The 144,179-nt window shown below is 46.3% G+C and overlaps 1 protein-coding gene and 1 long non-coding RNA gene across 3 annotated transcripts; both read right to left on the bottom strand.

Annotated features, from left to right (window-relative positions):
• Positions 1–38,383: 38,383 nt before the first annotated feature.
• Positions 38,384–52,785, bottom strand: LOC309842253. Its single transcript, XR_014299581.1, has 3 exons — positions 52,601–52,785; positions 45,995–46,059; positions 38,384–38,751 (listed from the first exon to the last, which is right to left on the bottom strand). It is a non-coding gene; the product is annotated as an uncharacterized lncRNA (long non-coding RNA).
• A 3,957-nt stretch (positions 52,786–56,742) lies between these two features.
• On the bottom strand, positions 56,743–109,120 carry NGF (nerve growth factor). 2 transcript variants are annotated; one of them, XM_082684995.1, is made up of 3 exons: positions 109,054–109,120; positions 64,278–64,402; positions 56,743–57,639 (listed from the first exon to the last, which is right to left on the bottom strand). In XM_082684995.1, exon 3 carries the CDS (start codon positions 57,625–57,627, stop codon positions 56,902–56,904), a length of 726 nt encoding a protein of 241 aa, XP_082541121.1. In that variant the 5' UTR covers positions 57,628–57,639; positions 64,278–64,402; positions 109,054–109,120; the 3' UTR covers positions 56,743–56,901. The 2 variants fall into 2 exon arrangements, with proteins under 2 accessions (XP_082541121.1, XP_082541120.1); XM_082684994.1 differs by lacking the exons at positions 64,278–64,402; positions 109,054–109,120 and adding an exon at positions 63,093–63,180.
• Positions 109,121–144,179: the final 35,059 nt, after the last annotated feature.

Raw genomic sequence — 144,179 nt, 5'->3', positions numbered from 1 at the left:
CTGTGTGTGCTCTGCTGTCCTATCCCACAGAACTCTGTGGGAAAAAAACACTACATCAACAACAACAAGATAATAAAGGGCATGTCAATGAGAGAACAGAAGGAGGGAGGGGAAAGGGTGATTTTGGCAGCAATAACCCATCATCTAGGGCCTCAACTCCCTCCTTCCTGAACCAGATGGGACTGAACATCGGAGCTAGAGGAAGCCATAGAGATCATCCCATCTAGCCCTCTTCTCTTACATAGAGTGAAACCAAGTCTCAAAGATGTTAAATGACTTGCCCAGGGTCCACAGCAAATTAGTGGTGGTCAGGTCTAGGATCCAATTTCTGGACGTCTGGGCATGGCACCTCTTTGGAAGGCCAATCTTGTCATACTGCTCTATTTACTGCCTTTCACTTTTAACATCTGATATTTTGTGGATGATCTATGGCTGTTCTTGATGACTTGAGCACAGGTTGTTATGCTGGGATCATCCCTGGGACTTTGGCATCCATATAGAGGTATCTCTGCCTTCAGTTCTTTAAGTGAATCAGTTCCAATGACCTTTATCTCTATTCTCTCAAGTTGCTCATCAGCCACGTATTAGGACTGGTTGCTCCACCATGACTGAACTCAGAATTGCTTATCTTCAAGAGTCCAAAATCTTTGATCCCAACCTCCTGTACATTCAGTCTTCTCACCTGCCTGCTTCTGGAAGTGTTCTCTTAGGTCTCCTTTGTAGTGACTCGATTTTTTCCCAAGGTGAAGGTGCTCAGCACTTCCTTTCAGGAACATGCTCCCCTTCCTTGGAACAGAAGACTGCTCACCTGGAAGGCTGCTTACTGTTGACAAAGCAACATGCAAGGAGATATTGAAACCAACAACCCAGAAAAGATCTGGATAAAGGAATAAATCTGTCAAGTATCTGGAAACTTGTCACCATGACGCTAAGCATCCTGGTTTTCTGAAAATATTTTCTACTTTTCATCCAGTTATTTAAAGTCAGGAAGATACATCTAATATTACATAACTACAAAGCTGTTCACTATGTCAGTATGAGGCGGCAAATAATGAGAATGTGTCCCCACCCAGGGAAATTGGATGGCAGATGACGACTGCCATGTGTCTAAGGAGTTGGCCTTTGTATTACTTCTGGTCCACCTGACAAGTGCTCAAGGTGGGTGTCTCAGTCCGTTCTGGCTGCTATAACAAAACACCACAAACCGGGAAATTCAAACAACAGAAATTTATTGCTCACAGGTCTGTGGGATGCAAGTCCAAGATCAAGGTGCCAGCATAGGCAGGTTCTGGTGAATGCCCTCTTCTGGACTGCAGATGGCCAATTTCTTGCTGTGTCCTCACATGGTGGAAAGTGCAAGGGCTCTCTCTCAGGTCTCTTACAAGGTGTGAATCCCGTTCGTAATCCTCAAAGCTCTCATGACCTATTTATGCCTCAAAGGTCATAGCTCCTAACACCGTTGCCTTGGGGGTTTCAACACAGGAATTTTGGGGGAACACAAACACTCAGACCACAGCAGTGAGACAGAGCAGAAAAACTCCACGAAGTGATGTGAGAGTTGAAAGGAGAAAAGCATGTGACGCTACCCAGGAACCATCTAAGGAAAAAACTCTTGTGAGGCAGATTGAGAATTTTAAAACAACACTCTCCCACCCAACTGCCCCATGACATCTGTTAACACAAGAGGCAGAGCTATTTCCTGGAAAGGCTGCTTGTGTTTACAAGGGTGAGACCCTCTTGATGTTGTCGTAGCTTTAATTAAAGAGCTGAGGGATGGATTTACATCCTCAGTAGTTCCCATGGGAGAAGACACAGGCTAGTTGTACACAATGCTGCACATTCAAGTAAAAAGAGAAAAGGTCAATCAATTATCCAGATGTTTTTGAATTTTACATGAATGTAGCCACAGTGGGGATTCGGTCCCTGATAATAATGTATTATTCTTGCAAAACAGTGGAGAAGAATGTTCTTGAGAGGAAGGAAGAGGGTGTTTGCCTAATACTCTTTTTTTTTTTTTTTAAGATTTTATTTATTTGACAGACAGAGATCACAAGTAGGCAGAGAGGCAGGCAGAGAGAGGAGGAAACAGGCTCCCTGCTCAGCAGAGAGCCTGACTTGGGGTTGCCTAATACTCTTTTATGTTTTCTTTTCCTTTTTTGCATTTAACAACATCAAGCAGAACATGGAGACTGAGGGCAGATGAAAGAGGAAAGCCAAAGACAGGCCCCTCTCTTCAAACTATCCTGGATGCTTCTTGCCAGAGTAGAGCAGCCTTGAGGTGGGGGTAAGCGTTTGGAACAATACTGAGGCAGAATCTGGTCATTCTGGGGTGTGCAGACCACCACACAATGAGCGTGTGCTTGAGAATATTAATGGCATTCAACAGAAGAGTTTCTATTTCTCAAGTTGTTCTTTGATCTTTCTTTCTCCAAAGTCTGAAATTCCCTGTTCGAAATCCAATTCCTTGACTCAAGGAAATACTAGTGTGCCTAGGAATTGAGACATTAGATTACAGGTTTCTGGCCCAGGCTCAGATATTCAGATTTAGTACGTCTGGGGTGGTACAACTCAGGAGTCTGTACTATGAAGAAGGACAGTGATGGTTCCAGCATGTCTTTGCCTTGAGAAATAATTAAGGCATTGCCTATTCCAGCTGTTCTCTTCAAAGAGAAGACACACAGGCTGAACGAGCACCTGTCCAGCCAGTGTGGGAACCAGGTTCCAGACCTCTCTGATCGAGTCCCAGCTCCCCATCTTTCTAGCTCTGTAGCTGGGCCAAACAGTCAAACTCAAAGACTCTCAATGTTCTCATCCATGAAACGGAGAAGAAAATTTCAGCTCTCCATAGCTGATGGGCCAGTATAAAATACATTATCAGGTGAAATAATTAATGTAAAATCTCTGAAAACTGTCCATTGCTTTGAAAAGTATATTATTGCACACATATGTGGAAGGTTGTTATGGTTATTTCCCATTATCGTCCATTAACACTTCCATTTGAATTAGTTCAAAAAATGAAGTGACAGGGCAAGAGGTGAACTTGGGGCACCAGGGTTAGGGGAGGGTCGCTGCTCAGGAAGTGGGTGGGCAGACTCTGTCGCTGTGGCACACCCCAGGCTGCCCGGAAATGTGCCAACGTGGCTGGGAGAGGCAAGCAGAGTGTGTGTGTGTGCGGGCGTGCACGCACGCGTGTGTGTGTGATGGGACATTGAGTGTTGGAGAAAAAACGGAACTTATTTTATAGTTTTGTTTCAAGTTTCAGATTATTGGGCACTAATAACATGCTTGGAGGGAGTTGTCTGTTTTTTTTTTTATCCCGAAGATTTTTGAATAAGCCTTGAGAGTCACAAATAGTAGAGTATAGGAGGATAGCTTTTCATGGAAAAATAAATAAAGAAAAGGAACATTATGGAAATAGTATGGGAAAAGAATCAACTTCAACGTAAAACTTAAAGAATGTATTCAAACTAGCCACAGAGGGCCTCTCACCTTCTGGATATTCTCACTCTCTTTTTGGACAATGAGAATGGTCAGCTATCTTCATATCCCCCAGGCTGGTTTCAAAATAGCCACTTCCCTTGGGAATTCAAACCAAACAAGAACCCTGCCTTCCAGGAACCGGGAACGGAGCTATGTGTGTGCACTTCATCTCCCACAAAGGCGGAGGGCAACCTCTCCACCTCCCCTGCTGTTTGTGATCAGCAGATTTGTGATTAGGGAAAATACGGCGGTCCCTTCCTTAGCACAGACCATCAGAGACTCCAAGATGCGAGTCCTAAGGGAAGAGGAGAAGGGATGGGGTAGAAAGGGGAACAGAGCCTGTTGCAGGAAGAGCCCCCAGCCTGAGGTCAGGGTGAGTCAGCCTCTGGATCCTGTGGATTCCATCTCGAGAGGTTAGACTCCACTCCGAACGGAGACAGAACCCGCAGTCCCCACCTGTGCGGTCACTCAGCACACAGGCCAGAGTTTGCACGGCAGCGGGACACGGTGGCGCCATGGGTCCCTGAAGGGCATCCAGGCCCCTAGGGTGGCAAGTGGCAAACTGTTTAAAAATCAGTGGAGGGAGTGAGACAGGAAATGAAGAGGAACACGTCTCCCGTTTAAAATTTTGTGGAGAAGGCAAACCAGTGGGGATTGGATTGTCAGCTCGGAATTTGGCCTGGAACAAGGGAATGCTGAGGGGATGTGGTCCAACCTGCCTGCGGAGGGCCGGGGAGGCCTTTTGTGGTTGGGCCTGGGCTGCTGGGCGGGGAGACCGCTGCATTGCTAGTGAGGCCCCAGTGACGTCTGAGGCGTCCTGAGCTTGGAGAACGGAAGGCGCCATGCAGATGTGGGGCTGTTTTCACATCCCTAACACATCCCAGATTTGTCCTGCGGAGGGTCAGGTCCAGTTGTATGAAATTCCTGCTGTTTCTCCTTTTCTAACAGCCCAGGCTGAGATAGCAGACTTGCTTCTTTAAGCAGGAAAATAGAATATGTCAAAGTGCAGTTGACTGTAGAGAGACAGTGAGGCAGAGAATCCCTGCTCTGGAAAAATCCCCAAATCACATATCATTAGCTTTGGAGTGCGTGTGTGTGTGTTGGGGAGCGGGGAGCAAGAAGAGAGATTTAGCTGCACTATGCTTGCTTTAGCTGATATTAAAATGCATAAGCATGTCCTAGCCTTTGCTAATGACAGGTAGCTAGGATGCCCTGCAGCGTTTGGGAGCATGGGGGTGGGGGGTGCAGGCTGTGACCCTGCAATGGCAGATGGGGTGGAAAATTCATGAAATAACAAAGTTACTCATACGTGATGAGGTGTTTACTGCATATGGGCATTCTTTTTAAATTGCACATGATGTGAACTCCTGGTTAAGCTTTTCTTCCTCTTAACTCTCTACATGATTGGTGAGTGAAACAGGCTTTCTTCTATGTGCGAAGCAAGTTCTTGAGCCCCTGAGGATGAACCCTGTCCTTGAGGTGGCTGGTGATTGGAGTGATTCATTCATGGGCATATTCCTGGGAAGGGAGCCTTCCAGGAGCAAAAGTGCAGAGAGACTTCTGAGAACTTTGGCAGATGTCCTCCCCCCCCAACCACTGCCCCACCCCAGGAGCATATATTTTATGAGCCCGACTTAAGAACAGTGCTTTGACATCCTTGGGACTACAGGCTTGCTACTCCTTTCCTGGAACAAGCCCCATTTCCAGTGTTGCAATTTTGCCAGGCACCTGAAGGCAAAAAGTCCTCTTGTTTTTACATTGTTTCTAGTGTGGACTTTACCCACTCTGGGGTGAGTATGCGATTGACCTTCCTGGCCCATTAGGATGGTCTGGACCTCGCTTCCTTGGGCTCCTTTCAAATGCTTCTTACCGCCCCCCCCCCCACTTCAAAGGGCCTTTTGAAAAGTTCTAGAGAGGTGAACTGGAGTCTCCCCTAAATTTTCCTGCAGCCCAGTCAACCCATTCACCAACTCAGCTGGATGTATTCATGAAGTACCTCCTTTGCATTCTCTGTGGGGCAAGGACACAAAGTATAACGTATTAGTTCTGTTTCCCCAAAGGTTATAATCTCATGAAAAGGATGATGTATTTAGTAGACCTACAAATAATTGCTTTTGGAAAAATTCTGTAATGTGTTGTAATTGGAGGGGAAAGGTTAGCAAGGGGGGATTTCCCCATGACAAGAGTGAGTTTCCCCGCTCGGATAGGAAGTCTTCATAGACTTAGGAAGTCATCCTACCTTCCGGATGTTCCACAGTCAACCGCTGATAGATTCTGGTAAGTTTCAAAAATGTGTCCCTGATAAAACCAACCCTGAGTTGAAGTCCCTAAGAACTTAGTGATGGGGAAGGTTGTTAGACCTTCCAAAGTGTCCCCTATGGAATTCTTCCTCTCCTAATTAGGGAGTATAAGGCAGCACAGCACAGATCTGAATCCTTACTCAGTTTACATTTTTATTTTTCCTTTATAAAATGATGACAATATCACCTACTTGCAGGGTTGTTGTGAGGATTAAACTACATAACTGCCCAAACACGTGGCTTATAGTAGAATCTCAACTGGTAGCAGTTATTGTAATTATGATTCAATATTAAACTCTTCACACAGATAACTTCTTTGTGATCATTCACAGAATTCAACTGGGAAATGCTGAGGAATTTCGGCAGTAGAAACAAAGGAACTGTACATACTATCACTTAATAGCTCTGGGGCTGAGAAAATAAATACTCTCTCTAAGTCCCAGTCTCCTCGTCTATAAGACATCATAGGTTTGTTGGAAGAATTGAAACAGCAATCATGAAAATGTTTTCCGCTGTATTTTTAAAAATTTTTTCAGGATTTGCTTATTATATATATATATATAGAGAGAGAGAGAGAGAGCATGAGAGAGCAAGCTGAGAGAGAAGCAGAGGGAGAGGGAGAGAGAGACTTGTCAAGCTGACTCCACACTGAGCATAGAGCCTGACATGGGGCTCAATCCCAGGACCCTGAGATCATGACCTGAGCTGAAACCAGGAGCTGGCCACCTAACGGATTGAGCCCAGGCACCTCAGAATGCTTCCCACTTCAAACCTAAAACCTCCAGAAATGATTCAACTCAAATTTGTGCTGGTAAATATGTGCCTTTTGCAAAGCTGAAGGAACCTCAGGTGGGTCTTTTTGTTCTGGAAGTAATTCCTGGGTTAGGAAGGAAATGGTGTCTACAATTCTTTCTCACATAAATAGGAAAATTGAGACTTGGAGAAGTTGTGACATGCCCCAAATTGGGACAAAGCCGAAGAGGAACCTGGTTCTCTGATCTGGCAGTTTCTGTCAGACAACTTGAAAAGTGGGAGACATGAGCATAATGGAAGGAGAGATCCCTGCCCACGCCCCCACCCCGTGCTCCCAGCCTTCACTGAGGGAGGTTCACGCTCGTGCTCAGTGAGCGCTCAGCCCTACTCTGGCGAGACAGGGCACATGGCTCTCCCATCTCCAGAGGCTTACAGTAAATGCAGTGTCAAGTTGTCACAGGGATTGATTTGAGTCTCAGTACTGTAAAGGAAATACTTTTAGGGCCGTTCTAAAAATAAAATTCCTCTGAGGAGCTGTTTGGCCTGTGGCTAATGTGTTTGGAAACCTGTTTTCTGTAAAACTCCAGCCTCATTAATCTACTTGCAAATCCAGAAAGACAGCTTTCATTGCACACATCAGGGCTCGTTCCACACCTTCCCTCTTCACAGTGGGAGAAGCAGAGAAATGAACCACAGGTTCAAGGTCCCTCTATCCTCTTTTCCCTTAGACGGTTCAGGAATTGAGGATGCAAGTGTCCCATGCAGCTCTGCCTCAACTCTGGAAGTGGGCTCTCAGGACCCAGGGACCTCTACGGAGGCCGTATTCTTTCCCTGTGTCTTAGCACTTCCCATTCCCAGTGCCGTAGGGGACCTTGAAAGGGGCTGAAATCTGTCACCCTCTTATAAATCAGGGAGAGACTTTCCTCTCCAAGAAAGGCTTTTGCTTCATTCTGGCTCCTCACTATTTCCATGGTTCCTGAAGAATCAGTCTCTGACATTCCAATTACTCATTCGTCAGAACTGTCAAACTTAAGGCATCTCTTCTCCCTTCCTCTGGCTGGCTCATCCTAGACACACATCTTCAACATGTTTTGGAGTCACCAAAGACAGCAAAAGAAATGAAGAACTTAATTCCAACAAACACTGTGATTTACTGCTAGGTAATTGGGAGTGCCATTTTTGTAGATGGAGGGTGACTGCGCGAGAATGAAGGAATCCAGTGAACTTGAGGACCAGGACTGGGGTGCTCACAGCCTCCCACTTTTCTTCTCTACTTTGTGAGCTCGCTGTTCCAGAATGAGAGGGACATAGCTTACGTGTGACAGTCACAGGATGGAGACAGGTGTTGTGAGTCCACAGCGAAGTCCCAGTGCGTCTTCAGTGAACCCAGGGTGAGTCCCACACAGAAAAGACTTCGCCAGCTTTCCTCAGCTTTGTTCAAGACACTCTCCTTCAATAATGTGCCTTGAACTGATGTAATTTCTTCTAATAAAAGGATTAAAATCCATCTTTCTCGGCCTGTGTATTCCACACGTATCTTAAGATGGTTGTCCCAGGAGTGGCAGCTTGCTGTTGGGAAATCTGAGTCTGGATGGTGTGTTGGGGGAACTTTATGAGGCATTCACAAAGTCTAGGCTTTAATTTTGCTTTTATTTCAACGTGACAAGATGTGTTGGACTGAGATGCCTTTGGGCTCTAGCCCTGGAATTTATGAAGAGAGAACGCTGCAGGGTTATGGCGTGGCTGGGATGGAAAGTGTCACCCACACACAAGGTTCAGCACAGTCACATATGCTGGAAGAATAAACTAACACTGAAACAGTAAACACACACAGGCACACACACACACACACACACACACACACACCCCTACACAGACACACAGGGCAAAGCCAGTGTCCAATCCTGAACACCCTCCGTTTGGCCCTCTTAGTCTTCTGGGAGTTGGGGGCCAGTTTCATTAATACTGTCCTTTCTTTCTCCCTCTCTCACACACAGGAACATAAGGGAGGACAGGAGCCAGGAGCCCTGTGTCTGGGCCCCGCTCAGTCCTGCCTTCATTTCCACTCATGACTGGAAGTAATTTATTACTACCCTCTCCTCTCTCTTGGTCTCTCTCTTGAGCCTTCTCCTGAGCTGCCTCGAAGGTGGCGGATGACAGGCTGGTCTGGCCGGAAACAAAGACAGTTATCCTCGGCTGCCACCTGTCTCCCTATGGGTACCTGCCCTGTCTTGTTGCACTCCCTCCCTCTGTGTGTCTAATTTACACAGAAAGCCCTCTGGGCAGGGGCTTTTTTTTTTTTTTTTTTTTTTTTTTTATTCTCTGCTCTGTTTTTTTCTTAAAAAAAAAAAAAAAACAACAACAGAAAAATCTTTAACACATTTGATTGCAGTTAGATATACCAAAAAAAACCCAAACCAAACCAAACCAAAACAAAACAAAAAACTTTTAAAGGACAAAATGGGAATGGGGAGGTGCTATGGATGGAATGTCTACATCCCCCCTGGAATTTATATGCGGAAATCCTGTCCCCAAGGTGATGGTATAAGGAGGTAGTTCCTTTGGGAGGTGATTGTTAGGTCATTAGGGTGGAACCCTCATGAGTAAGATTTGTGTCCTTATGAAGGACAGCCAAGAAGGCTCCTTCACCCCTTCCACTGTATGAGGACAGCAAGAATGCAGCCATCTGTGAATCAGGAAGGAGGCTGTCAGCAGACATTGAATCTGCCGAGGCCTCCATCTTGGGCCTCCAGCCTCCAGCTCTGTGAGAAATAAATTTCTGGTGTTTATAAACCACCTGGTTTGTGGCATTTTGTTATAGCAGCTTGAACTGAGACAGGAGGCTTTTGGGGGCTATTGTCGGGTGCTTGGTACAGCTGGTGATCACCAGGGAGAAGAGCTAAATTAGTCCTCTGTCTTACTGAGAATGGTGACCTGAACACAGACCAGGACCAGGACCTTCGATTACTTTGCTCAGAACAGAGAAGACTTTATGATGTGGATCTTGAGATTGGGACATTTTCTGGGACAGAAAAACTGGCCTCATGGCCAGAAAAATGTACCTATGTTGAGTACTTTTCTGAGTACTGTGCTGAAGATCCTTGTACCAAATATAGGACATTTAGGGTTAGACAAAGTCCAGGGCCTGGCGAAAGTCACTATTTATTTTTGTAATCCATCCACCCATCCAACCACCCATTTTTCCATCCACCATCCAACCATCCACCCATTTATTCATCCATCCTTCCACCCACACATGTTCACTGCAGAGACAATTTTAGAAGATAAGCATGGTAACGTGCCCCCAAACTTTCATCCACCTGCATATAAGTTGCTGTAATGTGGCTAAAAGACCAGAAGACTGGAAATGAAAGGAGAGGGACACTCCCTGAGGAGTGCTCAGGGTAGGGAAGAAGGGGCACAGAGGAGGCGAAGTATGCCTGGTTGGAAGAAAGACCGTTAGAATGCTTGAGGGTGGCGTGAAGGGGTGGGTGGGCATAGCCCAGGGCTTGGAACAGGCACTCAGTAATGAGGGAAGTAACGACAGTTAGAAGAATAGAGAAGGATCGTGGTAACTGCCAGGGTGAAGTTGGGAAACTGATGGAGAAGTCATGTGTCGTTGGCTTAGGGGCTCATTTAAGGAGGTGGAACAAGAAGAGAGATGGTCCTCAGTAAAAGCAAGAGTAAGAATTCCACATCAGACGTCTGTCTACAGTTGAGAGCTCATGCTCATAGCTCTGAGTCTGTGGCAGAGGAAATGGTCTGGTTGAGATACTGACAATGCGCAATTTGTCCATGCCCAAAGGGCCAAGGGCTAGTCCCGTGGCACAATGAAGGCACTAAGAGTCAACAGTCCCAGAGACTGGGAGCTCTAACAAGATGCCAAGGCCTAGAGAAGTAAGACTTGAGCACTTGCCATGAAGGTGCAGGGAGCTGTGGTCTCAGCCCTTGGAAACATCATCAAAAGAAGCCGTTCAGACCAAAATGCATTCCATGTGTTGGCTCTGCCCATGTGTTTCTTGTCAATGAGGCCGATCTTCCTGGGTTCGGAGGGTTTCTGTTTGAAATTTTATGATCCTTGGCTGGGAAGCAGCACTTACCCCTGAGCTGTGGGAGTTAATGGCTTCTTCTGGCGGCATGACTCTGGAGGCCTGGGGGAGTTCCCAAATGCCAGGCAAGGATAAACCTATAGCCCATATTTTAACTTAGTATTGCACTTTATTTATAGGCAGCCAGGGACCAAAGGCTCCCCAGAGCCCTTCTTCAGCCTCATCTCAGATTCTCATGTGGTGTATCTGGGTTCCCAGGACCTTCCTTGGGTCAGTGCTTAGAGCTTAGGACAGCACTTCTATGGGGGAAGATAGCCAAGTTGGGGGCCCTTCATGCCCTGGTGCCAAATAAGGACATCAACCTGCATCTAGAGCAGAGGCTGCATTTAGTCCTTGGTCTTCCATTTTTGCTATTTCAACAGAAGAGTCAACACTAGTTCTTGACAAACCACTGCCTACTTAATTTACTTCAACCAACATTTATGGGGCAAAGGTTGGGACTTGATCTTTGTATTGGGTGTCATGGTGAGTACAAAGGGTCAGAAATGGGCTGGGTGATTCAGAGGATGATAGTTCAAGCTCTGGCCTTCCATAATCTATCAAGTTCTGTTACTGTGACAAATCATTTCCCCTCTCTAGGCTTCTATTTCATCATTTCTAAAACAAGGAACTTGGATCTATTAGTAAAAGTCCTGAAGAAATTCAAAGTAATGAAAAGATTATCTTAAAGTAGGATAATTGGAGGATAATTGAAGGAGACTAGGGGAATTTATGCAAATGTTGGTGTTTTTGTATGAGTGTCGTTTAACTGCTTATGATCTATGGTTGATTATCTACCTGAAATAGCCTAAGGAAGGCTCCTCAACTGCACCCCAACTTGGCTGTCTGGGACTCCTTGCCATCTTGTAATCTGTATGCTAGCCTGACATTGCATGTGCTAATTTCCTATTATGCTATTCACAGCAATGATCCCAGACCAGGCTCTTGACCAGCACCCATCCTAATATTCTTTCTGCCTAGGCCTGACTCTTGGCTCTAGCTCTCCTGCCCTTTGGACTAGGGTTCTTCTTTATTCTTCTTGGCTTGACTCTTATATTTCCTTCAAGGTCTTGGCTGGGGCCCATGCATGGACTCATTTCTTTTCACTACCTCAGATAAGGTTTGAGTGCCCATTTGATCAGCCATGACTCAAGTCCTGTTGCTAGGCAAAAAAGAAGGAGAAGCAGGGAAATTGGAAACTCCTGAATATAAAACTCCTAGCTGGGCAGTAAGCACCTCACCAGAATTTTAGCCAAAAGGAATATGTATAAAGAAAACTGGATAAGATAAGCTAAAATATGACTCATTTACAATTCCAACCATTGGTCCCGGTTTTATCTTTTGAGGTCACACTTGAACAAGTTTAATTCCTTTCTTCTATTCCAGATTTTCACATATTTAATTACAATTATCAGGCCTTCAACCTTCTGTGATCATCTCAACCCCCTGCCAAGTCAGCTCTTCCTCAGGCAAAACATGTCAATTTTTCCAACATTCCTCAGATATTATGGTCTTGAATATTTTTGCCAACCTAAGTGCTCTTCCTAATCCTGTCCAACTGACCTCTATTTCTCTTCCTTTGAGGTTCCCCAGAGCTGTATGCTACACTTTAGATAGGCTCTGATCAGCCCAGGGAGTTGAAGTCCTTTGCTTCTCAAAGTGAGCTTCACTCATGCTAGTTCCTGTGATGTGATTTGGGGGTCAGGGCTGGGGAGGGGTCAGTTAGTTTCAGTCAAATATGTTTGGGAAATCCTATGGACTCATAACCTCTTGGAGATTCCAGAACATACTTCAAAGTACTGAAGGACCCAAGTAGTACTGTTGATCTTTCCCTAACTCAGTGTTTCCCAAACTTGACCACACAACTATTTGTTGAAGTATCACACATTAACCTCCCTAGTGATCCAAAGCCTTGCAAAGCACTGCTTGATTTCCAACTGTATCACCTGAAATTTTAAAATTTTCTCTCTCTTTCCCTATTCTTTCCTTCTGTTTTCTTCTTCTTCTTTCCTTCCTTTTTCTATCATTCTGACTTACTGAGTTTTATATCAGTCAAAGCTCTTGGATATTTTTCAAATCCATTGCTGATAAACCATGACCAACTCCCCCCAACCCTCTGTCCTATATTTGAACAATTGGTATTAAGCATAACTTACATGCCTTAATTTAAGTCATTAATAAAAATATGGAACTTAACAAATATTTGTGGGATAATTTAAGTGTAGGGCTGAGGGCTATATCCTTCTGATATGGTAATTCAATTAGTTATTAATTAACCTAATTATATTATACAGCTAGTATATCTTAGTATCCAGCCGTGTTTCCATGCTTGGAGGCTATCTTGAAATGTTTGTCAAATGCTTTCCTGCAATCATATTCACTACCCAGTCAGATAGCCTAATATACCCATATTCTAGGTATCCAGTCTAGAATCATTCTGTCCCGGAAGAAGACGAAATTGAGGTGGCAGAACTTTGTCCTTTGAGGTTCCATGCACAAGTTTAGAAGCAGATGAGCCTTGAACAGTAAGTAGGATTTAAATAAACAGAGAGGATCAGAAAGGAGATGGTGAGAGTGTTGGGATACATAGGAGTAATGGACTATAGGTATGTGTAGACAGGATTGCAACAGTGAGAATAAATTCAACACACGTTTATCTAGAGTTTTCTGATGTAAGGCTCTATGCAGGGAGCTGGCAAGAAGGGAGTTCAAATGAGATGAATAAGTAGCTGATGATTTAGTTTTATAATTACCACTTAAAGGATAAAATGTGATGAATGTTATACAAAAGGGATGAGCAAAGTAACATAGAACTTTTGTCCCTTGGGGGGTGAGGAAAGGCTTCACAGTAGAAATGCCCCCCAAGCTAGGCATAAAGACTGGGCTTTGGAGGGCTTTGGAATTCAAACAGATCCCAATGCTGCCTAGTTGAGTGTGATTAAGGGGAGATAAAACTTGATGGGGTTGGGGGTCACTGACATGACATGGAGCATGGCATGGGGAAAGAGCCCTTTTGCAGACAGTATTGGAGGGAAGACATGGCAAGAGAGTCATAAAACACTGTGAAGGGATGATGCCCTGGGTTGCGGTTTAGCCTCATAGGTGGAAAACCAAAAGCAAATGGGAATGCTTTTTCTGAAGAATTAATAGGATATGATGCTGTTGGAGTCGGGAATAACAAAAAGAAAGAGTCAAGGATGCTTGTGAAGCTTTCACTCTGTGAGGCTGGAGGGAGAGCCATGGGGGTCAGTGAAATAAAAAAGGATGAGGAATTTAAGCACAGGAAGGGGGCTTTGGCTGGTAAAGACCCTTGTTACACGAGTGGGTGAAAACCCTGGGATTAAACATTCTGAGTATTCAGAGTTGGGCGAGGGCCAATTACGGTTTTTATTTTGTTTCAAACATTTCTGAATGTGGTGAGATTAGCTCACGTCATTTAGACGACCCAGTCTCACAGAACAAACACATTTCTGTGTTTGTTGGACACAGGGCAGGGCAGGAAGTAATTCTGGTGTATGTTGTCCTGGAGCCAAATGGCTCCACAGGCTCTTTGGGGCTTTTATGCTCTGGGACTTTTCAAATGTTCAAACACTATAGCTCCTATTCTGGGGCTGATGTGTGTCTGAGACAAATTCCTATGCACCCCTAGAACCTCCAAATTGGCTCCCTTCCGCTATTCTCCATTGATATCTCTACCTGCTAGAATAATCCCAAACCATTCATTGACTGACCCCTTTCTTTCAATGATATTCTACCTGCTACCTTCTTGGTCCTTTTGGGAAAGAGTAAGCTTTTACTTCCTCCTGGTCATTCTTTGCTCCCATCTTTCCCAGAGTCTCACACCACAGTTTTGGGTCTGTTTTTTCCCCTAGCTTTTATTTTCTGGATGAGGTAGGGACTAAGAGGAAATCTGAATGGTGAGCTATAGGATAGTGATGACAATCTGTTGTCACCCATCCTTCCCCACTGCCATGTGCTTAGCACCTCTCCACCGCTAAATATGCCTCAGGGTCTTAGAGGACCAGAGGTAGGCTAGGGTAGCTCAGGGATGATGAGAGCTTGTGCAGATCCCTCTGTTCCTCATCTCTCATGACAAATGACTGGCTGGCTTTGTCCATATTCTTTGGTCTATATTTCTTTGGTATAGCAGTACAATTCCTTTTTAATATGCCTTTAAAGAAAGCAAGTTTCCTGTAGTGCCTGGGTGGCTTAGCCGGTTAAGCGTCTGCCTTCAGCCCAGGTTATGATCTCAGGGTCCTGGGGCTTCTTGCTCAGCAGGGAGCCTGCTTCTTCCTCTCCCTCTGTCTGCTGCTCCCCCTACTTGGGCTCTGCCTCTTTCTCTCTGTCAAATAAATGAATAAAATTTTTAAAACAAAAAAGAAAGCAGGGGCGCCTGGGTGGCTCAGTGGGTTAGAGCCTCTGCCTTCAGCTCAGGTCATGATCTCAGGGTCCTGAGATCAAGCCCCGCATCAGGCTCTCTGCTCAGCAGGGAGCCTGCTTCCTCCTCTCTCTCTCTGCCTACTTGTGATCTCTGTCTGTCAAATAAATAAATAAAAGCTTTAAAAAAAAGGAAAGCAAATTTTCTTCTCGTGGGAGACTGGGGGGGGTCTCAAGATTTATTGAAGAAAGCCTTATATAAAATAAACTGAAATTTTCAAACAAAAGAGCTTAGACTTTATAGCAGGCCTCACCACGAGTTCCCTAATCCATAACAGTTATAATCTAATACTACTCACTAAAAGATCTTTGCACTGTTTCATTTCTTCCAAAGGCCTCATGTGCTCAGTAATTAGCCCCATTTTACACATCAGAAAAGATCAAAGAGATAGGATAGGATTGAATCCCTTTCCTGACAAGGAAAGTGCTGGCAAGTGCCAGGATGCAAATAAGAACCATTCCCCTTCAGGACTATGCCTTTAGCCTCCGCACTCTGGGACGGCACCCTGTACACTGGAAACATTCACATCTGTCTTCCTAGGAACATGTTCTTGGAGTGAATCCCCTGATTTTCTCCCCTCTTCATAAGGTCTCAGCATTGGAATAGCTAATACCTCCAGCTCTATTTCCCAGGCTCAGGTCTGAGATGATGGTTGAAAAGTTCTCAGACTGCTGAGACTGCTATCTTGAGTCTCCCCAGATTTCTGGTCTGTTTCTCCTCCTAGGAAAGCTGGGACCCCCCAGTTTCAAATGAGTTCAGAGCTACACAGGGAAAATGAGAGGCTGTAGTTGCCCATCTGTGAGGTCCTTAGGATGAGTGTGGCTTTGAAGGAATCGCTCCCCGGCGGTAGGCTGGAGTCCCTAAGTTCCTTGCGTGGCTGAGTAGATAGGGTTGGGCATAGGGAGAAGGCAAGGGGAAGGGCCACAGCTCTAAGCCAAACACCAGATTAAGCCTTTCTTAGCCCCAGAACATTTAAGGATTTGGGGCTTCTCCATCACTTCAGGACATGAATTGTTAACAACTAAATCTCAAAGGAAATAGAGAAGAATTAACCTGACTTAATGTTACCTGGGGACACTGTTCAATTCAGCATTGTCCATTTGTATGGCTTAGAGCAGAGAGACCCAGAGCAGAGAGAGAGTGGGCATTTGTCCCAGCCTGAGGCACTGTGTGTGTAGGGATGGGATAGGAAGGGGAAGAGGAAGTGTAGGCTCTGGGAAACAGGATGTGGCAGATGGAGCTGGGAAGTGTGGATGGGACGGAGCCCGCAGCACCTTGTGGAGTCCACCTCTGCCGGCTTGTGCTCCATCGGTGAGCAGGCATCTCTCCCAGCGTACCAGGCTTGGGATGACCACCCAGCCTCACCATCCTACAACGCAGGCAGGCATGCGTTGTAGGACGCCTTATGAGTCATCGAGGCCACTGTCTCCTTTTATGCACGAGGAATCCCCGGCCCCCAGAGGCAAGATGTCTTGCCTAGGGTCATCCAGCTAGTTAGGGACAGAGGAGCAGCTAGAATCTGACTCTCCAGATTTCCCGATTTGTGAACTCTTTCTCGGACTTGGGTGAGGCCCTATGGAATCTTAGACAGAGCTGGCTTTCAGAGTCATGCACACCAGGGACTGCTCAGTCACTTACGGGCACTGTGACCTTGGTCTTTGTCTGAACTCCACTTTCATCATCTATGAAATGAAGGTGGTAGTACTACAGTGGCAGCGAGGGTTGCATAGACAGGGTAAACAAATCTACCTACTGGAGGTCTTTAATGAACCATCTTCCTCCACACACAGATTGGCCTCGGATCCTGCTCAGAACCCCTTGTCTAGCTTCACCCTGATGAAGCTGTGGCACTTGGGTGGTGTCAGCCTCGGGCCCAGGCCCGTGGGACACCTCCTCCCCATGGAATACAAGGTCTCTGCCATTGCCTTCTACGGAGACACCTTTTGCAAGGTGGCTAGCCCTGGCTTGACTCCCTCCAAGCCCAGTGGACACTGGGTGCTGGAAGGAAGGAGACTGTCTCCTTTCTTTTTCTTTGTTTAAACTGCATATACAAGAAAATAAACTCATTTTACCACCCCCAGTCCCCCAAAGCCCATCTTTCCCAACCATTCCAAAGAAGAAAGGATAACCAGCACTCTTATATGTTGACCCAAAGATCCTAAACCCCCATGTTCTTAGACTTCCACTCCATTCAACTCTGACTAGTTGCTTGACATATTAAGCCCTTAATGATAATTAGTAATAGTTATTCAACAATAATTGCAGTAGTTAGCAATTACTGTTTTGTGGGAGGCTCTATGCCAAATACGCACATTATCTCATTAAATCCTTGCAGAAATGGTATGATGTGGAGTTTATTATCCCAGGTTACAGAGGAAAATGAGGCTTAGAAAAGTCATATAATTTTCTCACAGTGGCATAGCTAGCCAGTGGCAGAACACGGATTTGAATCTAGATTTGGCTGACCCTGGAGTTCTCTCAGCCACCGTGGTTTGTATAACATACTAAGTATGTAAGGCTCTGCGGAAAATTGACTTCATGAGCCTGCCCCCCTAGATTGGGTCCACACCCTCCCCCCCCCAGCCTCAGATATGGAGCAGGTTGGCAGCCCCAGCAGGGTTCTCTGCCAGGAGGGACTTGTCTTCATCACTTGCACAGAGACTGCAACAGAAGCAAATAAAATATGAAGAGAAGGCTTCCCAAAGCGCCCAGCTTCCCTGGTGGGGCTGGCTGTTTTAAATCCTTCAGCACAGCCTGAAGGTCATAAAATGGGAGGCTGCAATTTCCTCCCTTCTGCACTGGTTCTGGCGGCATACGGAATTGATGGAGGAAGGGGACACTCTAGCAGGGTCTCCACTCCTTGCTCAGCAGGGCCTGGGATGTTTCATTGGCTGTGCTGTTGTTGGGACTGAAATGGCATTTCCATCTCTGGGTTCAGGAACTTGGGAAGTGGTGCCTAACAGAGATTACCAACCACCACTAACAGTTTCTTGAGTTTTATAATTTAGAGAGCATTTGTGCTTTATACTTTGTACCCGTATCTCATGATTATTTTCCAAATTTCCTGAGCCAAAGTTTGTGAGTCTTTCTGACCTTAAGTATTGAAGTTCCAACAAAGGCTGGTGAGTTAATCAAGAAAGTTGTCAAATTATTTTGGTCCTTTTGACCTTGAATGAACACTGCCTTAGGAGTGAGAAGAAATAGATTGCGAGCCTTAGTTTGCTCATGTGGAAAAGGAAGATAACGCTGACCTTGCCTGCTGTACATGGAGATTGTGAATATCTAGTGAAATGCAGGTAAATAGATGTTAGGAGCGCTAAAATCCTATCGCCAGGTGAATTAGAGATCATGTGTTATTGCTCCTGTAACACATTATAATTTAATTATAAATGCATACATTTAGCTTCTTATTCATGCCCTGCAAGTATTTCATTGTTCATCCCTGAAATTTATCTATACTTTTTTTTTAAAAAAAATTGCTATCTGTTAACTTCTACTAATTTTTCAGTGCATAAGCTTTTAAAAAACTTAATTTTTTAGAACAACTTCATGTTTACAACAAAACTAAGAAGAAGATACAGAGATTTCCGACATGCCCCCCACTCCCACACATAGGCCCGTTATCAACACCACCTCTTAGGGTGGTCCATTTGTTACCAAGGATGAACATATATTAACCCATCATAATCTTCCAAAGTCCGAAGTTTACCTGAGGCTTCACTATTGATGTTCTATAGTTTATGGGTTTAGACAAATGTATAGCAATATATATTCATCATTATGATATCATACAGAGTATTTTCCCTGCCGTAAAAATCCTCTCTGCTCTGCCTATTCATCTCTCCTCCCCTTTCTGCACCCCTGGCAGCAACTAATCTTTTTATTGTGTCCATAGTTTTGTATAATCCAGAATGTCATATAGTTGGAATCATACAGTAGATTGGCTTTTTTCATTGAGTAATGTGCATTTAAGATGTTTTCCCATGGCTCGATAGCTCATTATTTTTAGCGTTGAGTAACATTCCATTGCCTGAATGTGCCCCAGAGTGTGTATCCATTCACCAACTGAAGGACATCCTGGTTGTCTCCAAGTTTTGACAATTATGAATAGAGCTGCTATAAACATCCATGTGCACATTTTTGTGTGGACATAAGTTTTTAATTCCTTTGGGTAAATACCAAGGAGCGCAACTGCTGAATTGCATGGTAAGAGTATGTTTAGTTTTGTAGGAAACCACCAAAATATCTTCCAAAGTGCCTGTACCATTTGCATTCTCTCCAGCAATTTCTGTGGCTCCTCACCCTCATCAGCATTTGGTGTTGTCAGTGTTCTGGATTTTAGCCCTTCTAATGGGCATGTAGTGGCAGTTTATTGTTTTAATTTTCATTTTCCTGATGACATATGATATGCTTATCTGCCACTTGTTTATCTTTTTTGGTGAGGTGTCAAAGTCGGCCTATTTTCTAATTGAGTTGTTCAGTTTTTTAATTGTTGAATTTTAAGAGTTCTTTATATATTTTGGATAAGAATTCTTTATCAGATGTGTGTTTTGCAAATATGTTCTCCTAGTCAGTAGTTTGTGTTCTCATAAATGTCTTTTGAGGCAAGAAGTTTTTAATTTTATGAAGTCTTGCTTATTGATTATTTCTCTCATGGATTGTGTCTTTGATATTATATCTAAAAAGTCATCATCACACGCAAGGTCATCTAGGTTTTCTCCTATGTTATCTTCTAAAGTTTTTATAGTTTTGCCTTATACACATAGGCCTCTGCTCCATTTTGAATTAGTTTTTGGGAAGGGCATAAAGTCTGTGTTTAGATGTTGATGTCCACTTGTTCCAGCACCATTTCTTGAAGAGACTATCTTTGTTCCATTTTGTCGTCTTTGCTCCTTTGTCAAACATTTGTTGACTGTATTTATGGGGGCCTATTTCTGGTCTCTTTATTCACTTCCATGGATCTGTTTATTCTTTGGTTAATACCACACCATCTTGACTACTGTAGCTTTATCATAAGTCTTGATGTCGGGTAGAATTTTATGTTATATTTATTTACTTATGAGAGAGAGAGAGATTGAAAGAACACAAGCAGGGAGAAGGGGCAGGGAGAAAGAGAAGCAAATCCCCCTGCTGTACAGGGATCCCAATGTGGGGCATAACACTGGTTAGTATTAGTCCTCAATTTTGTTCTTCTCTTTTAATATTGTGTTGGCTAGTCTGGATCTTTTGCTTCTCGTATAAACTCAAGGATAATTTTGTTGATATACATAAGAAAACTTGTTGGGATGTTTACTGGCATTTCACTGAATCTGTAGATCAAGTTGGGAAGTAAATATACTTTGACAATATTGTCTTTTATCCACAAACATGGGATATCTCTCAATTTATTTAATTCTTCTTTGATTTCTTTGTCCCTTTTCTGATATCTTACAGCAACCATAATCAGTAATACTCATTTAGCAATAAATCATTAATTGTTTCATAATAATCCAACTATTGTTTCAAGCTCTTATTATCACTTAGCATTTTATGTAAGATATACTGATTCCATGCTTTCTAATTGTATTTTAAATGCCATCCTCAGGGAAATAAGTCTTAGAAACATAAAAAAAAAAAAACAAAACCTTAGAAAGCTTTAGTATCCTGTCCAGGGTCACATGTGACTCACCTAGGTTAGCATTCTTTTAAGAGTGACAGTTTTCCTTCCTTGACACTATCACTCTCACTGCAAATGTCAGTAAGGTCTATTTCAAATAGTTCTTAACAACTCCCCAAATTCTTTTATGTGGGCTTTCAATAAGAGCAACAAGAAGATGGTTGATCGAAAATGAACCTCTACTATAGAATGAACCAAGTAGAATTTATTAAACAGTTAATTTAAGAGCATGGTGAGTGTATGTCTATGTACCCCAGAATACATACATGCTTAAAAAAAAAAATACTACAGTTCTGGTTCTGGTGCTTACTACCAAAAACCCTTGCTCTGCAGGACACTAGTGAAATACTGAGCCAGGAATGATTAAGGAGCCTGGGTTCTAGTTTTGGGTCTCTACCTCTGTTGTTCTTTTCTGAGCATCACATTGATTCCAGACAGTACACATACATCCCTTCCTTTGACTACTCCAAGGGGCTTACACTAACTATGGAAAATGTGCTCCTATGATTCTCTGCTTGTGATTGGGTTAAGATACAAAATTGCCATCCCCTTTATTAGTGTGATCTTCACTCTAGCCCTGCTGTTTATTTTATGTCTTTGTGTAACGCTGAACCTAAAGAAAGGACTTGGCTTCACTGTCTTTTCTGCAAATTTTCCTGCTTTGATGACAAGTCGTACAACACCTGCTCTCTCTGTATGGCCTGTGGCAGTCAAAGAGGATTTATAAGGCTCCTATGGCAGAGCAACTCAGGGCTGAATGATGCTACCTTTGTCTTCCCCCATCACTCAGGATTCCTTTCTGCCCACTGCCAAACCCCTCCCTCCTCGCCTGCTGAGGTAGGCTGTGTTTACCAACATCATGTTTACTGTACATCTTGCACTTCAAACTTCTTTTGTAAATTTTGTTAATGCGGTTCTTATTTTGATTTTCAATGACTTCTGTTTTATTGCATGTCCTCTGCAGCATTGACACTGGGAAAACTCCAAGGGTGGTTGGGTTGGTACTTTGTCTTTTCCCTGGGTTGGTGGGGGACAGTACCTCCAGGGTCCAGTGATCCCCTGTCACCTCTGGCAGACAACAGTCTGTAGCTTAGCACAGCTTTTCTTATAAATCTGTTCTCAGCTCACAGAGAGAAGGTGGTCATCACTGATGTGGGCTTTAAATAAAATCATGTGTCTTTCAGTAGGAAAAGGCAAAGGACTGGAGTCATGCATCATGACACCCCAACATATTAGAAAGAATAAATGACTTCTGGACTCCCAGGCAAGTTGGGAGAAATAAAGCAAGGTAGAGGTCAGAGGGAAGGTGTTCTGAGAAGGAAAACAGGGATGAAAACGAGTGCTATAGTGTGAATGAGGGAGAGGTCACAGCCGGGGGAGATAGAGGTGGGATAAAAGCAGTGCCTTTGGAGCTATGTATAGATAACGGGGGTAAGAGGCCACCCTAAAAGGTGAAGCTGAAATGTCTACAGAAGAAGCAGAACACCAGATTAATTCTGGTAATACTTCATACATTGCTCTCTTTGTCCATGGAAGAAGCAGTGAGGGGAGCTGTTATTCTGGACTTCATCTTTTAAAATGTATTATTTTATTTTGAGGAAAAGTGTGGAAAAGTACCCAAAACAATCTAATGGAAATGAATGTATTAACTAACCTCTGGAATTAACAAATGTTACAGTTTCGAGATCAAGATAGCTGCTCTGGACTTTCATTGGTGAAGTAAACCATTTTGGGATCGAGCGAGAACCCCTTTGTCCCCCAACTTCAGTTCTGTGTCCCTACCTCTCTCTGAAGACTGCAACTCTTGATTTTGGGAGAGTCCCTGCAGTCTCTGGACTCAAAGGTGAGCAATAAGAAACAACAGAATTTGAAGATAATGAAATGACAGAAAAATTGGGGGGAAATTGTCCTAGATAGAAGTAGCCAAGGATGGCAGCCCTGGTACCTTCCCTAGATTTCATTAAACTAATGCCATAGGAAATCAGATGTCATTTCCAGTCTTTGAAAAGCATAAGCAGGTTTAAAAGTCATAAAAAGTCTCGGAAATAGATTTGGGACTATTCAACTGCAAAGGAATCTGCTGAGGAAGAAAAAGGGAAACTACCTTGAAGATAATGTAGTTGCCTTCGGAGCTCTCCTTGAGTTCAGCTTTCCAAGAGGACATCCTGGAGACATGGGAGGATGTGAGGAATCCAAGGTTAGCACTGAGGAACCTCCTTTCTTTTCTTTTCTTTTCTTTTTTTTTTTTTTAAAGATTTTATTTATTAATTTGACAGACAGAGATCACAAGTAGGCAGAGAGGCAGGCAGAGAGAGGGGAGGAGGAGAAGCAGGCTCCCTGCTGAGCAGAGATTCCCTGATGCGGGGCTTGATCCCACGACCCGGGGATCATGACCTGAGCCGAAGGCAGAGGCTTTAACCCACTGAGCCACCCAGGCACCCCAGGAACCTCCTTTCAAATGGAGTCAGGGTCCAATGTCATGCAGGTCCCACTCATGGCAGCCTGTGGAACCACTACAGGAAGGAAGACCACGATTATCTTGACAAGCGAGGACATTTCTCATGTAGGAATCTCACCTCCTGCTTGTAAGAGATCCCTCCCTGCCTAGCAACAACGCTCTAACCACCACTTGCGGTTAATGAGAAAGCACCTCAACCTTGAACTCTTGTTCTTCCACAATGAACTTCTATTTAAAACAACCCTCCCTGAGTTCCTCCTAAAGCCTAATGAAGGTGACTCTCCCTTTGTCTCTTCAAACTTGCTAAGATTCACCCTACTTTGCTTGTCCCAAATTGCAAATCCTCTGCTCTTCCTGAAGAAACTCAATTTGCTGATAGAGTAACTGACTCTTTTATTTTAAGGTTGACTGCAGGGACCTGTAAGAAGAGCGTCAGATTTCTGAAATTGCCAAAGGAGAAGAAGTTCTCAAGTAGTGTTGAGAACAAGAACAAAAAAACTGCTTTTAACAGTCTGATTGGAACAAAAGAGAGATCAAAGGGGTTGCAGGCCCACTTCTTGGGACAGCTGGTGAAATGTTAATAGATGGTTGAAAGAATCCAGAACAACTCATTTTCCATTTTTGTTCATTTGTTCATTTCCTCCCTTTTTCTATGTAGGAAAAATGTAGAATAATCAGTTACAGCAGACCCTGAGGTCTCAGAGAGGTGAATTGCTGGTAAGAGAACACACAGCATGGCCCAATGAGCCATCATCCCAGAGGCAGATGAATGATGTACCAGGGGATAAGTACAATTGCAGATGTGATTATAGAATCTCAAGTGCTTCCAAACTCGGGATGGGCAGATGTTTTAATTTTCAAAATGGTAGAAAAAGATTATTTGGGATTTAGAGGCCAGGAAACTTAACTCCCCTCCCCTCCCCTCCCACCCCTCCCCTCTCCTCTCCTCTCCTCTCCTCTCCTCTCCTCTCCTTTCTTTTCCTTTCCTTTTCTTACCTTACCTTACCTTTCTTAGGAAAGGAAAGAGGTGTGTTATGGAGAGATGCCCATAGAGGCAGATCTCTGCCAAGAGCTTTCTTCCACCTGAGGCCCTTCAGTTCCTGGTGGCAAAGGAACCAGAAGACATAATCTTGAGAGGACACCTTACCTCCAAAGGTTACGGCTCAGAGTGGAGCTACCAGAAGGAACTGTGTTTACCTTTGTGACCCTGAGGAATCCCTCACACTCTGAACCTCTTTTTGGAAGAGTCTCCAAAAATCCTTTATCAACTTTGATTTGACAGACATGGAAGTTTAGGTGCCTGGATTGGCAAGGTCCAGAGAGAGGAAGCAACCTGTCCAAGTTTACACAGCTGTTAATTGCTGAGCTGGGATCAGAGCCAAATGGACTGAGTCACTACCTGGGGTTCTCCCCCTGTAGGCCACAGTTGCATTGCCTTATGTGCACTTTTCATTGGTACCTGTATAGCTTTTATCTACCCAATAAGACTGCATTCAGTTCACATTTATTGTGCATTTGTTGCATGGCAACCATTATGATAGCTGTTTTGTGGATGTAAAGGTGATGAAAATCTGGTTCTCCCTGAGCTTCTACTGTAGCGAGGGACATGAGCAGTGATCCATTCACAGTGTGAGACTCAATGGGCAGAGGAATAGGCAAAGTGCCATGGGATCATGGTGGAAGGTGCCACTGTGGCCTGGAGGATCCAAGGAGCTTCTATCAGAAGGCATGGACTTTCTGTGGACAGGGACAATACTTTACATAAGTATTCTGTATTCTTTCCAGATCATTCCACAGTGTGAAATGAACAAGAACACTGCATTGTCACTGTCATCCAAGACATTACGGTGCTTCTTGGTTTAGAATTCAGAGAACTAGCCCAATCTGCCAATCTGCTCTTTTTTTTTTTTTTTTTAAAGATTTATTTATTTATTTGAGAGAGGTGGGGGGAGTGGGGGAGGGACATAGAGAGAGGAGAGAGAGAATCTCAAGCAGACTCCATGCTGAGTGTGGAGCCCAAGTGGGCCTGGATCTCATGACCCTGAGATTATGATCTGAGCCAAAACCAAGAGTCAGACGTGCAACCAGCTGAGCCACCAGGCACCACTAGCCCAACCTGCTCTTGATCCCTCTGCTCTGAAGGGTACCTGAGACCAAGACATATCTCTCTCTTCATCGTCTCTTTTTTCTTTCTCATGCCATTCAGATCTCCTGGGCTCCTCTTCAAAGATTTGATGAAGATTAAAATTCATTTTTGAGCCAAGATATGTCACTGGCTGGGAAATGAGAGACCAATGAATCATACCAAGAGGCCGCCAGTTTCTGGTGCTTGCACTGGCTCTGAGGCTGGACTGCACCCAGACCTGCCTGTGGGAATAAAAGGGAGCTATGGGGCAGGAAAAACTTGCATCGTGGGGCCTCTCTTCTGAGGCAGCATGGAAGCATCCATAGCCCAATGAAGAAATTCAGAGAAACAAATGGAATCAAGGATATGGATGTTAGGAATACATTCTTTCCCACTGAGCCTTGCTCCCTGGGGTGCAGGCCTGTGGGGTGGTTTGGAACAGAGACAGCTCCCTGGGTGCCGGGACTACACTGGAAAGGATTAGACTTGACCTGGGGATCCTTCAGGCTAGAGGCCAGTAGTGAGAACCAGGATACTGTGGGATGGCCGGCTGGGGTCTCTGGCCCCAGCTCCAGGTACCCACTAGCCTGCACTGGGTGTCTGTAGCAAGAGCCTGGTCTAAACTAGGCAGAGGGGACTGGGGAGAACAGTGCTGTTAGAGCTGTTAGGTTTTAAAAGTCAGCTCTGTTCTCTTACTAGGTTGACCTTCAGTTCAAGTGCACATGACTAATCTTCAAGGCTAAGGAGGACTCCATATAGCTGGTGGGTGTTTGGAACAGAGAACCTCTATAGCTCTTTCCATCTCAGGAATCCAGGAGGCCATAAGATATTGTTTGAGAAAGCCCATTTGTCTTCTTCTCTATCTTTGTTGCTATGTGTGACCTTGGGCTCTTACCTTCCTTAAGTGTCGGTGTCCTCACTTATAAAATGGTCATAAAACTTCCTACTGTCCTGGGTTGTCCCAAAGATTAAGTAAAATAATGTATGTGCAAGTATGTGATTAAGCTTTATAGGATACAGTTTCCTCCCCTCCTCCCTGTCTTGGCTTTTTCTCGCCAATATCTTACAAAGATGCTGAACATAGTCAGGCATGAAAACTGAAGCAGGTCTTCTACAAACTGAAGTTGCCCAGGTGAAAGAGTGTTAAGAAGACCCTCCTTGTCCTACCCTAGACAAAAATATTATCTTCCAAACCCTGTGTTAATGATTGTGGTAATGCCTGGTGAGGTGCCATTAATCATTGTTTTTTATCATATGATACCATATTATACGTATTAGTCATTAAAATCTTAGTGGGAAATAATTTTAAAAGCATAGCCCCTCAGGGTTGGAGGTCACTTGATCCAATTTCCATTTCCACCCCACCCCCCAAAATTGTTTTGATAACTGCCTGACAGAGGGTCATCCGTACTCTTTTCGATTCCAATGGCAACGTGCTCAGCACATTATGAGGTAGCCCATTCCATTGTGGTGGAGCTGAAGTTGACAAGACAGTCTTTCATAAGTAGAAGTAAGTTGAGCTCCCTGGGTCTTTGTTTCATTGGCCTGAGTTCTGTGAAATAGAGCAGGCAGTCTGTTCCCTCTTTCACGTGACAGAACTTTTTTTGTTGTTGTTTGGTTGTTTTTTTTTTTTTTTTTAATAATTTTTAAATTAAAATATAATGTATTATTAGCCCCAGGGGTACAAGTACACACTTCACAGCATTCACCATAGCACATACCTTCCCCAATGTCCATAACCCTACCCCCCTTCCCTTACTCCCCACCCCGCTGCAACCCTCAGCGGGGGTTTGTGAGTTTTTGGGTTTTGTTTTGTGAGATTAAGATTGACAGAACTTTAAATACTTGAAGACAGCAAACTTCTCTTTTGCAGCCTCTGTAACTTGTTTTATCTGATCGTTTCTCCTGTGACAGCTTCTAGACCCTGTACAATCCAGGCTGCTCTTCTCCGAGGTTGCCCACAATTTCCAGTGTTCTCTAAAGGTCTCACCTGAGTGCAACCCCAGGAGGGTTCTAACGTCGTGAAGGAGAGAAGGTGAAAATCTCCCTTGGTCTGAATTTGGGCTGATAGTATTATAGTTTTTGTTTTTAAAATAAGATTGCTTGATTACTTAATATTCAGTGTCTAATAAATTAAAACCTCAAGACATATCCATAGAAATTGCCATCGAGTTAGTCCTTATCTGGATTAGACTAGTACAGTAAGCAATTAATATTTTAACCTAAATGCAGATAACTTTATCATTAGGCAAAAATTTCTCTCTCTCCCTCTTCTGTTTGTTTTGGGCCATTGCTCTTGTCTGTGCACTGAATCTTAATCTGTTACCCCACCTGTGAGTGTCTCCTCCTGGCTCCGTATCATCTGTAAGTCTGAATAAGCAGGTCCAACGACAGAGCTCTTCAGCCCAACACTGAAGTCTTTCTTAAAACTGGCACATATCCACCATTCCTGAATAAGGTTGCTGAACTGCAAAATTATTTAATAGTGCTGTCATTCAGTACAATCTTGAGAACTCCCAAGCCCAGATGCTTCCATAGTCATTCAGTTAGTGAGTGGAAGTTCATTTGTTAATAATGCGAGTAGGGTTCTTAACATGTGTATGCTTGGCAGACAGTATTAATCAGTATGAGGTTTTTGGATGCCTGCAATGCCACCTACACGGTGGAGTGGCTCTGTCCCAGGGGCAATATACTCATTCACTGAATAACAAGAATATTGAGAAATGCACATGACAAATTCTTGATTTGCCTAGATTTCTCAGAAGGTTGAGGAATAGCTGGCTGGATTTAATTCTGACAGCAAAAGGAATCCTGATCCACCCAGGGGCCGCAATACCCAATCTTCAAGTGTTTTTTTTATTTTCACCTTGCCTCATAAACCAGTAATTATATGAGTGACCTCTGCAGTTGTGAGAGACTGCTAAGATATTCAAGGACTTGGACAATAGGGAAAGAGGAAGGACTGTCATGAGGAGGAAACCTAAGCCTTGTACAAAGGAAGCTTAGAACACTGGGCTCCATGTTGGGAGAAGTGGGCTGGGGACTGAAGTCAGTGGGAGGAGGACATTGTGCTATATAGTTATTTTCCTGAGACCATAGACTTAGCTTGGACAGTTGAGTTGATTTTCCCACCCATCAACTGGTATGCACTGTTGTAGGAGATCAGCATGAAGCCATCACCACTCTCAAGTCTGGTCCCAATATGTAGAATCCCTAAGCATACTGGGAAAGCCAGTTATCAGGGTCCTAGCCTTCTCTGGAAATATTTACCAACTTATCAGAGAGGTGGAAGACAGGAATTTTGGGTAAGTATCATGTTTTCATGTAACTGGTCAAGACCAAAGGAGAGAACTTCTTGTTGAAAATGGCTTATGGCTTGAGGTTCCCAGTACAGCTTCTCAAACTATCCCAATGACATAAACACCCCTGCAGGACCAGCAAAAAAGACAAAAACCAATGAAACTAAACTAAACTAAAAATTATGGAAAACCTGATGCCTAAAGAATCTCTTAAGTATAAGAGAGAAAGAGCTAAATTGTGGGAATAAATCCTGTGTAGGTTTCTCTTCATGACCCATTCAAGTTTTGTTTAACCTCATGAGACAGAATACCTGGGGGGGATGGGAAACCTACTTCAGATTTCTTGACATCTGCTTCATTGATTAGAGGCTGAGGGTTTTCACAAACCAGAAAATAGGGAAATATTCTTTTAGGGCCCAGGGTAAAGCACTTCGAGGTTTCCTGAAAACTGTTCTCCTGCCACTTAGCCATCTTTCATAGAAAGACAGATACAGTCTCATCGATTATGAAAATGATATCAGTGAGTGTACTGGGAAAAGCTTCTGAACATCTGGAAAAGAGTTGCAATGGCAAAAATGGACAGGGAGGAATTAGGGAAGAGTTGGAGAAACCAGGGGGAGAATTGCATTCAAACAGGTCTTCTCCTGAGTAACGTAGGTGAGAAAAACAGTGAAAGAACAATGTCAGAGAGAAAAACAATGTTGATAACACATGCTAGAAACTAGAGATTTTCTCTTTTTAAAAATATTTTATTTTTTATTTATTATTTATTTGACAGAGAGATCACAAGTAGGCAGAGAGGCAGGCAGAGAGTGAGTGGGAAGCAGACTCCCCACTGAGCAGAGAGTCCGATGCCGTGCAGGGCTTGATCCCAGGACCCTGAGATCACCACCTGAGCCAAAGGCAGAGGCTTAACCCACTGAGCCACCCAGGTACCCCAAAACTAGAGATTTTCTTTAGCCATATTTGCTCAAAGTATTAGAGCCTGGAACAGTAAGTATAAGGGAAAATGCTACTGAAGCTGAAGTAGCTGAACTAGATATTATAGCAACGTGAGCCATGAATATCAACCTGCCTTTATTATAAGGACATACACCCTGTTGTTTGCAGACATTCAGACATAGAGATCCTGCCTTATATAAGGATGAGTGAAAAATACAGTAAGATAAAGAAAATTTCACAAGAGTATGAATACTCAGAGGAAGAGGGCTTCAGTTTTTCATTACATGAAGGAACTGAAGAAACTCTCCATGAGAAGAACACCTAAAGATGTTGGACAATTTATTTAAGTGCTTTGCTGAGTTGATGGAAAGATAAGAGAAATCTTTAAAGTCTGGAAATGACAAGAAAGTTCTGGCCAACACTTGCTCAGGATCCCTAGAGCTTAGTGTTTTACCAGACAGATGCCAGAGCCTATGTTAGGTAGAAGGTTAGTCAGATCTAAGACTCCTGCTTAAAGCTGGCATCCGTGAAAAACAACGTCTTCAGTGGTAAACTAGTGAAAAGACCCACACTATAGAGATAAATAGTAGGAATACTTGCATATCCTGGCTTTGAGTTTGGGTGGAGAAAAATAAGACAAAGTTCTTCTACAAGAATTCCTAACCACAAGCTTACCTTGGAGTATCCAGGACCAAAATTTACAACCACTTTAAGATTTTAAAGCCACCTCCAAGGTGAATACTCATTTTAAAGAGATCTCAGCATTCGTGGTCCACCATGTCCCTGGAAGAACTAAAGGAAAACCTGTCCGTGGGTCTATTTTTTAAATTTCAGGACTCAAAAATTGCTATAGATAAATTTCCAAGGACTGTGATTTCACACACACACACACACACACACACACACACACACACGTGCTAGAATCAGAAGACACAATAAACTGCAGAACAGAAACAGAAAGTCAAAGCCTGAAGATACTGAAATTGTCAAAAATAGGATGTAAACTATGTTCAATAAGCTTAAAGAAAAATGATGGCATTTAAAATGTTACAAAGGAGGATGTCTGGGTGGCTCAGTTGGTTAAGCAACTGCCTTCAGCTCAAATCATGATCCCAGGGTCCTGGGATCAAGTCCCACATTGGGCTCCTTGCTTGACAGGGGGCCTGCTTCTCCCTCTTCCTCTGCCTGCCTCTCTGCCTGCTTGTGCTCACTCGCTCGCTCTGACAAAAAATAGATAATATCTTTAAAAAAATCTTAAAAAAACACAAAGGGACAGGGACTATAAAGAGTGACTGAAAAGAACTAAAAAGGAACCAAATGGAACTTCAAATTGAAATTAGAAATTCAATGTGTGGATGATTGGAAGCCTACTCTTGGCTAGGCACTGAGAGAAGGGTGACAAAATAGACTGGATATTTGTTCTTATGCATCAATAAGGGAGGGGAAATGAAATAATCACACAAATACATGTAATTATAAAATGTGGTAAGGGCTATGAAAACAAAGCAAAGAAAGAAGTGAGAGAGTGTGATGGGATTCCTTCCCTGAGGAAGTGGTATTTAAGCCATTTCAGTGGAATGCCTGCCAAATGGAAGGCACCCAGTGTATACAGGTTTTGAATGATTGCTCCTTCTACCTTCTCCATTCATTCAGCAGTATGTATTAGGAACTTCCTCTATGATAGGTATCATTATAGGTGCTGGGGATACAACAGTACCTCCTCATAGAAACACAGCCAATGAGAAAGCAAATAAATTGCCTGTCGTGTTGGAAGGCATTGAGGTCTCCTGAGAAACATAATGAAGGAAAGCAAGTTAGAGAGTATTGGGTAGGTATTGGCATTTAAAATAAGGTGGTCAAAAAGCTGTATTTCCTTGAGAATGTAAAATTTGAAAAAGGTTTGAAGGTGGTATAAAAGCCAGAAAAAAATGATCAATCTATGAAGGGGAGCAAAGGTAAGAGCAAATTGAGCTAAGAAGTAGTTACTTTCAGTTACAATTTCTAACCCTAGAGATCATTCATCCTAGGGGATTTAAGAAAACGTATAGAGAATCTCTTCACTCAAAAGGAGACACATAAATATTCTGTTTATTTATTTATTTATGTTTTATTTTTTCAGTGTTCTAAGATTCTTTGTTTATGCACCACACCCAGTGATCCGTGCAATACGTGCCCTCCTCAATACCCACCACCAGGCTCACCTAACCCCCACCCCCCAAAACCCTCAGTTTGTTTCTCAGAGTGCACAGTCTCTCATGGTTCGTGTCCCCCTCCGATTTCCCCCAATTCACTTCTCCTTTCCTTCTCCTAATGTCCTGTGTTATTCCTTATGCTCCACAAGTAAGTGAAACCATATGATAATGGACTCTCTCTGCTTAACTTATTTCACTCAGCATAATCAGAAAATGTGGATTCTGGCACTGACCAACTGGTTAGATTTCCCTGCATCCTGGATAGAATTCTAGAATCCATAACAAATGAAAGATTTGTGAGCATTCATTTTATTATTTTAAGTAAGTTCTGCACCCAGTGTAGGGCTTGAACTCACAACTAAACCAGTCCGTTTGTGAACATTTAAACAAGGAAATAGTTCATTGATGCCCCAATATACCCTATTATATAATATACCTCTATATCCTTATGCTAGTGTGTGTGTATGTGTATGTGCGTGTGAGTTCTCAGCACAGATTCCCTGGTCAACTAATGTGACGTACTACATAGAATATCACTCTAATTAAAGCTTCACAAGGCACATTAGCATATTAAGAGCTTTACGGTAAATGAACTAATTTAGTTTTTTTAACCCAAGAACCACTCCTTAAAAACAAACAAAAAACCCCATCAACCTATTACTGGTAGAAGGCGTGTTCCATAAAACACACTCATAGATACGCTGTGTGAAAAGAAAGGATCAGTGATGGGGCTAGAATGCCAAGGAATTCGACTAAGCAGGGGAGGGTTTGGGAACAAGACTGGGCTGGACTGGACTAGAATAAGCCAGAATAGCCCTGTGTGATGACCGTGAGCAGCTGGGTAAGTGGCGTAGGGGAGCCAGGATGACTTAGAGGGCCAGAAACAGGGCAGACAAGCATTGGTGCCAGCAGAGATCCTCTAAGAGCCAGTCATTCCAAAACAAATCACTTTCTTTGATGGGTTTATTGACCTTGAAGAGTAAGGGAATGCTGTACTATAGACGAGTGTGTTTTGACTCAAGGAAAGCATTTGACCAAGTTCCTTCTAATATTTTTATGGAAAGGATGGATGGAAGGAAATAGGTTAAATGATAGTACACATGTCTGACTTCTAGCTGGCTGACTCAGTTGTTCCTAAAGAGTATTGGTCTTTGGTTTAATGATGTCAAAGTAAGGGAAGCCTCTTGATGTCCTCTAGCAGGGACAATGCAGAGCGCTGGGTAAGACCACATGCTCTGAAGCCAGACTGCCTGGCTTCAACTCCTGCCTCTGCCATTTTTTACTAGCTGAGGGGCCTTGGCAGGTTACTTAACCTCTCTGTGCCTCAGCTTCCTCATCAGGAAAGTAAGGATACTAATCACCCCTATGTATCAGGACGGATAAGAGGATTCAATGCGCTAATTCATGAGAAGTGTTTATGTATTTATTTATTCATTTTTTAAAAAAGGTTTTATTTATTTATTGGACAGAGGGAAAGAGAGCACAAGCAGGGGGAGCAGCAGGCAGAGGGAAAAACAGACTCCCCACTGAGCAGGGAGCCCGATGGGTACCTCTATCCCGACCTGAGCCAAAAGCAAATGCTTAATAGACTGAGCAACCCATGTGCCTGCAGGAAGTGTTAAGAACAGAGCATGGCACATGGTAAACACTCAGTAAATGTTATTAACTGCTGTATATTCTGTTCTGGGCCTTACTGTACACATTTTTTTTTTTTTTAATCTTGGGCTTCGATTAAGATAGAGAAGTCACTTTCCTTCCAAAACTAGGAGGGGTAGATGAAATGTTAGATGACGGAGTCACAATTTAAAATGAGTTCAATAGACTAAATGTAGCCTTTAAACTGTGAACATAAAACTTTCAGAGGTGGAGGTCAAGGTCAGCACTATACTCAACAAATCCCAGGATGAGGGACTGCAGGAAGAAACACAGATAAACTACAGAATGCTATGATGCTGTTGTTGTTTTAAGGAACAAAGGACAAGGGAGATAGCGATTCCAGTCTCCTCTGGATGCAGACCATGTCCAGAGGACTTTATTCCTATCTGGGAGCAACCTGCCTGTCTGTAAGACATCTTCAAGCAGCAGCATGTCCAGGGGTTGCCCGAATGCGGAAGAATTTGACAATCCCATCGCTTGCAGGCCAGGTTCGGGAAACCAAGACTATTTAGTCCAAAGAAGGGAAGACTCAGAGGAGGCCTGACAACCATTTCAACATATTTGACTGTCTGCCACAGGAAAGAGGGATTTGATGTATCCTTTGAGGCTTCACAGAGTAGAACAGGTCTGATGGTTTGAGTTACAAGGAGCAACTGAGAGTAAAATATGGAGATGAGCTAAAAAAATAAGAGGCCTGGACCACTCCTTGAGATGGCAAGCCCCTATCATGGGGAGACCCCCTACAGAGGGGAGATGACACCCCTCCCCCCAGTCCCTTGTGCCACAGGAAAACTCCCACATGGGGACCAGCGTCCCACTGGATGACCACGGAGTTTTCTGCCTACTCTGATATTTGCCATTCTGTGAATAGGCTCTGATGGATTTGGGAGAAATTCCTTTGAAGAAAAAAAATTCATGAGTCTGTCTGGAGGGAAATGTAAGGGGGCCTTTGGGAGTTGGTCTATTATTTCTGGAAAGATGGCAGTGAAAGGGGCCATTGCCCATCTTCTGGTCTCAGCCTATTGGCTAGTTACTGGCCTATAACCTCTTTTATGTCATGGACAATGCCTTGAGACAGAGCCATTTTTGGAAAAAAATAAAAGAGAAATGAAACAAGTGTAAGCACTCTAGAAGGCAGGCATTTGTTTGGAGAATTTGTTTTATTCTCCTTCCTTGGTTATTTTCTAAACAGCTTGGCAGAAGGACCTATTGGAAATGGCATTTATGCTCCCAAATGTGAGTTTCCAAGCATTGTAGGCACAGATGTTTTGGAAATCTAAACAGGCTGTCTGAAGCTGTTTTTTAAAATAAAGAACTGTTTTCAAGTAATGTGGCAGTCCATTTGGACTGAATATTTTAAAAATATTCTGTGTTTGGATAAAGACCAGTTTTAACTGCATGGCCTGACCATAACTTTTTCAAGAAGATGATCAGAAGAACCTCTGTGCTATTGAAATCTGGGGCCACAGGGAACAGATTCTACAGCAAAGGAGAACCTGCCCCAACCTCCAGCTCTTGTTTCCACCCCTAGAGGATCTTTCTCCTGACTTCTCTCATTTCAGGGTGGATTTAAATGTACTTAATAAGGCTTCTGTGCCTGAGTGATAATACAGTTAGACAGAAAAACAGGGCTCAGGTCTTCAGGAAGCATAGAATCCAAATCAGAAAATAGTTTTACCTGCACAAAGTGACTTGAGGTTAATTGTAAAGCAATTAATAGATCAAGAGGTCTGGCCACGCCAAGGTGGAGGCAAGCCATGTTCAACACCTCACACGCCAACGCAGTTTTCTTTTTTCTTTTGTAGAACGACTCATGTGATGGCAGCTTCTTAGGAAACACAATTACAGAGAGAGGTAGTTCCTGAGTCTGTTCCATAAATCTCAAAGCGCCATGGCTAACACAACTGCTCTACTTGGCCTCTGCTCCTCAGGAGGCAAATTACAAAGTATCAAGGAGGAGCTTGGTACAAACTTGCTGGCAGGAGGACACGTGTATCTTTCACTTGGCTTTGAGCAAGAATGGAAACTAGTAAGAGTTCAGACAGCTTCATTGAGTAACGCCGGTTAATTCATGCTCGTCAGATGAGTTGATAGAGACTGTCATTCAGCATTCATGCTTTGAGTCTTTTTCATGGTCTGAAGTCGGCTATGTGTGCAGCCCTTGACGACAAGGGAGGGCTTATGCCTGTGTGGGGAGACAGATTTGTTAACACAAATCCTTATATGCTATGTAAAGAATTAATCAGGGTACCCTGTTTTCCAGTCACAGAACCAAAGGAATTCTGCAAGGACTACTTTGCTTGTCAAGTCTTCCAAAGGGAGCCTTGAAAGAGTCTTTCAATGCTTGAAAGAGCATTGATAGGAAGGGGTAAACTGGATTTCATTTGGGACCAGGAGAAGGAAGAATGCATATCTCTCTCTTTCTTCCTTCCTTTCTTTCTTTCAAAAAAGATTTTATTTATGCAGAGAACAGCAGAGGGAGAGGGAGAAGCAGGCTACCCACTGAGCAGGCATACCGATGCTGGGGCCGGATCCCAAGATGCTGGGATCATGACCTGAGCCGAAGGCAGTCACTCAACCAACTGAGCCAGCCAGGTGCCCCTTCTTTTCTTGTAATGATTACCCATCTGTGGCGATTAAGTCATTATTTATACAATCCTCATGATCCTCATTAGTGACAATGTTTTCCATGGAGTGAAAATTATGTAAAGGGTGGGAAATGGGAGGTAAGACTCACCCTCTTAACCCTCAAGGCTTCCTGCGGTGTCCCTTGCCTGAAGGACAGGGGTTGCTGAAGGGAAGTTAGATGTGGTTAACCAGACACATGTACTCATTGCATTTCTTTAAAGATTGCAACACAATGCAGTCATTCTCCCTTTTCTGTCAGGATTCTTCCCTTGTGAGTTTCATTTCTTCAGAGAGTATTGGGAACTTAGTCTCTGGTTTTAGGCTGGACATGCATCTTCTCTTAGAGCCTGGCGGTCTGCCTTTATTCTAGAGGAGACTGTCCACCTGAATGCTTAGCATGCCTTAGCATCTCACACAAAGTCTTCAACAGGGACCCAAGTTATCTGGTTCCTTCTCTCAGAACTTCTTTCCTTTAAGATAAAGAGCCATGTCTGCTACTTCAATGTCCTTCTCCCAGCTGTCTGTCTGCACAAGAATTGATTATCAAAGTGAACAGAGAGCTTTGGGGTAGACGATCATTATCTGCGACTCTGTGAGTCTTAGTGGTCAAGTGTGCTCCCAGAATACTGCAATGGCAAGAAGTTTCTTATCAAATTCCCATTACTTGGAAAACTTGGAGTCATCTTCAGCCTTTTCTTCTTTTTTATCACCTATATCTAACTTTCTAGCAAATCCTCCTGATTTCACCTCTGTGGGGCTTGGCATTTTCTTCCTATTATTGGCACCCAAGTCCAGGCTGTCATCTCACCATTGAATCTCTGTCCACAGTCCCCTCTCTGCAGCTCAGAGAGCTACTGTGCTGCTCACTATTGATGCCAGCCATCCCACCTCTTCTTTCTGGCCTCCAGCGCCATCTACCACCAACACATCCTAGACCCCATTCTCACCGCCCTATTTCTCCTGATTCATTGACATGCATCCCCCACTCTTAAAAAAAAAAAAACAGATTTGCCACAACAGGAATGTGACTTCAACTGTCTGATTTTTTTTTTTATTCTTTTAACCATTTCAATAAGTGAATTTTTTTTTTCCATGCTAGGCATGATATACTCTGTGCTGATTAGTTGAAGTACTATAAGACATAGTCTTTGGTCTCCAGATTATCCTGTGGAGTATGAAAGATCTGGATTCAAATCTTAGCTCTGACATCTGCCAGCTGTGTGAGATGCATAACGTTTGAACCTCGGGTTTCTCGTCATAAATGAGATAATGGGCCTGATTGACCCACATTGTTGGTGTTCTGTAAATATTGGGTTTGTTATTGTTGTTGTTATTATTAATGAATCAAGTCATCCAACTTCTGGAATTCACTCACTGTAAAAAGCTAATGCAGGAAAGAAGGACCTGGTGGACCCCGCCTGTGGTAGACAAGAGGACTGTGTTTGAGGGAACAAGTGAGCTAACTCTTTGGTGCTGTCATAAAATACTTGAGAAGAATTTGGTGGGAAATACCAGTTTGTTCTCATGTTGGGTCCTGTTGCAGCTCATGTGGCTCAGGGAGGCACAGTTACACTCGGGGGTGGGGGGCATTCTCCAAATCAACTGCCTGAGAACATCAGGAACACCTACATTTATAGGCTGTCTCTGTGCTTCTGTTTCCCCTATTAAAAATAGCAGATTCTGCCTGTGCTACAGAATAACTCTTTAATTTCCTAAGGTTTTGTGAGTTCCTGGAAGGCAGGGAATTTTTTACTAATATTTATGCCTCCCATAATGTTAAAGGAGTAGGTGCTTCAGAAGTATTAAACACTTAGCCTGAACTTCAGTGAGTTCCCATTGTTTATCTTAGTTCCAAACTCAGCCCACAGCCAAAGTTCTCCATCAGTTTTATCTTCTGCTATTTTCCAGGGCAGCTTTAGACAACCTTGTCTCCTTGTGGTCCTGGGAAAACATAGAGCTTATTGCTTTCGTGGCGTGGAGTAGAAAATTTCACAGGTTTCGGGAACAAGCACAAGGCCAGAAGGTGCATCAGAAGGTCATTTCTATAATTATTAGACTTATGTTTTTGGGAGAACAAGCCTCATGGTCAGTCTAAGACCCAGTCTCATCTACAAAATGGGGGGTATATAAAATGTAAACCTTCCTACAAAGTACTTGTAACCCAATAGGTGATATATAAATTTTAGTTCTCTTCCCATTTTTCTCTGTTGCTCCCCACCCTTATGGAGATGTTATTTTCCTCTCTGCAACCCATAACTACTCACCTCCCCACTTTTAATGGTGTGTTCATGTCCCCCCTCTGTCACAAAATCTTCACTTATTATTCAGGTCACATGGCTTTCTCACTTATTCATTAATTCGTCAAACATTCACTTGGCAATTTCTTTATTTAGACCTTGATTAATATTGTCTTAGATTGTTGTCCAGTTGTCACATGTATCTGTGATACATTTGTATTCATATTTGATACCTTCGTATTTGTGATAGACATTAGTCCTACTCATCAGTATTTCTGGTTCTCCTTGGGGGCACAGTAAGATCACCTTCCTGCCTCTTGAAGTCAGTCATGCCATGTGACCTGCTGTAGCCCAACAGGTCAAGCAGAATTGACAAGTATCACATTCAGGCAGAAGATAAAGAGTCACTACAGGATTCTCCCTCTTCTCCTCCTGCCATCACCAGGAAGAGTGCCCCCCTCCGCCCGCAAAGTTGTTGAGCCTCTGTTAACCTGGATCCCTGAAGATGACAAAAAGCAGAGACCAGGACTTATGAAAGACACGTAGCGTATATGAGCATTTAAGCATTGATCATTTTAAGTTTCAAAAATTAGCCTAACAAGGTGTCTTATTTCCTAAGACTAAGCACTAGGATTGAGACTTCACTTATTTCCGTGTGTCTCATGGTACCACAGGGGTATGGTGCACATACTACCCTCTTGATGTTGGTTAAAGGAACATGTTTTAATTCAGTCATCTCACCTTAAGGTTAAAGGGAGAACTAAGGTCATCTGATAGCAACAATTACTTGTTTGTTTGAATCTCTTCTACAACTCTTCTGCCTGATGTTCGGTCCCTTGGAATAATTCTGGTGACAGGGGACTCCCTTTATTAAAAAAAAAAAATGCTAGAAAGTTCTGTCTTCTATTGATCCAAAACTGATTTCAGTATCACATTCTTGGTCTGAACCACCTCTCAAGCTGTGAGGGAAGTGTAGGCCCATGAGGTCAGCCGCTCACTCTGCTGGTGCAGAGGAGAGAGGTGGCTCCCTCTTCCCTGATAGAACGCCCATCGGTGAATTCCATGACTTGGGTTGAATATTCCTCCCTGTTCAGGAAAAGCCTCAGAAGGCCCCAGGTCACTTGTGGAACAGCTTTCAAAGGTACAGGCATCAGGTGAAGGAAGGTCTTTCCTTTGGCCACTCCCAAACTGCACCACACACTGGTGGGGGTTGGAGAAGTGGGAGCTCTCTGGGATGATGAATGGCAAGGACACATAATTGCTATGTAGAACTCCACCATTTGTCCCATAGATAGGTTAAGCACCCCCAACTGATGGCCGCAGAACCATGCAGAGCTGCTCACTTCATCAGCCCTGGCCTCGGCTGCACTGCATCTGGCCACAGACCCTGTGCTTTCTCCAGGGAACATTCCATGATTGAAAAGATGCGAGAAGGTCCACTTGCAAGGATGCTGCTGACATGGGCCTGAATAGAAGCCCGGGGAATAGTGATTTATTTCTCTGAGCTGTGTCTCCAGGTTCTGCAGCCTGGGGCAGACTCGGCAGAGGAGCCATGAGATCTAACCCTCAGAGCACTCACCGCCTCAGAGCTGTTCCTGCCTCAGAGGAACAGTTTAGAAAGTTGAAAGCTCAGCAGAGGAAATAATATCACAAATTAAATGGTTTTGAACCATAACAAAAATGAGTTTTCCTTGGAAACTCTTTTGTTTCTTTAAATCAAAAACAAAACCTCTCAGACTATGGAAAAACATGACCCAGAGACTTAGGCAACGTGGAAAGCCTGGGTCCTCCTTTCTGCCCTTCCCTCCACCCCTCCCTCCACTTGTTCAGTCCAGGAGGCATGGGGCGGGCTGACGTTGAAAGCTGGTGGCACGTAACTTCTTTGACAGTTGCACAGTCCCCAGAGAAGTGTGTGACTTTCTAAGGCCAAGAGATCGAGTTTTTTTCAGGGCACTGGCAAGAAGAGAATAGAAAATGTGAGGAATGTACTCAGTTCTTCCCCCGGAACAATGACCTAACCTACCTCCCAGGCACTGGAGATGGAAGGAAGAATAAGACTCAGTCCCTGTCTTCAAGGTGGGAGAAATACCCACTCAATAAATAATTATGTTCTGATACATAGATATAATTCATTATATATTAATATACTGTGTATTTGTTACTTAATATTAAATATATTTGTTTTAGATTTATAGCTGTAAAGCAGCTTTTTTAGGAATAATTCACATTGGTTGAGTGCCACTATGTGTCAAGAGTTCAATATTCCTCAATAAATCCAATGAAGGGGCACGTGGGTGGCTCAGATCGTTGGGCAGCTGCCTTTGGCTCTGGTCTTGATCCTGGGGTGTTGGGATCAAGTCCCGTGTCAGGCTCCCAGCTCCATGGGGAGTCTGCTTTGCCCTCTGGCCTTCCCCCTCTCATGCTCTCTCTTTCTCTCTCTCTCTCTGTCTCAAATAAGTAAATAAAATCTTTTAAACAATCCAGTGAAGATAGAGATACCGCTTTTGTTCTCCCTTTATAGATGGAAAAACTGAGGCATAAAACATCTAAGTAATATTCTCAAGGTCACACAGCAGGGAAGAGGTGACACCATGACTAGTACCAGATCTGTCTCTTTCTAGCACCACTGGATTTAACTGTGGATTTATATACACACAGTCTATTTAGCCCTCCAAACAGACCTAGGATGTGGGAAATCATATTATTGTTTTACTAAATGAGGAAACGGAGGCACAGCTTAAATAATAGCCTACTCGTCATCTCACATCTAGTGAGTGGCAGAGCCAGGGCTTGGTCCCCGGTTTATGTCCAGCAGTAAGCTCTGGAGGATGGTCCGAAGCAGCTGGTTAGGAAAGCCCTGCAGAGGAAATAATATCAGAGAAGCGGCTGTTCAAATCAATGAGCACTCAGCCTGGTGCCTGGCACCTCTCTGTAGGTGTTTGTTGAATACAATTTCATTTGTACTATAACTCCCTCGTAAATGAAGAAACTGAGAATCAGAGAGGTAAGTGACATGTGTGAATTTACATAGCTAGTAAACGCAATGAACTAAAGCTGGGGAGTAAGAGGGTTTTGCAAGAAGACAAGAACCCGGTTATTAGAATAGGGTGAGGTGGTGTATCTGTATTCATCAAGATAGGCTCTGCACATTTCGATAGCATCTCCAAATCTCAGTGGTTGAAAAGTCCATAAACCAAGGGCCCCCTCCTTTCTTCCTTCTTACTTTTCTTTTCTCTTCTTTTTTCATTTCTTTTCTCCTTCCTCCCTCCCTTCCTCCTTTCTTTCTTTCTTTCTTTCTTCCTCCCTCCCTTCCTCCTTTCTTTCTTTCTTTCTTTCTTTCTTTCTTTCTTTCTTTCTTTCTTTCTTTCTTTCTTTCTTTCTTTCTTTCTTTCTTTCTTTCTTTCTTTCTCCAGAGCCAGAGATTGAGCCTGAGATTGAGTTGGGCGGGAAGCAGTGAGGTGCTGAGGGAGAGAGAGAATCTTAAGCAGGCTACACACCCATCACAGAGCCCAATGCAGGGCTCCACCTCATGACCCCAAGATCATGACCTGAGCTGAAATCAAGAGTCAGATGCTTAGCCAACTGAGCCACCCAAGTGCCCTCCCCCAAAAGGTCTATTTCTTACTCATGCTTCAATTCTGTAAGTTGATGGGAGACTCAGCTCAGCTTGGTCACTCAAGAACCAGGCTGACAAGGGCCCTACCCTCTTATGATTTCACCATGTCTACAGAAAGCTCTGGAGTTTGCTGCAGCAGGGAAGAAGAATATGGAAAGCTGCACACTGGTGTTTGGATTCTTCTGCCAGAACATGACTCACATCACTTGCGCTCATTTCTCATTCACCAAAGCAAGTGGCCACTCCTACCTTTATAGGGGCTGGGTAGTATAATCCTCCCTTGCACCTGGAGGGAGCAGGGAACTGGACATACTGGTGAGCATTCACAGTGTCTTCTTCAGTGGCAAGTGGTTGGTTATGTGGGTAGGTTTGGAGTTGGATAGTTATATCTTTGAATTCCATCTGAGACAAATACTCACCATGTGATCTTGACTCAGTCTCTCTCAATTGTGGTTTTCTCTTCTGTAAAATGGCAACAGCAGTAGTAACATGTGAAGCCCTTGGTTCAGGGTCTGGCACAGTGTAAGCCCTCTATAAGTGTTATCTACATCTATGAGGTCACAAGCACTTACAAAGCATGACAGTAACATTTGTGGCTTAAATAGTGTGTGACCTGGGAGAGGGAGGGGGCGGGTATGAGGCAATGAGACTGGAGGCAGACACATCAGGGAGGAAGCAATTGAAATATTCCAGGCAAGAGATAATGAGGCTTACCACAGGGCAGTAATTGCTGGGAGAGAGGGAACAGGTTTGAAAAAACTAGAAGCTAAAACTGGCAGGATTCTTGTTGATTCTGAGCTGAATCTTAAGGTTGCTTAAATTCTCTTCACTACCTTAGCAGTCCTTGGGGAGTGAGGCACCATGACAAAGCAGCGGTATCCTTGGAAGCAGTGGTAGTGGCGGGAGCCCAATACCCCTCTAAACCCTGGAGAGGGTGGTGGTGGGGTGGTAGCCTCAGGACATGTCAGACTTCTCCTAAGGCCAGAGGGAAAGAATACAAGGGATACGAAGTTTCTGAGTATGCAAAGGGATGAGAGGAGGAACTGGGGATAAACAGCATAGCGCCATGAATACTTATCCGTGGACTGATTTGAAGCCACCACCCAGACCCCTTGGGCTCTAGATCCGCTGAGGAGAGGCCAAAACCTGCAGACCTGAGGTCTGAGAGCGGCCAGTGCCTTGACCACAAGAAGGTTCCTCTATGTGGTCCTGGGATCTTGGATGTGGCATGGGGTCACCATCTGATTAATGTTCATTGAATTGGAAGGCAGACTGGCTTTAGAGAAGAAAGAAAGGCTGGAAAGCCCTCTTCCCAGCCAGACCTGAGTGCTACTGTTGGACTGAGGACATTAGGCAGTAAGCGTCTCCACCATCTGAAGCTAGAAAATGTGCAAGTCTGTTCTTGTAGATTCTTCTTCAGATTCTGTGAGCTCTGACTTTGATAACTGTTTGTCTTTGAGCAGGACAGGGAATGGCCCTGAGCAGAGGGTTCCCTGGACAGCCTCCCAAGCATGGAACTAATAGAGCTTCTGAGGACAGCACCTTGGGCTTGAGCATTTGGAAGTCTGTCCAAGTTGCTGTGTCTCCAGAATGCTGCTTCTACCAGGAGCAGCTATGAGCTTGGGAAAGTACCTGTATCAGCCCATTTTAGCACCAGTCCAAGGAAAGCAATCACAAAGGAGAAGCTAGTGGCTAGGTCTGCGTCTGCAGCCACCTGCCATATATCTTCTTGATGCTTCCTGAGAAAGCACAGAAGCACTTTCTTTGCTTGATCTTCTTTGGGTTACTTATCAGGCCGTTCTACTCCCTATGGATAGTAACCTAAAGTACCATGTCCTAGAATGTAACTGACAAATATTCCCCCTGCCCTCACTATTTAACACCTAGTAACACCCCATAGAGCTAGTAATCTGCAGAACACACTCTAGGAAGAACTGAGCCAGCTCTAGCTGTCTTTTCAGAGATTCTGTGATTGCTATTAATGTTAAGATTTTCTGTCAAATCAAGATAATACCACATGTGAACTGCGAAATGTGTATGGTCCAACCAGTCACTGGTGTGAGATGGATTAAAATCCTCTGTGACTTTTCATGATTACAAATTACGTCTCTACATGGCTGCCAGGTTGGTCTTCTAAAGTGCCAACTGGGGCCTCACAGGTTAAGCCATTGTCTATGGGATAAAATCTAGATTCTGGAGAACAGTGTTCAAGGCTCATCACGAGTGATTCCTAACTGCTTTCCCAGCATCATCTCTTTCTTGACTCTTAAGGACATGCTGGACTCTGTCCAAGCTACCTTCCTCCAGTTACCCAGAATCCCATGCTTCCCTTTGCCTCCCTGCCTTTGTAAATGCTGTTTTCTATGCCCGGGACTTCCTTTTGCCCTTGTAGTGTGCTCCAACTGGTCCTCTGAGCCTCAGTTCAAATTCCCCCTCTTGTCAAACTCCTTTCTGGCCTCCTTAAGCAGAGTTAAAAGACTTCTCTTACCTCATGTTACATTTTATCACATTCATATCTTTTCCATTACTCACTACTTGGATTGTGTCTGGTTTTCCCACTAGACTATGAGCCCTCCGAGGGCAAATACTCTGTCTTATTCATATTCTACCTCCTCCCCACAGTGTCTCACACATAATAGAAACTCAATACGTGCTTGTTGAAAGAAGAGAAGATTAAATGAAAGAACAACAAAAGTAGAGGATGTTGCTTCCTGGTTATAGATTTGTAACTGGTGGTCAATAGTCCAGGGATGAAGGCAAATGAGCTTCACATTGCTTGGTCACCAGCTGATTTCTTATCAACAAGGAAAAACAGTGAGCAAATGGAAAGCACTGCTGAATGATGTGATCTTTTTTTTTTTATATTTTTATTTTTTTTTGTTTTGAGCTTTTAAGGACCATGATAAACTATGTCAAAATCCTTCAGGGGCAAGATATCATAGTCAAATTATTTGAATGATGTGATCTTTAAGGAGTAGTGAAACCCTTCAGGGAAAGCTATCAGGCAAGTACCTAGTGTTCCCTCAGGAAGGACTTTGTTTTTCACCATTATCAAAGCTTCTAGCATCCATAGCTTCTCCCTCTTTGACTGCTTCCCTATGCTTTTAAGTAGGTTCGTACATCCCATGCTAAACAAGAGAAGCAAATGAGTAACCCCTAATTATGCCTGAAGTTCTACCCCTAAGATCTGATGGAAATTCTCAGGGTCTTGATACACAGACAGCATTTTTACTTCCTCAAGGCATTTGGCAATGTAGTTCATGAAATCCTTGCAGACAGGATGGGGAAAGTGGATTAAAGCTTTACGACAATCGATTTAAGGAACACTGGTCATAGATCGAAGTTAATCTGGAAGCAGGTCTTGGTGACAAGCCAAGTGGTTCTCTCCCATGGCCTCATCTTCCTTTAGGCTCTCTTTTCTGCATTCCGTTCCAGCCATGCTGGTTTCTTTTCAGCTTCCAGTACTTTCCGGACTCTCTTCATCACCAGACCTTTTGCAGAAGGCCTTTGCCTCTGCCTGGCAACTTCCTTACTTTCATCCTCACTTGGTTGGTCACATGCTTCCTTCACCTCACACATAACTTCCTCCTCCCCAACTAGACCAAACCCCTTTATTGTGATACTCAGAGGCCGCTCATATTTCTATTTGTATCACTCCTCATGGGTGCGATATTATTTATTTGTAGGTTATCTTTCTTCTTCACTAGACCCTGAGAAGATGTTTCTTTTCTCATATCTGATTTTTCTTACTGGTGCATTCTCAGTTTCTGTACAGCTCTTGGCTTGTATGAACAATGAGTGAATAGGAAAGCTACAGTCCAAGTTAAGCAAATTCAAGATCTGAAAGTATGTGAGGGGATTCCTGGGGTCCAAAGCTGACAGGAGCAAGCAAACAAATATGTTCAGACAAAGTGAGTTTGCAGTGAATTCCTTGGACCAAGGTCACGTATGTTGGAATTTCTTTCAAAAGGTCCATGTAGGCATGATTCTTCCTCAAGTCACAGTTCTCTGGAGGTTGAGAGGATTGAGCAGTATGTTGGATCATCAGATCAGGATTCAGAAAGAACACAAGATCAATGAAGGTTCAAATAATTGAGCATCTCTCTTATCAGTCCTACACTCTTACCTCTAGGGGGAGCTCTAGGCTTCTCCTCTTCTCACCAGGTGACCAAAGAAGCAGGGGTGGGGCTCCTAGTGGGAGGAATAATGCAATTGTAAGTGGAGCTGGACTGAGCAAATGCTCTTTCATTCTTCCCCTCTTTCATGGTTTTCTTTTGTTCTTGGTTTATTTTCTTTTTCTTCCCTGCTGTGTTTGTCATCAGATGGGCTTGTTTGGATGAGTTCACACAAGTTCTACAACAATCAGAGGTGGTCCAGTCCAGGTTGGGGGGGGCATTATAGGGATTGGGGGAGGGGGGCATGGGTGGAGGGCAATACTATAATTAGGAGTAAAGATCAAGCTTTTGTCTGGTGCAGTCTTAGTGCCTTTATGCCTTAAGCTGTCATCATGATGGGAGGCAGCTGTTACAAGACATAGCTAACATGTCAGGAGCCAGGCACTGTGCTAGGCTCTGCAATATCATAACTGGTTAGACACAATTCCTGCCCACAGAGGCTTTCAATCTCACCGTTTAGTCAGTCACATTCCTATGTTTAATCTAAACAATCACTAGCAGAAATGCAAGATGGAGGAGTCCTGGTTTAATAATAGTAAGAAAACAAAACAAAGCAAAAAACTCAATGAATTATTATTTACCATAAACTCAAAATGAAAATCTAGAGTGATGTGGCAGCTGAAAAGGTTTTTGTAATTTTAGGCTCCATTAATAGAAATATGCTATGTGGATCAAAGGAGTTAATAGTATCATTGTAATTAGTGCTGGCCAGTCCACATCTGCAGTATTGTGTTTCCTTCTGGACACCACATCTGAAGAGAAACATGGACAAATTAGAATGTGTCTAGTGAGGGCTGCCCAGGATGGTAAGGGGGCTGGAAACCCTATCATACACAGATAATTGAAGGACCTGGGAATGTTTAGGCTAGGAAATAAAAGACTTAGGTGGGAGACATAATAGCTATTCTCAAAGATTTGTCATACAGAAAGGGTATGGGCCAACTCCATGTGTTGCTACAGAGACCACTTCTCAGGGATAGCACTTGGTTAAACTGGTGGAGATGTTGGGGAAAGATTTTTAGTTTGACACAAGCAGAAACTTTCCAGCATCTGGGCTGTCCAATGGTGGACTGGGTGTTCTCTTTTCTTAGCACTTCCCCTTCTTGACTTCTTTTCTGTCTCTCTTTCCAAAAACTGGATTGCAGGTTCTCTTTTCCACCCTAATGATCTCAAATCCTTGGTTCTTCGTGGTTACAGTGGAATGAAGATTTAGATTTTACTTCTGTGTGAGAGAAATGGTAATATAGACCACTGACACTGCTGAGCACTATAGAGTGGTGATACTGATTGCTTAAACAAAAGTATGGAACAAATATAGTCATCATTCTATTTTATAGAGGAAGAAACAGAGCTTAACTAACTTGCTCAAAGTCACATACCTATGTTGTGGACTGAACAACGTGCCCCTAAAATTCACATGTTGAAGCTCTAACTCTCAATGTAACTGCATTTGGAAATGGGGCCTCCAGGGAAAAAAATTAAAATTAAATGAAGCCTTAAGTGTAGGGCTCTGATCCAATAGGGTTAGTGTCCTTATAAGACCTCTTCCTTTTCCTCCCCATTACGCCCCTCATCTCTCTCTCACAGTGACAAGGCAACATCTGTAAGCCAGGAAGAAAGTCTGTACCAAAAACCAAATCAGCCAGCACACTGATCTTGAACTTCCCAGCCTCCAAAACTGAGAAAAATTAATTTGTGTTGTTTAAGCCACCCAGTCAATGGTATTTTGTTAAGGCAGCCCAAGTTGAACCCATACAGTCAGTAAATGGGAGAGTTAGGATTTGAACCCAGAAATGCTACTTTAATAACCTATTCTAGCCACCCTGCTATCCTTGTCTTTCTGCTACAAAAATAGAAATTCATGAAAAAACAAAAAACAAACTAGGTAGATGAGGAGTTAAGACCTAAGTGGACTAATGGAATAGGATTTTTTTTTTTTTCCCCCAGTGAACAGGGGGAGAAATACATGGCAGAAATAAATATGTAATTTGTGTGAATGTGTTAAGGGCAGTGTTGCTTGGTGTGTTCTCCTGGGCTTGTCACTTCTTGCTGCCTGAACAGTGCATAGTGTCTTTGTTAAAAGAAAACAGTGCTCAGATCCACTCCGATGGCCACTCCAGATGGCCTGCATGTGTCACCAGGCTAAGCCCACTTTATTTAGGGGCATGGCCAGGATTCTGATTTAAATATTGCCTTCTTTCTCTGACACCCTCCCCTGGTGCCATAGGGATTTGGGCATTCTGTTTTAATTGTGTCTTTATTGCTTTACGTGGGACAAAGTCTTTTATAATGAGTAAGACAATTGAAAAACTCTTTCCTCTTAAAAACCTCTGTGACTCACCAAATACACTCAAACCACAACTCAATAAAGCCATGATTAAAGTCTATGTCGAATAAATCTCTCAATGAGCAGAGTTTTGTGTGCTGTTACCACAAGTCATCCAAACCCTTTGATGTATGTTGGACCCTCTTCCTCATAGACCTCTGTCCTATCATCACAAGCACAGCCATGAATCTTGTGCTTGCGTGATTTCTCAGTGGAGAAGAAGTCTTTCTTGTCTAATGGGAGGTACAGAGGGAATGCTTCCTGGAACATGTGGAGAAAAACCAGGAAAGTGACCCAAATGAAAGGTAAGACTAGAAGAAGAAAATCAGCAGCAAATGGATAGCTTTCCCAGCTGGAATCCTTGCCTGTGCTGAATCCAGAGGCTGCTGGAATAAGTGAGCCAGACTGATTTAGAGGGTGTTTTGCCCACATTTTTGTCTTTTGGCTCTTGTTCTGTATAGAATCATGTTGTGAGGGAAAAAAAAAAAAAAAAACACCCCCTCAAACAGTGTCTGAAACAAAATTCTTTGCAGAGATAAATTTATATTTACCACCTGAGGCTGTAAGTACCAATACCAAAAGGTTTACTGAGTTATAGGAAGATGACTTCTGGTATACACATACAACATTTGCTTTGATTTTATTGCTTCCAGCAACTATTAATTCAGAGAGAACTAACTGGCCCTCTGTTCTGATAAACTTGAGGTGGCTTGAATTCTTTGTAATTTTTTCTAGCAAAGTTTCTCTTAGGGCAATTGAAAGCTTCATTTTACTCAGAATAGTGATATTTTCACTGACTGGGTAAAAGAGAAATTGTAATTACAGCAGCAACTGTCATAGATCCCGAAAGGAGCCACCTAAAGGGAGAAGACTAGAACTGGTTGTCATTTTTAAATGATAGTCTTCAACTAGGATGGGCCATAAATAAACTGTATATTGCCCTGTAAGGGTGAAAACCAGAGGTGGAAACTCCACATATGGCCATCAAGAGATCTGGTTTGGGGTTTTCAAATGCTCCACGTGCCTCCTGACATGGTTGGGTTATGGAATTAATCTATTTAAAGCTGAAGGGAGACAAATTCTGAGACCGATGGGAGCTACTTGTTGTACACACTTAACTGCGACATTTTTCATTTTTACAACCATTGCCGATAGCTATATCGAGTGTTATGTAAACTGTCCCAGGTAAAACAGTAAAAACAGCCTCTCAGGGAAATTTTAGGACAGACCAGAATGTCTCACACTATTGAGGATGACTTTTCATCCTCAGGGTCAGGGAAGAACAGGAGCTCGCTCAGATTTACCTTGAGAGGGAGAGACTCTGTTGTGGCCTTTGATTGTCACTGACTCTTTTTCTACAAGTAGGACTGAGTCTGGTGTTGTGTGGCAGATGCCCCCTTTCTTCTGCCTCATCGCTAATGCCCTTTTGAGGCCTGACCATGTGACCCTGCTTTGGCCTCTGGCTTCCCTTTGGGATGAGTTCCTACCTCTTCAAGCCTTGGTTAGAGCCACCACTCTTTTCTTCCCAGGAGTATATGTATCAACCAAGTCTGCTCCTTGCTGACAGACTTCTCCCCATCTAGGAAGGGCAACTGTGCTGAGTCAGATCCCCAGGTGATTCAGGTCAACATTAAGCTTGAGAAGTACTTCCCCGGACAGGGGCAAGGTCAGAGCCATGGGCCAAGAGTTTGAAACTCAGTAGAGGGGGCGTCTGGGTGGCTCAGTGAGTTAAAGCCTCTGCCTTCGGCTCGGGTCATGATCTCAGGGTCCTGGGATGGAGCCCCGCATCGGGCTCTCTGCTCAGCAGGGAGCCTGCTTCCCTCTCTCTCTCTCTCTGCCTGCCTCTCTGCCTGCTTGTGATTTCTGTCTGTTAAATAAATAAATAAATAAAATCTTAAAAAAAAAGAAAGAAACTCAGTAGGGGCGAGGTGGGAGGGAGTGAGAGCAGCCAAGGACAAGCCGGCAGGGGTGCAAAGGTGAGGGGCAGGGTGGTTGCTGCCAACATCAAGGGGGGTGTTGGTTTGAGCCTGCCCCTGGGAACTGTGGTGTGGGGTATGGGGATATATCCAGACTCAAAGCTCTATTCAGCTTCCTCCTCCGATGGAGGGGTCTAGAGGTTAGGGACCTAGCTTACCTTCTGTCTCCTTGGGGCCTAGCATGGCACTTACACAGCAGAGAAGTGCAGCTGAGGTGTCTGCCCAACTAAATGGGTCCCCTTAGCCTCTCCTGTCAGTCATGCAGCTTGGTGGGGAATCAGGGTGGAGAGGAGCCGGCGAGTTTGTCTTTCCCTCTGGAGTCTCCTAGTAAGATAGACATTTTGGGATCTTTTTAGCAGAAACCACTCAGCTGGATCAGAGAGGATTCAGCATCAGAGTCCTTGAAAGCCCAGGCGGTGGCCAGAAGACCCAGGCTCCCACCCGGGGTGTCGACCCAGCCACATGCCACCTCTGTGCTATGGAAAATGGACCTGCTGGTTCTTGCTTTTACTGCCGAGAGAGCCGGTGCTAAGCTGCCAGATCTAGAGCCCTGTTGCACATGGCTGGGGCGGGGGGTCAGGGCCGGGGGGGGGGGCTCATTCGTGCCAACCTCTGCAGAACCTCAGGAATGAGCTCCGCTTGCAACAGCCTCCTCCTGGCAAGAGTTAGCACTAAGGTGCAGCTGAAGGAATGTGAGGGCCGGGGAGCCAGCTCAGGGGATTGCTATTGCAATCAGAAGACAGCCCAAGTCAGAGCTCCCAAGTCCTTTGAAGGGATGCCAGTGCGGACACATGGTTCCAATTATCGTATGCAATCTCGAGACAGTGTGCAAGTTGCACTTTCATTATGTCAAAGCGAAAGGAATAGTGAGGGTGAGATAAAGGGGGGAGAGGCCGCCGGGCCTGAGACAGCCCTGAACTGTGGCCGTGAATGTCAGCCCTGGTGGCTAGCGGGCCTCCAGCCCGAGTCCGTCCCGGAAGCCAGGGACTGGTGGTGCCCACTTGGAGGGCCAATCTTTTTCTGACTTATTTTGGGCATTAAGGAATGCCGGCAGATAAGGATGGAGGAAGTTGCATCTTCAAGAAGCTATTTGACCAGTTTGTTAGCATTTGGGCTGAGTACAAAGATTTTATGGCTGACATACGGGCACCTTGTGTTCATCCACAGGATTTCACACTGTTCTTCCTTGGGTTTTCCCAGGGTCTGTCTTTGCAGGAGATGCTAGTTCCTTTGCCAGGCTGTAGCTTGGAATGAGGAAGCTCTCCTCTCTCTCCTGTCCAGGGCAAGGCAACCTCTTAGGTGGGCGTTATATGGCTTGTTAATTTGGGAGAAGTCCCAGTGCAAATGGGGCTTTTTGCATTTCATTCAACTTCTTTTTCCAAACATAGTTTTTGAAATTGTCTCCTTCAGGAAGTCTTCCCTGATTTACTCTTTGCACTGACTACTTCTTTTCACTGTCGCTGTCGTTTGGGATGTTTTATCTGCACTGATTTGTATGTCTCTCTGTGTTCTATTTTTAAAGGTTTTTATTTATTTACGAGAGAGAGAGAGAGATCAAGAGCAGGGGGGAAGAGTAGAGGGTGAAGCTGACTCTCCACCTAGCAGGGAGCCCAATGTGGGACCCGATCCTGGGATTCTGGGCTCATGACCCGAACCAGAGGCAGATGCTCAACCGACTGTGTTTTTAAGTCAGTGTGTGGGTGCATGTGGGTGTAGGAGGTACATTTCCTGGCTGCTTCATAGCTCGCGGGGGCTCTGTGTGTGTGTGTGTGTGTGTGTGTGTGTTGTGTCTCTATGTGGACTTATATACATATATATGTGTGTGTGTGTGTGTGTGTATATATATATGTGTGTGTGTGTGTGTGTGTGCATATTTACATATGTTTTATATACAATAATCTACAATGTGCCAAGCACTGGACTGAGTGCCTTACTACTCAACAAGATAGGTTCTATTATTATCATCCACATTTTCCATATAAGAAAACTAAAGTGCAGAGAAATAAGGTAATTTGTCTGATACCACTCAGCCAAGCTGGCAGTGAGGCCAGGATTCGACCGTGGCAGTCTGAATACACTTGTCACCATGACACCATCCTCAGAAAGCTTCTCAGATGACTTTCCTACAGTACCCTTAGGAAGGACTTTGTCTTTAACACGTTAACCAGTTTATTGCTGACACAGAGTAGGCACATACAGGGCAGGGGGGTGGCTGGGAGGGTGGAGAAGAAGACGGGAGTTGAATTCCGACTTACCTGCCCTAAGGCACTGATTGAACGCCTGTCGCAGGCATCGGGCCGGATGCCAAGGGGAACACAGATGGAATGCGTCCTGGATTTTAAGGAGCAGCCCCGGGTTGGAGGGATTCTCTTCTGACTTCTGCTGCAGGAATTTAATCTTGGCCCTGGCCCTCCCGAACCACCTTCACAAACCCAGGTGAATGCTGGCAAGGTCACGGCTTTTTGTTGTTGTTGTTGCAGACCCAAGTGAACTGGAACAAAACAAATCCCACGTGCTTGACACGTGGAAATGGTCAGAGCCAATGGTTTATAAACTTGCCAAACGCTGGAGGAGTAAACACATCTGTCCGTGGAGGCGTTGTCTGGCAGTGATGCATGCAAACAGAGAGCCTGGACTTCCGGCGCTCGCCTTAAGGTGGCCTCGGTTTTAGAAGCCGGGGGCTTGCTCAGAGCTTAGCCACATGCACGAGCCTGCGCCTGGCAAGCTCTTAGTCCCATGCAAGCTAACAGTCCCTATCATTACTGCGTGTCACAGAATGAACCTCCGAGGCATCCACAAAGCTGTCTGTTCACGAGCCTCCTTGCCTTGCTGAAAGCGGTTCCACCCCGTCCTAACATCCTTTTAGGGTTTCGCGGCCAACTCGGCTTTTCAAAACTAACATTTATTACTTGCTTCGAAGCGCCAGCTTATGTATATTTATACGTTGTCTCCTAGAATCATCTCGAGGCCCTCTGAGAAGACTGCTGCTATTTTCTCCATTTCATGGATGAAGAAATGGAAACCCAGGGAAGTGAAGCAACTTGCCTGAGGTCACACAGCCTAAGGAGAAGTACCTGGCTTGTCTGACCCCAGAGCCCACACCCTTGCTTTTGACCTTCTGGGCCTGACTATGCCATATGCACATTCATATTCCATGACTCCCACTGATCAGAAGGTTTCCTTTACTGGATTGATATCTCAGCCCATAAACCAATGGTTCCCAATCACCAGCACAGTGGTTACTGCCCTACAATCAGCACAGGAATTGTTCCATTGAGGATAAGTTACTCTGCCTTACACTTGCATAGGATGTGGCTGTTTACTTTCAGATATGTGGTTTGCCTTCACGGTCACAAGTCTGGGAGATAGGAATGATTATTTTCATCTCACGGCTGCAGGATCTGAGGCCAAAGAGGGGCTGTGGCTTGCCGAGGCTCACAGATAGGAATGGGCCTAGAATGTAGCTCTGCTGACACCGAGCCCTTTGTCTGTGGCATCACACCCAGCTGTTTCCTCATCACCAGGGGCCTGGGGGTGCTCACTCTTCAATTCAGGCCCGTGGAAGAAAGCCTGAGGTCACTGCCGAGTTGGGCCCCTATGATCTTCATAGCCTACACTTGCACTCATTTCTGCACCCCCATTCCTAATGTCCCCTTTTGTCTAAGGAGCAGAGAACACGTGGTCCATGAGGGGCTGCACCTGTGTCCTCTGTCCACCAGGTCTGGGGCTCTTCTCCCAGAATGCAGATTAGACAGAAGAGAAAGTGGTGAGACTTCGAAGAAGTCTCATGGGGATGAAACAAGCTGTTTCGTTGGCTGCTGAAAACCCTTCTCTCTGTGGTAGGTGTTTTGCTAGTGGTGGAAGCAGATCTAGGGGCCGCGAGTGCCCTGGCTGGGGGACAGGAGGTCAGAGAGACAGACTGGGAATAGAAACCAGAGTCAGGCACCGTACTGCTCTCATCTCCCAGAACCAGGACTTTTGCTTTGCTAGGAGGGCTGGGCTGTGTCCGGCTGAGGACAAGCCTGGGGCTCACTCTAGTTTTCTTTGGCATGTTGGAGGGAGGCCTTCTGGCCGAGGAAGCTGCAGAGGAGAGGGTATCAGCTCGACTCTCCGGCCTCTGGGGGAACTGGGCAGGAAATCTCGCGTGGCGAGCAAAGGAAGGGCCAGTGGGATCCTCAGCAGCTGCCCCTCTGTGGGGCATAATGGGTGGTTACGAGCTATTGTTTCAACGGGTTCATGTGTCTGGCGCCCCGATGACCTGGGCCCGCCTCTCAGAGGCAGCTGGGGTGGGTCTGGAAGCCAGAGCTGCCCTGGGTGTGGGCGCAGAGTCCAAGCTGCACAACCACCGGGTTTGGGGTTGTTTTTGGACTGCCCCGACTCTCCTGGGCCAAACCGATATCCCGATGCGGGGTGTGAAAACACTGCCCCCCACGCGGCGACTCGGGAGCTGGGCCTCGAGCTTTGCTGCCTTTGGGGAAGGCCTTGGCACGGGTGGGGTGAAGGGGACCCCCTCTTACCTGAGCCTCGGCCTCCGTCCTTCCTCAGAGGCTTGGAAGCTGCCTTCCCTCCGGCAGGCCAGGAGCGTCCGGAATACACATTGTTGGCGTCCCAGCGGCGTACAGCGCCGGGACCAGCTCCCCAGACTCTTCATGCTGGTGGAGCCGCTCATAAATGGAGTTTTGGGGCTGGGAGCTGGCGAAATGCCTCCCTCACTGCCTGCCCTCGCCACGGTCAGGACCCCGCAAGCCTGCCAGCCCGAGGAGGAAGGCCCCCCAGGAATGGTCTGCAGGCAGAGCCAGGAGGGCCGAAGCCTCGGGCCCTGGAGCCCAGGGAAAACGCCACAGACACAGGCCAGTGGGAGGGCTCCCTCTCCCCAGCCTTTATCTGACCAATATCTCGGCACGCAATGTTCTGGTTGGTGTTTCTTGAGCATAAATCTTTATTCCAATTGCAGTAGCTTTGACAGGAAAAATAGGGTGCATTTTCATCATGCTTTCCCCCTAATCAAATGTCTCTCTTGCCAGAGCTCTCTACACTTCTAATTTGGCCCTATTTGGATTGGGTTGGGGGCGGGAGGGACAGACCGTGTTATAGAGGAATGGATAGGAGCTTTTTTTATTTTTTTTTTTTCAAATCAGAGGGACCATTTGGGTCTAAAAACTAGAGTAGGCCTTTCACCCTGGCCAGGAAGCGATGCTAGGAAAGCAGAAATTCCATTTCAGTGTAAGTGTTCCTCTGGGGGCAAAAATGCACCTTCGGGGAAAAAATGCACCTTCAGGGAAAATAAGGAAGTTAAGGGGAAGGTGGCAGCTGGAGGATGGGGGGAACTCTGTCACCCCTACCCCTGGCCAAGACCTCTTGAAGTAGTCAGTGTTGATGAGCATAACCCCCCCAAAACACAATTGCTCAGGGTGTTGGAGTTTTTGGAGGCCCAGGATACTGATGCTAGTCAACACGACACCCTTTTCATCTCTTTCTGCCCTGGGGCCCCCTCCTCACTAGCCTGTCCTCTCCCCTCTCCTGTTCACTGTGCCCTGTCAGGGAGCGGCAGGAAGTCTTTGTTCCCTTCTGGCTTGGCCCACCTTTCCTCTGCACCTCCCCGAGTTTTGTGTGGGTTCTCACTGTGTTGACCTCTTTCCCCTCTACCACCATCTACTCTCCCAGTTTCCTGACCCCTCCCCACCTTCAGTCACTGACAGAAGTCACCCAATTAGTTCTTTCTGGGAAGTTCTTGGCCCCGCGATCATGGCCCAACACTGGGGCCATTGGAAGCTGCTGTGGGGCCGACAGTGGGTGGCAAGAGTGCTGGAGGCCCTCATGTGTTCTCGGGTAATGATCTCTTTCTGCAGGAAGCCTCTGGAGGATATGTGGAGGGCCCGCCATTCGTCCTAAGGCAATCTTAACGTGAAATCAGATCTACCATGACAGCTCTCATGAGATTATTTCATTACCATTCTTCCAGACAGCATTTCAGCCAAAAGCAAATCTCTCCCCCGACCCCAAAGCAAGCCAGCCTCACAGGTCTTTGGTGCAAGACTCTTCCTACTGTAAGGCAAGTCCCTCCAGGACTCTGAAGCAGTGGACCTGCTTCTGCTGAGGCTCCCCAAACCTCCCCGAGGCTCATGCACTGGGGCAGTGGGCCAGGTAATCCAAGGATTAGGTAGCTTTGGCTCTGGAATGCTGAGCAGAGTTGCAATCCAGCAGACGTCCCTTTCTAATTATGTCCGGCTTAGGGGAATCTGTGAACCCAGTCAGCTTTGCCCTGAAGTTTGCAGAGCTGGCTGGGGTGGGGGGAGGATGACAGCCAGCGGTGCCAGGGGTAAATTCACCCCACAATGTCCCCAGACTTGCAGAGGGTCACACTTGGGGACAATGACTGGAGTGCCGGCACATGGGATGCTTCCAAAAATTTAATAAATAATGATTTTTTAAAACTGTATAAACTATAAATTACCATGCAGTCCTTATAATTTAAAATAATTTACAGGCTGAGGTAGGGAGGGGCCCAGGAGGGTGTGGAGGGGGAGCTCGGGGAGGGTGGGGGCCGTCCTGCAGGTCAGGCTCTTCTCCCAGTCTTCCTGCTGAGAACGCACACGCAGGCCGTGTCGATCCGGATAAACCGCCAGGCAGCCTGCTTGCCGTCCATGGTCAGCGCCTTGACGAAGGTGTGGGTCGTGGTACAATACGAGTTCCAGTGCTTGGAGTCGATGCCCCTGCACCCGCTGTCCACGGGCGTGGGGTCCCGGCACTTGGTCTCAAAAAAGTACTGTTTGAACACACTGTTATTAATGTTCACCTCCCCCAAGACCATCACCTCCTTGCCCTTGATGTCCGTGGCGGTGGTCTTGTCCCCCACCCACACGCTGACGCTGTCGCACACCGAGAACTCGCCCCGGTGGAAGACAGGGTGGGACGACGACCGCTTGCTCCTGCGAGTCCTGTTGGCCAAGGCGGCTCCGCCCGCCTCCAAGTCCAGATCCTGAGTATCTGCGGCCACAGGTGGGGGGTGCGTGCTGAACAGCACGCGGGGTGAGCGCAGTCGCCGCTTTTTAAAGAGTTTGGGGTCCACAGTGATGTTGCGGGTCTGCCCGGCCACCCTGGCTGCTATTGCCCCTGCCGGGGTGCTGCGGGCTCGGCGGAGGGCTGTGTCAAGGGAATGCTGAAGCTGAGTCCAGTGGGCTTGGGGGAGGGTGTGTCCTGCTGGGACATGGCTCTCGGGGTGGGCTTCTGCCTGGGTGCCGATCAAAAGAGCTGTGATCAGAGTGTAGAACAACATGGACATTACGCTGTGCACCTGGAAGGAGACAGAAACGGGGATTAGTCCACGGGGCACGGAGTTCTGTACAAAGGCAGTTTCTGGGTCTTGACCTCCCGAGAGGATCCCAAAGAGCGGTCTCACCTGGGAGTCCAAGGACAAGGTGACTCTGGAATTTACCGTTCAAACCGAGAGACTTTGAGGGTGAGAGGGGCTGCTGGCCACAATGACAGAGGACAGGTATAAATAGGGCTGGCTCAGGTGACCTGGAGATACGGTCATGCCATCAAGGGGCTGGGCTTTTTCAGGAAGGGACAGAGCCCCCAAATTCCAGCCTGTGGCACCGTGTGAACTTGGCAGCACCATGTACAGGGTCCTCTGAGTGCTGTGTCTGCCAGCTGCAGGTGTCCGTGTGTGTCTGACTTCTGTCCTTAGCACTGTGTTGAGCCCAATGCCTTGACTCTCCTGGGAAGGCAGTGGGAAGGGTTTCCCAGGACTTGTCTTGAAGCCCCAGCCCTGAATCTACCCTCTTCACACAGCAGCACTGGTCAGCTCTGAGATCTGGTGAGGGGGAACCCTTGTTGCAAATCCATGAAACATCATGTCTAGCAAAAAAGTACAGAGCTCTGGGACCAGCATTGCCTGCCTAGTCAGCCACCAGCCAGGACGTAGAAATACCGACGCTGATATAGCTCCTTGTCGTGTGACATTTTAAAACTTTTCAACTGCATTCATTTCTAATTTCTCATTAGTCTTGACTAAGGATTTATCATCTTTCTTTCATATACAAGGAAAGTGATCCACAGAAAATTAACCAACAGTCCTAAAGTCATCAGCACCACTAGAAACAGAATCCAAAGCTGACCCCTTCTGAAATCAGTCCACCCTTCCTTCCCCCTAATTTGTCTTTCATCCTTTTTCTTTTGAAAATATTTTATTTATTCATTTGAGGGGGGGAGAGAGAGAGAGAGAGAAAGAGTGAGCGCACGAGTAGGGGGAGGGACAGAGAGCCTGACTTGGGACTCGATCTCATGACTTCAGGATCATGACCTGAGCAGAGGGCAGACGCCCAGCTGACTGAGCCAGGTGCCTTTGTCTTTCATTCCTAAACATGCCTTTTCCTTTTATTATTTACTCCAATGTGAGTATACAGCAAATGGCAGAAATCCATCTGTCCCCAAGAGGCAGCGCGAGCAAGCCCAGACAGGGCTCCAACACTGTACCAGAGTTGCCCACCTGTGACCACCCCCCAGGGCAGCTGACTGTGGAGGTCCCAGTCACACCTGTGGATGGATATCAAATGTCACCTCCTCTGTGAAGCGTCTCTAAATCTTGGTAGGCTTAGTGGCATCCCCTAGAGAAGGGGCCCAGACTTCCTATTCCAACCCTTCCCCTTTCTCATCCCCACCCCCACAGGCCATTCTGCATTGGATCTGGAGTTAGAAAACCTTGTTCAGATTCTCATCTTGGCTACTTGCAAGCAGAGGGAAGTCACTTAATCTTTCTGAGCCTTAGTTTCCTCATTGGTAAAAAGCAGGCAATAACTATTTCACAGGGATGCTGCTGGGATTGAAAGGTACGCACACATCTCCTTACTTCTGAGTCATTCCAGTGTCCTGTGGCCAAGGACTTCATCTTCTTCAGTCACACCGCTGCTTGTTTGTTCTCTGAGCTTACTCCTGTAAGATTTCAGCCTGTCTCCCGCTGGCTGCAAGGTCCCGGAGCGCAGAGTCGTGTCTCATCCACCTGCCCTAGCCACTCCTTCCTTGGTGAGCCCCTCTCCTGTCTTCCATGGCGGCTTGCCCATAACCCTATCACCTTTCCCAGTGCCATGGATAATCACGTACATTGTCTGTCTCCCGAGAGCACTTTAGAAGCTGTGCCATTTAGAGTTAAATATTTCTGGAGCCATGCGCAGTGCTGGCACATAGTAGGTCCTCAAATAATGTAAGGCGAACGAATGAAGGAGTGAACGGGGACGGCCCAAGAAGCTCACTGCCTGCCTTCTTCTCACTGTGGTAGGTGCCTTCTCTTGGATTTTGTGGCTGTGGCTGCAGGGTGCCTTTCTAATCTGTTTCAAAGCGATGCATTCTTCTCTTCAATACTGTGTTTCCCCCTTCCATCCCCACTGGAAATAGGCAGCTCTTTGGTGAAATACCAAGAATAAAACCACCACATTCTTTTCTCTTGGGTTACTTTGAAAAAACACTGGTGTTTACTCCAGTCCTCCAGCCGGCTATGCACATCTGGGCTTCTGCCCACTGCTGGTTCTGCTGGCTAATGGTGTGGCACATCAACTGTCCAGCCGACTGCCACAGAACCGAGCATTCAGTTGGCTGGCAGCTAAGTCAAGCCCCTTAATTTGCTCCTTTTCTTTCTTCTCAATACATGGTATCTCTCATCAGATAGAAGAAGGGAGAAGAAATGAAACCGAAAATTCATCCATTTATATCCAAATTAGTAACGCTTAGAATTTGGATGGGGAAATGGAAAAAGAAAACCACAAAACTTTAGGGTTTTGATGGTAATAAGGGACGTACTGCTCCCTATTTCCCATGACCAGCGGTTCCCACCTCCTCCTCCGGTCTCCCCCTTGGTAAGCCCATCCTCTTCTAAGGAGGCGGCTGAGACTTCTGTGGGATTGATGCCTGGACTGGGATCTCTAGCCCCACTGCTCTTTCAAAAGCCGGTTCTGAACCTCCAGGGACTCTCCCCGGATACTGACATTTGAAACGCAAGGCATCCCAAGCAAAAATCTTCACACTGCTACTCCGCTTCAGGATGATCAGTCCCGCCTTCCCTCTCAACAGCAGCAGCCCTGTTTTGGACCACTTGATGGTTTATGGTGTCGTTCCCCAGCAGCTATCTCTTGTGACCATCTCCCCACACTCCCCTCCTAAATGTGTTTCTTCAACATTTCCCTTTATGCTGGCTCTGGAACCACCATCCCTTTGTCCACCAGCTCCAAACCTCAGCTCAACGCTGGCCTCCTGGCCCTCCCCCCAGCCCTTTGCATTCCATTCCAGTAGCACCTCTTGAAACTGTAGTTTCCATTCTCACCTCCTGTTCCTGGTTCAGGTCACAGAGCCACCTCCCCACTGATATCCTGGGCCCTCATCTCTCTTCTTTCAGTGCGTATTGTCCCTAGCCACCCCATTTAACCTCTTGAAGCCCCGCTCTGATCACCTGGCCCTGCCCAGAGGGTCCAGTGGGGAGCAGCTGTCCTCTCGGTTCAGCATATTCTTGGCCAGGAATGCCCCCCCCCCGCCCTCCCTGTGCCTTTTCTGCTCCCCTCCTCTGTTGGTTGGAGTCATTCACATCACCTTTTAGCACTCAACTCACACATCACCTCCTCTGGGCGGGGGGGGGCTTTTTCTATTTCCACAGAGACCAACTCTCTCCCTTCTCCACTTCTGCAGAGCATTTCCTTAGTCCTGCCTTAGGACCCTTGTGTTCTCATCTCCTCCCACCCCCAGGCAAACTCCCTGAAGCCAGAAAAGCACCCTGCCCCTCTTCGTTGTGTCCAGGTGACCTAGTGTTCACAGGTGACTCCGGCTCTAAGAGTCAGGGAGGGTGTGGACGCGCCCCTTGCTTCTGTGTTCCTTCACTTCTCCACGGGACTCTTGAGGAATCTTCCAGCTCGGACATGCTTCGAGTTTCAGCAGCCATACAGGTTACTGCTCTGCCCAGCACTGCAGGTGCTACTGAATTCTTAACGTCGACGGTGACTTCCAGTTCACTGTCACAATAACACATGGTAATGGACGGCATTTCATCACGGGGGAGGGTTGCATCAGGCACAGACTGCTTCGTTAAAATTTTTGAAAATGTTGGAAATGTTCTCTCATTCAAGTTTTTAATCGACTCACCCCTAATAGCATACCCCGTAATCTTTTTTAAAACTTTAGTTTTTATATTTAAAATATACTTCTTGGCATGTTTTTTTTTTTTTCAAGTGAGAATATTGCCATGTCTGACATTTTCTCATAAGACAGGGACAATATCAAATATTTTTACTTATTCATTTTCATTAAGCTTTTTATTTTAGTTCCAGTAAAGTTAATAGTGTTATAGGAATTTCAGGTGTATAACACAGTGATTCGACAACTCTAACCATTACTGAGGGCTCATCATGGTAAGTGTCCTCTTTAATCCCCTTCGGCTATTTCTTTTTAAATTAAGTAAGTGTTTCTTTTTAAAAATCATCAGCAGAGAACTAAAGAAAAGAAAAAAAAAACGAGTGTGATTTCTAGTCCAGTGATAACGATGAACAAAGCGCAGTTTACAAAAGAACATTCTCTCCTTGGCTGACATAAAGCCATGGAGTGACTTTTCTTTCTTTCTTTTTAAGAACCACCCTCGAGGGGCACCTGGGTGGCTCAGTGGGTTAAGCCTCTGCCTTCAGCTCAGGTCATGATCTCAGGGTCCTGGGATTGAGTCCCGCATCGGGCTCTCTGCTCAGCAGGGAGCCTGCTTCCTCCTCTCTCTCTCTGCCTCTCTGCCTACTTGTGATCTCTCTCTGTCAAATAAATAAATAAAATCTTAAAAAAAAAAAAACAACCCTCGAAGCCTTTTTCCTGGTGACACGACAGGCGGTCCTCATTGAGGCTTCTCGAAGCAGAGCCCTATCAGCTGAATGATCAGCTGGGGATGATGCCATTAGGGGCTCACACGGGGGAATGTGTTTTGTGTCAGGACTGAATGTTCTGTATTTGTCCTGCTCCTAGCCTGAATGGAGGACATAGGATTAAGACAGTGTGTATGTGTATGTGTGTTGGGGGGGTGCCTTTTATTCAGGGCTCCCCGACTTTTGTGCCCTCTCGGACCAGGGGTACATTCTGGGGGTTTCCCTGGTTCCTATGCTCCAGTGATGACAGAAATTTCCTGCACCTGGTGAGTGATCTGCATACTGACTCAGGCTGCACGTGGGGAGGTGAAGAAGCTGCTGGATGCAGCTGAGCAGGTGGCCCACATCCTTGCAGCTCGGAGGATTGACAGCACCTGGGGACCGAACCTGTCGTGGTTCACTGTCCAGGGAGTATGAAGATTCCTGCCTCAGAGGGGTGGTGCCTAGAGCTAGTAGTGATTCTGGGCCAGAGACTGAGTCAGTGAACCGAGATCATTAGTGCTAGTGAGGCCAAGTGCCTGTGGCTGAGGAAAGCCAGCCTCCCCTTCCATCCTACTCGCCATGTTATGAGAGTGGGTCAAGGGTCCTTTTCCACGTACACTTGGCCTTGCTCTCATGTAAACATGCTGCGGTCTTCAGTGTAAAGATGGGGACACCCCCAGTTGTCAGCGCCTGCGTGGAATGTGAGAGGCCTTCTGCCGCTCCTCAGCTCCCCAGGGAGGTCTCCCTGAGGCCTCAGCAGAGAGTAGCATTGCCAGGACAGAACCCAGTGAGCGTCTCTGCTGGCCTCTCCCTGGGGAGGAAGCTTGGACTGGAAGGGACATCAGAGATGATCAAGTCCAGAGGTTCAGGGTGTCAGAATTACCTGGAAGGTCTGCCAAACTGCAGATTGCTGGACCCCACTCCCAGAGTTTCTGACCGAGTAGGCCTAGGGTGGGGCCCGAGACTCGACGCTTCTCACAGGCTCCCAGGTGATACTGACGCCGCTGGGCCGAGGACTATGTTTTGAGAATCAGCGATCTGGTCCAATCCTTGAACTTGACAGAGGGGACACATGGGTGTTGGGGAGTCTGAGTGACCTAGGGGTTCTGCAGCTAGTGAGTGGCGGGCTCCAAGTATGGGAGCTTCCCATTGCTCAGCCTCAGCACCTTCCTGAGGAGAGAGCCCTGAGGCCACACACGCACTGAAACCCATGGCTACACTGAGTTGGTCACCAACATCAAAATGAGAATTCCATTCAACAGGCTGTAAGTTTTACCTTCCTTGTGCCACAAATCCGGACACTGGGGAACACCTGGATATTAGATTATTTTCCTGTTTGGTTGATCAGGTTTCTAGGCATCAGGTCGATTTTGTCCAAAAGCACTCAGAGTGCCCATGATAGAAATATGCAGCCAGAAGGCACTAGTGAGTACAGGCACCTGCGGCTTTCCTGGGACCAGGATCTACTGGCCTGAAGTCTTAGGCACACATTTAAAATGAATGAGGGGAGATCATAATTATCATCATTATCCTTTATTGGGCATAAGTACCTCATTAACCTTTGCAACAAACCTGGGAGGAGGCCTTATCATGATGCCTGTTGTACAGAGGAGGAAACAGACAGGTGTAAGAGTAAGTACCCAGAAGCGGGCATACACCCAGCCACAGTGGAACTCAGCACTGGCCTCTGCCCCCTGATCTGGAGCTTCCCTCACCTTCTACTCCATGGCCAAGGACGTGAAAGTGATCAAGGATACTTCATCTCACAAGGCTGCCTACTCAGACAGACCAGGCGCTGTGTGGAGGGTCTGACTGCTGCTCTCTGTCTGTTGGAAGTCCCGGGTTCTGTTACTACAGAGGTGGACAGCTCAGACTCTTAACCTGTCCCTGAAGGTATGGGACCAGCTGAGAACATGAAGGCCACATGTGCTGGATCACTAGGTCCATCCCAGAGCCCAGCTGATTAACAGATGTGACTCCCCTTCTTCAGCCCGGAGCTCATATCCAGCTGTCTCAGATGCTCCAGAGCCAGCAGCCTCAGTGAGGCAGGCACCCCTCAAGTGCTTACCTCGGTGGGGCCAGGACAGAAAGCTGCTGCCTTGGAAAAGCCGTTATTAGGCCCGGACGCTGAGCTGAGCTTGGGTCCAGCATGCCATCCAAGCCCCCTGGACTGCACGACCACGGGCCAGGACTCTGTGGGATGAGAGAGCTGGCATTAGATGGGCGCTTTACCATATTCCCTAGCAGTTGGATAGCTGTACCCTAGGCAGAAGGGTATAATAGTGTACACGTCCTAGGCAGGGGCATGCCAATAGGACAAATCCCATTCCCTGAGTTTTGGGTCTTTACTGGCATCAGCACCTGGGAAGGACCTAGAGTCTAGCTACCAAAATTGCCAGGGGCTGACCTTGCACAGACCTGCGGTGGTCCCTGCCTCCCATTCTTGTGCCAGAGTGCTTGGTTTCTGCCTGGATGCAGCCCATGGGTCCCAGTGAGGAGCTTCCTGTCCCGCCCCAGTGCCCTGCTCCAGCAGACCCTGACTCAGCACCAAACCAGAAATTATTCTGTACATTACACACATGCACATGTAGTAGACCCAACTTGGGATGGCCCAACTTAAGATAAATTATATGGAAGAAAAAGTCCTGACAATCGAGACCAAGTTGGTACTCTGATAAAAATCCAAATCAGTAATGGTGGCGAATAGTATGACCTGACCACTGGATAGAGAACAGAAAACTCTTGCGGAATTGGGTTGTGCCTCTCAGAGAATCATGCCAAAAGTCAAATTTTATCAATCAGAAAATATATAGGTGATACAATGAGAAAAAAAATACTATTCGAGTTTATATTGTAGTTCCTAGAAGCAATGGAAGTTTTCTGTTCCCCTCTCACTTCTATAAACCTTGTAGATATGTTAAGTGTTTCCTTCATTCATTCAGCAATATTTCCTGAGCACCTGCTATTTGTTAAGCACTGATCTGGGTGCTGGAGACCCAGCAGTGAATAAGATAGACAGGGTCTCCTCTCTTATGGAGCTTACAGTCTTACATAAATAAAAAACATATCTTCTGATTCTTTACATGTCATGAAGGAAATACACAAGGTATGGTGAACAGATTGCGGGGTATAGCGAGGAGATCCTGTAGACAGGTTGCTCAGTGAAGAGTTCTTGGAGGAAGTGGTCTTCAGGCTGAGATCTAAAGAATGAAAAGGAATGAGGGAGAGAGCTTTCCAGGCAGAAGGAACAGCAAGTGCAAAGGCCCTGAGGTAGAAACAAGTCAAAATTGCTGAACATGTGCAGAAATGAATGGGGAGGTAAAAGGAACTAGGTCTGCAAAGACATAGCTGGAACGATGGTTTTATCCTAAGGGGAAGGGAGTGGAGGGCTTTAAGCTGGAGAATGACAACATTTTTAGTGAATAAGTGAATGAATTATTATGTCTATTGTAGCACTTGTGAAGGATTGAGTCCCCACCCCCCAAAAAAGTTTTAGAATGACATCTGTATCTTTCCTGTTTATAATATCTCTCTAATTCCAAAAACCCCTTTCCACATCACGTTTTTTCCAGTATGGACCCCCACCACTTTTCTCCCTTCAACTCCCTCTCATCTTGTACTACAGAAGCAAATGTCAATGAAGCCACCAAGTTCCTAATCACATATAGGAGGTAGAGGACAGGCAGGTAGAAAGAGCATCTGGAGTGGTTTTTCTGCTGTTGGAAATCATGATATTAAGGACTGGGATATTTCCATTCCTCTTCCTTACCCACTCTACTCAAAATATTCTGTTTGCCTCAGAAGCACCAGAAAAACCTTCTCATAGTCAATTGGTATTCAAGTCTAGAGATGGGAATTTACCTACACACCCTTTAGAAATGTTAGACTCCGTGGCAAAGTACACCGTCATGCTTTCTTGGGGTTGGGTTTAGCAACTGGAGGAGGATGGCATGTCGCCGGGGGTAATAGGTGGGCTCCTGGGAAATCCAGTGCACAAATTCTTCATCCAGGTATTTGGCCAAGACTGACTGACCATTTGACTGGAACCCACAGTTAAGCATCTCCCAGCTTCCTCTTCCAGAAGACAAGGAACTACTATGATGATAGCTAAATTCTCCTGCCCTGATCATCTGTGATTCTATGATGTCAATTCATCTTTTCTGGCCTGTATCCCTACTGGATTCTTAAGTAATGCTTTCTCCCACCCAAACACTCGAGTTCTTTTTTTTTAATAATTTTGTTTTTGTTTTTGTTTTGTTTTATTAACACATAATGTATTATTAGTCCCAGGGGTACAGGTCTGTGAATCGCCAGGTTTATACACTTCATAGCACTCACCATAGCACATACCCTTTCCAATGTCCATAACCCAACCACCCTCTCCCTACCCCCCCCCCCCTGCAACCCTAAGTTTGTTTTGTGAGATTAAGAGTCTCTTATTTTTTTTTTCATTAATTAAACTGTAAAACTTGCAGGCCCTATGCCAGCCACTATGTTAGGTGCTAAGGACACAAAGAAGAATATAACATAATATTTAACTTCCAAGAGCAAATAACCTAGAGGTGAGGAAAGACAAACACATGAACACACCTTCAAAGAACAGTGTGATAAGTATGATGTATATGTGACATGATATGGAAACCTAATCGAAGGAGGAACTAGTTTCATCTGGCCAGATGAACCAGAGACATAGGTTCATGGGGGGTGTAACATCTGAGCAGGGTTCTTAAGGAGGAATAGAAGTTCATCAGGGAAGAAAGGAAAAAAAAAGGCATCACAGATCTCCCAGAGTTCAAGAACTGGCTAGGGGTTCAACACGGCTTGGGGAAAGGAACAGTGATGGGTCTTGTACCCATACTACTTATAGTAGCAGGTGCCTATGAGCTTGGAGAGCTCACTGCAGTGGTCTGCTTATGGACTATTACTTCCTGTGTGACATAAAAGGCGACCACTTTCCCCTCTATGGATTAGCCAGGCAAGTAAGAGTGACTTTCTCTGGAAATATTCTGGATATTCCATTACAAGCCACGATGGCCTCCAGTGTAGATGATAAGGAGGAGAGAGAAGGTTGATCTCAATTAAAAAATCCCACAACATCCAGGCAGCACTGTCTTCCCAGGGGTTTGCTATAGACCCATCACAAAAAGATTCCTCGCCCTATTGATGCCATCTAGGCCAAGCCACCTTGGTGCACCAGGGTCACCAAGCTAGATGGCTGAGTGCTATATTTGAGACCCTGTATAGCATCCCTTCATCCCCTATGCCTTTGGCCTTCTCCTGTCCATTGTAGGTACAGTTTGCTGTTGGAGAGAACAATACCCTGTCCAGAATACTGAACACTAAATGATTTTCATAGATGCTGCTGTTATTGTGTTTAGTCTTATGCTAGTGAAGGTTAGAACTCTAAAATTAAATCTGATTTAAATATTACCAATTTCTAATGCAAAGATATGAGGGACAAGCAACCCTAAGGCTTATCTATTTAAAAACTCTGTTCTCATGAGGCAATCACTTAATCAGATGGCTCTCACCCTTTCACACGTGCATGAAAATAAAGCCAAGTTCATTGCAGACCCACATTCCATTCCTTTTTCCAGGGCGTGACGGAATACTCTTTAAAGTCTGGTGTATCTCTTGCAGACCAGGACAACCCTAGTCTGTCCAGGGTCTCATTATTAAGGCAGTGATTCTCAAAGTGTGGGCCGTAGTAGTATCAGCAGTATCTTAGGACTTACTAGAAATGCAAATGCTCAGGCTCCACCACAGACCTAGCAATGCTGAGTGAGACCCTGTCATGTGTGTTTTAACAGGCCCTTGGGTGATTCTTTGCACACCTAAGCTTGAGAATCACTGCTTTTGTGGGTCTACTCTGGCTCTCCTCTGTATGCAGTCTCCCCATGGAGTGAGGGATCCGGGACCAAGTGAGAGGGTCAACCCGGAGTCTGTCTACTACTGTGGATGGCTTGCTTGATTGGAACTTCCCATATGTATAGTCCATCTTATGTGTAGACCATGACCCCAGAACCCCAGAACAACCAGCCTCAAGTCAGCTAGAATTAGAGGTTCTTCTGGGGCCCCCTGAGATAAAGCCTACTTGAATATCTCTCTGTTGTTTCCTGCCTCAGTGTCCCCTTCACTTTCTTAAGGTCTCAAGGAGACCTTTTGGTCAATTTCAGCTAAGAAGCTTAGACAATGGCCAATAGTTGAAAATTCAACTTAATATACAGTTGGAGGAAACTAAGCCTCTGGAGAGTTATCGGGGAGTAAACGGGCATCAGCTAACAACCCGCTGACTGTTGGTCAGCATCCTGCAAAGTCCTCCAACCTTGAACTTTGTGGAAGATCTCATCTAATCTCCTCGCTTCCCCTTTCCACTGCTCTCCTACCCTGGTGGCTCGCCACCCTGGCTGACCACTGAAATCAGGCAAGGAGCTTTCCACAACCCTGACACCCATCCCATCTCCAGAGGTTCCAGCTTAACTGTGCCAGAGCGCTGCCTGGGGATCAGTATTTTGTAAAGATTCCTGAGGAGTTCCCAGGGAAAAAGCCAAGGCTGAGAACCACTGCTATACAGGATGAACAGGACGCTTGACATCAGCTTTGATGAGCTAGCAATTAAGAAAAACTATCAAGAAATTAATATATCTCAGAAAATGTAAAGTGCAGACGTGGTCACATTTAGGCAACAAGAATCCAGCTTCCAGACTCTCCACCCTCTGCCTGGCCAACCATCTAGATATAATTGATGTTCGTGAATTGGAAGGTTTTCTTTTTACTCCTTGCACGCCACTTAAAATGTTGTTTGGTGGCTGGAGCTATGGTAGCTTATATTAAGCCCAAGGATTATTTGCTGGCAAGGATTTGGGGATGCTTGACCAGAAAGACCTCTTGGACCATTCCTTGCACGTGCTCAGACGCCATGCTTAGTTCCAAGAGCAGCTTAAGCCACATCAAAGTTGCCAGAACATCTGGCGCGAACTGCAGCCTCCTTTCTCCTCGCTTCCACCTGCCAGAGCTCTGTGCTGGGAAAACTCACTGGGGATGTCGGGCATTAAGAGCATGTAGTTGAGGGTGCAACAGTAATCATAGTTGGTGCTCTCGCTGTGACCATTCCCCCCCACCCCGATTCTCTCCTTTCTCTGGTAGTTCTTACTCTGAGCCTGTAGGCAAAAAAGAAATTTAAAGTCTTTCGTGTTAGGTCTGTTTTCCTAATTTTTAGCCTAATCAGAAATTTTCTAGTATGGAACATGACCGTGAGGTTTGCTGACTAGGAGCTCTTTTGTGGGGGGTGTGGTAGGGAGGGCATTCAATTTTGGCCACTTAGAGATGATTTGATGTGTTTTAACTATTTAGTGGTTTTGGCAAGTCCAATAGGAAAATAGCACATCTGGCACCAAGGACTTAGGAAGACATTAAGGTTCAGCAAAACTGCTATTCTTTTTGACTGAAAGGTTCAATGCTAACAATTCTAGAGTGCCCTGCCACATTTCTCTAAAAGATAAATGGTCCTCTGGCTCTTTGGAAGACTCTGAGGTAAATTATAAAACCCTGGCATTTCTCCAGAGAGTCGGGCAGCTTAAGGGGGAAACCACCGAGACTGGCTGACCTCGAGCTTCAGAATCAAGGAGCAGTTGCTACGGGTGTCCATGGCCTGTTGGTGTGTGTGTGGCTGGCCACAATCTGCATGGTATTTACCTGACTGGAGTCATTAGCTGTGCAAGGCCAGCACCGCAGGGAGGTTTCCAAAGCGTGGGCAGTTAGAACATTGATGTGGTGGTGGGAGATAAGACATGCAAACACACAGCAGCCTTCCACTACAGAGCTGAGGGCAGCGCACTATTGCAAGAACATACAGCTAAGTAACAGTCCTCGCATTATAGCCCGTCGGCTTAGTAATACTAACACTATATCTATAATCTACATTTCGTTGCCAAAACCAATCCAATCGCTTTTCAAACTTCTCTGCAACCCTAAGAAAACATCTCCTTGGTTCCAACTGGCTGATGCTTAAGCCACAAGAAAAAGATACATTTCTTTCAGCCCTCCTTTTGGCCTTTCCCTGCCTGCCGTTCCCATCCTTGGGACTAAGAGCAGACAGAAGTACTGGGGGGAAAGGGCTCTCGGGTTGGTTGGGGTCTAAGGGAGTTTTCGATAACACCAGCACCTAGCGAGGTTTCTAATCCACAGCAGACCTCGGGTGACCACCTGGGAAGGAACGCATGAATGCAAACAAAACCTCGCCGGTGAATGCTAACCCGGATCCAAGTTCTTCCTTCTACTAGCTTTATAGGATTAAATGTCCTCAGCTCCTCTTGAGCTAGCCTTTTCCTCTCAGTGTGTGGTATGTTTTCCAAGCACTAGGTCAAGCAACGTTACAGCACATAAGTCTATAATGCAATTCAGATGTAACTTCAGAAATAAAGACAAGCTAATGATCTACAGTTCTGAGACAGACCAAGAAAAATCCTGGCCTTGCACAGTGTTCTAGGGCTTTTAAAGGCAGGCAGGCCATCGTTCAATTGGTGAGGGATAAGGTACGAGCTGTAGGACTTGAATGTAAGAATCCCAGTAAAATGTCACCCTCACTGGTCCATGAGACACCCACACCTGTCGTGAGACATCCATACTTGTTTGTGAGGCATGCTTGTCCATGAGACACATGTGCCTGTGAGACACACTCACCCATCCATGAGATGCCCATGCTTGCCCAGGAGATACACTCACTCGTCTGTGAGGCATACTCCCTTGTCCTTGGGAAACCCACACTTGTCCACGAGTCAGGGCCATTTCTGCTTGAGCAGCTGGACTCCCGACTCTGCAAACACTGCCGCACCTCGGCCACCCTGCATCCATGAACATCTGGATCACACCAGCCAGCACGGAACACATCACAAGGGGAAACTGAGTCCCAAAGATGAGTTGGACACTTTCCCATACCGCACCACTCTGGAGTGACAGCTGCCACCGTGTCTCCAGCTCCCTCACTCTCTCGCACTGACATTTCCTGGCTTGTCTGCTGACTTCACACCCAGAAAATCTGACTCAAGGCACGAAAGAGATAACTCAGCCCTGTTTTGCCCAGGCATGCAGCACAGGCAAATCCTAGGGAACCTGAGGCTAAGATAAGAGCTGGAAACAAAGAATTTACTTCCATGTATGTGTTTGTCAGGGGGCTTTATGCTGTTCTAGCTACTTCCTGTGTACGGCTTTAACTATCCCAGTCCCGAGCGGGTTCCTATCGCACGGTAACGTATATCCTTGATGGGGGATGCTGGAATGTCACTGGGGTGGTTAACTATAATGAGGCTGTTTGATGTGCATTTTTTCAGCTTATTTGAAGGAGTTTCATCTAGCTCTTTCATTACCTTAGGGAAAAGGTCAGAAGAGATGAAAACCTGCTGTCCCTTCAAAAGTCCCTTGATTCTCATGTAATGGTATTTCAGAACATCCCCAATCCAATGTTTCTTCTTTTAGGTGTTATTTGCTCATGACATCATGAACAAAAGGAAAAGTCTGCTCTGCTGCAATTTAGTCCAGAGCTAACAAGAGACTCACAGCATGCATCCATCTCTGGGGACACTGTGGGTAATTAGAAATTCCACAGATGAGGGCAGACAGTTTCACCCACTCGACTACCACACACGCATGTGCCTGCGTATACACACACACCAGCCATGCATCCTGCTATTTCTAAAAGTAAATTTGGATGTTTAAGATCCAAAGAACTATAAACTAATTTAGAATCTCAGTTGTGATTTTACATAATGACAGACCGCAAGAGCTGTAAAGAAAGGGCCACCAGTGATTCTACAGTCCAGATCCTTCCCTTGGCCCGGGGCTGGGTGCATTTCAGTCCTACCCCTCATCGGCTGTGCGACCTTTAGCAAGTGTTTTAACCTCTGACTTGGTGTCGCCCCTCCAAATAATAATCCTATCTTCCACATAGGGTTATTGAAAGGATTAAACAGAAGGAGCATTTTGCCCAGAGCCCGGCACCTAGTTCGTCCTACATAAAGATCAGGCATTTTAATAACTATCATTAAAGACATCCAGCCAGTACTAGGTAGTGAGTTATCAGCAGGCTGGGCGAGGAAGTGAAAGCAATGCCTTGCGTCCATCTCATGTCCCCGTCAGGCCATCTCCTGCAGGATGGATCCTGCTGTTTGCTCCAGTCTTGGTTGGAAGGGCTGGCCACGCTCACGCTCAGTGGCCCCGTCTGAGCAAGCGTAAAACGCTCCGTCTGCAGCTACAAGATGATTATCTGCAATCATTTCTCAACAAAACTGCTGAGTAACAAACTGAAACATTTGTTTTTGGAATGATCCATTTTCTCCAGCCACGTGGCAGAGGGAGGAAGCCGCTCTGGCCCTGAGTACAGTTTGGGGAGCACAGTGCTCTTGGGCCATCAGGAAAACAGGCCCAGGCCCCATAGACCTGATAGCATCTTTAATTAGGGTCATCGCTGCCTCACTGGGAGGGTGAATCACAAGGAGATTACAAAACGGAGGTATCCTCGCGGTTTAGTTGATGCTCAGGTTTCCAAGGGGCTGGGGACAAATGGTGGCATCTGCTTGAGTGTTGACTTCTTGAGGTCTTCGGTGTTTTTCGAACCACGAGCTGCCCCGGAGTAGGCTCTTAGGGAATGTTTATTGAACAGAACTGAAAACTCTTCCCACAGCTGCACCAGCTTACTCAAAGTAAATCATTATTTCCTATTATATTGGGAAAGAGCAAGTGGTCCCAATTTATATTCCTGGATCACTGGGTCAGCCCCCCTTTCATTTTGGTGAAGCTTCATTGAAGGAGAATGTCCCACTGGTGGGCTGACAGGTGCACTGCTGAGGAACTAAGAGTCTTAGCTCTCCCCGGACCCTCATCCCACCTCCACCACCAGCGCTAATAAGTATATACAGGTATTGAATCAACTCCTTCTTTCCAGCTTGCTCATGTCTCTTGTCCAGAATTTATCTGGGGAAAGCTATGCTCCAACCCAGCCATTGGTTCTATTGTGCAATTCAGTGGGATGGCAATCACCTCATTGTTTAGTTACAACCCAGGAAAAGATGAAAAAAAGAGAAAAAAACAAAGCACACACATACAGACCGAGGGTGGAGGCTGTGTGATGATAATGAAAACCATTTGTTAGTACTTCACTCCTTTCTCTGTGAATCCACTGGGTTCCTGGCGCCAGGCCTCTGTCTGTGCGGGGAGCTGCACCTCTCAGGCCTTCCAGGGACTCATCCGCCATCATGGCGGATGTCTAGTATAGTCTAGTCTAGAGTGTGTCGCCTTTTGTCCTCAGGAAAGAGGACACTTGACTGTCCCGGCTCCTTCTGGGCCCCAGCCACCAGGCCTGGCTCCGGCTCTCACCTCTGTCCCAGGGCACCTCTCTAGCCTGTGGAATTATGCATTAACCTCAGCTGTTTTTAAACTCGGTCTGAGCCAGACCGTGGTCTGTTCCGTGCAAGAAGGGCTCTCCTCTGTGCCTACACTCCGTCCACGTGCAGACCCGGCTCTCGATTTAACTGCTTCAACTTTTCCTTCTCTCCAAAGAATTTCCATATTCCCAAAATACAGATTTGAACTACTTTGTAGCATAAAAAAGAAAATAAATAAAAATGTAAAACTAAAACAAACTTAAAGATTTCAACAAACAACCCCCTCCACCCCCGCAAAGTCACAACCAGGAGAATAGTGCGTATCTATCTCCCTCAGCATGTCTGTTTTGCTTGCGTCATCCCAGGTGGAGGAATCATCTTGAAAGGCACAGGGAGTTACAGGCTTGGACCCCTGTGCACTTGGGCCCATTAAGTCCTAGTGCCTCACTGCCTACCACTCTGCCCACTTCTCAACCCATCACAGCATCTGTCCTAGTCATGTCTCTCATTCAGACCCATGGAGCATGGCAGCGTTTTCTCCAACCTACACCACCATCATGACTATTGCCTCCTCCATTGTCATGACCACCACCCACCATGAAAGGCTTAAAGAACTTTCTGGAGTCAGGGAAGTCTGGCCAATGTTCCCCGCGACCTCCTCTTAGGCTGTCAGTTGAATCAGCAGAACCAGAAAAGAGGCATGCCTGGGGGTCATCTATTCTCTCCAGAGTAGTTAAATGAATTGTTCAGGTCCATAGAACTTCTGATGGAGTGGTGAATAGAGCTGGGTCTAGAAATTAGTATTCCTGCTTTCCTGTCTGTTCCATTATATGTTTCCCAGTACCTATTTTGGAAGCTGCTTCCCCCCCCGCCCCTTCTTTCTCCTGAGATTTTGCTGTCTTGTTGTTGCTTTTATCTTTGTACAGCCAAAAACGTAGATGACAACATTATTCAGTTTTGACCTTGATAAAATCACCTCAAAAGTGGAATATCCATGATGGTCCCAAGAACATTCTAGACACGCACACAAATTCACAAAGGTAAATAAGGAATTATGTATCTTGGTTCTCCAAAATGAGGCAGGTTCTTCCATTTGCCTAATGCACTGTAGTAAGGATAAGTGTACAGTTTTCGCCAACATCTTTGAGGGTGTCTGTTTCCTCACATCTGAAGACAAGTGGACTTTGTATTTTGGCCCTTGCAGGGATAGAACCCTCTCCCACAACCCCACCCCCCATCAATCTCTGGAAGGAGGTACCCCTCTGACTAGTCCCATTCCATAGTAGTGACTGGTCCCACTGGTTAGAGAGGAGTTCCCTCAGAGTCCAAGGATGGCCCTCTCCCCACCTTCTGTGCCAGCAGGAGAAGGGACCTGCCAGTTGTCCTAGGAGGAGGCTTGGCCAACTCCCTGGCATGCTTCTTCCTCAGCCACAAGGGTGAGTACACCAACATTGGAAAGTTGAGTCTGGGCTTGGGGTGGGGAGGGAAAAAGGCAGGAGTGGCACAGAAGTACCCCAAGATTTCCCTTAGGCCTCTCCCTTAGGCTGTCTGAGAGGCATTCATAAAGACAGAATTACCTCTATGCTAGGTATAAGATTAAATGTAATATTTATATGTAATGTATTACATATTATATGTAATAAATTATATAATAAATATATTATTATATATATTTATATTTAAATATATTTATTTATATATTTATTTATTAAATATATTTATTTATAAATATATTTATTTAAATATATTTATATTTAAATATATTTATATTTATATTTAAATATATTTATTATATTATATAATAAATTATATAATAAATATTATATGTAATATTTAAATGTAATATTAAAATATGTATTAAAATATGTTAAGTACTTCACATAAAGTATGGGTTGGAAGTGAATACACCTACCATCACTAATAATGTGGAACATTTATGGTGTCTTATGTGCCAGACACGCTGCTGAGGGCTTTCCATATATTATCTTGTAAAATACTTGTTAGAAATCTCTGAGCTCAGTATTATCCCCATTTTACAGATAAGGTAACTTCAGCTCAACATGAAGTGAACAAGTGCAAGGTGACACGACTTAGTGGGTGGTGTGACGCCCAAGAACCCAGGGCCTCTTGCTCTGTGGTATCCTCCTCCACACCTGCTCTAGATTGCTCACAAACCTGACCATTCAAAGGAGCAAGAGCTTCATCCTCTGGGTTTTGCACTGAGTGTCGATTTCTGCTCCTGTGCTATGGGTGATGGATAAGTGGAGGTAGCCATTCCATTACTTCTCACATACTTTTTACTCCCAAATTTACTACCTGCTTTTAAAAATCTAATGCTGACATCTATAATTTTCTATTTCTAAAAACCCAGACTTCTCCACTTGTCTGTCAGAAGACTCTCATTGTTCACAACCTCTAGGGAACCCATAAACCATTCTTCCCTCCTCGCTGACATACTCTAACCACCATGAAGTGGACTCTGGCAAGACCAACTCTTCTGACAGAAATGTCGGCACAGTGGCTCCAACTCTTGGTTTTGGCTCAGGTGAGGATCTCAGGGTCATGAGACTGCGTCCCCCGTTGGGCTCTTTGCTGAGTGCAGCGTCTGCTCCAGAGTCTCTCTCTCTCCCCCTCCCCACCCCTGCCAAATAAGATAAATCCCTAAAAAAAAAAAAAAAATGGAGGCACAGAAGATGGAAGATGGATGCTGAGAATGTACAGTTGTTTCTTCCTGAGTAATTTATAGACATTGGAATGTAGCTATTCCACTTACTTTCATACATTTTCTGGATATGATTTTACTCTTAATTGTGAGACCATGAACAATAGCCACAGGCAAGACAGGAACTCCTCTCTCTGGGCTGGGATATGATTCTCTGCTGATTGGCTTTTTGGGTGTGAAGACCAAGCCAGAGGCTGATGGGGCCAAGTGGAGTCTGTTAATATTTCCATTCATGGACATGCAATAGAAAACCATCTCATACATTTACAGGAAAACATCGAATATAATATCATTGTTGAGCTTAATCAGAACCAGAGTAAAATTCCAGTCACTAAGAATAGAAACTTACCCTAATGATTTCATTTTTAGTCCAAAATATACAGTGTTTTCTCTGCCTGCTCTGTTTGTCACTTTCTAAAACAAGAAATTACCAAGCTATGACTTTGGTTTGAGGGATGGGTAGAAAGCAATAAACACTGAACAGAAATGCAAAGAGATCGAATATCAAGGGTCCTTGGTGCACGAGTGTTCCAAAGTGGATTCAGCCTGTGAATTGTTGACTTTATTTCCCAGAACTGTGTGAATTACTCAATCAGGGTCCAACTGTCCAGGTTTCAAGCTCTCAGCAAAGACTATTTATACAACAGAAGTCAGTCAAAAGGCAAAGAAAAAAAGGAGTTGAGTTACCAACAATGTTTTTGGTTTTTTTTTTCCTGTTTTTTTTTTGGTGTTTCTTTTGGTTTGTTTGTTGTTTGCTTGTTTGTTTTAGGCAGACATGGTTGTTTTCACTGATAAAAGGTGAAATGGTTTTTTCTGAGACGAACGAGAAACTCCCACTATGAAAAACACCAGATCGGGGTTTTCCATCTGACACTCTGGGGTGAAAATCGGACAGTCTCTTTAGCCCACAGGCCTGCTGCCTCCAGAAGCCCTCTTTAAAGGACACAGGGTCTCTGTCGTCTTTTAACTTCTCCAGAATAGCATGAGCAAGAAAGTGCAAAGCACAGGAAGGCTCTTCACCAGTGAGCAATGGCTGTCACCTACGGGCTGACAGCGACATTTTGGCAGACACATCAGAATGGCACACACTGGCCATGAATTAAGTGGCTTGGCCCAATCCCCTTGGGGCACCATCGGGGCTCTGAATAATGCTGGCACCAGGACAGGTCTGGCTCTGGTGCTGGACCTGCTGTTTCCAATTAGAGGCCAGCCTGGGGCCGAGCCCAGGTCAGGGGCAGAGGGAGAAAATGCCTTTCTCATTTCCCATCAGCTGGAGTCTGAGGGGTGTTTGTGGCATGAATAGATGAGTCCTGAACAGATGGGATCGGACCAGCCAAACACCTGCAGGACCAACGCAGTGAGCCGGGATTCACCCTACCCTTAGGAAACCTGATGTATTTATCGAGCGAAACTGAAGAAACGGCCTGAGAAAGATAGAGCCACAGCCCACCTTTGAAAAAGGTGGGTGTTAAGGGTGCTGACCCCTCATGCCCTTGAAGATCCACACGAAATTTTGACTCCCCTGCGACCTAACCACTGATAGCCTCCTGTCGACCACAACCCTTGCCAAGAGCATGAACAGGAGATTAACCCATATCCTGTATGTTACCTGTATCACATACTGTGTTCTTAACCATAAAGTGAGCTAGAGAAAAGAGAAGGTACTTAAGAAAATCAGAGGGAAGAGAAAATACGTTTAGAGTGCTGTACTGTGTTCATCAAGAAAAGTCCACATGTAAGTGGACATGTGCAGTTCCAAAGTCAACGGTATCATAGGAAGCAATCGAGAGAGGCAGGGAGTGGGCAAAGCAGAAGGAGGGTGAAGAAAGAACCCCACGGGGTAAAGGAGCAATAGCAAGGAGAGGGAAAGAAGCCTGGCGAGGAACCAGAGAGCGAAGGAAATGGAAGAAAGAGAGAGACTGATGGAACACTCTGAAGACGGCCTCAGCCTCAGCTGTAGGGAGGTGGAAGGAATCCCCACCCAAATCACAGACTCACACTCCTCAGCCTTCAGGAAAAGCCCAAGCAACAGGTAATCGGAGCCATTTATAATTAGCAAGCCCCCTCCCCCAACCCGAAAGAACCCAGACTTCACTGAACTGGCTTCTGGTAACCTTACAAGATAATCCTGACAACGTTTCAATCAACAGTCCATTAGAATATGAGTTTTGCTGGAAAGATTCCAAATTTGAGCCCAAACCCAATGATAACATTGCCTTGGCAGGATGACCCAGTGATTTCATTCCATAGGTTAGGATAAGGCCACATCCCAGGGTACACAACATCTTCAACACAAAATCCTTCAACACAGAGTCGCCGTGCTGGGAGTGCCAGACTGGCCCTTAAAATAAATGAGATTAAATGACCTCACCATTATCAGATTCAGAGAAAATGACTTGGAAGAGAAATTGTGAGGGAAAAGGACAGAAGGACAATATCAGGGGAATTGGGGCTTCCCATGGATGCTTGGATCCAGCTGGAGTTGGTTATAGTGTAAACTTTGTTTAATCAAATCCTCTGTCATTAATAAAACCCCAAACCAAATCCAAACACAGATAAATGATGATGTACTTGGACTTCACATTGGCTTGCATCATTGCTTTCCCCAGGTGCCATGCATAAATCTGGAATGCAGGCTTCGGGAGCTCGGGCTGCAGAGAGACTGGCTTCCGCCATTCCGCTGGTGCCCTGCCGTTTCCGTTACTGGGCTCAGACAGTCTGCAAACAGAGGGGACCCGCGACGCTCCTCCCCTCCGCACGGCAAGCATTAAAGGCAGACCAGAAAGGTGAGGCATCTGGAAACCACTCCAGAACCAACATGAGTGGATGACTTGGAGAAATTACAAACTCAGGAAGGCTTTCAGGGGGAGAGGGAGAAAAGCTGCTCTCCATGGCTCCCAGAGACGCAGTTGGGATGAATGGGCAGAACTGGAGGGAGAAGCTGGTCCCTCCTCCACCCGAGGGGGCTCCAGACATCCAGAGAAAGGGATGCGTGGCCCGCTGAGCTAGAAGCCCAACGCAAGCCATATTCAAGTCAGGCTGAATAACTGTAATGGCCTCTCCTTACAACAAACCTGTGTTGATTCAGCTATTACAGTGCGAATGAAAACAAGGAGGAGGAAGGAAAAGACAGCGAATGGATAACGATTTAATAGTGAGGCTGATTCTTTACATCACTCCACCAGATGAGCACACGTGATGGAGACCATCCTTCCCTCAGCATTAGCTCCCACTGACCTCTCCTTCTCGGAGCCCGTGTGTGAATTTACTCTCAGGGATTTGCATGTTTAAATGGATGGCCCCTTTGAGATCCAACCAGAGAAAGAGATCTGTTCTCACCCTGGAGGAAAACTAGCTGGTTGGACTTAGTGGGGGCATTATGTTATTCTCCAATGTGGGGTCTTCCTTAGGGTTAAAAAAAAAAAAAAGATTTCATTTATTTATCTGAGAGAGAGAGAGAGAGAGAGCATGAGCCGGGGGGCAAGAGGAAGGAGCAGACTCCCCACTGAGCCGGGAGACCAACATGGGGCTGGATGTCAGGACTCTGAGATCATGACCTGAGCTAAAGGCAGTCACCCAACCAACCGAGCCACCCAGGCACCTTCCTTAGGGGTTTTTGAAGGTCTATCTGGCAACACTTCACAGACCTCTCACACGCTGATTTTAGAATACGCCCTGGCATGAGTGCAGCCAGGCTCTGATTAGAATGCCGAATGCTAGAGAAGGGTCCTGGGCAGGGAGGGCAGAGAGATGATGGCCTTTAACAGAAGGTGGGCGATGGGGAGGAGGCTTCAGGTATACCGAAACAATGAGGGTAGCCCCAGAGCCACCTTCACACTCAGACAAGACCCCTCGGATATACACTTGAATTACTCATCTGTCTTAGTTGAGGCTAGTAACATGTGTAACTGCTCCTTTAGAAATTCCACTCTTGTTGTCATAATAAAACTAATTTTAAATAGATGCACATATTAAAGACAGACATGGGAAAAACCACTAGAAGGAAATCCAACACATGTGAGCAGCGGTTGGGTTAAAGGGATTATGCATGATTTTTATTTTTGATACTTTCCAATATTTTCTAAATATTTTGCAGTGAGTCACTGATCGCTTTGATCATCAGAACGATGTTATCGCAAAACTTTGACAATATTATATTTAAAACTGCAGAAGTGTTCATGGATTTTTACCTATGGAACCCCACTTTGGAGACTTGATCCTAAGAAAGGGATCCTAAAAGGGAAAAAGCTATATTCATGACTTTTTTTTCCTCAGTGATTTATAACCGCAAAATCAGAAGCCAAGTGTTCTTCAATAATGGACTGGTTAATTAGTGACATCATGGAAAACCTTTTTGAAGAATTTCTCTGTAGTCATTAAATAGGAAAACTGTGAAGACAATAAGAACAGCGCAGGGGACGCTTGGGTATCTAGTCTGAACTGGGTGGCAGGGCGGGTTGGGAGACAAATTAGAGAAGACGATACGTGAAATCACGGCAGCCAAGGGAAATCATGTGTGGACAGACCAGGCCTGGAAGTAAATACACAAAATGAAAACAGTTGTACTGAGTGTGAGAACTTTGGGTGATTTCCTTCTCTTCCCCCCGATATTGCAAATGTTTGTAGTGTTATAATGCCTTTATAGTGAAAATAAAGTCCATAAACCTTTCCATCTGTTCTTTCTGTAAACCCCGCGGGTGCTGGGCGATACCAGACATGCTCCCATGTCAGTGTTACCCCCGTAGTGCCTCGTCTGGGCTTCTCCACTCTGCAGCAGCCCAGTCAGCACCCCAGTCAGGCTCATTCGATGTCTTTGGGGAGGTAGGCGTCCGGGACACGCTCAATCTGTGAGCAGCCTCTTTCTTTCCTCAAGTTATAGTTTTATCACGTTGAACAGAGAATAAGAAGCACACGAATGTTCCAATGTGTATGGATGCACTCCCTCTATTTGGCAGTTCCTGGGCATGAAAGCATAGGGCTGAGGACTCAGATTCTCCTTCGGTTATTGTTGACTCAGGCAGTTCCAGCCTCTGAGGCTCACATAAGGTTTGGATAAAGTGTCAGCTCCCGATTATCTGTTCTATGGAAGGAAAACATTGGAAACAAACCACCAAGCTATCTGTTGTGCACATCACTGGGTTGGGTTCACCCCTGGCTTTGGGGAAAGAGGAGTCGGGGGAGTGGCCGTAAAAGGAAGGGAGCTACTAACATTTAGCACACGCCTACCCCTTGCTAGGTATTATACTGGAGACTTTTCGGTGACTGCTCACTTGCAATGATCGGACAGGCAAGGGAACAGAGACTCGGAGAGGTTAGGTAACTTGTCCTAAGTCACACAGGCTCGAAGAAGGAATGATCTCATTCCAAAGCACAGGGAGCGGTAGCTTCCGTTCTCTGGGTACATACTAACAGATAATCCACAGAATTAAAAAAATAAATAAATAAATCTGGAACTGACTTTAACCACCAGGGATCCTTTTATCATCCGTGGTCCTCAAGCTGGGATGGTTTTGACCCCACAACCCCACACCAGGCGGCATTTGGCAACACATGGAGATATTTCTGGAGTCATAACGGGGCGGGGGGAGGTTGCTACTGGAATTTTGCAGGCAGAGGACATGAATGATGCTACACATCCTATAGCACCCAAGACCACCTACCACAACAAACACTCAAATGGGCCAAATGGGTTGAGAAGCTGTGCCATATCATAATAGAAGTCATTGCAACTTCTCCCCATTAAATTCACTTCCCAGCTCACTTAGGAAATTAACTTTCTGTGGTTCTGAACAATTCTGAAATACATAAAGCATCCGAGGTGCTGTCTGTTGACTGATCATAAAATTAGGAACCACTCAGCATATGTAAATCAAATAAATGTGCATAAAATCTAGATGACAATGCCAAGTTTAAATCTAAAATTTATGAAGGGAGTTTACAGTGAAATTGCCAACAAGAAATTAACAACTCCCCAAGTGTTACCAATTGTGGCTAACCCTAATCTGTGTTAAATTCTACGATGAATAGCTAAATGTTCACTTGAGTCTCGCGATTCCCATATGTAAAGTCAGAAACTTGGCTGTTTTCCGATTACAAGGTCAAATCACTATATTTTAACACTTAAGATATGCCTATAAGCAGGGAGTAAATTGCTTTAGTTTGCTGTGGCTTGCCTCTTTGGAGGAGTAGCACAGACTAATGTTCTTACTTCTATGGCATTTAGACAGCTTCTGGAAAATTAGAGGCATGAATTATTCAATATTCTTATGGCTCTCCACAATTTTATACACATAGGGTTGTACAAATATTTGACAAAGACTCTTAGGCACTCTGCAAAACTTAAAAGGAATCATCTGTGTTAGTCTTTGTTGTTTGTTTTCATTTGGTTTAGTCTTTAATCAACCAACTAGCATTCATTGAATCGTAGGTCTACTGCATCCAATTCCATGCTCGGTACCATAAATACTAGACAAGTATAAAGTATGAGCATTGCCTTCAAATATAAACAACATAGAGGAGAAGATAAGACCAGTGCACAGGAAATGTTCAGGGGGTAACTTCGCTCCTAAACTGTGTTGTATAGACTGTCAGCAGCACTGATTCAGAGAAGACTGTATCACAAGAAATTGTTAATGTCTCACATCTATCTTTGCCATTACATGGATAGCTAACAGAATGCAGGAACCTAGACACTTTCTTCTTTGTACCTATCTCGATGTCCCGACAGAGCCTGACTGTAGAATCCATTAAATTAATATCCACTTAAGAAGCAAATGAACAATCTGAATAAGAAGTCGACTTTGATCTCGGCCTTAAAGTCACAGGGATGTCTAAACCAGTGTTTCCCACCCCAGAATGTACAAAGAGATTTGGTCAAACAAGGGTTCTATGATCAAATGCATGTCAAAATTGCTGGGTTGGAAACAGCTATCTTTATCAGTGTTCCGTGTGCCAATATGCGCTGAGAATCTCTGAAATGATCCACTTACTTGAGCTCAATCTTACTTGATCATGGAAACATTCTTTTTGCTGAAGATTCAGTAACATAAATTTGGATCCATATACCAAAAAATTCACTTTGAGAATAAGCTACACCATCTAAAGAGAATGGCCCCTCGAACTGACCAATGCTTTGATAACCAGTACAATGGAGCCTCAAAAACGAACATTGGGAGATTTTCTAGAGAGAGGAGAAAGGAAGTCCTGTCCCTCCAAGCCAGGCCTATACGAAGGGCAGACCAGGATATTTTTTACGTCGCCCTTAAGTGGCTTTTCCGAGTGGCCTCTGTAGTCCTGGTTTCTCCAATCCTGCTCTGGTTTGTTGTAACAGCTCGAGCCCTGGATGCACATTTTTCAAAAATTTGGATGAATCTATTCTTAATATTCCCAGTGGGCTTGTACTTTTATTTTTTAAATGTCTTCTGCCCTGAACTGCTCAATTGGGCTTGATAAATTCTCAGCAGATTGCTGGCCCCAGAGCCCTAGATGATCTGGACCAGCTGCTGCTTGTTTTTCTGTAAATCTGCCCTTGCTTTGATTTCGGTGGGTTTCCTTGCACAGCTTCCAATTATAAGGATCACTTACGGGCACCAATCCACTAAAAAGGTAAAAGCAAAAGTACGTAGCATATTAAGTTTCTTTACCTTTTTGAAAGCTTTCCCTTTTGTCCCTTTCATATACCTTTCAAATGTATAGTTGTTTTTTCCTTTTCTCATCAACTTTCGAAACAAGCCTTCCAGATCCCAAAGGGTTTTTATTAAAAGACAAAGCAGTTTAAAAATAATTGACGGTGAACTGGAGGGCTGAGTAACATTCTGCTCCCACCAGGAGAAAACACAAGCAGACAGTGACACATTTTGTGAATTATTTCTATTTAAACATTTGAGCCTGAGGATACAGTTGAGGCAGAGCTAAATCCATTTTCGCAAGTAGCTTTGATTTTAAGATAAATTTGTAAAATCATTCCTAGTACATTGTGTCATGTTCTATCCCAATTTATAATCCTGAATTTTGTTTCTGGATGCCTCCCAGAGGCGCTGGTCATTGGGAAGGGGCCTCAGCCCAGCCTCACCGACACGGGAGCCTGAGGGTGGCATTGCCAAAAGGCCCAGTTCCTTACCCCCAAAGGAATGGACAGATGCAACTTCAAAGCCCAGGAACCGAGTTGTCAGTTTCTGTGGAAGGGTAGCAGAAGAAGACAGGAACACAGATCCTAGTGTGTCTGACTCACCCAGGTTTATCTGCGCAGTGCCACGGCGGCTGTGTGGTTTACCCTTCCCCTCCAACACCGACACTGTACCCTCGTGGCTCAGGTCTAATCAGCTCCTTTGGTTCCATTTGCTTCAGCTGCTTTCCCCAGAGCTTGGCTCTCAATGCACAGGCCTGGCCAAAGGTCGCTGCAGAGAGCGGTGCTGTGTCTGCACCTCCCTGTTTTCTCCATCACACAAAGCCCCATTTGTGCTGTGCCTTCCCCCCAGAGTTGCTGCCCAAGATCTAATGAAACGCTGGGACCATCTCTCAGGAAACGAACAAAGCCTTTGGGCAAAATGCCTCTTGTAGATGACATGAACTGGAGAGAAGTCACATAATTTGTGGCTAGTGGTTGGCAATTGTTCGACTTAAATCAACAAATGTATAGCAGGCACCTGTTCCGTGCAGGTGCACCACGGTTGGAACTACTGGAATCACAGAGGGGAATGAGGCTGGTGTAGTCGGGGTAGTAAGAGAAGTACACGAACAACTACACAGAGATACAGAATGGAGGTATATTGTTGGTTCACTTACGCAGCAAACATATAATGAACACCTACGATGTGGCAAGACACTGCTCTGGATATGCCGATACGGTAGTGAACAGAGTGGAAAAGTGCTCTGCTCTCAGGGAGCTTAAATTCTAGTAGGTTAGACATAGAACTAAGAAAAAAATATCCAAGAAAATATCAGTCAGTGATAAGTGCTGGAAAAAAACAAGGCATGGCAAGGTTTGGGAATTTTAAGTCAGGGAAGTGCTAATTTGGTTGGAGTAAGGTCTTTCTGATGAGTTCTCTCTCTTACAAAGAGATCTGCATGAAGTATGGGAGAGAGCTATGAAGAAATGTGGGAAGAACATTCTAAGTAGAGAGGATGGCCAGTGTAAAGGTCCTGAAGCAGGAGTGTGCTTGGTGGAAAACAGTGAATGTGCTGGGGCAGAGTGTTTGCCCAGGAGAGTACAGAGGATGAGCTCTGAGACACAAACATGGCCAGCTTTCCTAGAACTTTACAGGTACTGGTAGGGCTTTGGACTTTATTCTAAAGGGAAAGGAAGCCATTAGAAGGGTTTGAATAGGAAAGTGACATGAGCTGATACATTTTTAAAGGAGCACTCTGACTGAGCCTGCGCCGTGGGGAGCAAGTACAGAAGCAAGAAGACTGCCCAGGTGGCGGGCTGTCATAATCCGGGCAAGAGGTGGTGGTGGTGAGGACTAGGACAGCAAGGCAGGGGAGATGAGAGGACACCGTGAGCAACGTATATGGAAGAAAAGAGGCAAACCAATTCCCTACTGGACTATGAGGTAGAGGAGAATCAAGGATGGCTCGGTTCCAGCTGGGTGGAGAACATTGTGGAAGGGGCAGGTTTCGGGGGCAGAATCAAGTTTAGGTTTGGACTTGTTAAATATGAGATCCCTATGTGACACACAAGTGGAAAGTCTGAGTAGGCAGCTGACATAGAAATCTGGAGTTAAAGGAAGAGGTCAAGTGCTGTAAGTATACATTTTGGAAATATCTAGCTTTGGAACTTGTCGGGGATAAGGAGCCTGGAGAAGCAGTGCAGGGAGGCTTACTATGTGACTTGACTTCTGACCTTCAGTCTTCTGTAGAGGAAACTAAATAAGTCTCCCCTCTCTGAGATTACCCCCTCGTTCCCTGCTGTGCCTTCTCTGGTAAGTCTCTGGAAGCTTCCTGACAGCAGAGACCATCTTATTTAGTTTCCTGTCCCTTCCAGTGCGGAGCATGTACCCGACACTTCAGAGGTCAAAACCATTGTTGAATTGGATTAGCAAACCATGTACCAAGTACCTACTATACGCCCAGGCTGGGCCGCCTGCCGTGTGCTTTACTAGTGGTATAAGGCCCACTGGTGTGGAGAGTCAGTATCATCTACGATCAGACAGTAGAGGATCTGAGAAATCATCTGCCAATGTGACGGATGCACCAATAACAGTCAGTCCCCCTGGGGCCAATCTTATCTCTGTTCACTCAGTGACATCAGGTAAGTCATCCCACTTCTGGGCTCAGTTTCCTCACCTGTAAAATGATCTGATCTGACTTATCTCTAAGATTCCTTGTGGGGCTAAATTCCAGCCTCACCAGATTAAGCATTACACGGAGGCTGGAGGGCTTGAGCTGGCCCTGGGTATTTGTTTCACACTCACATCTCTTTCAAGTGAGTCCAATTCATAAAGAAGACACTCAATCTCTGCTCTTTTGCCCACTTATTTTCTGTAGCTCTTGGTGTCAGCTTTTAAAAAAAAGAGAGAGAGGTTTTATTTATTTATTTGACAGCAAGAGAGGGAATGCAAGCGGGGTAGGGGGTGGTTGGGAGAAAGAAGCAGGCTTCCCGCTGAGTGGGGAGTCCAAGGTGGGGCTCCATCCCAGGACCCTGGGATCATGACCTGAGCTGAAGGCAGACACTTAATGACTGAGCCACCCAGGCGCCTCTGGTGTCATCTTTATGTGTATTCATTTCATTCAAACGAATATAGTTCATTTACATATATATGGCTAACAATAGCTAAAATTTATCAAATATCTGGTCTATGCTATGGATTGTAAATACTTGCCATAGATGACCTCACTTAATACTCATAGTAGTTCCAGGTCTGCTTTGTGCACAGAGGAGGAAACCGAGGCTGCATACGTGCTGTGTATTTGCTAAAGCAAACCTCAAAACTCAACCAGCTAACCAACAAACTTACACCAACTTCATGTTCTACCCAGATCACATAATTTTAACCTCAAAAATCTCAAAGAAAGTCAATGCCACTTAGATTAAACTTCTAAATCTTAGAGCAACAGAACTGGTTTAATAAGTAGCTAGAATTTTAAGATAAATTTATCTTGAAGGATATTGCATTAAAAAAATTTCCTTATAACCTCAGGAAACCTTGGAAATGTCTTTGGGGATCGAGTGGAAGTTTCTCAAACAAGTATGCACAATTCCAGGTTTGCCATCCTGTTTTCTGTTCTAATCCCTCCTACTCAGAGGTAACTAGTATCAACATGTAGAGCACATCCTTCTAGAACTGTCTGTGGTATCTAAATTTTTTATACCTACTTTAGCTATCTAGAGGTACTTTCTTTCGACCCAGGCTTGTGCCCTCCGAGTGTGACAGAGAAGAGAAGGCCTTTCTCTCTTGCCCAGTTGGTAAAAACGGAGTTTCACATGGCAGTGAGGAGAGGGAGTCATGGCTCTTGTAATTTTCCAACGTGATGGCGCTTGCTGGAGGCACCATCTGTTCGCAGGGCAGCTCTGAGGGCTGGACATCTGATTTCAATAAGCCTGGAGAGTGGTTCCATCCTACAGCACATTAGTAGGCAGGCACATCTGCTCTATTTCCACACTCCAGAAGCCAAAAGAAAGCTGGTCTTGTGGAGCCTGTGGTGCGGCTTGACGAGAGAAGATGGTAGTTGCTGTTGGATCTGCTCCAATCCCTTAGAGGTCAGGTTTTGACCCAGAGCCTTTTGGAGCTGAGAAGCCAGGCGAGTATTGTTCTTTATCATTAGTTGTGTTGTCTCAATCAGACAAAAAAAAAAAAAATCTATGAAGTCTGGATGCAGAATTCTCAAGTCTGGAATTCCGCCCACGTATGGAAAACAAGACTCACTCAAGGAAACAATGTCACTGTGTTTGTCACCCACATACTCTGGGGTCTGACCATGGAGAATAATTTGCGCTTTATCTGGGCACTCTTCACCTGGGACTGTCGGAGAGCTGCTGCCCAGCAGAGGCCAGCAGGAGACCCCAGACGGGACTGTGGCAGCAGAGTCAACACTTGGAGCTCGCTGTGTGACTGCAAGTGCGTCCCTGCTGCTGGCAAGAGCCCCGTGTTCTCTGTGATCTCTGGATAATTATCAGCAATAAGATGTTTTATTTAACAATATTTAGACGCTGAGCATAGTAACATCAACAGGCTAATTACTTCCATGTTAATGAGGAGAGCCTCCCTTCATCTCCAGGCGGCGTGCCTTGCGGTGGAGTAAACAGATAAACCTGTGCCCGCCCAGCTTTCATGAAGTGGGCAACACTTAGTCCTCACCCTTCCCTCCTACTGACGGGGCCTCTCCCGGGACCTCACAGCAGCTGCCTTCCCTCTTCTCTGGGCTTTCCATCCTCTCTGGAGGCCCTGATCATGGTGCAGCTGGGCTGTAGGGAACCTCTGTGTGAATTAGCAGAAGATGCCCTTTGCTCCAGCGGACGCAGCCTCATGCCAGGGGGACAGCGGCGTAAGCAGAGGCCCCACTCATCCCTGCGGCTAGCCACCCTCCCAGGACACAACCTGCACAACCACACCAGAGATCCCCACTGCCCCTCCCCTGATGGCTCGTCAGGGTCCGCTGTGCACTCTCTCACTGACTCCCAGCCCCCAGGCCCGGACCCTCAGATGACTGACTGCGCATTGCCAGAAGGGCCGGGAGACACCCTGGGGACCCAAGGCAGTGTCAGGAAAGGCACGAGGAGGGGACGGAGGGGACAGGACCGGCAAGGGTTCAGGTCTACCCCCCCTTTCCTGCATTCCCGAGGGCGGCTCACCTGGCACCAGCCTCCTTCCCCACTGCTTCTGTGATCTCTGGCCACTGTCTCCTTCATGGTCTCCTTCCTACTCCATACACACAGCACTGACCAACACAACGGCTTGGGCAGCAGCACCTCCCCCACACCCCGGCAGAACCCCTGCTAGCCCCCCACCCACACCCACTCTGGGATGCCTCTCACCCTCGGTGTGTCCCCTGTCACCCTCCGCGCTCAGCCTGGGGACCCAGAAGTGAATCCGAAACTAGGTGTTAGTAGCTGGGAATGTGGCCCTGATCGCTGTTGGTTTTGCTGTCAATGGAAGCCTCCTGGAGACTCACTATCAACCCAAGCGGTGACGCTGGAGTGGGGCTAGGGGCAGATAAAGGGGGTGGCTTCATGGGACCCCCTGAATCACGCATGTTCACGTCTGGCTTTCACAGCAAAGCCTGGCTGGGAGGCTTCCTGGTGTGACCCAGCTTTGAAGTCAGATTGGAGGTCCAGGTAGTAAATAAATGCCGAACTTCATAGCACAAGGGGTGCTTTCCCAGCAGGGGCCAACTGGGGGAGCCACTGGCTCCTGCCCCGGAACCGGAAGGGAGCAGCCAGAAAGGGCTTCTCTCCATCTCTGGTGCCTGGCTTCTCCTCCCAACCAGACCCATGGCTGGTCTCTCCCTGTGGGATTCTCCATCTCAGAGCCCTGCCTGCCTTCCTCACGTGCACCTGCACTGCCGTCCACAGCCACTGTTTGTTCCCCATATTCTGTACACACAGCAGACATCACACACGTGCACACACACACACACACACACACAAGAGCGCTCATGTGCCCAGGAAACAAAGGTGCTCTTCCCCTGCAAATCCTGTGCCCTGGATGCCCGTCCAGTCTTGCTTTCTGCTGGTCTTCACAAGGACTCAGAACTCACTTTTTCTTCTGGCGAGTTCTCCTCAGAGAACTGACGGTGGGCTGCAAGGGAAGCAGCATCAGTTGTTTCCAAAACCTGACTAAGTCATATATATGGTGAACTCTGACCCCCCCACTCCCTTGGCATTTCCTGTGCCCAGAAACAGACTGGGGGAAGAGTGGCGGTGCTAACCCCTAATCCCCGTCAGCCGCTGGTTCTCGTGCCCTGAGCAGCCCAAGTTATGTTAAGGAAGAACAATGTCAGTCCGGCAGCCTCAGCCAGGCTCCAAATTCCTGAGGGGTCAAAGCCTGACTTGAGGTCTGCCCAGCCAAGTGTCTCATACAGTGCTGGGCCAGTGTGGGTGGTTGACAAAATATCATTAGATGGCAGGGGTGCGACGAAGACCACAAGAATGGGCTCTTTCTTGCTTGCTACTTGCTTGCTATTAATTTGCTGGGACATCCTGGATCCCAGGAGAAGCCAGATGGCCCAGGGGCAGGAGTAAACAGCCCTAAGGCCCAAGTAGCTTGTTGACAGTGCCTTTCCGGGAATTGGTCCTTCGTGGAGTTTCTCAGGAAGGGGATCAGGCATTTGGCTCAAAGGGCAGGGTCTGTGCTACCGACAGTAGGAACAGGTGGAATCCATGGAGCCCAGGGTGTGTTGGGAAATCGGCTGTCCGAGGGGAGGGGGGTCCCGGTCTGTAGCACCTGCTGCTTTCTACGGTGTGAATGCTCCCACTGGAAACTGCCAGCGCCACTTCACTGCGTGTGGGCCGAGAAGAGAAGCTTACTGGGGAGTAGGTGTGAGCCTGTCGTGGGCCAGCCCCAGCCACACCCTGATCGAATGGGGAAACAGGGCTGTCCTTTACCTTGGGAGCATCTGCCCTTCTCCCCCTGCCTGCCTGGCAGATCTCAAACGAACCTCAACTGCCTTCCTGCAGGAATCTGCCCTGCCCTACTAAGACACCCTCTCTAATGGCAGTCTCTTACCGACGTAGAAACTCGTACTCCCTCAGGTGAATATTGGCCGTTGTCTTCCTGGCTAGTCTACGAGCCCCGTGAGGGAGCTGCGTGAAGTTGTTGTGCCCCCTTGGATGACTGGTGCCCAGCACAGTGCATGGCATAAAGTTAGTGCTTAGTAAACAGCCGGGCGCGAGTGAAAGAAAGAAGTGAGCTGAGGCCTGACCTTGGCTTTGCTCTAGGCACTGCGATCATCCTCTAGAGGTCTGGTCCTCCAGCCTTTTGGTTTTCTTTTTTTAAAGATTTTATTTATTTATTTGACAGAGAGACACAGCGAGAGAGAGAACACCAGCAGGGGGAATGGAAGAGGGAGAAGCAGGTTTCCCGCCAAGCAGGCAGCCCGATGTGGGGCTCAATCCCAGGACCCTGGGACCATGACCTGAGCTGAAGGCAGATGCTTAATGACTGAGCCACCCAGGCGCCCAGTCTTTTGGTTTTCTTTCCTTCTTTTTCTCCCATTCATATATACATCATATATTATTCATGCCACATATGACCTGTAACATATATGTCATATATACCGTGTATGCTATATGGAACATACACCATATGTGACATATGACAAACACGCCATATATGACATGCATAACACATATGTCCTATATGCCATGTATGATATATAACATATGTGATACGGGTCATATGTGATATTTTATATTGATCTCTATGATTGATATATTGATTGATATGACATATTATATATATATATATATGTATAACAAAGATGGCAAGACTTCAGAAGGATAGTGTAATTTTCAAATTACAGCAATGGGTCCACCTTTGTGTGTGTGTCTGTGTGTGTGATGTATGTGTGTTTGTGTCTCTATGTGTTCACATGTGTGCATGCCTGTGTGTGTCTGTGAGAGAGAGAAAGAGAAAGGAAGGGAAGAAGAAAATCTTATAATGAAATGTTTCTGTTTTCTCTTCCTATCCAAGGCCACTGGGTCATAGGAGAATCCATCTGACAGCCAGCCCTGTGGCATTAGATTCCTCGCTGTCATTCTTTTCCCAAAAGGCTACAGACTTCCTTGGAATTAAAAGGGAACTAAGAAGTGTCTGTGGGCAGGATGCAGTCGTAAGCATCCCTGCTGCCCACAAAAGCCCAGAACAGTGCAGCTGAGAGCTCAAGGATGCCTGCTGAATACTTAACTTTGAGACAGATCTCCCCTTGGTAGTAAGAATGAGTCTTCATTACCAATTTTGGTGGAACAAAAAGTCCCTCCATATTGACCTATCTGCTTGGGACACGTGGATAGAAACATCTTCGGAACATTTTACTAGTTTTTATCATAAATGAAACAACTTACAATTTACTTCTTTCCAGAGTCTAAGAAACATAGAAGACGCTTGTCTCTGCGATTTCTTTCCTGTCTGCATCCAGCACATTCTGGCAGAACCAACAGCCAAAACTAAGTTAAGGCCACTTTTCCCCCTTGCTGGTTGCTAAACACATTCATTTCAGGGGTCATTTCATTTCAGGGGTCAAGGTTCCCTTGCTTTTGTGGCCATCCTAGGAAAGATAGGTGAGAGCCAGGTAGGACCACCTCCAGGTTCCTGGTAGGAATGGAAAGAGGCCGTTCCCCATTTGTGCCCAGCATAACAAAGCCACGTGGAGGCAGTGAGTAGTGGATCCCAGAAATCTGTGGGAGTGATTTTTAGCTGGCTGCAAATGCCCCATGGTAGGAACAGACCCAGAGAGGTGGGAGAGAGTTCTGGAACAGGGTGGTCCCATGTATGTAGAAGCTGGACCTAAGAAAAGAGTGGGTGGAGAACTAGTATGGGGAAAACGGGTTGTGACTACAATAGAAACAGTGCTAAACTCTTTGAGGCTTATGTGCCAGGTGCTCTGTTAGTCATTTTGTAAGGATTTCTAGCCCCATCTTACAGATGGCTTTACTGAGGCTCACGCTACAAATGAGTAGTAAATCACAGTAACACCATGACATTGAACTTCTGTCTTCCTTGTCTAGGGATTTAAACTCCAATCCCCTTCTCTCTCACAGTATGAAGTCCTTAAACTCTAAAATATTTCCATGAGTCACTGATATCTGAAATTTAACTTTCCAAATTTTTAATACTTTAGTGAGAATATCTACTGTTTGAGGGGCACCTGGGTTGCTCAGTGGTTAAGAGTTTGCCTTCATGGGAATGCAAGCTGGTGCAACCACTCTGGAAAACAGCATGGAGGTTCCTCAAAATGTTGAAAATAGAACTGCCCTATGACCCAGCAATTGCACTACTAGGTATTTACCCTAAAGATACAAACGTAGTGATCTGAAGGGGCACGTGCACCCGAATGTTTATAGCAGCAATGTCCACAATAGTCAAACTATGGAAAGAACCTAGATGTCCATCAACAGATGAATGGATAAAGAAGATGTGGTATATATACACAATGGAATACTATGCAGCCATCAAAAGAAATGAAATCTTGCCATTTGCGACAACATGGATGGAACTAGAGCGTATCATGCTTAGTGAAATAAGTCAAGTGGAGAAAGACAACTACCATATGATCTCCTTGATATGAGGAAGTGGTGATGCAACATGGGGGCTTAAGTGGGTAGGAGAAGAATAAATGAAACAAGATGGGATTGGGAGGGAGACAAACCATAAGTGACTCTCAATCTCACAAAACAAACTGAGGGTTGCTGGGGGGAGGGGGGATGGGAGAAAGGGGGTGGGGTTATGGACATTGGGGAGGGTATGTGCTTTGGTGAGTGCTGTGAAGTGTGTAAACCTGGTGATTCACAGACCTGTACCCCTGGGGATAAAAATATATTATATGTTTATAAAAAATAAAAAATTAAAAAAAAAAAAAAGAGTTTGCCTTCGGCTCAGGTCATGATCCCAGGGTCCTGGGATTGAGTCCTGCATCAGGCTCCCTGCTCAGTGGGGAGTTGCTTCTCCCTCTCCCTCTGCCCCTCCTCCCCCCACCCCCACCCCTGCTTGTACTCTGTCTCCCTCTCTCTCAAATAAATAAATAAAATCTTAAAAAAATATATCTTCTGTCTGAACAGCTTTTATGTGCCAAATACTGTGTGGTTACACACATTCTCTCATTTAACCCCTACTTTATAAAGGATGTATTATTATCATTATTATTATTATTCCAATTTTATAGTTGAGGAAACTGAGAATCAAAGGGAGTTAATATCATGTATTTAAAACCATACAAGCAAAATAAATAAAATCACACAATCAGTAGGAAGGAGCCAACCTTCTGCTTGCCCTTTTGTCTGTGAGTGGTTGGCTGCCTTCTGATGGAAAGAATATGATGGCTGCTAAAAACATCTGCGCCTAGGATAAGCATCGGTCTCAGCACTTATCAGCCCCATATTTCTTAGTATGATGAAGGGTCAGAGGTCACTTTTGATGGAGAAGTCTGAAAGCATCAAACCTCTGTACACCAGGAAGGGGACCTAATGAGGGAAGGGGGGTGCCCAGTGACAAGTTGGCAGACAGGTTCTCTGAGGGAACAGGGAAGGGACAGTCCCTCGGCTGTTTCATGACTTCCGAGGCAGTGTGACAGAAAACCTCATCACCTTCACCCTCCAAGGCAACTATGAGACCACGTCTGTGGGGAAATACATATTTCTATGGACTGAGTCAGGGCTAAATTAGACATTAGGGTAATGCGACACATCTGAATTTCATCACCATGACATCATCTTTTAGACCTTATAAATGTTCATAACAGTATTTTTGGTAGGCTGTCTCTATCCGAGGTGTATTACATTCAAGCTACATTTAATAGACTAATAAAATGAGGTGTTAGCCAGCTAATCCCCTGTAGTCATATCCTCAGAAGTAGCCACGCAGTGAAAGGGACCAGAGTTATGAGTAAGTGTCCTGAGGTGGCTGTGAGGGCACAGACCCTGACCATACTGTGTCACTTGGAGGAGATGGTGGGACGACCAGAGCTGTGTATTTGGGACCAGGCACTCCCCTCTCACAGGAGACTCCATTATCTACCACCTTGGAATCCTGAGACCTTAGAAAATGATCCTGGTCTGAAGCGACTCCCCACCCCTGCCTCAAGAACTGGACATCCACATCCTTTGTGAGGTGGCACAGGGGGCTGATCTGGGGACGTGGGAGCATCTCCTTTTCACCTACCCTGGGCTAAACATCAGTACTTGTGACATTACAGGAATTACTTTCCTTAACTGAAGAACAGGACCAATGTCTGATATCAAAGACTATCTTTGAACCACGATTTGCATCACTACTTCATGTGGTACCAACTTAACACAGGTCAGTGTGTCTGTTCAGGACCCAGTCTCTGCCAGGCTGTGTGGGATGCCTGACTTTGCCCCTCGCTGGCCTTCCCAGTGCTCTAGGTCCTACTGAGGCCCTCACCGGGCTCCTGGCAAATGATGGCGCAAGCCCCCCCGCCCTTCGCCAGGAATGACCAGTGGCCCTTCAGGATGAGCTGACCCAGAGATTTTCTCCTGGAGCTGACTACTCTTCCCTCCCCCTCTTCTGGGGTCTGCTCCCGACCAGAACCAACTTGAGCTTAGATTTTGCGCCCTTGCTCCTGTTTTTCTCCCACTCACCTCCCTTCCCTGACTCCTCTCTTCAGTCACACATCTCAGAGCCCTCCAGTCTTGCTCTCTGTCCCATTGAATATTAAAGTTCACATCCAGCTCTGGTCTACAACAGCTCCTCTGTACATCTACCAGAATAGGCCAAGCCTCCTGAGCCCTGCTCTCTCTGGGTCCCCTTAGCTGAAGGAGACTCCACAGACTTGCAGTGCAGCCCATGTCATGCCTCCTCCAGGAAGCCTTCCCTGAAATGCAGGATCCCACTGATGTCCTTCCTAACCTTCTGTCATAATCCATGTCTGCGCCATACTTATCAACTTCATTCATTCAACCAACACCTACTGAGCTTCTATTACATGATGCACACTTCACGAACACAACAAAGTTCCTGCCCTCATTCTTACATTCCTGTGGAGGAAGCAGATTAATACTGAAACAAACAAATACTAGAATTAAGTACTGTGAAATAAATAAAGCATGGTAAAGGACTATAGCCTATTGGTGGCAGGGTTTGGTGGGAGGGTAAAATAGATATCTTAAATCAGGGCCATCAAGGGGCACCTGGGTGGCTCAGTCTGTTAAGCATCTGCCTTCAGCTCAGGTCATGGGATGGAGCCCTGAGTCGGGCTCCCTGCTCAGTGGGGAGTCTGCTTCTCTCTCTCTGCCTGCTGTTCCTCCTGGTTGGGCACTCTCTGTCTTTGTCAAATAAATAAATAAAGTCTTTTAAAAAATAATAAATTAGGGCAATCAAGAGGGGACATCTGAGCAGACCAATTGATGAAAAGGGAACCATGCAAAGAAGATCTGTGGGCAGAAGTTATCCAAATAGAGGAAATAGCCAGTGCAAAGGCCCTGAGGCAATAACCACAGCACTAGCATGCTGAAGATATTATAAGAAAGTCAGTGTGGCTACCACATAGCAGGCAAGGAAAGGAATAAAACCAGATGTTGGAGAGAGGGAAGGGACCCAGTTCATAAGAATGCAGGGATTCTCCTAGCAGGTCTGCAAACCTACTGACATTTTGAGCCAGATAATTGTTTGTTGTGGGGGGCCATCTTGTGCATGGTGGGCTGTTCAGCTGCATCCCGGGACTCTACCCACTAGATGCCAGTGTCACTAACCCCACCCTCACTTGTGACATTAAAATTTGTCTCCAGAAGTTGCCAAATATCCCCTAAGGGGAAATCACTCCCAGCTAAGAACCCCTGAAATAAGGTCATGGCAAGACTATAGATTTGAGTCCGTAATGGGAACCCACTAGAAGGTTGAGGCCTGGGAAATAAATAAAATAAAGATTGACATCTTAATTTTTAAAGCATGTTATTTATTTGTTTTATAGAGAGAGCAAGTGAGCATGAGCAAGGGGAGGGGCAGAGGGAGAGACTCCCCACTGGGTGCGGAGCCCGATGTGGGGCTTCATCCTACGACCCAGGGGCAATGACCTGAGCTGAAGCTAAGAGTGGGATCCTTAATAAACTGAGCCACCCAGGCACCCCATGACTGGCATCTTTAAAAGGGTGCTCTGACCTTAGCTGGGCGAAAAGGCCGGGGAGGGAGAAGAGTGGAGGTAGGGGGCTGCATGAGGGGGCCCCTAGTAGTATGGGGGACAGGGAATAATGGTCTGGACAGGCAGTGGTGGGATGGTGAGCAGTGACTGGATCCAGAATTTATGTTAAATCCAGACTTGCTGGTGGATGGGAAGTGAAAGGTGACAAGGAAGATAGAATCAAGGATGATTTCTAGATTCGGGGTCTGGACAACTGTGGGGATAATGATGTCATTATCTGAAAGGGAGAAGACTAAAGTAAGACCTAAATTTACAATATCCAAGAGGACATGACAGTAACGCCCAAGAGCCAGGAGCCCGGGGAGAGGTCCGCATTGGAAACAGACATACCGAAGTGGTATTTAATACCTAGGGAGGAGAAGGTATCTAGGAAGAGAGTGATACGGAAAGGGAAGGAGCCTGGACTGAGCTCCAGGGCACTCCAACATCTGGAATCAGAAGGCAAAGCCAGCCAAGGCGAAAGAGAAGGGAGAAGGCACACGAGTTACATCTGGCGTGGTCACTCCAGCGCCTCCTCCTGTCCACGGCCGGGTCACCGAACAGTCGGGCCGCTCCTTAGGCATATCCACTTGCGTTCAGTGCCAACAACCCTACACAACCAGGCTGAGGCCACGCAAACAACTAAGCAAAAGTCACCGTGTTTAATCCTTCCTAAGAAGTACTACGAGTCCCTTTTTCAGCAGACGAAACTGAAAACTGGAGAGGTATGGTAAGTCACTGTCAATCACACGTGTGTTCAGCCTCAATCCTGGGCCTGGAACCCTGGAGAGTCTGATTCCACGTTCACACTTTTTCCACAGTGCCCTTGGCCTCTTCCGTTAGGGGCCCACTCCGTGCCTGGCACCGGCTCTGTTCCCATTGTGGCAGGAATGGCTCATTTTTGCCCAGGCTTATAGGAAATGCTTTCCCATCTGCTGCTGCAGTCAGTATGGGCAGGAGGGAGCTAGGATCACTCGCGCAGGGCAAGTGACTGTTAGGGGTCTACCCTGCCCCCCACCCCCCGTCAACCAAGGGCAGAGCCAGCGCTGGTACCAGGAGTCTCACGCTCCTTTTATAAGTCTCACGTCTTACTTTTATACCCACGGCCAAGGTGCTTCCCCCAGCTGGCAACCTTATTCAGCCAGCTCTACCCATTCACAGGGGCAATATCATAACTCTCATTTTATCAGATTAAGACTCAGAGAGGCTCAGAGAAGCTCTGGGATTTGCCCAAGTTACAGAACTTGGGAGAAGCCCGAGCCAAGGGTAAACCCCCGGTCTCCCGAATCTCGGTATTACTGAGATGAAATAAGAACTCCCTGTCTGACTTAACCACTTCTTCTTCCTTATATAACAACTCTCCCAACCCCTGAAAGAAAGAACTACAGACAGGTTTGTGGAATTTTCCCAAGCATGAGTTTGCCAGTCAGAATTCTGTAATAGGTCCATAATCATTTCAGGAGGTGAAATGATTAGAAGATGGACGTTCTGTGTACCCTGCCAATTTGAATCCTTATTTCGCTTAACTATAAAGATCTTTTAAAAGAATCTTTGCAATGTAGTTTCGCTTTATTAAGCCCTGTACTTCCTGACATGTCCCGCTCTGTTTAAGAAAAATTCAAAACAACAACACTTAAAAGCCCTTCCCTCCCCCCAAATATTTTCTTTCATTTCCAAGATACAGAGATGCTGACACGTGGGCATGAAGCATGGAGTCAGGCTTTGGTGTCTGACCTCCTCAAAAAAGAAAATGAAAACATTTCTGGGTGTTCACACTTTCCCCAGGAAAGGACAGACACAACACTCTTGAACCCGGATGAAAAGAAAGGTAATTCATTTCATGCCTAAGAAACATTCCTGATGGTGTGTCATGTTCTGGGACAATTGAGTCCATCTGTCATTGCAAGTTTCAGAAAGGGGAGAAATACGCTCTTCCCCTCTCCCCCCCGGCTGTGGGTACAGAAAAGTCAGTCAGCGTGTGTGTGTTTTTTCCTTGAAAATAAAAACAACAACAAAATCAGGTGCAACGGTGATGTACTTAAACAGCCTCTTGGCTGCTTTCCTTGTAGCCCCCCTCAACTCCCGTGCTTGGCTCAGTAAAACCCACCTGCCTGCAGGAAGGGAGCTGGGTTTGACACACGGACGTTCCTCTGTTCTAAACGTTAGTTACAATGTGCAACTGACCTGGTGACATTAATTTTATAGGGAGTAGAGGAATGGGTGGTGGAGAGGAGGGAATAATACTCCAACGGAGATGAAAATTATCCCTGAGAACCAGGTCCTTTTTCTCCCCTTCTGCCCCACTCCCCTGAAACCTCAAATACAGATGTCTTAAGTGCCCCAGAAAGGAGCATTAAATCTTTGGTCTGGACAGGAACTCAGCATTTGAGGAGAAATCACTAATAATCCTTTTTGAATCTTAGTGGTGAAAATGGGGCCCAGTGGGAGGGCATTTTATGAGGAGAGAGTTGGAATGAGCCCCAGGGGAGCGTGAAGAAGCACAGATGAGGGGGGAGGTGACAATTCCACAGGAACAAAGAGGCAGGCAGTTTGTCACCACTGACCTGTCCTCAGGGGCTGCATTAGCTAGGCTCTCAAGAAAATTGGGACATGTCACCTTTGTGGCCCCAAAGAAGAATCTTGGCACGGGTCACTCATGTCCCCTCCGCTGGGAAGGGAAGGTCTAGGGTCAGTGACACATCGTGGGCTGGGGTGAGGGCTGGAGTTAGGATTAGGGTTTGGTTTGCCTGACGGTGGCCGCTCTGGTGTCCACAGGAGGAGCCTTTAAGTTATTTATCCAGGAGAGAAAATTAAACCCCACGCGTTGGGGCCGCCTGGAGCCTAGCTCATGAGAAAATGTTAGGCTCTCTGCTCTGGGCAGGAACGTCTTTAGAATTTTGACAATGTCAACATTTTAATGGCATCTTAGCTCTGCTGCCCTTATAAAAATATACTAAACGGGAAGGATGTGATTTGTGGGAACAGAAGCTCCTTCCAGAATTACTGCACCCACACTAGGACCAAAGCATTTATCCTGGTCACATGGCCAGGAAAGGCAGAGATACCCCTCTGACGGTTCCTGGTGACAGAGTAGGACGCCTTGTGCCCCTCGGACAATGATGTCATGGTCCCCAGTGGGGAACAAAATCACAGGAAGATGGCTTTGCAAGTCGGAGATGGAGAAAGGTGATACAGGAGGTGGGAACGAAGACAGGAGACGACTGTTGCTGTCTCTTTGCTCAGTTTGCCAGGGAAACAGCAAAACTCAGGAATAATCACATTTAGGGAAGTCATAGTTCTGATGAGGTTGAGGAGTAATAAGGAAGGAGGAGGAGGAGTTAGAGGAGGAAGGAGAAGACAGATGCTGACAGCAGCCCTCACTTCCAGAGGGTCCATTGGGTGGCAGGCACCTCACATGTCTTATTGTTTAATCTACACTGTCGTTTAATCTAATCAATTCATTGTTTAATCTACAATGGCCCTATGAGAATGGAATCCTTGTGACCTCACGGAGAAGGACAGGGAGGCCGTGCGAACTTAGGTCACCCGCGATCCAACAAGTGGGACTTGCAGAGCGGAGACTGAACTCCAAGTCTGTCTGGCTTTGGAGCTACGCCCTTTCCTAAATCATGCTATCGTCCCTACCAGTAGCTTTTAACCTTCTTCAGTGACTCACAGTGAAAAAATCCATTTCCCATCACGATCCAGTTTGCACACATGTATGCCTAAGCATATGTACAACTAAAACAGAAGTCTCATGTATACTTTGCCTTTGCTACATGCAATGCGTTCTGGCTTTTAAAAATTTTATTCTAGTCTCTTGTATTAAAAGAGAGAGAGCTGTACCACTAGACTGGTTTCACAGCCCCCTAATGGGTCTTCATCTTTGAAAAACATTCTCCTTTTCTCTACTCTATGGCAGTTGGCTTGAAATGTTTTTCAACTTCCTGCTTGATCTTGCTGGATGCTAGGCAGTATCTTTACTTCTGAGGCATGCTGCTAATTATGTACTCTGGACCATCCCTCTGGTGGAGGGGTCATCATTAATCAAATATTTCAGAAATTACAAATATCTGACAAAGCCCTTTGCTTGGAAAAGAGTCAGTCCAGGAAACCATCCAGAAACATAACCGCTGATCTCAGGCACCAACTAATACAATATTTTAAAAGCAGCTGATGCATGCTTGCAAAAGAAACTCTTTTCTCTGCTTTTAGAACCTAAAGGACTCCTCTGCTCTCATGGGGAAATGCATGCTCACCATCTCGCCATAATGCCAAAGGAAAAGCAACACGTAAGGGGTTGTGGCAATCCGTCCATCCACCATCAAGAGTGGTGCTGCCTTTCTCAGTTTTTCTTGAGTACACCTAGGATCTGCAATCAGACTGCTTTGTAGGGGAGTGTGCGTGTCTCCACCCCGGGTTAGGATTTCGGGGACAATTCTGTTTCGACAGCTAGGGACAGTGACAGGGTTGGTTGAATGAGATTTAGGTCATGGAAAGAGAAGTCCAGATCAGATGGCTCAGTGCAAGTCAGCCCCAACGAGATGCGGACTCAGTGACTTCACTTCAAGCAATGTGCACGCTAATTGAGAAAACATGTTCCTGTGATGGCCTCATGCAAAAATCCAGATTTACGAATTTTTTTTTTTTTTATTCCTAAGAATTCCTTGAATATTTGCCGTGCGTGTCTATACAGCTTCCCAGAGTACTTTTCCTTCTTCCTGAGGAGCATTGTGTTTTTCTGCTGTGGCCCGGGTCGGGTTTTTAAAAGGGTGGGATCCTGACAGAGAACAAGTGGGCACGTGGCCACAGGCCTTGGGGAGAAGGAGGAGGCGGGCAGGAGAGGAGAAAGATAACCGACACCTTCTGTCCCTTTCCTGGGGCAGAAAAAGTGACTGAGATCCAAGACCTTGAAAAGCAATCATCCACAGAGCTCAGCGAGGGACCCTTCTCCTTCATGCTTGTGGCCCTGCATTCTGAAAGCCCTCTGGGCTGGACTACCCCCGACCCACACCCCCATTCCCAAGCCCCAGCATTAGGCTTCTGGGACATTCACTGCATTGCAGGTTCTGGGCTAAGTTTGCGCTTTCCAACATTCTCCTCTCTCACCTCATGACTGCCCTCCGAGATCGACATTAGGATTCCTTTTTACAGATGAGGAAACTGAGGCACACAGGCATTAAGGAATGCGGCAGAGAACCGAGAAGAGGTAGAGCATGGATCTGAAGTGAGTGTCTGTCTGATTTTGTGTCAGGGCTTCTTGCAACCAACCCTGCCCACCTGCAGGACACGCCACCTCCAGGAAGCCTCCCCGGAATACACCACACCATTCAAACCTCTCCCTTCCTGTGGCTCTTAACAGCCACATCAGCGGTTCTTCCACTTGTCCCCCTTCTGATGCTGCTCTCCACTGCCCCAAGCGTGTTAATCTAAATGACAAGATAAACAAGCCTGCAAACAGATTCTTTTTGGTCTGCATGGATGTTTTGAAAGTGAAGAAATTGCACATTTGGGCTCCAAGTTTTGACTTTTCTTGAAAAGTTGAAAGATCTGGCCACCCTGGACCCATCACCCTGCAGAGCAACAGAAGGCCTGTCCCCTTTCAATGGGGGCACACTCTCTGTAGTTTACTGTGGTCCCCACTGGCCTCTGGACTCACCCCACTTACATTATCTGATGAGCCTGTAAAGCCATTTTATTTCTGACTCCTGAGCAAGCCCGTGGGTGGGATCATGACTAATATTTATCACAGACAACCCCCTCCCACCCCTGTGCCCAGTCCCCTGACTAGCACAGTAATAAAGACGTTAATCTGGGAGAAGGAAAATCAATCTGGTGGCCTGATAACCAGGGGACCTACCTCCCCAGCGGGGTGGGGACTGTCCACCCTTTAACCGCAGGTTCAGCCCTAGCTGCTCAGCCACAGACCCTGGGTATGGGGAGTACGGCTGCTCTGCTGTCATAGGAAACCCACCTTCTCCTTCTCTCTTCTCTTGTTAACTTGATAGGATACATAAAATCCTAAAGACACAAGTGGTTGGAGGAGGAGGCGTTGGTATGTGGGGTAAGAAACCAAAACACTCTTCAAGCTGCCAGTACAAATGGCCATTCTCAAGAAATGCCTTATTTAGAGAGCACTGCATAACAACGCTGAAGTCTGAGACGTTTGCCGCTGGAAGAAAATCACACGAGACTCTCCATGCGTCTTTTTTTTTTTTTTTAACCCGGGTACGAGGAGGCAAAGATCATTGAGAAATGAAGCGTTTGGCTAAAATTCTATCAAAATGAGAGTGTTAGTTACAGGAGGTCCAAATATAGGTGGGTAAATTCCGAGAGAAGCCTTTAATGCTACCAAGAGATTTCTTCTCCCAATGCGGCAAAGTTTTATATATGCAGAGATATAAAAAGTGTAACGATGAGATCGCATGAGCTGAAGTGGGAAGCATGAAGGGAGGGCTGCCCCATACTAAGCGAGAACATGGGGAAGGGCAACTCATACCCGCAGAGGGCTTCCTATGTGCCAGGCCTGTGCTGGTGTGTGTCCCGTGTCCGACACGTCCACCCACCCACCTTTCTGACAGCCTGATGGGGCAGGTACTGTTGTCACTCCTGTATCATGGAAGAGGAACCCACAGAGGAGATGCCCTCCTGCTGTGTGATCACCTCCTGCTGTGTGATCACCCCCCCCAGTCACCTCCTCCAGCACCTGTTAGGCAGTGAGAGCCCAGCATGGCTCCAACTTCAAAATCATCGTCCAAAAGGGATCTTGTCTCTCCTGGCCACTCCCATCCACCTCAGGGAATCCACTTCTGGTTATTGACAAGGATGAGGGGGTAGCTCAGTGCATCAGCCGCAAAGCTGGATGTGCGCCGGGCCAAACAGGATGGCAATTCACCAGACTGAAATGCAAGTCACTCCAGCCATGCCTCAGATCTGCTGTGATGAGGAGGCGACACAGGACCTGAGAGAGAGGCTGAGCTCTCTTGGCTTCTACTGGACGGCTGGTCCTCCTCAGGCTCACTGAGGAACAGGCTGCAGTAGGCAGACACATGATAAGGTCACCAACCCTGGCTACTGGAAGGCTCAGCCAAAGGAAATGGGATGGGGAAATCAGCCCATCGGTCCCCAAGAGCAAATACTTTGTGGTTATCGGAAAACGAGGCTGGGAGTCGTGGATGGTAACAGCCCTCGACATGGAATGGCTTCTGTGGGAAGCTGGGGCCGTTCACTCCCACTGATTCGGGAGCCGGGTCCTCACACTTGGCGGGCTCTCCACCTGCCGAAGCCACCACAGGCACTGTCGACACGGCTCCCTCTGCTCAGCTTCATGGTCGATTCTCCAGGAAACCCTGACTGTCTGCCACTAAGAGTACCACTAATGAGAAGCTCTCCACACGTGAAGAATTGGTCCAACTCTTGGGGCAATTTAAAAAGCACTGTTGCTAGTGCCACCTGACAGACTGTGTCATCAGACCCTTCTCAGTCTCATTAGAGAATCTCCTTAAGTCTCTTATGTCTCCTCTCCCAACCCATTAGGAATCAACTCTGAACTCTGCTGCCCAATGGCTTCAGTAGTTTTCTCTCCTGCTACTTGGGGATGCGTAGCAAGCAGGTGTTTCCATAATCCCCTCCAAAGATAGCATTCATCTTGGCCCTTGGCACTAGGAATAACAACTGCTTCCATCTTTTGTCCTGGGTAAGAGCTTGGGGTGGGGTTAGGCACAACGTGAGCTGTTCTCCTTGAGAATAAATCCAGGGTCACAAGAACCACCTCTCCCGCATCGTCTCGCTCGCTGGCTTTTTTCAATCAAATGTCCCATTTTTGATTCCCATTTATTCTCACAGCTTGGGCACAGTTGTATTAATTTGATATCAACATGTTCCCATGTTGATGTAAGTGCTGGCCATGCTGGAAGAGAGTTCTGCTTCCTTGTTCTCTTGTTCAGGGAAAGGACCTCCCAGTGCCAAAATGTGATCCATTTAGTAAAGGAGGGAAGGATTCCCTCCCAGAGCTGTGGACACCCGGGGCAAGCAGTCTGCCTGGATTTTTAAGAGCATATGGCAGAGAAGAAAAGCAGCCATGCTCTAACACCACCTGTCCCTTCCCCCTACTCTCTTTGGTTTTCTTTTCATGTGGGTCATTTGTAGTCAAGCTCCACTGACAAAAGGCAAAGAGTGATGCCTGGCAGGACCACAGCAGTGAGGTTCCTGCCAATGGCCTCCTGGAGCCTGACACGCTGGTTCTGGGAGAGGAAGCCCAGGGCTGGACTTCTGAAGCCCCATTTCAATGATGAAATAATTGATGCCCTCACAGTAGGGCCTAGAAAAAGGGCCCTTTTTGGTAATTTCCAAAGGAGGGTTTTAACTGGGAACAGTATTATCCTTTTAATAGGCATTTAGCCATGTATGAGGGTGCATTTTTTGGTCGTCACCATGACCTCTGGCACTTAGTAGGCAAGCTAAGGACATTAAACTTCCTGCATTAAGTAGGTCACACTTAACCAAGAATTGTCCCCCAGCATTGGGAAACACTATTAATTCAATACAATAATCCTATAGATTGGAAAAGTAAAGCCTGACAAGTTCACTGAGTTGCTCAAAGTCGCAAACATTTTTTTCTCTTCTGTCTCTCAACTCAGGAAACTATCACAGACCATTTGCCCAAAGTACAGCCAGAAAAATGTCAAGAGATCATCTCCATGTTTCAGTCCAATTCCTACTATGTCAAGGTCTAAAGCCAGCAGTCTATAAAGGCTCCTCAAAAACACGTGAAGCAGCCAATTGAAGAATAATGAAAACATCAGGAAGCACAAGAGACTCTTCTTTATGACATGTCGTCATTATTCTGGTCTTGGCCAATCACCGTGGCTGAAGGTCTAGCTTCCTTGGCTCCAAGGATGGGACAACTCCATCCCTGTGCACACCCAACCAAAAGATCAGTGCCTGGGCTTCTCCAGCTGCATTTCTGGCTCAGGGCCATCCCCGGGTTACTATTCTTTGGAGTCAGGGCATGAACTGCTTGCCTACTGCCAGGTAGAAAGGTCCTTGGGTTAGGGTTGGGGAAGGGTCTTCCATCTACATTTATTTGCCTGATGCCACCATATGCTGTTCTGTGAAACTGGCCCATCGCTGAGCTGATTTCTCAAAACTGGCTAAACCTGAGAGCTAACGATTTGGCTGATGGTTTGCAAGATCAGGGGGGCCAATCAAAGAAAGAGAAACCCTCTGGGAACCCACGTTGTTTGCTCAGAGATACCCAGAGATTTTAAGGGAATCCTCGGCAAACCTTCCACTGGGCCCCGAGAGCAGAGTATTTGCTGTAGGTAAAGTTCTCCAAGGCATGATCAGGACCCCCTCAGTCTCTCCAGTCTCCTTTCTTAACTGGGAGAAGACTAATGGCTGGGGCTCCGGACCGGGTCTTGCGCTGATGGCTGCTTGGGGGCCTGGGCCTCACCCCTGCTCCAGGCACAGTGGGGAAGAGCAGCAGCATGTCTCCGGGTAAGTTCTCTGCAGCCCCAATGTGGCTGCCCTCCCAATAGGGCAGTGAATGTGCTGCAGTAGTGCTCAGCACTTGTTTCAAAGCAAAGAGGTGAGATTTTCTCATCAATTTAATCTCAGTAATGATGAGAAACTTCCCTCAGGCTCCAGCCCTGCCCTGCCATGCCCTACCCTCCCTGCTGATGTAGGCAGCTGGGGCCCCCTTCCTGGCCATGGCACAGATCTCTCCATGGAAGAATAGCGTCAAGCCTCCCTCTGGCCCCCCGGCTGGGGGAGGGGTAGGGTGGGCAACAGAACGAGGCAAGAACCTCACTCTTTGGAGAAAGACTAAGAGTACAGAAAGAGTCACCACGACTAGGATGACTATCCCGATTGGGACCCAGTTTTCCCGACAGGCTAGCAGGCCTGGGCTGCTTCAGGGGTAAGATGGCCGCCCGGGGAAGGCGTGGCCCTAGCAGCAGGTTATGAATCCTCCCAGGTGCTCCTACAGTTCCTCAAGACATGTATCCCCATGCCCCAGAGACCTCGGTTTCCTACTTGCAGCGCCTCCTAACACTTTCCCCTTCAAGCCTGCCCTTTTCAGCCCTTGCTTAAAGATGTTGGGAAAAAGAGGAGGAGTTTGGCAGCATGTGGCCTTAACCCGGCCCCCTTCAACAACCCAAGTAGGAGGAACATGCCTCTCTTCTGTTAGTCAAGGCCAGCAGCTCCGGTGGCAGACCCCACAACACTCCTCCCACCACTGCTGCCCAGTCCCGCAGTTCCCTCTGAACCTCTGGGAACATTGCCCATCGTGGATTGACATTTGGGTTGCCCAGGCTGACATATGACTTATTCCAGAACAAGACCCACAGAAGGCACCCATCCAGACCCAATGGAGCCTTTCCTCTACACAGGGAGAAAGTTTCAGATATTCAGTAAAAACCAACAAACAACAACAACAAAACCTATAAACACTGTTCAACAAGTATGGGCAGGACCCAAGTGCCGCTGCCCATTCTGCTCTGCTCTGGGAGGGAGAAGTGTTCCCCTCCAGTGGCTGAATTGACAGCTTCTAGAGTCTGAAGACCCTGCAAAGATGTCACTGGTGGGCCTTCCACCACTATGTCTGAATTGGCCAGAATGCAGCTGGCCACGCACGTGTAGGGGAGGAGGGGGCTGGCACTGGCAGTGGGTGGGGCCAGAGGATGGAGCCAGGACAATTAATCAAGTGCCTTTTCTCCAGGATTTCCATTGGCCTTGGATGACGGATGGGGCAGAGACACCCAGGAGAGCACTATTTTGGTTTCCAGCTGGGAACGTGCACTAAGTTTTCCTTAATATCCACAGCACCCAAAAGGCTTTGCTGTAATACACTTTAATGCATGAAACACCCATAAATTATCCTTCAAACTGTTACAACTTCCAACCTGGAACAACTTGGAAAAACCAGCCTAGCAAGCAGGATCTTTTTTAATCTCTCAAGTCACAAGGGAAGAGAAAGTTCAAGCAGAAAACACCTTCCACGAGAATCTCGGAGATTTTTTTTTTTTTTAAAGGAGAGTTGTATCAAACAGAGCTAAGCCACTTGTTTATGTTACCTCAAAGATGCCGCTTCCTGACCCCTGGGTCCTCTCTGCCTCCCCTTGGTTCTTGCCGCCTGGACCCAAGGCGCTGCTCGCACCACCCCTCCACGCCAGCTTCTCCTACACCTCGAAGCAGACAGCTGGAGGTGAGGCGTGTGACCCAGGTAGCAGGGCTGAGCTTTGGCGACCTCGGCCCAGCGCGGCTCCTTGGAGGTCCCCTGATGCGTCGAGTCCCAAGCCCCTCACTCAGGTCTCCCAGCCCTCCAGCAACGCGGGGAGGAGCCCGAAGACCCTTACTCGATTCCCTGGAACACTTCTAGCGCGCCCTGACCGGGTCGTCCCGGTACCTGGGGGCGGCGTGGCACTTTTCGGACTCGGCGCACACAGCAGCCGAAGCGCGGGGCGCACTGGCCCTCCGCGGGCGCACTGGCCCTCCGCGGTGCAGACCACCATTCCTCTCGCCCCGGCGCGCCCGCAGCCCGCGCATCCCTCTCTCGAAGCTCTTTCGCGCTTCCTCAGTTGCGCGCTGTCCCCTTCCAGCCCTCGAACTAGCAGCCCCAAGCATCGCCATGCGGCTACTGCAGCCTCCGGGATTGCCTCCCCGGACTGCGGGCCATCGGGAGGCAGAGAACTCCGGGACGAAAGAGAGCGCTGCCCACCACCACCACCACCAGCACCACCGCGATTCTCCCGCCTGCCCAGGCTCCCGCGCTCCCGCACCCATTCGGGACGCTCCTCTCACGGCTGCACTTCAGCCCGCGGGAGCCTCGGGGGTGCCCAGAGATCTCGCCAGACCGGGATCCATGCACTCTCTCCCAGGGAGCCCAGCCGCGCTAGCCCGCGCCCTTGCCCGCGCTGCGTCCCTCTCGGGGCTCGGCTCGGGGCAGCCTGACTCACCGCTGCGCTCCCCTCCGGCTCCTAGCGCTCTCTGCTGTGCATGAGCGCCGAGCTGCTCAAACACAAGCTTCTTGAATTCTTAGCCCCTCCTCCCGGACTCCTGAGTCACTCACTCCAAATCCTTCCCCCACTGCAACCCTCCCCAGCCCGGGCCCCGCACCTGCTCTGGTGGGCGGAGGTGCCGGGCTGTAGTGGGTCCTGGGTGCTAGAGGTCGATCGCTCCCAAAAGGGCTGGCTCGACACAGCCGGGGAAAGGTTCAAACCTCCAGAGGTCAAAGGGAAACACACGAGGGTCGGAGGGGCCTCGCGGGCAAGGCCTGGACAGGGATTTTCTGGAGCACCAGGAGCGGGTGCGGGCTTCGAACATCTTAGGGCCAGCAGGCGGTTGTGGGCGGAGTTGTCCCGACCTCCTCGCACTTCCCCACCCTTGCCTCTAGCGTCGCCTGAGGCCGAGCTCCGGGGGTCTGCCCGACGTCACGCTCCGTGCCCAAGGGTTTGGCTGCCTCTGCTCACAGCAGCGGGAGAGGAGTTCGGAGAGCTTTTGGCCTGGGACGCCACCCATCGCCCCGGGAGAAAAGAGCACCCAGGGGAGTTTGGCGAGATGCAGGTGCCAGGGTTCCTCCAATTCAGGGGAAGGTGGGGGCTTTGAGAACAAGAACCAGCTTTTTTTTTAAAGCCGTCCCCCCTCCCCCAGCAGGAGCGAGTTGGCATGGGGACAAGGCTATAGGATATGTGGCAGGACCTAGACTCAGGGCTTTAACTTACCGGTCTGGGTTCCAGAAGCTTCCTTGCTGGGGCTGCTGACCCCTCTGAAATTGTAGGCGAATTTGTATGTCTGTGTTGAGTGTGTGCCTTTTTCCTGGCTAGAGGGTCTGCTGCTTTCTTCAGTTTTGCAAGAGTTCTGTCACTCTAAGCTGATCTAGGCAGAAAGAGCCTGGTGCCCTACCTTAGGCCCTAAACAAATTCCTTTTTATCCTCCCAGTGTGGACTTCAAGTGAAGTTGGATCTCTGGGCTGTCTTTCCAAGATTTCTTGGGTTCCTGGATTCAAAGTCTCACAGGGGAGCTCCTCTGGATCCCCCGCCTGGCCTTTCCCACCGCAGCCCCAAACTAGCAAGGCAGATTTCTCACCAAGTGCGCATCATTAAGTGTCATGTTCCGGAGGATCCATGGGTCTTTGAAAATTCACACCCCAACTCCCTCCGGGGCTGGGGGGAGAGCTTCCGATGCCTTCACTCCTTCCTTGCATAAATTGTATGCTGAACCCCCTACCCTGTTTCTGATGCCACTGGAGGAACAGATGTGGGGAGAGAGAAAGAGAGGTTTCTAATGAAACCATGCCTGCACTCTTCAGGCAAAGGTCACCTTTAGGTACTGGGAGTTAAGGAGACACGGGGCAGGGGAGGGGGGGGGGCTTCCTGTTCTAAGCCCAAAAGCGGCCCTTTATGCCCAGGGCAGGTCACTTGAGCAAAGTCAGGCTCTGCTTAGGTCCTGGCAATGCCCTTAAGACATATCGGCCTGAGTTCTTCCCTTCTTTCTGTTGGCACCTTTGCCAGGATACCTAAGTCCACTCCATGGATGCAGGCTGAGAAGGATGATATAGGAAGAAAGTCCCAGAATTGAAAGTCAGCCTTAGCTTTGGGATGAGCTCATTATTTCCCAGCAAAGGCTCTTTCACTGCTGAGTTGTTCATATACACCCCGGGGGCTGAACATACTTTGGGGGAGGGGGCTAACAACTGGGGACACCATAAACGGCCTTTCTGTGGAGGTAGCATTGGAGTCTGGGTGATGCATGAGGAACTTCAACATTGTCAAGTTAACAAAGGGATTTCGAGACAATAGGACAAATTCATTCATCAATTGTGCCATGTAGAAACTTGTCTGAGAGCACCAGCCCTAAGTCTTACCTAACAGCTGCCTGAGAATTTAAGGATGACGTTCTAAATTTTAGAATAGCAGAGAATTTGCTTGTTGAATGCAGAGCTTTTGTATGCAAACTTGTGGCATCACCCAGAAGGACAAAAGGATTTGGGGCACTTGTGGTTCTCTTTCATGTGGTGTGTAAGGGGGAAATTTAAAATGATGTAAGCAGAATATAAGCCTAGATGCCCCAGCCCCCAAATTGTTGATTATATTCTGATGGCACATGTTGGTTTAATAAGAGCTCTTTCCATCCCTGACTAGCTCAGTTTCTGTCCCTGAACTTTAAGGATCTCAAGTAAATCAGAACACGTATGACAAACAAGTAAACAAACACTCCAAAGAGTACTCATTGAGCACCTGCTGTGTGCATGGCACTGTGAGATGGCCACTGTCCCTAATCAGAGAGCACGTGCTCTTGTGTGAGCTGGATTTTTAGGCCCTACCTGTGTTTATCACAGTCTCCCCAGGTCTTGGCACACAGTAGGTGCTCAGTAAATGCTTAGAGCCATCTGTGACTGTCAGACAACCCATTCTCACTGCAGTGGTTTCTATCAGATTACTGATCAGGCGGGGCCTTGGCCCAGAAGCTGTAGCCAGGTGTGCCTTCTCTTGCCTCTTCCACTTGCATGAAGGGCCCCGAAGGCAATGGCCTTCTCCTGGGTCACTGAGACAAGGACTTTAAGGCCCCAACTCACTATAAGAAGGCAAAACAGCTCAAGGGACAGCGGGTGGAAAGAATGGTGCGGACAAGCAGAAGATAAGAATGTTTTCCTGTACTAGATTTTCTCGAAAGAGCTTTTTATCTAGGGTATCAAAATAACCAGCAGCTGATGCATTTGCTGCCTCGGAGGACAGATTGTGGCGTGTGCAGCAATTGTTATTTCTGAGGCTTCGGGAAGCCTGCAGCCACCAAGTGCCTCATCAACAGCGGCACTCAGCTGAGCATAAAGCTCCTGCCTGTCCCTTGCTTCGTTCCAGAAGCCAGGACAAAGTGCACATGCTATTTAAAACACCAGTAGGCTCGGCAGCGATCTGCCAGCACTGATGGAATTGCCGGATTTGCTCGCAATACGTGGGGAACAGAAATATTGTCCCAGTTGCTGGGGGACGTGGTAGCTCCAGCTCCAAGTCAGGTTTTTTTTTTTCTTCTTTCTAATCAGAGTGGAGAAAAACTTCAGGGGAGAAAACGTTTTATAATGCTTCCTGAGACGACATGGCCACGGAATCAGAGATGATTACCCTGCCGCCTCCCTGACACAGGGAGACAGGGGCCCCGGGAGGGACGAGGGCTCCGCCAAGTTCAAATGGCCAGGGTCATGGCCAGAACTTGACTCTGGCTTTCTACCACCCTCCCTGCAAGAGGTGGAGGGAGAGACCTCTGCCCCCACCCCCGCGCCCCGCCCTGCCAGCCCTGCCCTAGTGGGGAGGCTGGTTTGAGAGCAGACGCAGGCCAGTGTGTGGACAACAGTCAGGGACTCTGTCTTCTCCCTTGGGGGAAGGGGGGAATGTCCCTGACTGCTCCCAGGGCCCGCCCCTATTGTATCTGGGATCTTCAGTTTCTCCGTCTCTACAGGGTACTGATCTAGTGAACGTTCACTTGCCTTTTCTCTCTCAAAGAAACTGCTGGCCCTCCTGCCGCCCAGCCTCCGGATTTCTCAACTTCCTTCCACTATCAAATTCCTCAGCGGAGTGATCTACACCCACCGTTTCTTTGGCTCCCCTTAACTTCCTGCAATCTGGTTCCCATCTTCTTCCCCTCCCCTCCCCTTCCCAGTACCGAACTGCTGTTTTCTCCTTAAAGGTCACCAGTTGCAATAACAGCACGGCCACCGACATAATAATCGCAGTGTTTCTTGAGTGCGAGCTGTGTTTCCGGCTCTGGGCAGGGCGTCTTCTGGGCTCAATCAGTAGGTACAATCCCTTTGTGAAAAAGGAGGCTGAAACTAGGAGGTGAGTATCTCACTCATCCTAAGTTCCTCGTAGCCAGTGGCCTGGCCACAGAGAGATGTGAACAAGCTCTCGCTGTTAAACTCCATGCCTCCTCCTTCATTCAGCCCAGCTGAGCGGACTTTTGCCAGTCCTCCCTCTGCTCCCCTGAGGATTTCCTGCACCAAACGCTTCCTCTCTAGGCTACTGCGACTGTGCTGTCCTGGCTTACTATTGTCCTCTCTGATTTCTCCATCTGTCCTTGGAATGCACGTGCCTCCATGGCTCAGACCTGGGGCTTGACATTCTTCCCCGCTTGGTCCTCCCCACGTTAGGATTCCACACCCAGCCCTAGCTCTGACCTCTCGCCATTGCTCCTTGGGTCACTAACATCTTGAGCATTCCTGTTTGCAGAGTACTACCTAGGTTCTTGTTTTAGGCCACCTGCCCAGGCACTGGCAAGGCCCATGCAGCCATCCCGCCTCCCACCCTCTGCATCCCCATCCAAAGTCCTTGGTCTCTGCTTAGCTGCCAGAGCCCCGAAGGTGCCATCACAGGAGAAGGTCAGAGAATCTAGCTGGGCTCGGGGTAGTTCGGCTCTTCTCCAGCAGGGGCACCGCAGTCCAGGAGAGCCAGCGGCTTGGAACCTAGAAGATTTAGCTCATCTATCCTATCTACTCTCTAAGGTCCTGTGACCTTTGGGAGAAAGGTCTATCCCTTTGGAGACATGATAACTCTAACTCCCTGTAATTATGTAACTAGATATCTCAAGTAACTCACTTCTGAGCACCTGCTGGATGCCAGTCATGGTCTAGGTGCTGGGGGTTCAGCAAGTGAACAAAACAAGCCTCTAGCCCTGTAGCACTTAAATTCCAATAAAGAACTCCATCCATCTCATAAATATTTGTGTAACGTACATGATGCACTAGGCCCGTAGAGAGAAAATTGTGATCTTGGCGAGCTTAGTTTGGAACGGGGGTGGGGTGTGAGACAGACAGAGAGACAGGACCATCTCCTTAGTGCAAAGCGAGCGGAGTGAGCCTCCCCATGGATCTGAGTCTGCGCGCTGCTCTTGTGACCCAAACAGCTGTGATCCCCCAACTTCTGACTGCTTTCTGTCCCCACAGGGCCTCTAGTGACCCCACGGCCACCGCGTGGACAGCAAGCTCAGGTCTTCATTGGTGCTGTCTTTGGAGACCTCCGTGGTTGTCAGAGAGGCCGGCCCTCTGTGCTTCCCCCTGAGGCTCCTCAGCCCCTGTACTGCCCCAGAGTCTTCATCTGGGTCCTCCCCATGCCGCCCGTCAGTACTGGTGTGGGTCATTCCTGACTGGCCACCCCAGAGATGTCCCCAGGTCAGGACCCCTCTGTGGCCTAATCGTGCCCGCAGAGCATCTCAGTCACACTTCCGTGTTGCGTGGTGTGGTGTTGACAATGAAGGTTCTGTGGTGCTGGGGCAGGGAGGAGCCTGGGGTGGGTGGGCTCTGCTTCACCATGTGTGGCTCTCTGGCCCCTCCATGGTCCCGCTGAATGCTGGATCTGTGTTCGTTCTGGGGCAGGGTCTGTGTTCAGGATAAGGAAAAAGGTCAAGAAATGCTTCCCGCCATGTATGAGTGTCCTATCCTGGGGAAGCAGGCGTAGACACTAGGAAGACCTACCCCAGGGAAGATATGGAAGCTCGGGGGAGCAGCATAGGACCAGCTTGGAGCTTCAGGGACTCTTCATGCTCTTCTCATGGCACGAGCATCGAGTCCATAGTCCTGAAAATGACATGAAGCCCTGGGTCATCCCGCACCCTCATGCCCCCTCCACTCCCGTCTTGCTCTGTCCTTTTCTCTGCCGTCACTCCGTCCGCGTCCAGTTGTGTTGGTTTTAGTTCATTTAACAAGCTGCTCTGGCACGTCTGGGTCCTTTATGCCATTTCCAGGGCCTCAGAAACAGTCAGCCCCTCACTTCCTTCTTCATCTGACCCATCCCTCTTCCTTTGAGGCTCATCTCTTAGGATCTCAAATGCCACTTTGGATGGTGTGCTTTCTCTGGTCCCCTAGAGAGAGATTTGGTGCCCTTTCCAGGCACTTCTGCAGCATTCTGTATGGTACAGAGCAAAGGCTTAATAAATCTTTGTAAAGGAGATTTTGTTGGAGCTGAGCTGTGAAGCATGAGGAAGAGCCAGGGAACAGTGCAGGGAAGGGCATCATTTCAGACAGAGGGAACAGCATGAATGAAGGTGTGCAAGTGTGAAACAGCACAGTGCATGCGGGAAGCTACAGCCAGTTCAGAAGCAATGAGCTCAGCCTTGCAGGGTACGGAGCCAGAGTAGTCACGGAGGACGGAGGCCTGGATTATGGAGGGTGGGGTGGAGTATGGAGAGAGCAACTTGGAGTCCAGGCAGAGTGATCATCCCTCTGCCTCATCTCAAAAATGGTTGAAGGTGATTTCAGGGGAGGGAAGAATAATCTTCTGTCCTTCTCTCTGCCTCCGGAGCGCCTTGAGCACACTCCTGCCTCCAGAGAAAACCTCTAGGTGCTTACAGGAAAAGGCCATGAGCATGCGCCACAATCGTGGGGTGGGAGGAAATGGGCGATGGCACCAATACTTTATGCCATGTCCTCAGCCTGATGCCCCAGCGTCTTTCATCCTCGCCTCCCAGTTTGTTCTCCCAGTCTCCTGGGATTGAAACATGAAGTTTGATCCCAGTGAACAATGAGGATGGCAACCTGAGCGGGGCACTGGGAGCGGAGCCGACAGAGGAGACGTGTTCAAAATAAATCCGGGGGGATATCTGTCAGGACGTGGGGTATGGTGGATGGTGGGACAAGGGAGGGGAAGAGGTCTCTTGCATGGACCCTGGGTTCCCGATTTGCCTGACCTGGTAGATGGTGGTGCCAACTGCCAACGGTGGAGATGGGAGGGCGGACACAGAGGTCTTCAGTTGAGGATTCTGTGGGACCTGTGGAACAGTCAAGGGCATACATGCAACATGAAAGCGTGAAGGTCAGGAAAGGTGTTCGGGCTAGCTGTCTCTGCACACTGCATGCAGGCTGAAGGAAACCACCAGCATTATCTCAAAGTCTCCACTGTTGACTTCTCTCCCCATTGATGCCCTTCTCATTCCTCTACCTTGTTGGTCCAAGGATAACTGTGGGGCATCTCCCAGAAGCCTGGGCCTAGGGGAAAAGGCCACTCCTTCCAGCAATCTCTGTTTCTTTCCTATCTGTTTCAGTAGCCCTCGCTCTGCGCCCCCCCTCCACTTTAGGGACAGGCCCAAGAGGGGGCCTCCTATCCCCACTAAACTCTCAAATCCTGCCAGCTCTCAATTCCTAGTAGCCATCATTACATCTGGAGTATGGTAGGTCCTCAATAAATGCATTTTATATGACTGAATAAGTTGAAGCTCAGAGAGCTTGAATAACCCACATGGGGTCACACAGCAAGGGAAAAAGTAACCTAGTCTGTTGGCCTATCAAGCCCGCACCCCTGGTACTACTCCTTATTGAGGGATATTTGGGAAAAGTATTAAAGAACCCAGTCTTGGGTCTCTAAAATCATTTTTTGCCAACATAGTAAAAGCTAAGAAGGCTATACCATTTAGGCATGCTGGCAGGCTTAATTCCACTGCAACCCTTGGCCATGGGTTGGGGGGGATGTCAAGAAGGCGTGGGGATCCTTTAGCCCCACCCTCCCTGGCTGTGGTCCTGCTGAGGAAGCCCGCAGGAAGTTGCTGGGAGCCCTTTCAGGCTAGAGGGGCACTTCCTCAGCGTGGAGCGCAGGCTGGAGAAGGAGCAGGTGTGAGGCAGGGGTCACCTGTGCAGGGGCGAGAATCCACATCCCAGTGGGACCTCGCTGCCAGACTGTGAGTCTGGCCAAAACTGCCTCCCTCTGTTCTGCGTTCCCTTCACCAAGCTGACCCTGCTTCCTCACTGAGGTCTCAACACCGGGGGGACTTTGGAGACAGCCTGACTGCTCACCTCTGGGGTAGGGTCCTCCTCAGGGGCCCCAGCGCTCCCTGGGACCTGGCCTCCATGGTCTCCGCACTTGATTGTAAAGGCCTGTCTGCTTGATTGTTCCCCTTATCTCTCCCCCAACAAACTTCTTGGGGGGCAGTGGCAGGGGCGCCGGTGTCTAGAAACAGAAAGATCTGGGTTCCTTATTCCACTTCCTTCACTTATTGAGCCCAACACCTGTAAATTAAAGTGATGGGTCCCTATCAGGCACTGGTGTTTAGCTGTGCTCAGCACAGAGCTGGGTGTATCTCCCCACCCCACCCCACCCCCCGGGTGCGTACGCCACAGGCATGTGCCCTGCCAAGGGCCGAGTTGCATGGACTGCAGCCATACCCGGGCAGACGGAGGGAGGCTGGAGTGCCCACCGCAAGGTCAGAGAAGGAGAGGCTGCCGAACACGGGGACGGCAGGAGGCAAGCTTGCAGACCAGAACCCTTCTTCTCCAGGCTCCTGCCTCCTCCGGGCAGTAGAATGTCCTCGGGCTGCCTTTCCTCCCTCATTCTGCAAGCCTGCAGAGGTTTGGCTTTGTTTTTGTTTTTTTTTTTTCTCCTTCCCCAGGAATGGAGATTCATTTATCGTCATTCTAATTTTAAAAGTTCTCCATGTGCAGAGATGACTTTGATCTTCAGCAGGAGTTTATTTCTTCCCATTAGCATCACATTATACAATCTCTGACAGATTAATCACAGCTATTGTTCTACTGTTTATTCTACACACTGTATCATTTTACTTTCAAAATGTTATTTTAATTAAGAAGGAAGCGCATTAGGGGAAGACATTTTCCTGACAGACGGGCTTCTCTGGCCCCCCCAAGCAGGTGTATGCCCCTGCTGCTTGCAAGAGTACCGTCTCCAGCAAGGAGCCAGGGGAGGAAGTGAGACCCGGCCTCCTGTGATGTGATGGGAAGACTGGGAATACCTTGGTTGAAGCGGAGTTATATATTTTCCAAGAAGATTTCTTCTTGGTCTTTTAAAAAAAAGTAACATGTGCTTGTATTATGCAGCGTAAAGACCACTGCCCTAAATGCGGCTGGCTTTTGATAGAAGGCTGCACAGGCATAGAGATTGGGCCTGTGGCCTTCATGGTTTCTTCATCCAAAGTTTGGATCCAGCCTGTCCTAGCCACTGGCCACCTCTGTGACCTTGGGCAAGTAAATTAACCTCTCTGAGCATGGGATTCTTCAAAAGAGGACAATCCTCATCAGGGATGCCTATGGAAACTTCGGGAGGGTTCAACAAGACACTGAGGATAAGCCACTTCGGGATATTTCTGGGCAATGATGAGTGCTTGCTGGGGGGATCATTATCGATTCCACAGACGCACTTCCTTGTGCTCAGATCAAGCGAGCGAGGGGTGACAGCAGGGGGAGAGGCAGACTTCACCAACCTGCCGGTTTTGCGGAGGGCCCACCCTGGGTTGGAAAGAGTAACCGCCTTGAAACCACAGAATCCAAAAACACATTTCGACTTCACCATCTACCCTCAAGTTCTGGACCCAGAGCCAGATACCAAGCCAGTTGGAGCAACATGTTCATTTTTTTTGAAAAAGAAAAACATTTTGCAGTGAGGGCAAGAATGCCTGCGCAAGTGTTCTGAGCAGCAAAGCTCCTGTGTTTGACATCGTCCCGCTGGCCTGAGGTGACAGAAAGGAGCTGCTTGGCTACCAGGTTCCCAGGATGGGTGACAAGCTGGTTTAAACCGTGCATCTGATGTGTGTGCCTTGATGCAGACAATTCTGGTTCAGCCGTGCAGCGTCAACGCCAGCATCATCCAGTCAGTCCTGATGGGTGTGATTAAGGGGATAGGAGGCCTTTTCAGACCCTACTTGGAACTGAGTTTGTGTTGTCACAGAGGAATAGCAGTGGCTGAAGTACGCCTATCCCTAGATGGAATCCAGAAGCCATCCAAGCCCTGACCAAGGAGCTACAGAAATGAAGAAAAGGGACGCCTGGGTGGCTCAGTCGGTTAAGTGTCTGCCTTCGGCTCAGGTCATGCATGATATCAGGGGCCTGGGATCGAGTCCCATGTCAGGCTCCTTGATCAAAGAGGAGTCTGCTTCTCTCTCTGCCTCTGCCCCTCCTCCTGCTCATGCGCTCTCTCTCAAATAAATAAATAAAATCTTAACCAAAAAAACCCCACTAAATTCCTAGAGAGTAAAACTGCCCTCCCTACTTGGAATTCTCGATTAGGTCCCATCGGAATAAAGTTCAAGGGATAACCACAATTCTTTTGTTGCGTTGGAATTTTGTCATTTCAAATACTGGGCACTCTGAGATCAGATATTTGGCTTTTTTTCTTCTCTGCGCCAGCAGATCTGAGTACATACGGTACCTGGCAGAATTGCCTTCAGTAAGAGTCGTTAAGCTGAACTGAGTGAAACGATGCCAAGAAATGGGCCGTTGTCTGGGATCCTTCGTTATAGAGAAACTTCATCATAAGGAGACTTAGCCACTTCAGTATGAGCAGCTGGGATCTGTTAGGGTGGAGTAAACGTATAAATGGGGGTAAAAACCGAAGACAGCACACATGGCATTGTCATTAACGGCATCTAGAGTGCGGTTAATATATGAAACGGGCTGTGTGTCCAGAAGCAGTGTACAAAGTCACATTGTTCCAAGAGTGGCTTTAGCAATCCTTCCAAACTCCTTGCATGTGTGTAGGGAAAGACGGATCGGTTTGCAGTGGAAGAAAGGGAGGTTTACCGAGGACATCAAGTACAGTATTTGCAGCTCTCTCAACGGAGGAATGAGGCACAGAATATACCTTTTTTATGGGGACGTTTCCTTTCCAATGAAAGCAAAAATCCTGGGAAATACTCTTAGTTAACATTTTTTATAGGCTTTGATACACTTTTCAGCACTTTCATAGATCACAAATATTCCTTTGAACTTCAGAAACAAAACTAAGTTAGCACGATTTTAGTTTATTCTACACATTTTTCTAATACCGGGGCTGGTAAACATTGTAAGTGTCCGTGGCTTCCAGTGGCTCTGAAAGTTGCTACTACCTCCTTGCTGCCTCTTAGGGAAATTTGCCACTCAGGGGAAATTTCCGATCATTCACTACATAAGCCAGTGGCTTGGCTTTCCTAGACCCCAGGGTGGGTCTAAGACAAAAGTCACTAAAAATGGCGTCGTCCAGGGCTTGCCAAAGTCAGAGACGGGTTTCACTGTTAATGGTTTCAAATAGCTGTTTTAAAAGGTATAACTAATAATAAAAATCTAATAAAAATTGTAGTCAGGCGCTTTGCAAATATAATGCATGACATAAAAATGCATAATACAAACGATTCCAGTCGGCGTGCTAGGAGACAGTGTGCTAGGATATGAAGAGGCGTGTTGACACTGTCTGTTTTTAGCTGTGCCCGACCCATGGGGTGCAGCTCAAAGAATGCTTTGCAAGAAGAATGGCACAAAGCTGGCAGGGCAGGAAAATACCAAACAAGACTGAAGGGAGAAGGGACTTGAATGTGCTCCGTGTTTGGCTACGTGTAAGTGTCCAACACACTCACACGCAAAGTTGAACGTGATGCATTTTTTTTTCAGTGCCTCTTAATAATTTTATTCTCAGTCTTCCTCTTTGGCTCAGGACCAGCAAAGTCAAGGTTAGCGTGATGGAAGGATTTGCAGACTTGAAGGAATATGCTTGCGAGTCCAGCTCAGGACTGGTCCATGCAAAATGATAAAGGGACTGCTCCTTTTACATGGCTTCCCCTCTCCTCCCTGCATCCCTCCAGGACCCAAGCACAGTGGAGCTCCCTGCCCAGGTGGGACAATAGGTAGGGTGTCAGGAGTCCTTCTCTTTGGGTCTCCGCTTGACTCTAATTTCCTGCATGACCTTGGGCACAGATTGTTTACCTCTCTGGACCTTGGTTTCTTCAAATGAAACAAGAGGCTTGGACTAAATGGTTTCAAGAGTGTCTTTGAATTGCAAGTTGCTAAAATAAGTCAATCCACATTAAGCACCCTCTCTAGTAGGTACTTTCATTTTGAAATAAGCTGCCTGAAAAGGGCAATGCTTATCCAAGAGGAATGACTATTTAATGGTGAAATTTCGGGCTTCTGCCAAATGAAAAACAGTTCTTTTTTTGAAACGTGTGTGTGTGTGTGTGTGTGTGTGTGTTTTGCATGGGAGGGGTGGCTTCGATGGTGAAGAGCTTGACATCCTTCTAGTTGCCCACACCAAAACCACTGGGGGCATCGTTGACTTCTTCCTCTTCCATCCAGCATCCAGTTTGTTAGCAAATCCTAGTGGTTCATTCGACTTAACCTCCCTAGAATCTGACCACTTTTCTTTGTCTGATTGTCAGTGGACCATGGTCATCTTTATCTCTCCCCTAGATTGTAGCATTTCTCTCTGAACTGCTTTCTCTGCTTCCAAGCGCTGTCTCCCTTCAGTCCAGCTGCTGCCAAAATGATCCTGCCAAAAGTCAAAACCCTCTCTTGGAATCTCTGTGAGTCCCTTTGGGCCAGATGATACGGAGGTAAGAAACAACACCAAAACCTCAGTGGCTTAACCCAATTGAGCTTATTTGTCCACTAAAGCTTCTATCTGAAAGTGACCACATCACCCCTACTCCCCCATTTTGTTGGAGCAAGTCACACTCTCGTCCATTCTCGAAGGGCGGGAAGGTCCCTCTCCTGTGACCGGAAGGGAAATAAATAATTTGTCAGCAGCACAATGGCTGCCACAGCTCCCCATCTCACTTGGAAAATATCCCAAGTCCTCCTCACACCATCCAGGCCCCTGCAGGTGTGACTTCCGACTCTATTACTTCTCCGTCTCACCTTATCCTACTTTCCCTCTCCCTCCACTTCAGCGGCTTCACACTCCAGGCAGGCTCCTGGAGATACTATGAGTTACAAGAAGAAACGTATATTTGGTCTTGGACCAGCTCCTGGCACAGAGCTCCTCAAACCCTTGGAATTTCCTGTGAGGAGATCTATAAAGGTATCTCTTGTTATGTTAATGAGTGCCTTTTGGACCCCACCTAGATTCCTTGGTGCCTGCCAGGTGAAGCAAACAGAGTAGAGGGGTGGAACTTTCAGCTCCACCCCCTGACCTCAGGGGCAGGGAGAGGGGCTGTAGGTTGAATCAATCTTGAATCAATCACCAGTGGCTGAGTATTTAATCTATCATACCTGTGTTAGGAAGCCTTCCCAGAGGAGTGGGTTCAGAGCGTCTGGGTGGGTAAGCACATGGAGATCAGGGGAAAGTGGGGCACTCAGAGAGGGTCTGGAAGCTCTAACCCTTTTCCACATATCTTGCCCTATGACCTCTTCCATCTGGCTGTTCCTGACTTAGATGATTTTGTCATAAACTGGCAATCCCATAGGTAAAATGTGTCTCTGACAGATTCTAGCAAAAGAATCAAACCCAAAGAGAGGGTCGTTGGAACCTCTGATCTATAGCTGATGGGTCAGACCCACAAGTGACAACTTGGATTGGCAATGGGCATTTGACGTCAGGGGAGAGGGGACAGGCAGTCTTAAAGGACTGAGCCCTTAGCCGGTGGGATCCCAGCTCAATAGCAAATTGAGCTGACTTGTAGGACACCTAGCAGGTGCCAGAACTGCTTGTGGTATGGAGCTTCCCTACCCTCCCATTGAAATTGGGCGCAGAACTTTCACTCTCTCTCAGGGCCTTTGCACTTGCTATCTGCTCCTTGGAATGCTCTCCCACCAGAAGCTTGTGGAGCTCACTTCCTCAATTCATTCAAGTCTTTAGGGCTCAGGTGCTCCTTCACACTGAGGATTTTCCTGACCACTATAATTAAAAACACAAGTCACATTCTCCCACACATACACCCCAGCATTTCCTATCCCGCTTCCCTGTTCCTAGCGTTTTCTCCTGAATTTATCATCTCCTAATACAACATGTAACTGACATTTGGTTCCTGGCAGAGAGTAATTACTGTGAGCATGATCTCTATATTACTCAGGTTCTAATCCATGACGCCTCTATATCCCAGCTAGTGACCTTGGGGAGGATACTTGACCTCTCTGTGTCTCAGTTTCCTTTTGTGTATGTCAGGGCTAATAATAGTGCCCACCTTACGGGGTGGTGGTGAAGGTGGAATGTGTAAGAGCACCAAGAACTGGCACACAGAAATAGTCCTTGCTCTTCCCATCTCTCGTCTGATTCGCTGCCATAGGCTGTCAGCTCCATAGGGCAGGGAGTGGTATCCTTTTTCAGCTCTGGCCCCAGAGCGGCATCTGGCAACCATAGGCACAGCATATTTTTTGCATTAACGAGTGACCGACAGCTTGAACGTCTGGCACGTTGGGCATGCCGGCCAGCGCTCAGTCTACTCTTTCCCCTGCAATACCCTCAGCGCTCCTGGGCCTCAGCATGAAGACGACTGTGGGGGACCGTCTTCTCCATCAGACCAGACCACACAGGCTCATGGGCCCTGCAGCATCTGCCTCTACAGGCTCCCTGGGACGTCCTTAGGTGGATTCGCTATATTGGGAGGCGTCCTGGTACACTTGGAATCAGTATAAACCTGGATCCCAGAGTGTGGAGGAAACCTGAGCCTGCTCTGTAATGGCCAACACTTTACTGGGTCAGCCTCAGCTGTGGCCTTGAACTCTGCCCTCTGCTCCCCTGGTGTCAGGTATGCCTGTTCATATTGCAAATTAGCCTCTTAACGCTGTCATGATTTGTTTCCAGGGTGTCCCTTGGGGGGGATCTCTGAAAGCCCAGCAGCTGTCCCTGGGCCAGGCACACAGGAGGGGCTCAACACTGGCTAGCCAAATGAATGAGCCAACAGATTCGGAAACCCACTGGGTGGAAGGCAGGTTTCCCTCTTCAGTAGCTGCAAGAATTTTGATCTCCTCAACTGTGGGAAATTGCAAAGAGAGCTATCAGAACCTGTTTTTTTCATTTATAATTTGACAAATTAATTTAACATCACAAACCTGAAGTGTCTTAATAAGGAGCATCTGGATTCATGGGCTGGGGTAGCACATCCCAGGCTGGCAGATCGGGCTTTCCCAGGTGGGTGGCTGCCTGAGGGAGCTCAGGGCAGCCAGCAGTTGCTTGATTCGCCCCACACAGGGAGCACCAGAGCTTTCCATGATGGAACACGCCTAGGGTTACAGAGCAAAGTGCAGATACCGAGAGAAAATTCCTGGCAGTGAGGACCCGCCGGGATGGTTCATGTTGTTAAATGCATTACAAGAGACAGTGTTTGCAAAGGGGGGGGGGGTGCGCAGGGGTCACATGCCATAATGCTGAGTCCTGGTCTTGATTCTGTTTGCCTCTCCCCCCTCCACATCAGATTCTGTGCAAGGCCTGTGGGGAATGTTTTTCCTGTCTGCAAATCTCAAACTTCAGGCCCGAGGTATGTAAAAGGTTGGTGAGATGGGAACATGTTCGTGGTTGATGGGAGAGAAGAAGGGAGAATCACTTGGATCCTTTCTTTTCCACCTGGGAACCTGGTAGGGGAAAATGAAGCCAGATGTGTTTGCTCAGATGGGCCCATGGCTTGTAGCTTACTTCCTCTTTGGCTGGGTACCTGCTCTCGCCCCACCCCTGCCTGTTCTGGCCCTGCTCTCTCTCTGGGGTATGGGGGGGGGGCAGGGGCAGGACACAGTGCTGTGCTTATTTGGGGGCTCAGCCCTGGGAACAACTGAGAAGCAGGTGAAACCTACCTATCCCCATACTATTCTAATCCGCTTCCCAATCCCTTTGCTTCTTGAAACCCTGTGTGACCCAGTCAAGTTCCTTACTGGTGTTTTTGTTTGTTTGTTTGTTTGTTTGTTTTTGTAAGATTTTATTTATTTATTTGAGGGAAAGAAAGAGCATGAGCCAGGGTTGGGGAGGCAAGAGGGAGAGGGAGTAGCAGGCTTCCCACAGAGCAGGGAGTCCAATGCGGGGCTCGATCCCAGGACCCTGGGATTACCACCTAAGCTGAAGGCAGATGCCTAAACAGCTGAGCCACCTGGAGCCCCACCTTACTGTTCTAAAATGTGAGTTTCCTCATGATGAGCATATGCCTGCCCATCAAGTTGCTTGGAAGATTAAATGAAGTAGTTCCCAAAATGAATGAAAGATACCATCAACTCAGCTTCTCAGCAAAGCCTCTGCATCACTAAGGTCCATGGTAGTGGATTTAAGCCAGCATTTCCCAGAACAGTTGCCTTTGAACTTGAGGAACCAAGTAATGTGACCTTTACAGAATGAGCTTTCGCTTCAGCTAGCACCTGGGGGGAGATGTTCCTTGGGGTGAGGGAGGTACCCCCTGAAACCCTGCTAGGAAGAGAGTTGCCTGATCCTTCCAGGAAAGGTGTTCTTGCCTCCCTCCTGGGAGAGCAGCAGAGATGATGGAAGTAAGTCCTTTGCAATGTGGCTCTCTTCCTTTTATGCTTGAAAAGGAGACTTATTATACAGTGGCCGAAAATATGCCCTCTTGCGTTGTTGCCCTACTTTCAGATGTTTATGTCAAGATCATGTTCATATATCCCGGAGCATTTCAGCTGGAAGACAGTGTTCTTAAGAGATTGCCACATATGCCTCTGGCCGAAGGAAGTCTCTGAGTTCCCAGCCTATTCAAGAGAAAACTCCGAATAAACACAACTTATGTTCTAGTACTGATTAAATATCAGCTTTTATCAACAGGGCAAGTAAAATTTCCAAATGACCAATCAGAATAATCCCCACACAATCTATGCCTACTTTCGCATCTGTCCTTATGGTCCCGCAGCATGGGGTGGATGTTGTCTGTGAACTCTGTTGAACTTGCTGGAGCGCCCTGCAACTTGGTGCCATCGAGCTGCATGGGGGCCTGACCTTGGATCCAGTGGAAACAGTATTGAAACAGAATTTTGTTTCTTGGCTCAGGGAGCATTGGTTCCTGGAGTCTTTCTGCTGTCAAGTCACTGGAGGGCCATTTGTTTATGGAATTTGTTGTCTTGGGAGGAACATAGTCTGGGGAAGTTCATTTAAAGAGATTTAGTCCTACAAGGATGGACTCATATGCAGAAAGACTGCTGGGGGAAAAAAAAAATTAAACTTCTCCTACAGGCGCTGCTCTGGGGTCTGTGGATTTTGGAATAGAGTGTATGCATGTGTACAAATTTACGTGTGTGTGTATGTATGTGTGTGTGTGTGTGTGTGTGTGTTAAGAATACTATTGAGGGGGCACCTGGGTGGTGCAGTGGGTTAAAGCCTCTGCCTTCGGCTCGGGTCATGGTCCCAGGGTCCTGGGATCGAGCCCCATATCCGGCTCTCTGCTCAGCGGGGAGCCTGTTTCATCCTCTCTCTCTCTCTCTCTGCCTGCCTCTCTGCCTACTTGTGATCTCTGTCTATCAAATACATAAATAAATCTTTAAAAAAAAAGAAAAAGAATACTATCGAGGTCTCACTTTAAAAAAAGCCAATAGGCCACAATCTAAATTTATAGTGAAAATAAAGGAGAATTTTCACACCATAGATGAATTTGCAGTGCTCCTTTAAGGAATCCAAATCGGAAAATACAATCCACTGGTCTCAATTTCAGTTCATACACATGATTTCAGGAATGAACGCACAGTGAAAAGTGAGGCACACCTGTATTTATTTAAATAGGAAACATTTCTTTAGGATCGACCAACCTTTGTGCAGAATCTGAGGCCCTGTTTTAGGTATGAATTTTGGTCTTAACAAACTCCACCTTTTAAGTTATTATTTGGGATAAAACATTTCACAGCTCGATGATAAACTCCGTGTACTGGATTACTGATACAAGTCGGCCTTTTCTTTGCCGGTGTTTATCTGTTCTCTTGCGATCTCACTTTCCTTAACCTAGCGGTTTGCTTTTGAGATCTAGCTGGGCTTGGCTAGCCTATGGTGACAGGTACATGTTCTTGGTGTCTTTGGTACCCCATACCCACAGCGGGGCTGTGTCTGCAGAATCAGGGTGAAGCATGTGGCCTAGGCCCAAGGCAGGTGGCACATCAGATCACATTCTGTGGCCATAGGGATTGGTCCATGAATGGGCATGTGGTCCCATCGGAGCCAGGGAGATGTAATGAAACTTCACTGGGAATTCTGGGATGGGAGGCAGTGCGGCCATCCAGGCTGCCCTTCCCGCTTGAACCTGGAAGCCGTTTTTCTTTCACCGGGGGTGTGAGCTTTTCTAAGAACAGAGCTGAGGGAGAGCACAGAAAGCTGAGATGCTGGGAGAGAGAAATAAGAAAAGAATGGCAGCTCTGAAGCCCTGTAGACAGCCTTGCCTGAAGCTAGACCTGCGTCTTGGTCAGCTTAGGCTGCTATCACAAAATATCATGGTGGAGGGGAGTGCAAGGCTTAAACAACAGGTTTTTACCTCTCACAGTTCTGGAGGCTGGAAGTCCAAGGCCGGGGCGCCAGCATGGGTAGATTCTGGTGAGGGTTCTCTGGCGTGTATGTAGCTGCTTTTCTTGCTGTGTGCTCACATTGTGTGTGGGTGGGGGGGGGGAGTGGAGAATGAGGGGGAGGGGGAGGGAGGGAGAGAGAGGGAAAGAGAGGAAGGGAGGAAGGGGAGAGAGAAGGAGGCAGATGGAGAGAGCTCTCCTCTTATGAAGATACTGATCCCATCATAAGGACTTCACCTTCCACCTCTTCTAAACCCCATTAGCCCAAAGGCTCCACCTCCAAATAGCCTCACAAGGAGGGCTAGGGTTTCAACATATGCATTTGGGGAAGGGGACAGCAATATTTGGTCTATAACAACCCATCTCTACACTTAAAAGTTATGTGGACCTATAAACTAATATTTGGCTTCGAGTTACTTAGGCTCGGTTCTTTATTCCTTGTAGCTGAGCTTGAACTGATAGAGAAGTACATCTTGGAGACTGACATTGTCAAACCCCACCCATTAAGAATCTCCATTTGTTCTAGGATTAAAGCTGTTTCTTTCTCCTCCACCCCATCTTTCTTCCTCCCTCCTGGGCACAGGTGTGTCCCGTATTGAAGTACTGGGAATCAGAGTTCTAGAGGTTCTGTTGCTTCCCAGCTGGGAGGGCTCTCAACCAATTACTCTAATAGAAAGGCTTGTGAAATGATTTAGACTAAGCTCTGTTTTCATTTTCCTTCAGGTTTTCCTCCATGGTGACTTCCACAATAAATCCTCCTATACCTCAAGTTTATTTTGGGCTGTAAGTGGTCCCATAGAATCAGTCTAGTCTCATAAAGGTTACCATTACCTGCTGTTTTTCAGACTGTCTGAAAGAAGAAATCTGGGCAGCCAGAGAGCAGTTTGATGCTCTAGAATGTCGCAGTGGGTAGCCATGTTTCTGTTTAAAGCAGTCCAGCTCTGAAGGGCCTTTTGCATACATGGGTCAAGAGCTAAAGCTGTGGCAGCTCCCTGGGTGGTGGCTTCTACTGTAGGACCAGTCTCTGGCACCCTGCCCCCCACCCTGAGTCTTGTTTTCAGGGTGGAAGGGGAACCTGGAAGGCCTCCAAGTGTGGACTATGACAGGTGGTGAAAAAGTTGGCTTTTGAGGTCAGACAGACATGGGTTCCGAGCGCACGTCCACCGTGGACGCTTCAACCAGTCACCTAACTTCTCTGAGTCTTATTTTCTTCATCTGTAAGGTGGGAATACTAATAATACTTACCCTATATGACTGTTGTAAGGATTTTAAAGTTCCTGAGGCACAGCCTGACAGATAAAGCACGTAATAGTTTGCCCCGTTCCTCTACCATAATACAATGGGCCAAACCATGAACATCCCAGGTCGAGCCCTGGCTCTATTCCTAATCCCTTATGACACTGAGTGAATCTGTGTCTTTTTCTTTATTGTGGTAGCAGAAACTAGATATCCTTACTGCTATTTTATAGATGAGAAGAATGCTCAGAGGCTTGGAGAAAGCCACATATAGGTAGGTATTGGAACTGGGAATTTAATCCAGCTTGAAAACCAAGGCCAATTCTACCCATCCGTCCTCTGACCCTACCACCCCCCCCCCCCGCCCCACCTACCCATCCCTCTGCTGAGCAAATATTTGAGTATCTACTCATGCCGGGCAGTATAGTAAGAGCTTAGGTTTCAGTGATGAACAAGGAGCTCACTGGTCTATGGAACCGTTTCCTTTCTACCTCACGGAGCACACCTGAGGCCTGCATGAGGGAAAAACGTGAAAGCGATTTTGTCAAGTATAAAACACAGGAACATGTAAGATATTATTATTCTCTGTTCAAACATATTGGTGGCATTGGCCATGCAATGAGGTTTCCCCAGATGCCGATTTGAAGTTGAGAAAATACCCAACATATAGGTAAAGGGGGGTTGGGAAAAGGGACAGATTTTAGTTCAAACCCTTAAGCTCTGAAAGAAGACTTGACCCTGAACCCAGACGAGGCCCCAGGCAAACCACAGAGAGGTCCCTGCATCTGAATCCCAGTGCCCAAGGAGATCTGCTAGGCTGTGTCTCTCCAGTGTCTGCCTTGGGTCTGGGGGCAGCCCGTTGCCTGGGACCTGTCTCATTGCACCTCAGACGGATGTTTTCCTTAGATATGTCGTGCCCACTCTTGGTTGTGGCATCTTCTTGGCCCCTGAGACCTCTTGGCTTTTCACCCTGCCCAACCCCAGCTCCCAGAAACAAGAACTGACTCCCTGGCACGCTACCTGTCCTGCGAGACAGTTTAAACATTAGAAAGGAGACCCAATTATGAGAAAGTTGCACTTAAAAAAATAGTACTTTCCATCTGACCTCTATTCATTTCCTTGGCATTGATTGACCTCCACGGGGTTGCCTGTCAGTGGAGGAGGTCCTGGACTTCAAGATCTGGGGGCTTATGGACACTGGGCTCCCAGGGAACATTAAAAGGAATGATGGGGAATCAACTTTGACTACTGCAGGCATGACCTCTCTCTGCTTGGGATGGGGCCCTGGGATCACTTGGTTTTGTGGTCAAGCTCAGGCTGGGTGGAATCAGAGATGAGCCATCTGTCGGGTTTTCTATTTCTGACAGGTGGACTCCCTTAAGACTTCCTCACGCTATCCTCCAAGATAACTGAGTGCCCTCCACCTTCTGGCAGGCCTTCCAGCGGGTGCCACGCCCCTGTGCACTTGGCCCTGAAGTGAAGGAGAATGGTGCACATAGGAGACCTTGCTGCTGTCTGTGTGGGGTGGACCCAGAGCCCAGGGGCTGTGTCTTGCCTCTCTCCTTGGATTTGAGGTCCTTGAACACGGTACCGGAAGCAGGGCGGTGTGGCCCTTCCTGGCCAGGTCAGCGGTGCTGCACTGCCCGCCGTATCACACGCTATTGGCGCCTGCAGGACACAGCAGCTCCATCCTGCTTCAGGGTGGCTTCATCGTCCCAGGCCCCTTCATGCGCATGGGGCGACTCCTGGTGTTTCACAAGTCCCCACTGGAACCTGTGCAAGCCTGGTAATATATGGCTGGGAAAAAGCAAAATGAATGTTCCCAGTATTTTTCCCGTTCCCATTCCCTCTTCTACCAAGAAGACCTTAAATGAAGAGGGGAGGGGAGCTTCATACCAGAGGCAAGTTTGCAGTGAGAATCTCTGAGTCTATTTTCGTCCAGTACCATCTGGACACAAATCAAGAATCTAATTTTTCCCACTACTTTCTCTTTTTTTTTTCCCCCTTTGTACTTTAGCTGACTCTGAGAGCACAGAGTCTGAAACCAAGTCTGGACCACAGAATTCCATTAAAATATAAAGAGTAAACAGAGAGAAAATGTCAGAGTTCCATGGATGATTTCCCCCACCTACAGTGCCCAGGGCAGCCAGAGCCCCGGAGGCCCTCCTTCGAGGACCTGGATGCAACAGGGGTGCAGTGAGAAGCTGGGTGAGAATGGCAGTGGCTGGCCCCCTCCTGCACCTCAAGCTGTGGATGGAGTGTGCTCTGAGCCCCAGGGTGGGGATCTAGGTCCAGCCATGTGATGGTCATTAGCCAACCTCCAGGAAGCACCCGCAGCCTACCAGTGGGATGAGCTCAGCCCACCTGCACCCTGCAGCGCGCCTGGAAATCCTCGCAGCTGAGCATCATTGCCCAAGTGACAGAGACCCTTGCAGCAGGCCTGAAATAGCACCCAGCTTCTTCTGTGTCCTGGCCTCTTTCCCCCCTCCAGGGCTACCACACACCCTGACATAGCAGAGCCGTGGATTCTCTGAACATTCTTTTGGGTGAAGGTTTCATGCCAGCGAGGTTTGTGTGGAGGGTCAGGTTTTCTTTAAAGTCACTGGTGCCAGACAACTTTGGCTTGAAAAGGAAGTACCTGAAGTTCTAGGCTGGGTCTCTTGTGTAATAATGAACATATTGACTCATGAGTCTGGACATTGGGAATTCAGCTTTATGCTCTAATGGTGCATCTAGCAGAACCAGACAGATGAAAGTGGAGCTTTGTTTTTTGTGTTTCTAAGAGAATGTAAGAGTTGGCATTATCTGGTCCGTCAGTCTGATTCTCCTTGCTGGATGTTGGATCTCCCTTGTGCACCTGCTGGGGTGGGAGACTGCTTGTGGGGTACCTGGGCCCATGATATGCCCAGCCCATCAAGCTGTCTTGGGAGGGATGCTTGCTTCTTCCAGGGTGAAGAATATCAGGGAGCTCCTCATTGGACTGAGTCCCTTGGAAGAGGCGAAGGGCCAGCTGGACGCCTGGTGGGCCTCTGGCTGCCAGTAGGACAGATGTATCAAGTCAGGTTTATAGGAGAAGTTTTCCCAGACTGCTATGTCCAAACTTCTGTCCATCCTGCTATAACCTCTGCAGTTCGATGGATGAAAACCAGACCAGTCCAGCCTTGAACCAGAGCTGCACAGATAAGAACCCAAAGAAGAAACAAAGGCGTGCTCTTTTTTTTACACGTGAGCAGAAAAACCAGGGACTGAAGGGAGCTAAAGAAAGTGGCCTCTGAACGAGATCTGGTGACAAGACAGCAGGCGAACACAGGGATGTTTGCTCAGGGGAGATTTACTAGAATGTCCCATGGCGTACTGGACCTGGGACCTTCTGGATATAGAAATGACCATAAAAAGAAAGCAGACAGATTCCCATGCAGAAAAAGTGACCTCTCCTCTGAATTCCATGCTTGGAAAAATACTTATTTAAAGGAAGAAAAAAAAGTCCACACACAGCAAAACCTGGCTCATTTAGATGATTTGGCTAAAGAACATGGCAGAAGCTGAGCCGGGAGAACATGGCTGCACAGGGCACGGTGCTGGGTAGGAGTTGGTTGTCTTCTCTGAGTCCATGGCTCTTGGAAGTATGACATTGAGAGACCAGGGGTGTGGAGAAATCTGTCTCATTTCAACCAATCATGTTGCAAAACATGCTGAGTCATGCTGGGTCATTCCTCTGGACTAGAGTGGCCTGGATAGGTTCTTTGGAACTAGTCAAGGCAACCCCAAGGCCTGCTTTGGTCTCCACCATCAACAGCAGGTGTGGGAGCAGGAAAAGGCTTGCTCATAGGACAGTCATCAGGGAGAGAGCTGCTCTGAGAAACAAATATCAGATCAAGCCATTTGAACACAGTAGATTATAGAGGCTACAATATTAAAAAAGTAGTATTGATGTGGTATTTTCAGTCTAGACTTTGTATGGTGGCTGCCATAAATGGTCCTAAACTTGAAGAAATGTATCAGTAAGAATATTCAGAACTTACATATGCCTTTTGTTTTTTATTTTGCTTACTCTATTTGCTAGCTTTCCAATTTATATTTAAAAGAGAGTTACTAAAAAAATACATAAAAAAATAAAAAAAAGAGAGTTACTGTATTTCTGATTAGTTGGGATAAAAGGAATTTTCCTCTGTAGAATTTTTAAAGTTGTTTTATTTTGAAAATTTGAATATTTTAAAAATATTTGAAATTATAGTGTGCCTGGGTGGCTTAGTCAGTTAAGTGTCTGACTCTTGATTTTGGCTCAGGTTGTTACCTGAGGCTTGTGAGATCTAGTGCTGCGTCAGACTCCACAATAAGCCAGGAGTCTGCTTGAGATTCTCTCTCCCTCTCCCTCTGCCCCTCATCACACTTGCTCTCTCTCAAATAAAAAATAAGTCTTTAAAAAATTTTTCTATTACTTTGAATGTGTGGAAAAAGTTACATAAATAGTACAGAATTCCCTTCGTCCAGCTTCCCCAATGTCACTATCTTATATAACGATAATAAAATACATTGATCAAACTAAGAAATGAACATTGATACAGTACTGTGATCAAACTATAGACTTCGTTGCACTGAAGTCCTCTCTCTGGCCTGGGATACAAAGCAAGGTCTCATATTGCATTTAGTTACATGACTCCATCTCCTCCAACCGAAGACTCCTCTCACACGTTTTCTTGACTTTTACAATCTAACATATTTTAAAAAACTTCTTATGTTAAGAAGAAGAAACCTGCAGTTGAGGTGATAATGCAGAGAGATCCCTACACACTTCACCTGGTTTTCCTCAATGGTAACATTTTGCATAACCATAGCACAAAGTCAGAATCGGGAAAATGACATTGATATAATCCATGGACTCTTGCCAGATTTCACCACTTTTATATGGATTTTGGTGTATATGTGTGTGGTGTGTTTAATTCTATGCTGTTTTATCATGTGTGGATTTGTGTGACAAACATCAAAGAACAGTTCCATCGCAAGGATCCCTTGTAGTACACAAGGAAGGAGCCACAGTGATCCCCTTGCCTCTCCCACTCCCCAGTTCTGAAAACCATTAATCTGTTCTCCATCTCTAGAGTTTTGTCATTTCAAGAAGCCTGTGTAAGTATAATCTTACAGTAGGTAACCTCTCAAGATTGTTTTCTTTCACTGATTATAATTCCCTTGAGCTCCATCCAAGTTGTGGTGTGTATTGATCACTTTCATTCTTCTTGCTGAGTACTCCATGATAGGATGTGCCCCAGTTTATTTAAGTACTCACCCAATGAAGGATATTTGAATAACTTCAAGTCTTTTGAAGAGCACTGGTTAGTTTTTTGTAGGATGTCTCTTGATTTGAGTTGGTCTGATGTTTTTCATGATGAGATTACGGCATTTGGGGTATGAATATCACAGAAGAGATGTGGCCTTCTGTGTTCATCAAATCAGGAAGTAAAGTCAATATGGCTTATTACCAGTAATATTAACCTTGATCAATTGGTTATTTGGTGTCTGCCATGTGTTTCTACTATAAAGTTACCGTTTTTCTCTTTGTTATTAATAAATATCTAGGAGAGGTATCTTTCCTTATTGGAACTTTGATAAATAAGGAGAGTGCATTCCTGACTTTCTTAGCAAATCTTTCCCACAAGCCTGCACCTGAACCTCTAGGCCACCTGGTCCAAAGCAGTGCCAGAGCTTGCCATGGGGTGGCAGTGATTGGAGGAGAAGACATTATCCAAGGAGGAACTAAATATACTTCTTAGAGAATGTTCCACCATGTCAAACCTTGGTAGGAAAAGCCAATTAGAAATGCTGGCACTCTGGGTACAGGCATACTTTTCAATGGTTTCTTCTGGCAGGGCTCAGTAGCAGCCCAGAAAGCAGAAGCTTGTCCCTGTGGCAGTAAGTGTGGCTGGAAGTGTGCAGTGGGTGGATGCACTCAGGCTGCCGAAGGAAACAAAGGCAGCTAGCGTCACCTGCCCGGACGGGGACCATCTGCTCCTCCTTGTCTCCGGTTGCAATGAAGGCGGGCTCCCCTGACTACCTGGGCCATTCCCTCTCCCTATGTGCTTTGACTCCCATCCCTTCCAACACTCTTGGAAGATTTATACTGTCACATTTACCATCCTTCTCTGTTATAATCAATTGGCCATCATAGCATAAACATATACACAGCATGAAACATAGCATGAAAAATCATTTCAATCTTAATGATTTAAAGAATATAATAAAATAAGTAAGTAATGAAAAAATGAAATGCTCTGAAAAAGCCCATGGGTCCCCAAACTCTAAGGACATTTCTTTTTTTTTTTTTTTTTAAAGATTTTATTTATTTATTTGACAGAGAGAAATCACAAGTAGATGGAGAGACAGGCAGAGAGAGAGAGGGAAGCAGGCTCTCTGCTGAGCAGAGAGCCCGATGCGGGACCCGATCCCAGGACCCTGAGATCATGACCTGAGCGGAAGGCAGCGGCTTAAACCACTGAGCCACCCAGGTGCCCTCTAAGGACATTTCTATCCCCCACCTGGTGACTGCCTTAATAGCCATGTAACCCAGTTCTGACCAGAATGATGCCAGGAGAGGTTTACGGGGAAAATACCTTCTTGCTCTTAAACAAAAGACACCTAAGGTCAATCTTGTTTTCCAAGTGGATGGGAACCAGGAAACCTGTAGCCCTGACTTCTACAACGGCCTTCCTCTACTATGATGTGAACCAGGTTTAAGATGAAACAGCCACCATTAGGCAGCAAAATGGAGAAACAGAAAACATCTAGCATTTAGGAGAAAGCAGGATATAGCATGGCTTCAAGTAAACCTAGTTTAAGGTCTAGCTCTAGGTTACCTTGTTCACCCTCAACTTCCCTAGAAGATGAGAATAATAATAGTAAGAAAAGTTAGCATTCATATGATCTTACGAGCCAGCCAGTGTTCTAACTTACTACGTCAATCATTAAATATTTACATGACCCTGTGAAAGGGACTCTCATTGTCCACTTTTATTGACAAGAGAACAAAAGCTTACCGAAATTAAGTTTCTCACACAAAGTCACAAAGAAGAGCCAAAATTCAACCAGGTTCTGTCTAACCCCAAGTTCCGATGACATATTTGGGAGGAAATGTGATTTGAGTTTGGGTCCCTACTGTCTAGCACAGGGTGTTTAATAATGTTTGCTGGACAAATGTGGACTCTTTATATACTTCCTGCCAGCACAGAAATTGAGATATTCCTTTAGTAAGTGGAGAAGTGCTGAGAGAGAGAGATTGGAAAACAGAAGCACTCTGACTGCTGACAAGTTCTGGTTTTCAGCTGGGAAAATTGAACATTACCAAGCTGCAAGCTAGTGACGTGCTCTCTATCCCTGGAAACCAAAATTATGCTTTTAGCCACCTAGCAAGGGAATTGTACAGAGGCCTCTGGTGCATGGGGCTCTCTTTATAGTCATATGAAGGGTTGATGCAGGAGTAAGACATTTTTACTTGTAATACTAACAGAAAGAGATTCCATCAAGAAAGTGAAGACATCTTCATTATGAGGAACCCCTTAAGTAATATTATGATTATCTCCCACTGAGTAAAAGTGGAAGGAACATTATTTTGAGTATGTTTAGGTTTAGCATTTGAGTGTATGTCAGTTTAGAAAGCCAGGAGATTGCAGGAAACCTTGTAATGCTCAGCACAACTTGACAATGAAAATGTTTTAATTCTTAAATATAAATGTCTTATAGCAACTAAAGCAATCAAGCCAGTGCTGATGAAGCCTCTGATTCTTATGTAATATGATGAAAATGACCCTGTGAGGGATAGGCCTGATTTTCATGAATGGAGCTGGGAAAAAAAAACACTAAAAGATGCCAGAACCTAGTCACAGCCTGGGTTCCTGCAGTTGGTGCTATATTCATTTTGTTTAGATGATACACCAAGACCCAGGCCTATTGCTTTGGGTTTCCCTGGACCAAAGTCTGGGCAAAGATTCACATGCATCTGAACTTTAGTCCAAAGGAGACATTGACACCTCATTTGTCATCCATCACATCCATCAACCATCCCTAGGGGGAAAGTGCCTGGACCATGATAATATCCTGCCCTGGGATCAAGGCTGGGGGAGTAGGAATGTACACAATTAGAACCAGTTCCTTCTTTGCCTACTGAACAAGAAAGAGATGGCCTTTCTTCATTAGTAGTGTTCTGATTTTAAGAAATGCCTAATTTGAACAGGTTGTGCTGATGGGTTAGAGACACTAAGGAGATGCTATCTTTAATTGCTTTGAATAATTTAGGGGTTGCATTAAAATTGAATATATCTTCCACCATGAAGGATGCTAACGAAAGGTAACCACATGGTTCCTGCCACAGTTTTTGAAAGAGATCCCGCAGCAATCAGATTCTGGGGAAGGGTGGTAGACTCTTTCCACCAGTTATGGTGCTCCTATTATAGTTATTCTCATAATATAGGGCTTCATGCTGTTGTCACCATCATACTCTGAAAACGATGAGTGTTTCTGTATTCTGCCTGTTTCTCCTCTTTTAGCCACTCAGTCTGGCAGATACTCTGGAATTTCTGTCCTTAAAACCTTTTTCCAGCAACTTGACTTACCAATCCCATCACCCTGAGGTTCTTCTGAAAGATTTAGCATTAAAACTTCTTGCTAGGTAAAAGTTTTTTTATTAACAATATCTAATTTAGATAGTCCCCTTTCAAGCTTTGCTACACTACTGTAATGTGACTGTTCCTTATTCTTCCACAATGTCAAAAACACAGATCCTACCATAAATGGCAAGGTTATTCTGTTTTGCAGATCTGTGCAGATCTGGAAAAATGCCATTCAACCTCGAAGATGAAGCTATCGTTGCCGTATTCAAGGTGAAATAAGAAAGCTGGTACCAGTGACTATTACAGTAAGTTCTAGGCTCCCTCTTTTCACAAAATCTCTGTCTGACTCATCTTACGTAAACTAGTGAACATTGACTTTGGGGCATACAGATCTGGGCCTGAATCAAGCTCTGTGACCTTGGGGAGTCTCTTCAGGGCTCTCCCTTAGTCAGGATAGGTCAAACTATGCTGTGGTAACAAACAATCTCAAAGTTTCAGTGGCTAAAAACAAGAAAGGTTTATTTCTTGCTCAAGCAAAGTCTGATCCAGGGCTGGCAAGTCTCCAGCACAGCTGTTCTCATGATGCCTCAGCATTAACTTTCCACGTCTATGCTGGTTTCCATGATCACCATGGTAGAGGGAAGACTGGTGGAGAGTTAAACACCCGCAATTAAACCTTCCTATCCAGAACTAACAAGTACCAGTCACATTTCACTGACCGCATTTCATATGGCCACAACTAATATCAATGTGGCAGAGCACAGTTACTCACACATGTCCAGAAAGAGAACAGAGCAGGTTGTTGCTGAACAATGGTAGTGCCGTGTTTTCTGAACTTCATGTTCCTCATCAATAAAATAGCTATTATAAATACCAGGAAGTGTTGTTGTGGCAAGTTAATAATGTATATAAAATGCTTAGGATCCAACCTGCAAAGACTCAAATAATTTGTAGCTTTTATTATATATATTTTATTAAAACATAATAGTAGGAACATAATTTCACCCTATTTTGCATGAAGGGAAAGTTAAAGGCATAATATTAAGAACTCTACAATATTTCCAGTTGAAAGCACCATCAACTGCCATCTGAGCTGTGTGAGTTCAGGAAACAATTCTTTGCATCATGCAAAGGAAAGACTGAGAATATGCACCGAAGTGGTGCTTATCTCTAGCTGTGCAGTGACGAGTAATTTAGTTCACTTCTCCATCTGATTTTTTTAAAAGATTTTATTTATTTATTTGACAGAGATAGACACAGCAAGAGAGGGAACACAAGCAGGGGGAGTGGGAGAGGAAGAAGCAGGCTTCCCACTGAACAGAGAGCCTGATGTGGGGTTGATCCCAGAACCCTGAGATCATGACCTGAGCCAAAGGCAGACGCTTAATGACTGAGCCTCGGGTCTCCCATCCATCTGATTTTTATGGATTTACTACCTTGAGCACATATTATGAATAATAATATGATATCACTTATATGTGGAATTTAAGAAACAAAACAGAGGATCATAGGGGAGAGGAAAAATAGAATAAGACAACATCAGAGAGATAGATATACCATAAGAGACTCTTAATCATAGGAAACAAAATGAGGGTTGCTGGAGGGGAGGAAAGTGGGGGGATGGGGTAACTGGGTGATAGACATTAAGGAGGGCACGTGAGGTAAATCAGCACTGGGTATTATTTAAGACTGATGAATCACTGACCTCTCTCTTGGGAAAGAATAATATATTATGTGTTAATTAATTGGATTTAAGTTAAAAAATAAAATACATAACATAAAATATATCAGATTATAAAGTAAATCGATTGTGTAAAAATAATAGCTTAATACATGCCAGACACCCATTTTAATTTTCATATTATTATATAAATACTATTGTGACCCACATTTTAGTTGAGGAAACTGGGGCACAGAGAGATTAAGTAACTTGCCCAAACAATGAATGACAGAGTCAAGATTCACACGAATCAGAAAATGATGAATATAATTTGTAATGGGACAACAACATATTCATGACCCCAATATTAAGTGCATAATATTTTCCAGGCATTATACTAGGCCCTGTAACCAAGATGAGAAGGCTACAGCCCCAAGGAAGGACTCTATCTTATCTTGCTGGGGAGGTAAGTCACATAAATACGAAAAAGTAGGTCAGTGAATTCGAGACAATTATTCAAGAGTATGTATGATATGGTCTTTTTCTTACTCAGAACTTACCATAGAATAGCTTTTTAATAGTCATTGGCTGAATGAGTAAATGAATAAATAGAATTTCAGAGCCTCTAATTTTATTTTTTTTAAGATTTTATTTATTTATTTGACAGAGAGAGATCACAAGCAGGCAGACAGGCAGGAAGAGACAGAGAGGGAAGCAGGTTCCCTGCTGAGCAGAGAGCCCAACACGGGGCTCAATCCCAGGACCCTGAGACCACGACCTGAGCTGAAGGCAGAGGCTTTACCCACTGAGCCACCAGGTGCCCCTCAGAGCCTCTAATTTTAATGGCAAGAAGATGAAAATCCAGAGAGGTTATCCAGCTTATTAGAATCACACAGCTCTTCAGAGTGTGGAATGATACTGTCAGCCTCCACCTACTTCTTTCCCAGTGTATCACACCAGTTTCCACAGAGGGAAGACTAACTCAGGGACGGGGCAGGCTAAGCAAGTTTCTGCTTTTCCATGTTAAAGTTGGCACCCTGATTCATTCTGCACCACCAGGGCCTGAAACATCTCTCCTCAAGGCCACCCACAACTTCCATGTTGCTGCATCCTGGGGGCATTCTCCGTCTCCATGTTACTTGACCTTTCAGCAGATTCAGTGCAGTTGACTACTTCCTCCTTCTTGAAATACTTTTTCCTTCAAGCTTCTGTGATGGCACAATGCTCTGTTTATCTGTGACTTAATTGACCACTTTGTCTGGTGTCCTTTGCTAAATTTTCCTTTTCTAGATGACATCTGAATGCTTGGGTTCTTCAGGGGTGAATCTCTTCTCTATCAATCTGCTCTCTTGACATAATCCCAACAAGTCATGTTGTTCAACTGCCATATGATGCAGATGACATGCAAATTTATATCTCCATTCCCAGTCTTCCCCTCAGTTCCAGGTTCTTATATCCAATGTTTACTTGACATTTCCACATGGACACCTACTATACACCTCAAACACAGATCTAGTCCCCCCCCCACACCAACCTTTCCCCCATTTTGGTAAATGGCATTGGAAACCTGATGCATTAGTTGGTCAGATGATAATCTAGGACTCATTCTGAGTGCTTCTTTAGAATGGTCACATCCATTCTACCAGTAAGTCCTATTTTCTGCCTTAAAAATATATTCCCAAATATATCCACTTCTTTCATTTCTGTAGCTCTCATCCTCATTCTTGCTTGAACAACTTCAAATAACTCTTAACTGGCTACCTGCTTCTATTCTTATCGCTGTTCGAATTCATTCCCCACATAACAACAGGAGTGATCATTTTACAATGTAAATCAGATCTTGTCCCACTTCATTTAGAATGAGATCCAACTCCTTGGAAACCCTGGCATCTACCAACCTCTCTGACTTCTTACACTCCTTCTTCCTCAGTTCCTGTCCCTAGTCACCCTGAGTTCCTTCTTGCTACAATGCCTTTCCACAAACTCTTCTTCCTTCCAGAACATTCTTCCAGTGGTGTGCTAGAAATGCTTTCCCCTCCTACCAGGCTGGTTGGAGCCAACCTTTCCTCCCAACTCTGAATTCAGTGACATCATGTTGACATCTGGAAATTGGCTAGGTGTATATACACCATGGAAATCAACAAAACTATATAAGTTGGGGCATTTTAAAAATCTTTTTTTCTCTTTTGAGAGCCAGTTAATCAGAACATCACTACCCTCCCCCCAGCTCCAGGATTTAACTCAAATGCGACTTTTTCAGTGAAGTTTTCCCTGACCACTCTATATCTAAATAATATTCTCTTCCACCTCCTACTCAAATCTACCAAATTATCCTGCCAACTTCTTTCAGAACACTTAAGTTATCAAAATTGCCCATATTTGTTTGCTTATTGTCTCTTCCACTAAAATATAAGCTTTGTGAAAGTGAGGGAGAATGTCTATTTTGTTCTCTGCTGTATGTTCAGCACTTGGAACAGTGTCTAGCACATAGTCATTACTCAATAAATGCTTGTTGAATTTTGAACAAGAAACTCCTGTCTTGCTTCCACAATTATCCTCATACTGATTCTGGCCTTTTCCCTCTAGATTCACCTTCAGCTGCTCCCTTCAAACTCCTTACTCAACCCTTAACGGTTCCCTCTGAGAAGATGATGTCATTGCCTATGCCACAGAAAATAGAGAGCTCATCAACTTGCTGCTCCTTACCTACCATTTTTTCTTCTTTTCTCACCCTAGGAAATGGTCTCATCATTTATTACCCACTTGATGTGCAAAAACAGGTACCATACTTCCTTTGTCATCAAGGATAGGGACAGACTGCTAAGGAACAGAGGTCCCTCTTTTTTTTCCTTTTGAGCCCCCTTCTACCTCCCATCTGTTCTTGGGTACTGTTCTTGCTCAGTTTGCCTCTTTTTCTTCTGTAATTCCAGATTCTTCTTCTCTCAAATGGCTCACTTCTCCCCAACCTGTAACCATGTCAAGTCAAGCCTATTCTACAAAACAAGCAAAGAAATCCCTTGATTTCATTCCTTGTCTAGGCTTTATCCTCTCTCCTTCTTTCCATATTTTTCAGCGTTTGTGAGAACCACCAATACATGCTGTCTCCACTTGCTCACCTCCTTGCCTTTCCTCTGGTCACTAAAATCTGGCTTCCTCTGGTACATTTGGAGAGAGGGTTTTCCCCAAAAGAGGTCACTGATGCGCCTTTTGGATTGCTGATGAACACTTTCTTCTCAAAACTCTCCTTTGGCTTATATGACAAAATATTTCCTTAGTTTCTCTTCTACCTCTCTGATCATATTTTATACAACTCATGGAGCATATGATGTAGGAATTATTATTGCATTCTTATCTTACAGACAAGGAAAATAAAGTCCATTATGTTATCACTTGTCAAAGATAGTGGGAGAACTTGTATTCAGGTGGCTTGACTTTAGAGCCCCAGGGTCTTGATGGCAAACTGGTGCCATATTGCTTCCTTTTCTTCCTCACTCCATACCCTCTCCGCCTAAGCAACCCCACGCATCTGGCCTTGGCTTTGATTTCACTTATTGTCCGGATTACTCAAGAATCTATTTTGTCTTGCATTCCTAACCTGTACATAAAATCTACTAATGTAGAAATCTATTGCACTGACCCACAGATACCTCATCCCATCATATCCTCCAAACTGCTTCTATTATATTCTATTATGCCACTCTTCACTTAGTCAATAATTTAACCCCTATCTATTGGGTACTTGTCATCTGCCAGGCTCCACATGTAAGTACCAGGGATCAATGCTGAATAAAAAGAGGGAGTTCCTGCCATTAAAGAACCTACAATCTAATTGGGGCAAGAATACATATAAATAAGTGATTGTAACGAAGCATATTAATTGCTGTAACATGAATGAGCATAGTTTAGTTTGCTATTGAAGCTCTTAAGAGGGGCATCTAATGTGCTCCTGGTTGGGTTATTAAATTGTAGGCCAGGAGAGTGCTGTTCAGACATAGGAGTTTGAATAAGGCATTTGACATTTCCTCATTGTATCTTTTTGAACAGGACAGAAATTAGGCCAGGGATTGCTGGCTGAAGAACCATTAACTAGGTGTTGTTGATTAACTAATGATATAAAATTGGGGAGGAAGAGGAGTCTTTAATTCCATATTAAGAAGTTCCATACTGAGCCTATCCCAAGCAATATTTTCATCAATGGTTTAAAATGTAGACAAAGGATATTTTTGTCAACTTTTCAGGGGAAAACAAGCTTGAAGAGAACTATTATGTATGTTGACGGAACTGGCAAAAAACCAAACCAAACCAAACCAAATAAAACAAACAAATAAAAAACACTTCTGGAACAATGAATAGGAAGAATGAAACAAGATAGGACTTGAAAGCAAAGTCCTACATTTTAGTCCTAATGGTTAAATAAACAAGTACTAGACAGAATAGATATGACTTAAGAAAATATAAAACTTTGAAGGCTTTGAAGGCTAAGTTAATTATAAGGCAAGAATGCAAGTTCGTTGCCAAAGTTGGCAAGTCACTAGTAAGACCAATTTAGAGGAAGGAAGAGAAAGGGGAAGGTGTGGGATCTTCCGTCAGACCATACTAGTCAGGCCACGTGAGGAGTTTTAAGAACTGCACAAAAGAGAAAAGTTGACAAACTGATGTGTGCTGACAAGCCATTATCACGTAAGTGAGGAACCGCTGAAAGAAATTAGAAATTTCCATTTGGAAAAGACATAAGGGAAAATGTAAGAGCTGCCTTTGAAAGTCTTCCCTGGGCTTGTTCTATGTGGGTCTAAGGGGCACTACAAATAGGGGGAAGTTACCTGAAGGAAAATCTTGACTCAATAAAAGGAAGAATTTTCTAGTACTTGGAAATGGGTGACAATGAAATGGGCTACCTTTTTGAAGTGCTGTCTTCTTGCTGAAAGTTACAAGGGGAGGCTACAGAATGGTGGGTGCCTGCTTTATTTGGGTTTTACTTGATAATACTTAAATGTCCTTCTAATGCCTCATATCTTTGATTCTTTGGGAAAGACCTGAGATGAAGACAGAGAGAGTCACAAGCAACACAGAGTGCAACCAGCAGAGAAAAGACTTTGTGTACATGTACCTTGGAAGATGTCTGTTCTTTTGCCCAACCATCTGTGCATACAATTAGCATTCACTATTAGCAGTCTTATCTTAAATGCAAAGCATATGGATAAAATGTGCACAAATACATTTCTGCCCAAGCAGTCAATCAATAAAATAAACGACAGTGGACTAGAATGCCTAAATATATATTTATATGTTTAAATAAGAGACCAGTCCAATTTCAGCTCAAGAGCGCTTTTATAACCTACTGTGAAAGATGGGGTGATTTGAAAAAAAAAACAAAAAACTGTTTGGTCTTTGTGAAGAGAAAAGGGAAATTAAATATACAGAGCACTATTTAAACAACATCAAGGCTAG

The sequence above is a fragment of the Mustela nivalis genome (assembly GCF_964662115.1).
Source record: "Mustela nivalis genome assembly, chromosome: 10".
In the NCBI taxonomy this organism is placed as follows: Eukaryota; Metazoa; Chordata; class Mammalia; order Carnivora; family Mustelidae; genus Mustela; species Mustela nivalis.
This window is presented reverse-complemented; position numbering and strand designations above follow the sequence as displayed.

Bases quoted from the DNA above. Each gene is read 5' to 3' on its own strand.
- NGF (XM_082684995.1), bottom strand. From the start codon at position 57,627: ATGTCCATGTTGTTCTACACTCTGATCACAGCTCTTTTGATCGGCACC.